The sequence below is a fragment of the Eurosta solidaginis genome, chromosome 2, assembly GCF_040869045.1.
Source record: "Eurosta solidaginis isolate ZX-2024a chromosome 2, ASM4086904v1, whole genome shotgun sequence".
Classification (NCBI taxonomy): Eukaryota; Metazoa; Arthropoda; class Insecta; order Diptera; family Tephritidae; genus Eurosta; species Eurosta solidaginis.
In genome coordinates, this window is record NC_090320.1 from 54559644 (window position 1) to 54703822 (window position 144179).

At 39.8% G+C, this 144179-nt stretch overlaps 1 protein-coding gene across 1 annotated transcript; it reads right to left on the minus strand.

Annotated features, from left to right (window-relative positions):
- Positions 1-15741: 15741 nt before the first annotated feature.
- DIP-lambda (Dpr-interacting protein lambda) lies at positions 15742-101016 on the minus strand. The gene is made up of 8 exons (XM_067769112.1): positions 100959-101016; positions 85829-85954; positions 71912-72090; positions 70644-70782; positions 46991-47110; positions 42828-43001; positions 15866-16096; positions 15742-15803 (listed from the first exon to the last, which is right to left on the minus strand). Exons 1-8 carry the CDS (start codon positions 101014-101016, stop codon positions 15742-15744), a joined length of 1089 nt encoding a protein of 362 aa, XP_067625213.1.
- Positions 101017-144179: the final 43163 nt, after the last annotated feature.

A 144179-nucleotide genomic window follows, 5' to 3' on the forward strand; every position in this document is an offset into this window, starting at 1 on the left:
CCCATTCGTAGGGAAGGTGTTACGCCCCTTTTTTCCAAATTGCACATTTTACTGGAGGTGTTAGGACTTAACGTTATATAGCTTCTAACCAATTTTTATTATCCTACCATTACTACATCTAGAGATATGCAGTATGATATAATCCATTTGTATGGGAGGTGCCACGCCCCCTTTCCCCCAACTCCACAATTTCTTGGTGGTGTTAGGGATTGACCTCATATAACTCCTTACTGAATTTCAATGTTCTGGCATGTATACCTTCAGAGTTATGCAGTACCACAGATTCCATTTGTATGGGAGATTGCATGCCCCTTTAGTTCATATATCTGACTAATAACAATCAGAACTTGATATTCTTGTAATAAAACTCAGAAGAGGGCTTGAGGTAGGTTCTTATCGCATCCTACATTCACTCATATTCGTACTGAAAATTGGTGAGGTGGTAGCTGGGAAGTACTGTATATTCTGCAGAAAGCTTAAGCTCCTGAGTTTTAAATTTTGCAAAGAACAAATCTCGACCACCACTGATCGGATTAGAATGCAACTTTTACCAAAAAATGCTTACAATAAGGTCTTGAAGCATATCTACTTCAAATAAAAATAAACAAATACATTTCGTTAAAATTAAAAAAAATTTTACGTTATGTTAATAATAATGAGCTTAAAGGCCGTGGTTAAATAAAAGACAATGTTTAAAATTTCATTGGTTTTTTTAATTTGTCAATATATCGGCTTCAGTCTGAAGCCATCTAGATAGATATCGACGAGTCGATAAAGAATAACCACAAGTTTCTGAAGATGGCTTCAGACTGAAGCCGAAATATTGACAAATTAAAAAAACCAATGAAATTTTAAACATTGTGTTTTATTTAACCACGGCCTTTAAGCTCATTATTATTAACATAACATAAACGCAAAAGGCTATAAAAATTACCAAAAAAGTTTTACAATATTTTAAAAAAGCTTTGCAAGAAACTAATTTTAAAACAGTGTTGGAATGGAAAGATGTGTAATGATGTGAGTAGTAAATCAACTGCCTTTTATTCGGCTAGCGAATAAGTTTTTCGTGTGTGTTGTATATGTTCTAAATAAAGTCAGCATATATTGAGCGTATTTTACCTGTTTACATAGGTATGCGAAACAGATTAATACTAGAAGTTTTCTAGGACCTAACTTAAAAGCTGCCCCGAGGTCTGGCAACTTTGCCATCCTAAGTAGCTGGAGCCTTGACCTAGCGAGCACAGGACACGAAAACAGAACGTGGTCAACCGTTTCTTTTTGCAGTTCGCACTTCCTACATCTGTTACTGAAATCGCTTGACTTATAATTATATGATGCCAGAAGGCAGTGTTCAGTTAGCATGCCCATCATAAGCCTTAAGTATTCTCTTTTTTGAGCAACTTTGTGAGTCTAACAGAGTAGGATTTGCATATGAGCTTAGAAATTTTGCAGCCTCGTGCTTTTTTCTACGCCTCAAGCATTAAGATGGATCGTATCCAACTCCTGGCTGTTTGGGATTTCTTTCAAACGGATCGGAACCGTCGATTCGTTTAGAGCTGAACCCTCCTTTGCCAACCATCGGCCTTTTCGTTACCGTATATATTATATATGACCGGGAATGCAGTATAAATGTGTGTTCCGGCCTGAGCGAAGTCTCTCCAATACTTACTTGCATTCCACCACACTTCTTGATGAAATACTCTATATATATTGAAGCGACTGCAGTTTAATCATGTTTTAAACAGAATTTTTGCCGCCTGCTTCCTGGCTTATATTTCCACCTGAAAGGCGTGGCAGCGATCTGGCAATCGATAGGATCTATTTATTTCTGGATCGAAACAGTAATCGACAGAGTAAGCAACAGACCCGATCCCTTCCGCTAATTTGGAACCATCGGTATACACGTGATCACCTAAAGAGTAAACATTTCTCTAAATGTTTATCAATGTTGCGACCTTTTGTGACCTTATTTAGGTTCACTTTGGCACAATTAAATAACCTTTTCTTGATAAACCCGAAATACAACTTTTAACTGGTCTCAAAATGATCTCTAAATTATCGCAAAGAGGTTATATAATCCGCTAGATTTCGTAAGTAATCTTTGTGTGATCCAAACGTGCTCCCGGAAGGAGACCTCTCATGGTTCTTCAAGTAGTCCAAGATTTACTGCTATTCAACATGTACTCGAGGCATCGGCATTGGGAAAATACCAAAATGATCTAAAATATTGATATGTTTGAAATATGAATCGATGTCGAAAAGAAGTGTTTCTACTTGATCCACCCTAAACTAAATACTATTTCGCCAAATACCGAATTGTGCATTTCCCCAGGTACTTAAATTAAGGAATTACGGACTTAAGCATATTTACCACATTGGTAAGCGGTGCATTAATAATTTGCGAGTAGAGCTTAGTTTATTTATACCCATGCTGTCCTTGGTGACATTTTGGAAACGTTGGCTTTACCTTACATTGCTTTAAATCGTAGCACTACATACACAAATACACTGAAATATTCATATGAACATTTTTCTTGTTTTTGAGTTTTGTCTCTCGAATACATTGAAAATTGAAACCGACTTTCTGGAAAATTAGCTTCACGTGAGCGCTGAAGTGCATAAGTAAGAAGCAAAAAGATGTAATATTGCTTACGCTGTATTTTGCTTCTTACAAATACCACTTGGCTGCGGAATCCATTGGGATGTTGAAAGTCTTCTGCTGATGCTGCTGTTCGGGTTATTGCATGCTCGAAATGAGCAACTCGATATTCTTAACGAAAAATAGTCGAAGTACAAATAGTGTTTGTGGTCTTGTATATTTCGGTGTGTCAAAATGCCGAATGGACCGTATGAATGTCGAGTGCAGTCAGTTAGAAAGTCACCAGTCACCAATCGCCCAAGAAGCGTAGTGTGCCATGCAACCAACGTCGATGTAACGAAGCATTCACCCACCAAATTATGTACGTCAAGGAAACGTTGGAAGAGTAGAGCGTGTAACGCTATGCCATTTCCAGCAACACAACTACATGGACATGTACACACATATCTATGCATATATGTATGTACGTTGTCGTACAAAGCTAAGAAGATTTGCCAGCATCTTTAAGATTTTAAGTACGGAATTTTAAGTGTCATTACAAACTTTCTAAGTTCAAATACCTGAGTTGCATTTATAGGTGCACATATATATACATATATATATCTAATTATCTAATATATATTATAAATGGGAAAGTTTGGATGTTAAGATGTTTGGATGTTTGGATGTTTGGATGTTTGGATGTTTGGATGTTTGGATGTTTGTCCAGACGTTTGTCTTTGTGACTCAATAACGCAAGAACGGCTGGACCGATTTGGATGAAATTTTGCACACATATAGCCAATAGTCTAGAAGGATCTACTAGCTATATATTTTTCAAAAGGGGCGTGGTCCCCGCCCCCTAGGAACAGTTATAATTTAATTATTATATTTTTTCGTCTTTGCGACTGAATCACGCCAGAATGGCTACACGGATTTTGATGAAATTTGGGACACAGACAGTAGTCTACGGGCGAAATTTTTTTCGAACATGGAAAGAGGGGTGGGGGTCCCATGCACACATTATAACTTTACGTATACTGGCCTTCACCAATATCACAGACTCAAGGGGTCAAATAAGTCGAGGGCTTACAAAGTAAGCAGTGACACCCTCCGCCCGCCCCCCTTTATCTCCCCCTCTGGTGTAAAATCCATAAATTGTTATAACTCAATCTAAATTTTCTCCTAAATCAATAGTTTTTGGTATCTGGTACATACAGAACAAGATCTAGACAATTTTGGAGGAACGATCAGTGGTCCTCTCCTCTACTCCCGCCATCCGCCCTCCATCAATTGTTTTTATTAGCACGCTTTTATTAGCTTTACCTGTATGTTTCTATCTAACTTTTTATTCGCTCCAATGCGCCTGCTGCCTTATTAACATGGTTTTATAATTAGCTTCACCTTATTTGTAATCCCGTAAGGGTCATATCGAGACCCTTCCGGGATCATTTCTGTATAGTTTACGGGATCCGTCCGGGATCCCGTCGGGGTTATTTTGGAACATTTTCGGGACTATTCCGGAATCATTTCGGGAATATTTCGCGATCATTTGGGGACCCTTCCGGCATCATTTCTGGATGGTTTTCGGGATCCGTGCGGGATCTCGTCGGGGTCATATGGGGACTTTTTCGGGATCATTTGAGGGCTCTTCCGGCACCATTTCTGGATGGTTTTCGGGATCCGTCCGGGATATCGTCGGGGTCATTTGGGGACTTTTTCGGGATCATTTGGGGGCTCTTCTGGCATCATTTCTGGATGGTTTTCGGGATCCGTCCGGGATCTCGTCGGGGTCATTTGGGGACTTTTTCGGGATCATTTTGGGGCTCATCCGGCACCATTTCTGGATGGTTTTCGGGATCCGTCCGGGATCCCGTCGGGGTCATTTCGGGACTTTTTTGCGACTAATACGGGATCATTTGGGAACCCTTTCGGCATCATTTCTGGATGGTTTTCGGGATCCGTCCGGGATCCCATTAGGGTAATTTCGGGACTATTAGGGGATCATTTGGGAACCTTTCCGGCATCATTTCTGGATAATTTTCGGTATCCGTCCGGGATGCCGACGAGGTCATTTCGGGACTATTTCGGGATTATTTGGGATACCTACCGGCATCATTTCTGGATGGTTTTTGGGATTCGTCCGGGATCCCGTCGTGGTCCTTTCGGGACTTTTTTTCGACTAATACGGGATCATTTGCGGACCCTTTCGGCATCATTTCTGGATAGTTGTCGGGATCCCGTCACGGTCTTTTCGGGACTATTAGGGGATCATTTGAGGACCTTTCCGGCATCATTTCTGTATTGTTTTCGGAATCCTTTCGGGATCCCGTCAGGGTCATTTTGGGACTTTTTTGGGGCTAATACGGGATCATTTGGGGATCCTCTAGGGGTCGTTTCGTGACTTTTTCTGTTTTATTTCGGGATCATTTGGGGACCCTTCCGGCATAATTTCTTGATGGTTTGCCGGATCCATCAGGGTCATTTCGGGACCATTTTGGGATCATTTGGGGACCCTTCCGAGATCATTTCTGGATCCGTCCGGGATGCCGTAGGAGCCATTTCGGGATTTTTTGTTACTTTTCCGGGATAGTTTTTGGACCCTTCCGGGATCATTTCTGGATCTGTGCGGGATCCCATCTGGGTCATTTCCGGACTATTTCGGGATCATTTTGGGATCCTTCCGGAATCATTTCTGTATGGTTTTCGCGATCCGTCGTTGATTCCCTCGGAGCCATTTCGGAACCTTTTCTGGAGTATGTCGGGGTCATTTGGGGACTTTTTCGGGATCATTTGGGGCTCTTCCGGCATCATTTCTCGATGGTTTTCGGGATCCGTGCGGGATCTCGTCGGGGTCATTTGGGGACTTTTTCGGGATCATTTGGGGGCTCTTCCGGCATCATTTCTGGATGGTTTTCGGGATCCGTCCGGGATATCGTCGGGGTCATTTGGGGACTTTTTCGGGATCATTTGGGGGCTCTTCCGGCATCATTTCTGGATGGTTTTCGGGATCCGTGCGGGATCCCATCAGGGTAATTTCGGGACTATTAGGGGATCATTTGTAGAGCTTTCCGGCATCATTTCTGGATAATTTTCGGTATCCGTCCGGGATGCCGACGAGGTCATTTCGGGATTATTTCGGGATCATTTGGGATACCTACCGGCATCATTTCTGGATGGTTTTTGGGATTCGTCCGGGATCCCGTCGGGGTCATTTCGGGACTTTTTCTCGACTAATACGGGATCATTTGCGGACCCTTTCCGCATAATTTCTGGATAGTTGTCGGGATCCGTTCGGGATCCCGTCACGGTCATTTCGGAACTATTAGGGGATCATTTGAGGACCTTTCCGGCATGATTTCTGGATAGTTTTTGGAATCCTTTCGGGATCCCGTCAGGGTCATTTCGGGGCTTTTTCGGGATCATTTAAGGATGGCTTTCAGGATTCGTCCGGGAACCCGTCAGGGTAATTTCTGGACTTTTCCGAGACTATTTCGGGATCATTTTGGGACCTTCCCAAGATCATTTCTGGATGGATTTCGGGATTTGTCCGGGATGCCCTCAGGGTAATTTTGGGACTATTAGGTGAGCATTTGAGGACCGTTCCGGCATCACTTCTGGATAGTTTTCGGTATCCGTTCAGATTCCCGTCGGAATAATTGCGGGACTTTTTCGGGATCATTGGGGTCCCTTCCAAAATCATTTCTGGATGGTTTTTGGGATTCGTCCGGCATCCCGTCGGGGTCATTTCGGGACTTTTTCTCGACTAATACGGGATCATTTGCGGGCCCTTTCGGTATCATTTCTGGATAGTTGTCGGGATCCGTTCGGGATCCCGTCAGGGTATTTTCGGAACTATTGGGAGATCATTTGAGGACCTTTCCGGCATCATTTCTGGTTAGTTTTCGGGATCCTTTCCGGGTCCCATCAGGGTCATTTCGGGACTTTTTCGGCATCATTTAAGATTGGTTTTCAGGATTCGTCCGGTATCCGTCAGGGTAATTTCTGGACTTTTCCCAGACTATTTCGGGATAATTTTGGGACCCTCCCAAGATCATTTCTGGATGGATTTCGGGATCTGTCCGGGATGCCGTCAGGGTCATTTTGGGACTATTAGGTGATCATTTGAGGACCTTTTCGGCATCACTTCTGTATGGTTTTCGGTATCCGCTCAGGATCCCGTCGGAATTATTGCGGGACTTTTTCGGGATCATTTGGTGTCCCTTCCGGCATCATTTCTGGCTGGTTTTTGGGATTCGTCCGGCATCCGGTCGGGTTCATTTCGGGACTTTTTCTCGACTAATACGGGATCATTTGCGGGCCCTTTCGGCATCATTTCTAGATAGTTGTCGGGATCCGTTCGGGATCCCGTCAGGGTCTTTTCGGAACTATTAGGTGATCATTTGAGGACATTTCCGGCATCATTTCTGGATAGTTTTCGGGATCCTTTCGGGGTCCAGTCAGGGTCATTTCGGGACTTTTTCGGGATCATTTAGAGAGGGCTTTCAGGATTCGTCCGGGAACCCGTCAGGGTAATTTCTGAACTTTTCCGAGACTATTTCGGGATAATTTTGGGACCTTCCCAAGATCATTTCTGGATGGATTTTGGGATCAGTCTGGGATGCCGTCAGGGTCATTTTGGTATTAGGTGATCATTTGAGGACCTTTCCGGCATCACTTCTGGATGGTTATCGGTATCCGATCAGGATCCCCTCGGAATCATTGCGGGACTTTTTCGGGATCATTTGGGGTCCCTCCCAAGATCATTTCTGGATGGATTTCGGGATCTGTCCGGGATCCCGTCAGGGTCATTTAGGGGTGCGTTCGAGATCCCGTCAGGGTCATTTCGGGACTTCTTCGGGAATATATCGGGATCATTTCTGGATGGTTTATGGGATCCGTCCATGACCCCTTAAGGGTCATTTCGGGACTATTAGGTGATCATTTGAGGACCTTTCCGGCATCACTTCTGGATGATTTTCGGTATCCGTTCGGGATCCCGTCGGAATCAATGCGGGACTTTTACGGAATCATTTGGGATTCCTTCCGGCATCATTTCTGGATGGTTTTCGGGATTTGTCCGGGATCCCGTCGGGGTTATTTCGGGACCTTTTCGGGGCTAATACGGGATCATTTGGGGATCCTCTAGGGGTCGTGTCGTGACTTTTTCTGTATTATTTCGGGATCATTTTGGGACCCTTTCGGCATAATTTCTGGATGGTTTGCCGGATCCATCAGGGTCATTTCGGGACCATTTTGGGATCATTTGGGGACCCTTCCGAGATCATTTCTGGATCCGTCCGGCATGCCGTAGGAGCCATTTCGGGATTTTTTGTTACTTTTCCGGGATAGTTTTTGCACCCTTCCGGGATCATTTCTGGATCTGTGCGGGATCCCATCTGGGTCAATTCCGGACTATTTCGGGATCATTTTGGAATCCTTCCGGAATCATTTCTGTATGGTTTTCGCGATCCATCGTGGATCCCTCGGAGCCATTTCGGAACTTTTTCTGGAGTTAGTCGGGATAATTTAGGGACCCTTCCTGGATATTTTCTGGATGGTTTCTGAGATCCGTCCGGGAGCCCGTCAGGGTAATTTCGGAACTTTTTCGGGACTATTTCGGGATCAATTTTGTACCCTTCAGGCATCATTTCTGTGTGGTTATCTGAATAAGTCTAGAATCGTGTCGTTGTCATTTCGGGTTTTTTTGGGACTACTTCGGGAACTTTTGGAAACACTTCCGGGGCGTTTCTGGATGGTTTTCGGGATCCGTCCGCGATAGCGTCGGGGTCATTTCGTGGCTTTTTCTGGATAATTTCGTTATCATTTTGGGATCCTATCAGGTTATCAGCTCATAAAGTTCTTTTTTTTACTCAATTACAAAAATAAAATGCATTAGACAGAAAAAAAATTTTAAACAGATAACTTTATAAGCAGGCTAACGTGAATAGCCCACATATTTCATTTTCTCCTTGCGGACGGGGCCGCGGGTAAAGGCTAGTATATTATAAATGGCAAAGTTTGGATGTGAAGATGTTTGGATGTTTGGATGTTTGGATGTTTGGATGTTTGTCCAGACGTTTGTCTTTGTGACTCAATCACGCAAGAACGGCTGGACCGATTTGGATGAAATTTTGCACACATATAGCCAATAGTCTAGAAGGATCTACTAACTATATATTTTTGAAAAGGGGCGTGGTCCCCGCACCCTAGGAACAGTTATATTTTAATTATTATATTTTTCCGTCTTTGCGACTGAATCACGCCAGAATGGCTACACGGATTTTGATGAAATTTGGGACACAGACAGTAGTCTACTAGCGAAATTTTTTTCGAACATGGAAAGAGGGGTGGGGGTCCCACAACCCCTTCGAGAAGTTATTTTTCAATAATTTTTACACATTATAACTTTACGTATACTGGCCTTCACCAATATCACAGACTCAAGGGGTCAAATAAGTCGAGGGCTTACAAAGTAAGCAGTGACACCCTCCGCCCGCCCACCCCCCTTTATCTCCCCCTCTGGTGTAAAATCTATAAATTGTTATAACTCAATATAAATTTTCTCCTAAATCAATAGTTTTTGGTATCTGGTACATACAGAACGAGATCTAGACAATTTTGGAGGAACGATCAGTGGTCCTCTCCTCTACTCCCGCCATCCGCCCTCCATCAATTGTTTTTATTAGCACGCTTTTATTAGCTTTACCTGTATGTTTCTATCTAACTTTTTATTCGCTCCAATGCGCCTGCTGCCTTATTAAAATGGTTTTATAATTAGCTTCACCTTATTTGTAATCCCGTAGGGGTCATATCGAGACCCTTCCGGGATCATTTCTGGATGGTTTTCGGGATCGGTCCGGGATTACGCCGGAGTAATTTCGGGACTTTTTCGGGACTATTTCGGGATCATTTTGGGACCCTTCCGGGATCATTTCTGTATAGTTTACGGGATCCGTCCGGGATCCCGTCGGGGTTATTTTGGAACATATTCGGGACTATTCCGGAATCATTTCGGGACTATTTCGCGATCATTTGGGGACCCTTCCGGCATCATTTCTGGATGGTTTTCGGGATCCGTGCGGGATGTCGTCGGGGTCATATGGGGACTTTTTCGGGATAATTTGGGGGCTCTTCCGGCATCATTTCTGGATGGTTTTCGGGATCCGTCCGGGATATCGTCGGGGTCATTTGGGGACTTTTTCGGGATCATTTGGGGGCTCTTCCGTCATCATTTCTGGATGGTTTTCGGGATCCGTCCGGGATCTCGTCGGGGTCATTTGGGGACTTTTTCGGGATCATTTTGGGGCTCATCCGGCATCATTTCTGGATGGTTTTCGGGATCCGTCCGGGATCCCGTCGGGGTCATTTCGGGACTTTTTCGCAACTAATACGGGATCATTTGGGAACCCTTTCGGCATCATTTCTGGATGGTTTTCGGGATACGTCCGGGATCCCGTCGGGGTCATTTCGGGACTTTTTCGCGACTAATACGGGATCATTTGGGAACCCTTTCGGCATCATTTCTGGATGGTTTTCGGGATCCGTCCAGGATCCCATTAGGGTAATTTCGGGACTATTAGGGGATCATTTGGGAACCTTTCCGGCATCATTTCTGGATAATTTTCGGGATCCGTCCGGGATGCCGACGAGGTCATTTCGGGACTATTTCGGGATCATTTGGGATACCTACCGGCATCATTTCTGGATGGTTTTTGGGATTCGTCCGGGATCCCGTCGTGGTCCTTTCGGGACTTTTTTTCGACTAATACGGGATCATTTGCGGACCCTTTCGGCATCATTTCTGGATAGTTGTCGGGATCCCGTCACGGTCATTTCGGGACTATTAGGGGATCATTTGAGGACCTTTCCGGCATCATTTCTGTATTGTTTTCGGAATCCTTTCGGGATCCCGTCAGGGTCATTTTGGGACTTTTTCGGGGCTAATACGGGATCATTTGGGGATCCTCTAGGGGTCGTTTCGTGACTTTTTCTGTTTTATTTCGGGATCATTTGGGGACCCTTCCGGCATAATTTCTTGATGGTTTGCCGGATCCATCAGGGTCATTTCGGGACCATTTTGGGATCATTTGGGGACCCTTCCGAGATCATTTCTGGATCCGTCCGGGATGCCGTAGGAGCCATTTCGGGATTTTTTGTTACTTTTCCGCGATAGTTTTTGGACCCTTCTGGGATCATTTCTGGATCTGTGCGGGATCCCATCTGGGTCATTTCCGGACTATTTCGGGATCATTTTGGGATCCTTCCGGAATCATTTCTGTATGGTTTTCGCGATCCGTCGTTGATTCCCTCGGAGCCATTTCGGAACCTTTTCTGGAGTATGTCGGGGTCATTTGGGGACTTTTTCGGGATCATTTGGGGCTCTTCCGGCATCATTTCTGGATGGTTTTCGGGATCCGTGCGGGATCTCGTCGGGGTCATTTGGGGACTTTTTCGGGATCATTTGCGGGCTCTTCCGGCATCATTTCTGGATGGTTTTCGGGATCCTTCCGGGATATCGTCATTTAGGGACTTTTTCTCGACTAATACGGGATCATTTGCGGACCCTTTCGGCATAATTTCTGGATAGTTGTCGGGATCCGTTCGGGATCCCGTCACGGTCATTTCGGAACTATTAGGGGATCATTTGAGGACCTTTCGCATCATTTCTGGATAGTTGTTGGAATCCTTTCGGGATCCCGTCAGGGTCATTTCGGGGCTTTTTCGGGATCATTTAAGGATGGCTTTCAGGATTCGTTCGGGAATCCGTCAGGGTAATTTCTGGACTTTTCCGAGACTATTTCGGGATCATTTTGGGACCTTCCCAAGATCATTTCTGGATGGATTTCGGGATTTGTCCGGGATGCCCTCAGGGTCATTTTGGGACTATTAGGTGAGCATTTGAGGACCGTTCCGGCATCACTTCTGGATGGTTTTCGGTATCCGTTCAGATTCCCGTCGGAATAATTGCGGGACTTTTTCGGGATCATTGGGGTCCCTTCCGACATCATTTCTGGATGGTTTGTGGGATTCGTCCGGCATCCCGTCGGGGTCATTTCGGGACTTTTTCTCGACTAATACCGGATCATTTGCGGGCCCTTTCGGTATCACTTCTGGATAGTTGTCGGGATCCGTTCGGGATCCCGTCAGGGTCTTTTCGGAACTATTGGGAGATCATTTGAGAACCTTTCCGGCATCATTTCTGGTTACTTTTCGGGATCCTTTCCGGGTCCCATCAGGTTCATTTCGGGACTTTTTCGGCATCATTTAAGATTGGTTTTCAGGATTCGTCCGGGATCCGTCAGGGTAATTTCTGGACTTTTCCCAGACTATTTCGGGATAATTTTGGGACCCTCCCAAGATCATTTCTGGATGGATTTCGGGATCTGTCCGGGATGCCGTCAGGGTCATTTTGGGACTATTAGGTGATCATTTGAGGACCTTTTCGGCATCACTTCTGGATGATTTTCGGTATCCGCTCAGGATCCCCTCAGAATCATTACGGGACTTTTTCGGGATCATTTGGGGTCCCTCCCAACATCATTTCTGGATGGATTTCGGGATCTGTTCGGGATCCCGTCAGGGTCATTTAGGGGTGCGTTCGAGATCCCGTCAGGGTCATTTCGGGACTTCTTCGGGACTATATCGGGATCATTTCTGGATGGTTTATGGGATCCGTCCATGACCCCTTAAGGGTCATTTCGGGACTATGAGGTGATCATTTGAGGACCTTTCCGGCATCACTTCTGGATGATTTTCGGTATCCGTTCGGGATCCCGTCGGAATCAATGCGGGACTTTTACGGAATCATTTGGGATTCCTTCCGGCATCATTTCTGGATGGTTTTCGGGATTTGTCCGGGATCCTGTCGGGGTTATTTCGGGACCTTTTCGGGGCTAATACGGCATCATTTGGGGATCCTCTAGGGGCCGTTTCGTGACTTTTTCTGTATTATTTCGGGATCATTTTGGGACCCTTTCGGCATAATTTCTTGATGGTTTGCCGGATCCATCAGGGTCATTTCGGGACCATTTTCGGATCATTTGGGGACCCTTCCGAGATCATATCTGGATCCGTCCGGGATGCCGCAGGAGCCATTTCGGGATTTTTTGTTACTTTTCCGGGATAGTTTTTGCACCCTTCCGGGATCATTTCTGGATCTGTGCGGGATCCCATCTGGGTCAATTCCGGACTATTTCGGGATCATTTTGGAATCCTTCCGGAATCATTTCTGTATTGTTTTCGCGATCCATCGTGGATCCCCTCGGAGCCATTTCGGAACTTTTTCTGGAGTTAGTCGGGATATCCTTGCTGGATATTTTCTGGATGGTTTTTGAGATCCGCCCGGGAGCCCGTCAGGGTCATTTCGGGATTTTTTGTTACTTTTCCGGGATAGTTTTTGCACCCTTCCGGGATCATTTCTGGATCTGTGCGGGATCCCATCTGGGTCAATTCCGGACTATTTCGGGATCATTTTGGAATCCTTCCGGAATCATTTCTGTATTGTTTTCGCGATCCATCGTGGATCCCCTCGGAGCCATTTCGGAACTTTTTCTGGAGTTAGTCGGGATATCCTTGCTGGATATTTTCTGGATGGTATTTGAGATCCGCCCGGGAGCCCGTCAGGGTCATTTCGGAACCTTTTCGGGATCATTTTGGAACACCTTCAGGGATCATTTCTGTGTGGTTCTCTGGATACGTCTAGAATCGTGTCGCTCTCATTTCGGGTTTTTTTGGGACTATTCGGGGAACTTTTGGAGACCCTTTCGGGGCATTTCTGGATGGTTTTCGGGATCCGTCCGCGATAGCGTTGGGGTCATTTCGTAGCTTTTTCTGGATAATTTCGGGATCATTTGGGATCATATCAGGTTATCAGCTCATTTAGTTCTTTTTTTTACTCAATTACAAAAATAAAATGCATTAGACAGAAAACAAAATTTTAAACAGATAATAAGCAGGCTAACGCGAATAGCCCATATATTTAAAATTTTCCTTGCGGACGGGGCCGCGGGTAAAGGCTAGTATATATATATATAGTTAATAATTTTGCTTTCTACACTTCTACACACGGCTGTGGTCTGCGAAATAGCACATCCATATCGATAACTTCTAGAAATCTTATAAAATAAATGTAGGCCCATCACTTCACACAGAATGATCCGATTTAACCCTAGGGTTTATACCCAACTTTTACTACGACTTCTTATACCCGGGTACAGGTGTGGCCAGTAGCCTGTTTTACCCGTTTTTCTCATTTTTTCTGAGAAACAAGTTTTTTTTTTTAATGCAATGTTGTAACTGACTATCTTACGAACATTTTAAGTAGTTATAAACATATATTTGTAGCCTGCTTCTAAGAATTGCGCGCATTCTAAGTTATTTCTAAGAAATCAATAATTTCTATTGTTGTTAGAATTTTTAGAATACAACCTTTTTCGCGCACTCTTAATTATTTAGAAGAAGACATTATATTGTACCCTTGCTAGAATTTGCTGACAAACAACATTTGATATAATCCAACTACCTGGCAGGTAAGAAATGCTTCCAGAAACTTAAGGGTTGCAGCTATATAAACGGCAGTTTTGCGAGTTTATATTCATTGTAAAGAGTTCTTTTGAAGTGTGAAGTTGATTTATATTTGTGAAAATAATAAGTCAGAAAAAATTGGAAATATTACAACATGGATAGCAGAAGGAACATGTAATATTTGGAGCACAGTACCATACCACAGCGGCCACTTCGGGATTATTTTTGTATATTCGGTTTTATTTTGGGCCTGTTTGGAAGGAGTATATGGTATATGAAGAAAAGTTCCCGATAAATGCGACCGCAACCAAACAATGTCTAAATTATTTTTAAGACCGTTTCAGGACGATTTAAAGCCAATTTTAAAATTCTATTGCTTTTATTTCAATAGCATCCGCGATTGGTAAGATCTCGAAACAAGTTCTTTTAAAATTCAGCTAAAGTTCATTATATGACAAAAATTGTTCCATTTTTTTATATTTTTCGAGAGCACTTCTGCTGTGTATAGTTCGGAAAAGTGTGAGATACAACGTACCTACCAGAAAAACTTTAAAATCTCCAAATAACTGCAAATAGTTAAATAAAAAAGGTACGCAACATTTGGAACGGTGGCGGATTTAGGATTGTCCTTCCGAGGGGGGGGGGGGGGTTTACTTCATTATTTTATGTAGTATATTTGATTGTAACATGATGTAGGCAGGGTGTATTTATATTGATTTTTACCGATGGCCAAAAACGCAAAACGTTCTCCAGAAAAAAGTTTCGATTATGCAACAAGTAAGGAAGTATAAATTCGGGTGAAACCGAACATTACATACCCAGCTGTGCACTTGAAATGCTGTTGTTTGTTTGTTTTGTGTGCTTAATAGTGTTACAAGGCTGCGCAATAATACATATAGTCTCAACTAATTTTTCTTCGAGTTATGGCTCCCGAAATATAGAAAATTGCTTAGTCATAAAAGGGGCGGTGCCAGGCCCATTTTTTTAAATTTGAAGATTTTCCTATTTATTGTTGTAAATCCACTGGGGAAGTGAAATACCATTGATATAAAGCTCTATTTGCAAAGATATAGCTTATTTTATTCTTCCATGACCCTTTAAAAATCTTTTATATATAAGTGCGCGTGGTCCTTAACCGATTTCGTTAATTTTTCTTCAAAGCATTCCTTATAGTAAAGGCAAACTCTCTGCCGAATTTTGTTACGATAGGCTTAACGATTTTTAAATTATGATTAATGATATTTGTAAAATTGATTTTATCACAAGTGGGCGGTTGCCGTTTCAAAAACGCTTTATCTCAGAAAACGTTTGAATTACACCGTATTTGATAGAAAACGAGTTGGACCACAAACTTCACAATGGACTACATAGTGACGAAAGTAATCTTCCAGCACTCCTCGATGCTGTTTTCAGGCATCGTGAGCATGGCGAAGGTCGCCAAATAATCTTTTTAGTACTTCTGGGAAGAATCATGTGCTCAAAAGTGGTGCCAATTATATGTCCATAACTGTATATGTTTAGAAGTGTATGTATGTACAATATAATCATATGACTTTGTGTGCATTTTAACAGTTTGACGCTTGACTTGGTACCCACATACACATACACATAAATTGTTTTCTTGTTTACTGACCCACTTACACTAAGGTAGATACAATAATCAATTCTCTCCTATCCCACCTTCTAGCTTTGCTCTGCTCTGTTAGTTATGTTCATATTTTACAACAAATTACATTTTTTTCTGCTTCCTTTGTTACTTACCTTCCGCCTCGTTTGTCATGCCGCTATTCAAGCTATTAATGCTGCCGTTGCCCATGGCACCACCGGCAGCATCACCTAGCGCTCCATTGCTGCTAAAATGAGTCTCCTTTGCCCGCACCACTTCGTTGAGTGCTTTGTTTTGCTGGTTCGTTGGTGGTTTGCGTCTTGGTTTCGGTGTTGTGTGTACATAAGGGGTGGATGTCGTTGTTGGTTTGGGTGGTAAACGCAGCTCTGCAACAAATAGCACAAAATTATTATTATTTTAAGTGAATTTTGTTTGTTTGCTTTGGCTATTTGATTTTGTGTTGTTTTTACAAAATATCTCGAAAAAGTATGAAATAAGCAAAGATTTTGGACGAACATGGAACAAGAGAGTGGTGGTGCAATATTATTTAGGGAAGCAGAATACTTTAACTAGTATGCGGATAGAAGGATCATTATTCAATGATTGTACTTCGACTAAACTCAATTATCCACTCATATCTATAGAATCACATTATTTAAACCGATCTACCTGAAGAAGTCTTGTATTGTATTTTAGCTGAGGGTTTGTATATACTTGTGCTCTGACCCTGATGAAGGAGATTCAAGAGTTTTGCTGCGAGAAACCCTTCGTACCGCAAGTGGAATGAGGAGGAAGAATCTTCGAGCGACAGAATAAAGAAGCAACGTTCAGCTGAAGGCAGCAAGCCAGCAGAAACGCACACAAGCCGTATTTACAAGACAAGTGGCTCTTAAAATGTAGGACAGATGGACCCCAACCTACCTCGAAAACAGCAACCTCGAAAGCTGCAAGCTAGCGTGAGTCAAAGTGAGTGTTTGGCCGCAATTAATGTGAAGGTGAGTCAGGAGGCAAAGGGACATAACCCCAATATCCCAGCTATATCGGAGGTGCCAAAGAGAGGTAACACTAAGACTCCGGCTGTTCCCGAGGCGATGTGTGACGTGGCGAAAAAGTTAGTGACTGTGGCGGGTATTTATGGTTACCAACTCTTTGTACAGATATCTAGTGAACGGTGGAGATCTGTAGAAAGTGAAAGTGAGTTCGCAGGCAAAAGGAGATAACCCTAAGATTCCGGCTATATCGAAGGGGTCAAAGGGAGGTAGCACTAAGTCTCCGGCTGTTCTCGAGGCGATGTGTGACGTGGCGAAGAAGTTCCTCACTGCGGCGCTGATTTATGGTAGCCAACTTTTTGGACAGATGTCTAGCGAACGGTGGATATCTGTAGAAAGGAAGCTTTTTATGATGATGCGGCAAGAATCAAGTCTCTGATTCAGCATTTGTTTGAACAAAAACTAAGGATGTGTTTTAGTGCTGCTTTTCAGAGCAGCCAAAGAGAACTAACAGGAAGAGATAACATAGTTTTAACTCGAATATGTTCGGGAGATAAGATCTGAGTAAGGTTTAAGTTGCATAAAGTTTTTGGCATATGCAGTAGAAATACAAACTTGAATCTGGTCAAGCGTATTGTGCGAAAGATTGATGCCTACAGCGAATCGGCTGATTTGGCCTTATCAGTGTAGCTTCAGACCTGGCGAATCTTTCTCGATCAAATTTTCACAATGCGTGAAATCGTGGAAAAAAAAAACCCGCGAAAATACAAAACACACACATCGCCTCAGTCAAATGCTACTATGGACTAGGTAAGTAATTGAAAAGTAAAATTCTCTCTCGTCAGACGAAAATCATGTTCTACAAGTCACTTACCGTACCCGCCCTCTGCTATATGGTGCAGAAGCATGGACCATGACAACATCAGATGAGGTGACGTTGGGAGTGTTCGAGAGACAAGTTCTTCGAAAGATGTATGGGCCGCTACGCGTCGGTGAGCACCGAAGAAGATTTAATGATGAGCTATTCGAGCTTTATGCAGTCACCAACATAGTCTAGCGAATTATAATACAGCGGCTATCTGCCTATGGAAATAGAGGAAGAGGGCGCATAAACTGCTCTGATTTTACCAAATTGCGCCAGTTAACGAAACGAAGTAAACGGTTAAGCACCAACTAAGTATGTAAGTTTTGCTGAAATAATAAGCATGTTTCGGACAAACTCGATAGATTAGAGCAGAAGCAGTTTTTGGGGGAATGCATCAAGTCGCTTGAAGGTTGAACTATCAAATGCCGTTAGTAGCCTTCTAAATTTCTTTATATTTTTGGTGGATTCGCAACCGGTATAAAAAAATGCAGGAGAAGCCTTACCTTACTAAAATACATTAGTATTTGGTAGAGGAACCACCACAACATATGCCCAATAAAAAATTTCGCAATTCCATTCAATTTCCCAAAGTCAAACCAAACTAGTCATCTGCGCTTATGTGACATGGTTTCATCAATCTATATTCAGCCGCGTTTTTATTTTTTTTTGCGTTCTGCGGCTCTACCTAACTGGCTGCAATGAATGTGAACGTCACATTGTGCACACTCGTACGTTCTTATAACCCTGATATTTCTGTTAGTCATTTCATTTTTGATTTAAGTAAGTCGCACAGTGGAAAAGTTTGTATTTGTCTTTCTTCGTTGGTAGGTTAAAAATCACAATCTTTATGAATTCTTCGTCACTGCAGGTGATTGCAATTGCATAACTCCACTTCAAAGTCAAAATGCCGTAAGCTTAAAATTTTCTCCGTCACTTACATTCCATTATAATGTACATTGAATAAGCGTATTATTTTTTCTTCATATGTGTGCGTGTATGAGTTTTTATGTGAGTATATGTGAGTTTAAGGATTTTGACTTAGCGGCGAATTGAAGGCGAATGATTTGACTTACAGACAAATGTGAAAATTTCCGGTTGAGTTTTCAAGTGGATGGTGTTGTTATTGTTGCATACTTTGCGGAGCATTGAAAGCATTGCAATGCCCGCTTAAGTTGTGGTTTAATTTAAATGCGAATTTTTTTAAAGAAAATTTATTAAGTTAAACTTGAATTTGGGTTAAAATATGTCGAAAGAAAGATGGAGGTCGTAAAACACAAGCAATTGATCTAAGGTTCATGCTTGTTCGCGTCGCCCGTAGCCTATTAAAACACAGTTGACGTAGTGGTAGGGGGATAGCTAAACGGGTCCCACCCCAAGAAATATATGTATCCAAATACCAAATCAATAGAACAGTCTTGGTTAGAGATAGCTCTCAATAGGCAGAAATTGCTAAGTCCCTGGAAGCAAAAGCGCCTTTTAGGGGGCCGATTTGTGTTGAAGAAATCGCTGCACGAGAACGGCACTACAGACTCTCCGAAATTTCTGACCCTCTAGCAAGAGAAGATATGGATATAAATACCACACATGCTATCCGCGCGACTTTAATGAGATTTATAAGTCGCTGCATGTTGGTTGAATGCAAAGCCAATATCACGAATAAGTGGCTTAAATCTATTTAAATCATTTCAGGTGTATAGTATCTCTTGAGTTCTCATGGTTTCTCAAGAGATTTCCGTCTACTCTGGTAAGTGCTCTGAATAATTGCACAGCCATCATTAAGGCCGAAGCTGAGATGTGCGCATCAGTCCCCGCAGTCCAGTGGACGGCTATGATAGCAGCTAAGCTCAATATGCAAATTCATTTAATTTTAAGATTTCCCCAAGATGAGGAAGAGGACTACAGACTTCGGGGAACTCTGCACCACGTTATTCATTTCTGCATTTAAATAGCTACGGTAAACCAGTGCTGAAAGATATGGCGCCTTTGATATGTCGTAAGTACTACCTTTTACCGTGCGAGATCAATAAGTGAATTAAACCAAGATTGCACATATTTCCTTTGTTAAACCTCCTTGAAACTGCAAGTTTCATTTGAATTACCGATAGACGACTTTGATGACAATTTCTTAAGTGATAGAGCATTTTTGAACGTGAAGAAGAACCACTAATGTCAGTGGGAATACTTTCAAGAATGCATGTGGCAGAAGCTATTTCCTCTGATGCACTTACGTTGAAATCGTAGGGATCACCAGGAGCCTTCTTTTACCATGTCTTTCAGTTAATGAGATGGACACCCCCTCGGTCATGGTGAGTTTTTATCAGATTTTGCTAGTCATATAAGTTATAATAACCCTCAAAATAGTTTAGGTAGCTGTATAGCAAGTCACACCAACCACCGCTGTTTTCCGATAACTATGGCCAATTGGAAGCACTAAGGGACGGAGGTCAACTCTCCCTCCATCTGCCTACCACAATTCAGAGGAGATATCCCCATTCCTCTGCTTCCAAACTGTGGTGCCAATTGAAGTACTTTATTGGCCGTAGCACCGTGTTTCATTCGATTAAATTCTCTGCCCCGTCTTCATATCTGCGTAAAGCTTATACAACTCATCATTATATCTCTTTCGATACTCGCGGTAGGCATCACGGAAAAGACCATGAAACTTTCAGAGAACTTTTCTCTCGGACATTCCATGAGCTATCTCATCTTCTCTCGACACCGTCTATGATTCCCAGCTATACGTCATGACAGGTGTGATGAGCGACTTATACAGCGTGATTTTTGTTCGTCGAAAGAGGACTTTACTTTTACCATTATCTTGCCAAACAGCTATTCTCAGTTTGATTTCTTAGCATTGTTTTCACTGTTAATAACCAGCAGATCAGATGGCCGTAGTCCTTTCCAGTCTCGAATTCACATCCATGAATAGTGATGTGGCAGTGTAGTACTATGAACTCATTTAGTCTACGTGAGGTCCTCAATATCAGCAGAATACTCCAGTAATTGTAATAGATTGCACCATCACGGTTAAGTTCGGCTGCCAGAATTATATTCTCCAGCATTCGATTAAATAAATCGCACGAAAGGCATTCGCCTTGCCACAGCGATAGCGTTTGCAACTTCTGTAATGGAGGACACATCGTTGTATTTGGTCTTGTGTGCCTACCTGATGATTAGTGCTATGGTATTGTATGCCGAAGGATGCAAAAAAATGTCGTACAGCATAAAGATGTTCAGGTAACAACATGATGTTCTTCCAAATTGGTTCGTTTGTGTTGATCACTCAGCGGACTGTCCTCCACCTGACTTTTCTTATTTGAAAATCGCTTGGATTCAAGCGTCCTCAACAGTCTCTCTTGATATTGGGCTCTTGCTAGGATTGTAGTGACCCGGTATATCAGTGGGAAATCCGGTATGAAGTAAGCAGAGTCCTGCGATAACTATCGTTTTCTTTTTCAGACGTAACCCGAAATTTGACATGTGATAAACGAGCGATCGATGTGGTAAGAAAATAGAAAACGTTTAGCTGGGGGAAGTATGGGTATGTGATTGGATGCTTTTGTAAATATCAATGATTCTAGGGTTCAGAGATAGATCACTTCCACTCGGTGTTATGAGACTTTGTCGAATGTGCTGTTGCAGTTCTAGTAGTTAAAATCTTAGTCCATTCGAAGTTTATTCCAGAGTAACCTGCGTTGTTCGTTGGATTTCAGGGCAACAGTGAAACAAACTCAATATTCAGGCATTTTTCTTTGGAAAGCCCATGCCACCTTTAATCTGATGCCGATGCTGTATGTATTGCATACATATGGAACATTTTGTGTATGAAACAAAGAGCTAATGATTTTGTGACGTGTGACTGCTTGTTGCTAGTCGTTGATGCTTGCCCAGAAAGATTGAAGGAGAAGGAGGTGCACTGAGGCACCGACCTAAGGAAGCCCTTCGGCGTGTAAAGAAAGAATTCACAAAGCGTTCTAAAGAATTCAAGGTTCCCACAAAGATAAGCATCTAACCTTAACATCTTATTTGTTATAAGCAACCTTTGAACAAGACATACTGCCAGCATCATGATCGTTTTAAGTATATCTTTTTCCAGAAGATGTGGATCCAATTTCTTTAGTGTTCAGGTTCGGTATCCTCATAGAGCAAAAGGTCAAAAGTTCTCCCAAGATGAGATTTTTTTATATCAAGTGGCGCATTAATGAAAGCATACTGATCGCCATTTGGCTGCTAAAAAACCCAAGTCGCTACGGAAATCAGAGCCGCAACTACGAAAATTGATAACGAAAAGCATATGCTTTGATTAGGAATACAGATGGTGCTATTGGAAGAATGATGGATGGCAGGAGCCAGTAATCATTAAGGGTTTTCACAAAATATGCAATTTCATTCTGTAATTTCGTCATGTAACTGATGATCATCTCATGTCTCATCATCCCTTCCTTCCAACCTATCCGAGCTTTCTCCAGTTTGATTGCAGTGCCCTTAAATTCTTTCAAATTTAACAAGTCTGCCATCATTAATATATCATTGACATTGAAAATGCGAATGCTCTCATGCAGGTAGCGAACAAACCAAATGATGCATTTACGATGTCATAATGCAATAATTCTACAAATTGCAGTCAAAAGCTTTTATATGACTAACAATTGGCGCGTTCTATTACCCACTTAAATCATGGAATTTGGCATTAGAGAGAAAAAAAAACATTATTTTCACTTTCTCGCACACAGACATTATGAAAACACACTCCTATTTACACACACACACACATACAAATTTGTATTGATCTTCGCTCAGCAAAAGATAGGACAATGGCAAACCGGCTGCATGCCAAAGACTAAAAGGCAAAAGCAAAAGAGATTGGCTGGCCTTTCGAACAAACAAACAAACAAACGAGAAGATTTGAATTCAATTTACAGTTCTGTCACCCGCATAAAGTGAATGAGAGAAAAATGGCAATAAAATCGAATTGACGCATATTCATTCGGTTAAATGAAATTTTATTACATCTAAAAGAGACAATGACATTGGGTGCAACCGATTTTCAAAATTTTCGTGCAAAGAAAATAATTTTTTCATAAACTTGTGGTAAATATGTGTATGTATGTGTGTGACAGTTCATGAACAGTGGGTTATACTAAACTCGAAAACGTACTTTTAAGTTGGAAACGAAATCCAGCTAAATTTCACGTTACTTTAAACAGAGCGCTTCTAGTTTGAAAAATAATATGCAAATAGATGGAGATGTTCCGGCCCAGAGGATATTTCTATCGAAACCCGCCTCTGGATGTTCAGGAAGTTGGTGGGCTCCCTCCACAAAAGGAATAACGTGGAAAACGATACAAGCTCCCTCGGTATTTCCATTTGACGTCAGTTTTCTCAGCGAAGAAGCGACTGTCGCGATTTATTGGACGGCCAAAACGGTTTCAAGATTAAATGCTAACTAAAAGAAAAATTTACTGCAGCCGGGCTATAACTGGGCTATTGCTTCAAAGCTTTGAGAAATGCATTAGTTTCGACTTGCGCAACTGTGTAAGCTTCAAGGCTCATCAACGGGCGCTGGTATTCCAGCTGTTTCCCAAAATTTTGCTACCAAGCGATGCCCGCATGCGTTTTGACTTTTTTTTACGACATACCATGACCTTAGTTGGGTTAAGAAGAATTAAACAAGAAGTGCTTCAGTGTTGGTCCTATACCTCACTATTGTTATTAGAAGGAGGGACCACTGTGTTCAATGCCGATGATTGCTCATCCATCGATGAGCTATGCTTTAAAATCAACGACTATCTCCCCAATCTTTCTAGTTAATCTGTCATTGTAACAGACAAAATCCACGGCGAACTTATTTACAACATAGACAAAGCAAATGTCGACCATATTGGACAATAACGTCGATGACATTATGCTACCGAAAAATATTGGGTGCGACGTTCGAACAAGATCTACATTTTGGCGAGCAATCAGCCCCAACTGTACCTAAATTCTTGAGACGCAACACAACCCTTAATTCTCTTGCCGGCAGCACTTGGGGCAAAAATAAGAAAACGTTCATAACCATCTATAAAAAGTAACTGGCCGGTCGCTTGTATGCTACACGTTCCCAACACGGTCACCTAGCCCAAAAGAAACACGCTGGCGCAAACTTCAGGCCTGTCAAAGCACCTCGCTCAAAACTGACGCGGGATATCTTCTCATTTCCCATGAACATCACCTACACAAGGGGGTGAGAATACTCCACATAAAGGAGAGAAATGAAATGTCGAAGAAACAATATCTGCCTGAATATATAGAAACCTGGGCATTCCAACAGACATCTGATTGAAGCGGCTCAGCTTCTCAGGAGCTTAATAAGTCACCTCCGTAATCACTGCGAAGAAATACCGCGCTTAAGAAATCAGCCGTTTGAAAAAGGGGAGTATGACAAGGCCTTTAGAAAAAGCCATAAACAGGCGTCAGATCACTATGCCAGGGATTTCCCGATGAACCCCGGTGAAAGACCTTCAACTCGTAGTTGAGAGAGCAACCTCCCCAGGAAGACGCGCATCACTCTAGCTCAACCTTGATCTAGATACTGTAAAAATTTTAACTCTTACTTATCCAGAATCACCCCCTATATACTAAATGTATGTACCACTTGTATAGTGTCTCCACATGATACATTTATTTATTTATTTTTATACTCAGTTGAGCAGAGCTCACAGAGTATATTAAGTTTGATTGGATAACGGTTGGTTGTACATATATAAAGGAATCGAGATAGATATAGACTTCCATATATCAAAATAATCAGGATCGAAAAAAAATTTGATTGAGCCATGTCCGTCCGTCCGTCCGTCCGTCCGTCCGTCCGTTAACACGATAACTTGAGTAAATTTTGAGGTATCTTGATGAAATTTGGTATGTAGGTTCCTGAGCACTCATCTCAGATCGCTATTTAAAATGAACGATATCGGACTATAACCACGCCCACTTTTTCGATGTCGAAAATTTCGAAAAACCGAAAAAGTGTGATAACTCATTACAAAAGACAGATAAAGCGACGAAACTTGGTAGATGGGTTGACGCTATGACGCAGAATAGAAAATTAGTAAGATTTTGGACAATGGGCGTGGCCCCGCCCACTTTTACAAGAAGGTAATTTAAAAGTTTTGCAAGCTGTAATTTGGCAGTCGTTGAAGATATCATGATGAAATTTGGCAGGAACGTTACTACTATTACTCTATATGTGCTAAATAAAAATTAGCAAAATTGGATTAAGAACACGCCCGCTTTTTAAAAAAAAATTTTTTAAATTCAAATTTTAACAAAAAATTTAATATCTTTACTGTATATAAGTAAATTAAGTCAAAATTCAACTCCAGTTATGACATGATGCAACAAAATACAAAAATAAAAGAAAATTTCAAAATGGGCGTGGCTCCGCCCATTTTCATTTAGTTTGTCTAGAATACTTTTATTGCCATAAGTCGAACAAAAATTTACCAATCCTTCTCAAATTTGGTAGGAGCATAGATTCTGTGACGGTAACTGTTCTCTGTGAAAATGGGCGAAATCGGTGGAAGCCACGCCCAGTTTTTATACACAGTCCACCGTCTGTCCTTCCGCTCGGCCATTAACACAATAACTTGAGCAAAATCCGATATATCTTTACTAAACTTAGCCCACGTACTTACCTGAGCTCACCTTTTCTTGGTATAAAAAATGGGCGAAATCTGGCCATAACCACGCCCACTTTATCGATATCGAAAATTACGAAAAATGAAAAAAATGCCATAATTCTATACCAAATACGAAAAAAGGGATGAAACATGGTAACTGGATTGGTTTGTTGACGCAAAATATAACTTTGGAAAAATCTTTGTAAAATGGGTGTGACACCTACCATATTAAGTAGAAGAAAATGAAAAAGTTCTACAAGGCGAAATCAACAGCCCTTGGAATCTTGGCAGGAATACTGTTAGTGGTATTGCATATATAAATAAATTAGCAGTACCCGACAGATGATTTTCTGGATCACCTGGTCCACATTTTGGTGGATATCACGAGAACGCCTTCACATATACATCTAAGGGCCACTCGCTTTTAAAACCCTCATTAATACCTTTAATTTGATATCCATATCGTACAAAAACATACCAGAGTCACCCCTGTCCCACCCTAATGGCGATATCTCGAAAAGGCGTCCACCTATAGAACTAATGCCCCCTCTCTCTTAAAATGCTAGTAACACCTTTCGTTTGATACCCATATCGTACAAACATTCTAGAGTAACCCCTGGCCCACCCTAATGGCGATATCTCGAAAAGGCGTCCACCTATAGACCTAGTGTCCACTCCCTCTTAAAATGCTCAGTAACACCTTTCGTTTGATACCCATATCGTACAAACATTCTAGAGTCACCCCTGGCCCACCCTAATGGCAATATCTCGAAAAGGCGTCCACCTATACACCTAATGCCCACTCCCTCTTAAAATGCTCAGTAACAGCTTTCGTTTGATACCCATATCGTACAAACATTCTAGAGTCACACCTGGCCCACCCTAATGGCGATATTTCGAAAAGGCATCCACCTATAGAACTAAGGATTACTCCCTTTTAAAATACTCATTACCACCTTTCATTTGATACCCATATCGTACAAACACATTCTAGAGTCACCCTGGCGCACCCTAATGGCGATATCTCGAAAAGGCGTCCACCTATAGACCTAATGTCCACTCCCTCTTAAAATGCTCAGTAACACCTTTCGTTTGATACCCATATCCTACAAACATTCTAGAGTCACCCCTGGCCCACCCTAATGGCGATATCTCGAAAAGGCGTCCACCTATAGACCTAATGTACACTCCCTCTTAAAATGCTCAGTAACACCTTTCGTTTGATACCCATATCGTACAAACATTCTAGAGTCACCCCTGTCCCACCCTAATCGCGATATCTCGAAAAGGCGTCCACCTATAGACCTAATGCCCACTCCCTCTTAAAATGCTCAGTAACACCTTTCGTTTGATACCCATATCGTACAAACATTCTAGAGTCACACCTGGCCCACCCTAATGGCGATATCTCGAAAAGGCGTCCACCTATAGAACTAAGGATTACTCCCTTTTAAAATACTCATTACCACCTTTCATTTGATACCCATATCGTACAAACACATTCTAGAGTCACCCTGGCCCACCCTAATGGCGATATCTCGAAAAGGCGTCCACCTATAGACCTAATGCCTACTCCCTCTTAAAATGCTCAGTAACACCTTTCGTTTGATACCCATACCGTACAAACATTCTAGAGTCACCCTTGGTCCAGCTTTATGGCGACATCTCGAAAAGGCGTCCACCTATAGAACTAAGGATTACTCCCTTTTAAAATACTCATTACCACCTTTCATTTGATACCCATATCGTACAAACACATTCTAGAGTCACCCTGACCCACCCTAATGGCGATATCTCGAAAAGGCGTCCACCTATAGACCTAATGCCCACTCCCTCTTAAAATGCTCAGTAACACCTTTCGTTTGATACCCATATCGTACAAACATTCTAGAGTCACCCTTGGTCCACCTTTATGGCGATATCTCGAAAAGGCGTCCACCTATAGAACTAAGGATTACTCCCTTTTAAAATACTCCTTACCACCTTTCATTTGATACCCATATCGTACAAACACATTCTAGAGTCACCCTGGCCCACCCTAATGGCGATATCTCGAAAAGGCGTCCACCTATAGACCTAATGCCCACTCCCTCTTAAAATGCTCAGTAACACCTTTCGTTTGATACCCATATCGTACAAACATTCTAGAGTCACCCCTGGCCCACCCTAATGGCGATATCTCGAAAGGGCGTCCACCTATAGACCTAATGCCCACTCCCTCTTAAAATGCTCAGTAACACCTTTCGTTTGATGCACATATCGTACAAACACATTCTAGAGTCACCCCTGGCCCACCCTAATGACGATATCTCGAAAAGGCGTCCACCTATAGACCTCATGCCCACTCCCTCTTAAAATGCTCAGTAACACCTTTCGTTTGATACCCATACCGTACAAACATTCTAGAGTAACCCCTGGCCCACCCTAATGGCGATATCTCGAAAAGGCGTCCACCTATAGACCTAATGCCCACTCCCTCTTAAAATGCTCAGTAACACCTTTCATTTGATTCCCATATCGTACAAACACATTCTAGAGACACCCCTGGTCCACCTTTATGGCGATATCTCGAAACGGCGTCCACCTATGGAACTAAGGATCACTCCTTTTCAAAATACTCATTAACAGCTTTCATTTGATACCCATATCGTACAAACACATTATAGAATCACCCCTGGTCCACCTTAATGGGGACATCTCGAAAAGGCGTCCACCGATAGACCTAAGGCCCACTCCCTCTTAAAATGCTCAGTAACACCTTTCATTTGATACCCATATCGTACAAACAAATTCTAGAGTCAGCCCTGGTCTACCTTTATGGCGATATCCCTAAATGGCGTTCATCCATAGAACTATGGCCTATTCTCTCTTAAAATACTCTTTAATACCTTTCATTTGATACACATGTTATACAACCACATTCCAGGGTTACCCCAGGTTGATTTTCCTTATTTTGTCTCCATAGCTCTCAACTGAGTATGTTATGTTCGGTTACACCCGAACTTAGCCTTCCTTACTTGTTATTTATTTATTTATTATTTAAAGTCGACGACAAACTATGGTCGACTGCATAATATAAAATATATATAAATATACAACTCAAAAGATAAAATTTAAGATATATCGAGATTTCAACAATATTATATTACAAACAAAGAAATATTAATGAACATTACTCTTTAATTTGAGAATATAATAATAATAAGAAATATGAGCAGAAATATGATCTTATGCCGAAATCTTATACTGGCGGAATGCATCAGATTCCGCTCAGTGACTCATGAAAAAGAATGTTTTTTACGTTGTTGGAATGCACCAGATTCAGATGAACAGTACTGTCTGTACAGCGGCTGAGGAGGTCCGCAGAATCAATTTCTCCAATAATGAGCTTATGGATGAACACTACCCCCAGTAATATTCTCCGATTTTCCAGAGTGGGTAAGTTAATAAGAAGAAGTCTACTTCTGTATGGATGAAGGTGGAGACTTGAGTCCCAATTAAGGCCGCGCAATGCAAATATCAAAAATTGCTTTTGAACTGACTCAAGACGCTTTATATGCTTTTGAGAAACAGGGGACCAAATGCATGAGCAATACTCGAGTATTGAACGAACCAGCGATGTGTAAAGAACCATAGTGAGGTACGGATCATCGAACTCTTTGGCCCATCTTTTAACAAATCCAAGTAAACACAACGCTTTGTTGGCTATAGATGAATTATCATGTTAAAATTCAATTTCGGATCAAAAAGGACACCTAGATCATTTGCAATAGATATACGCTCCAAAGGCGTACCATCTATTACATAAGATTTCAATGCTGGCTTCACTCAGTGAAATGTTATATGCTTGTATTTAGAGCAATTTAAATCTAGTAAATTTTTTGTGCACCAACATTAGAACGAGTCCAAGTCGGCCTGAAGAAGATCCAAGGAACTCAAATCGGTAGGACAGTAAGTGTAGCAAAGTTTTACATCATCCGCATACATTATAGTATGGGAATATAATATTGTATGTGGCAAGTCATTAATGAAAAGGGCAAAGAGCAAAGGGCCTAGATGACTTCCCTGGGGTACGCCGGAGGAAACTCCGAACGATTCCGACAGATAGCACTTGAACAGGACTTTTTGGGTCCGGTTAGAAACCATCAAACCATCATTTCTTTTCCAGTTAGAGGACATTGATGACAATTAATGATCGGTCGCAGCTATTTAATGGGGCGAAGCATTGCTACAACAACTACAACAATATTTTAGGTGCTAGAGCAAGGGGCCGAGCGTACATCGGATTAGGCTGTGCGCTTTCAATGCGGTACTTGGCGCTTATCCAGTGGAAGTACTGAACAAGAAGAGCTATGTCGAAATCTGGCCCTTGGATAAGATAAGCAGCTAAAAAAAACCATAAGATCACCTATGGTGCGATCGTGCTATTTTAAGATAAAGATCAATTAGCGCTCTGGTCCTGGTGGCATTCCGGGCCACTGCCTCGCCTATCGTTCTACAACTTAAGCAGCTGCAGAGGGATATAGGGGAGTTTTAGATTCGCTAGCGACCTTTTGTCACCCTCAACGCCCTTCGTCCTGATTCGCCGTTTCGGGTTACCTCAATCTCCGGTATGATTTATTCAAAGTCAATACCGGTCTAATTCGAAACTGTATCGTTGCTCCACAACTATTCCCTTTATAGCCATAGTCTATGTCTTGTGAGTGTCGTATCAAAACGGACCTAAAAGCTATTCAAATAAACTTATTCTCCCGGGTAAAAGTTAGGTATTTTGATGTTAGGTTTGTTGCGGGAGAAATGCTGTGACGCATATTGTCGTTCACACCTAAGCGTCTCGGCACCTGAGTACGAGCGTCTCGCCATTATCAAAGCGAGGCACCTGCAGAGTGATCAAAGCAACAAGTCATAAAATGTAGCAAATGTAATCGGAAAATTCAGCTTGCTTAATTTAACAACGTAGTATGGAACGAGGCTGACTCAACGGTGTGGTGTGTAAGTAGCTCTAGCGCCCTGTAGGTACAGCATTTTTAAACGGTTTTATTTAGCTTGACTTGACAGACTAGTTGGTTGGCTGGCTGGCACGAATTTTGTAATTGAAATTTAAGTAACCTCCCGATAAGCTACAAGCTTGAAACTTGGAATATAGTTCAGAGCCCGATGGCAGTGCAATATTAAGAAAAAAATTGCCGCTAGGTAGCGCAAGGATCGAGATATTCACAAAAATCGTATTTGTGGTCCGATTTGGCTCATATTTGGAACCCAAAATACATGCAAGAATAGAAAGCGACCTATGAAAAAATTACCGCTAGGTGGCGCAAAGATCGAGGTATTCAAAAACATCGTATTTGTTCGAGGAGGGCAAGCATACGTGGCGCAGAGTCGAGTAAAGTCTTTGGAAGGATTATGTATTGAGGACTTAGATTGTAACAAATTGTCAGGAAAGAGTCCTTGTAATAACGAGTCACTAAATGAACTAAATAGAATGAGAAATAACAGGCAATTAAATAAAGACTAAAAACTTGAAAATAAAATAATTAAAAAAAAAAATTTTAAGTTAAACGGTTTTATTGAAAACAATACTTACATGAAGGAATAATAATACTAAAAGCTAGAAAATAATTAGGTAGGTCCAAGGTACTAGTTATCACACTACTCATAAATCTAGGGCGTTAATCAGACAATTAAATAAAAGCTTTGGACGCGTCAAATTTCTATTGATAGTCATATATAAGACCAACTGAACTTTAATCGGGTTATGCTACGCCTCACATTTTTAGAAATTTCACGCGCCCAACGCTTTTATTTAATTGTCTGATCAACGCCCTAGATTGATGAGGAGTGTGATGACTAGTACCTCCCTAATTATTTACAGCTTTTAGTTTTATTATTACTTCATGTAAGTATTGTTTTCAATAAAACCGTTTAACCAAAGAGAGTAGATTAATAAGAGGGAGCATTGTAGAGTCGTTCATTCTCCACAAAGTGGGACGGCTACACCAGGAATACACCATACGTTTTGCCCCTGTTTCGTTTTCACCATCGGGATTAAAAAAGACATGAGCCTGGGTATTCGCGCAATTTAGAGAGTAAATTGCAAGGCGCCAGCGCTAATGCGGTGCCAGCTCAATGGTAGCTCATTTACGCAATGACTCCAAGCGAAATTTTGACGCTACTTAGTAGTGAGTGCGTAGTACATTTCACTTGCGCTATTGAGTGAAAAGATTTTTGTGTGTCAGGCACGAGTTTGGTGTTATTGGCGCTACTGGCAATGATGACACTGAGCTGATGACGGTAGCGCTGGTAGTTCAGCTTTTGAATCAGAGAAAGAATTGATGACCCGTGTAAATTATCATGGCTTTGGCTATTATGGGCTGTAACTTTGAACTAAATAAATGCTGCGGACATAACAACCAGAGTCATTTTTGAGTTTTATATTTTAGATTTAATGCACAATTAATATGGGTATGTTTGAGCAGCCAAATAATAACAGTAGTATTGCTAAAGTGCTGCTTAATTGATGGAATGTCGCTAATTTCCTAGAGGTGATCAATAGATTGTCAACATTTCGTTCAACGAACGCGCGAAATTGCCACATCTGCTCAAATGTTGCTGAAGAACGTTATCCTCTGTCATAAAAAGTAACACTGCTGCAGCTCGAACACACCCTATATCGAGAAGTGACAGATAGACAACTTAGCTTTTTTTTACAAATCGCTTGGATGAGATTTTCATTTGTTGATTTAACTTAAGCTGTTATGCCATTATTTTTCAGCCAGCTTATTTTCAAATAGGTAATTTTTCCAAAGGCAAAATAAATTACGAAGTTAAACAGCCTTATAAAATCAGCTATGCTGAGGCGGACAGCATAGCAAAAAGTATGGTGAATTCCTGGTACAGCCGTCCCACAATTTCCACAAAGCTTTAGAACTCTACAATGTACCATCTTATATTTAGAGAGTCTTTGGTTTAACTTAAATTTTTTTTTTTTAATTATTTTATTGAGGTATCAAAATCGACTCGTGCCACCATGCTACGGCAGCAAGGAAGGATTCAAAACACAGTTCATGTACAATACGACTAAAATATTAGTTGTTATCAAGAGATCAAACAGTCACATGGCATTTGGAGCTGCTTCTCGGAAGGTGGGTTAGGAAAGATGTTTCGAGAAGAAAAATCGCTATAAGCTTCTAACAGCTGTACAGCGAACAGAAGCTTTGATAGTAGTCCCCGGATCAAGAGCGCATGAAAGTAGTTAGCAAAAAGGAAGGGGTAGGGGAGAAACGTTTTGGTTATGGCAAGACCCATTGGAAATGAACGAGGGAGCAGAAGGGCAGCGATACTTATCACAGATGTTGAAGCATGGAGCACGAGAAGATGAGGTAAATTATAACGTGGGGCCACCGTGGTGTGATGGTAGCGTGCTCCGCCTGTCACACCGTATGCCCTGGGTTCAACTCCCGGGCAAAGCAACATCAAAATTTTAGAAATAAGATTTTTCAATTAGATGAAAATTTTTCTAAGCGGGGTCGCCCCTCGGCAGTGTCTGGCAAGCGCTCCGATTGTATTTCTGCCATGAAAAGCTCTCAGTGAAAACTCATCTGCCTTGCAGATGCCGTTCGGAGTCGGCATAAAACATGTAGGTCCCGTCCGGCCAATTTGTAGGGAAAAATCAAGAGGAGCACGACGCAAATTGGAAGAGAAGCTCGGCCTTAGATCTCTTCGGAGGTTATCGCGCCTTACATTTATTTATTTTTTAAAATGCCTTCTGTGGCTGGGTACTACAAAAGTATGCAGATGCTGAACAAATTTTCTTCAAAAGCGAAAGAGTCATAACCGGCGGCAAATGCTCCAGAACACAGTCGGCCAAATTATAATCTATAATAACTGTTTTTTTACCTCTATAGACGTTAACGCCTAAACTTTATATGGACTGCTAAGCGTAAAACTTTATCTACTTCTCTGAAATTGCTGCGCATAAAACTAGTACTACTAAATTTCAATACGCATTATTCTCAGATTCTACTGAAACATGTATCTATGTTTCACCTCTTCACTAATTCTATGTATCACCTCTACAAATGGTGTGTGTCCACTATTCATCACAACCGATTCAGGTACATGTTATACACTATGGCCACCAGAGGTTTGTGTCTGCGCTTTTCGGTACATGTTCTGTAGCTAGTTGCCGCTAGATGGGTCTCCTAAGTATTATCTAAGTAAACGTATATACGTGTAAAAAAAACACGGCTAATGTTACAACAAAAATGCTGTAGAGCCCAGAACAGTGGAGACAAAGCAGCAACGTTGTAGAAACTATACTCAGAGCAAAAGAGCAGGACGTTGGCGCAGGACCATTAGAAGGCTCTTATAAAACCAAAAACATGGAACATCGGCTTGAAGTAATACGATAGCTGTTTACGGACACAGAGTCGATGCGACCGGAGCAATTATGGTGCACTAGGCATTTTCCATCCCAACCCATAAAGAGGGGAACAGTTTGCTTAAAATTTGTAAGATGAAAATAACTTTGAATTGAACCGATGCAAACTAGAGAGAAGCAAACCGGTTCTGGATGCGCTGGTAGTACATTGGAGATCCTCTGATTATGGGAAAAATACTGTGGCGAATATTAGCATTTCTAGCATCACTATGCTGCTACTAAATAAATGCATAACAACAATAAAGCAAGTAGCCACACTAATGTACAAGTACACATCAAAACAAGAAGCCGCACATACACCTAACCAGCATCTTGGGGCGGAGAAATTATTTCACATACACATAGGTAGTCAGCAGATCAGACCAAAGAAGAAAGAGAAACAATCACACATCACGTTGTCATCAGCTAAGAGCAGAAGTTGTTACTCACACATATACACGCATATAGCTCAAAATTTGGCATACTGAATATTTGAATTTTCAGCGATTCGAACGTTAGCAGAAGGTGCAAAATAATTAGAAATTCCCAAAATTCGTTACAATATGTTTGACGCAACCAGTAATTTTTTCTCGCATTAGCCGAAATTCCTATCATATAAGAGGATTTTATCACTTCAAGTGAGTGACAGTAACCTGAATGCCTTTATAAAATATTTGGTATTATATAGTGGTGACTATCAATTTGAATACTGCGGCGCAAAGTGTCCCGGCATCAAACATAGTTTGGCCCTATAAGTTCCATTTATTTTTACACCACAGATTTGCATTGTGACCCACTGTACATAAGTTATTTTAGCCCACCACAGATGTTCCTCATATACTGAATATATAGGAACATATGTTCCACTTTTGGTACATACATACATATGTACGTACAATAATGTTTGCGCTTGGCTTTGTGATTTCCTTTGTTAGTTTATTTGCTTGTTCGTCAGATTTTTAGGGTTTCTCATGCATCGACAAACGACAACGAAATGAAATGAAAATCCCTACGGCATTAAACACATTAAATAGTTTATTAGTATTAGAATATACGTGAAGAGATTTCATTTCATTGTTTTATGGCAAAAGATGAGTTTGCTGCTTTGGCAACCGGATATATGTAGATGTAGATCTATTGCTGAACGGCTGTCTAGGATGAAAATGAAAAAGAAACTTTTCACCAAATTGTGCCATACTTCATTGAGGATGTAGTACATGCTGTTTAAAGCCCTGCATGAGTGTGTATATATGTGTGCTTGTATGTGATATTTTACTTGTGACTATTGCATTTCACAATCAACTATACAAACACACATACATACGCACCAATACAATCGCGCTAGGTGTGTATCTCAGATTCGATGCTTCAATTTTTGCAAAACAATAGCTCGCTATCAAAGAATGGATTGGTCCGCGCGTATCCATCGTATCTGTCCTCTAAGTGGTTTATCTATCTGTGAATAGCAAACTTTAATATTAGCAGCAAGCATACACTGTATTGGTTGGCTATTCGAGTTTGCAGGATATATTGTGTCAACTCCCTATACCCTGCAAAAATCGTTGGATCATGTGGTCCACTGGAGTACTTACCATTGTACTCCACTGTAATGCAGAAATGGACCAACTCATATTTCTACACGAACATATTGTAAGCCGATCATTGCTCGTTTTTAACGATTGTAATCACTACACGATGTTTATTGGACTGTGGGTACTCCATGGATTACTCTGATGTAATGCGGAGCTGGAGTATATGGTCCCGTCCTAGGACATCGCAATGTTAATTGGACCATATTTTTTGTATGAGTTGTGGTTAATTTTGGAGTACTCGGTTGGTCCATAGCGAGTACTCCATACATGCATGCATGGAGTACTCGCGATTTTTGCAGGGTAACCGTTCCCTTATTAAGTAGTATTCATGATCCCGCTTACGTTGAGTCACCAATATCCATTTATGCTCTTGCTCGCTCTCGCCCTAATTGTCATTGCCGCTGTCGTCGTCGGTTCACTTAGCCATGTCACTGTTCGCTATTCAAAAAATCCCTATTGATTTATAGCGCTCATGTAATGGCAAAAGAAAGTATAATAGATACTCATTGTACTATGTAGGTTGTCTGAATTGGGGCTCATATGATCCCCTTCATTACTGCTATGCATATGTTGGATTGGATTTAGATACCCATATACATGCATGCTTACACATATGTATGCATTTACTTCAAAAAACTCAAATGTGGCCGAAAATGTGTCGCCAAAGCTTTTGCAATCTATTTCGAGGAAATCCTTGCCAAACTCAGATTTAACTCATTGCACTCATAATCACAGCGAAAGCAGCTCTTTGCATCTTTTAAAGGGCACCTTTTTTGAGGGAACAATCACCGAAAACTAGGTTTCTAGAGCATGATCTGCCAATAGTTCTAGGAATTACATTGCTTTGTCTATAAGTGTTTCATAAGTGCTAATGGTCAGTTTCGAAACAAATTTTTCGGTGAAAGTTTGAACTATTTTAGTCGATATTTTTATCAAGTATGGCTTGAGCATGAATAAAAGCGTTCCAAACAATACCGAAAGGGCCACGTATCTACTATAAATCCACCAGTCTAAACTAGACCTGTGCTCTCTTTTGTGCACCTTGAGGCATTTATACATTTATAGCACTTTTGTTATACTCAGCGTGCTTTGCACACAGAGTATATTAACTTTGATTGGATAATGATTGGTTGTACAGGTATAAAGGAATCTAGATAGATATAGACTTCCATATATCAAAATCATCAGTATCGAAAAAAATTAGATTGGGCCATGTCCGTACGTCCGTCCGTTAGCACGATAACTTGAGTAAATATGGAGATATCTTCACCGAATTTGGTACACTTGCTTATCTGGACACAGAATAGATTGGTATAGAAAATGCGCGAAATCGGATGATAACCACGCCCACTTTTTATATATAAAAAATTTTGGAAAACACAAAAACCTGATAATTTAGTAAATAATAAACATAGAATATTGAAATTTGTCGTGTGGACTGATATTGAGACTCTTCATAGAAATAAAAAAAAAAAATAAATGGGCGTGGCACCGCCCTCTTGTGATAAAATCAATTTTACAAATATTATTAATCATAAATCAAAAATTGTTAAACCTATTGTAACAAAATTCGGCAGAGAGGTTGCCTTTACTATAAGGAATGCTTTGAAGAAAAATTAACGAAATCGGTTAAGGACCATGCCTTTTATACAAAAGATTTTTAAAAGGGTCGTGGACGAATAAAATAAGCTATATCTTTTCAAAAAAGAGCTTTATATAAATGGTATTTCATTTCCCAAGTGGATTTATAACAATAAATAGGAAAAACTTCAAATTTAAAAAAATGGGCGTGGCACCGCCTTTTTTATGACTAAGCAATTTTCTATGTTTCGGTACACGTACACGTACTAGCGGGACGCCGGTGTGCTTCGCTACACCAATAGAAATATTGGAAAAAGAATAAAATATCATAGAGTTTTTTCAATCTTTATTTCAATTCTTAATCCAAAACATTTGGATACACTACATTGTTCCGTCTGGGAAAAGCACGGCTCCTCCAAATTCAATCCGCATACTCGAAGCGTTTGTCCTTGCGCCTTGTTGACTGACATAGCAAATGACAGGCGCACTGGAAATTGCAAACGTTTGAATTCAAATGGCATGTCTGTTGGTATCAGTGGGATTCGCGGTATAAGAAGAAGCATTCGTATTTGCTGTGGAAGAGATGAAATCGGTGCATCATGAAGTGTTGCGTCCGAATGAGTGTCATCTTCTAACAAATGCAAGAGCTGACATGCTTCGCGATATGTCTGAAAAAATGACCGTGAACTGTTTTTAAATCCTGAAATGATTTTGGTCCTCGAACCTTTACCAACAACATTCGCAAATAGAAACATTCAGCATTGTTGGGATGTACCGTATACATCCTGCCCAAGGCACCTGTTTGGAAAATACCTGGATGACCATCAACTGCTGTTCCGTGTTTACGCCGTTTGAAAATTTTTCGATGATGCATTCCAGGTGTAATATTGCGGTATATCAACATGTGTATATACAATTTCTGGCAAATGTGTCGATTTCACACAATTGAAAAAAAAGCATTCAAAATAGTTGCTGGTGGTTGTTCTGCTCTCTGCTGTACATTCTCAGTAGTGAAATAAACTCGTTGAACTGCCAAATGGACGACATCAGGATGTCTTTCGTGCAAAAGAAACGAAAAGATACGCTAAACTGCTTCATTACTGCTTATGTATCGCCCCATTTGATATTGAGTGATTTCATCATTCTTATTTTCACCATCTACTCTAGAAAGCAGCCATATCACTTCCTTTATTCACATATTTACAAATGTATTTGATAGACTTTACTGAGTTACAGTACTCAATATTTATGTGAGCCTGAAAAACTTTTGACAATATCGGTGAATATGGCATGACCCAACGATTGTCAACTTCGATGTCTTGATTGCGCACTCTTTTAATCGCCGTTTTACGATTATTTTCAATTGATCGACGTCAAGACAATGGATAGCCGTCATTGCCTGTTATGGTATCGGAAATTAATGCTCTCGGATACCGCTTTGAACATTTCCCATCGATCATACATGGTGAATTCATATTTATTTCACCGCATGGACCGTGAAACATGTTTTTTTTTTACCACTTCAAATAATTCTGGATCGATGGATTGATCTGGTATTTCGGCTAATATGACGGTATCAATCTCGTCCGGTGTTATTTTACGTACCAGCCATATCAATATGTGTGCGCGTGGCAAACCTCTTTTTTGCCATTCAATCGAGTACATCCAACATTGTACCTTTCCAAAAACGCTTCATTTCACAATTAAATCCATCAGTGCCTTCAATTTTTGCGGGAATACTCGTGCTGTAACATCGTATCGATCTGTTGGTGACTGACCGTTGAACAAATTATTTTTTATATCGCTCCACATGGGATTACACGTAAAAGTGATGAGAAGATCTGGTCGGACGTATTTTCGAACATATGATATAGCATCTTGTGCATATTCGTGCATGTGGCGTGGACTACCAATATAAGAAGCTGGTAATATCGTCAGACCCCCGATATCATTCACATTTGCATTATTCCACCAGAAGGCGGTTTATCGGCTCTGATTATGATTTTGTGATTATCAGGTGGCATACGATCGAGAGCGGTTTTGAAAAACTTCACCAATTCATTGTTTTGATGAAAAAATCTTTGGAGATCGCAAATAATCGCTCGCTTTGTATGTGAGCCAATTGTGCAACGTTCATCCAACTCACGATTTTCATCTCCGATAAAATATTGTAACGAATTTACTGCAATTCCCCTTATTTGCAAATCTTCTGCTAACGTTCGAATCACTAAACTGTTGAATAAATAACTACACTATTTAATAATGCAAGATGGCCTTTATTAAAGTACTTCACAGTAACACTTATACTTCGCAACTAATCGCTTGCTTGAATCAGACTGATTGTCGCGCCTCTACTGTTGCTGCTTTTATACTCTGTAATTTCTCGTTTGCATACTTCTAGGCTCTTCCAGAATTTACTTAGTTACTGCCATATAATTATAACTACAGATGCACGTGTATAGCTTCTCATTTGTTAGCGCCACTTCCACAATTATAATTGCATACTTTGGGAGCATCTCAGATAAGATATCTTCATGTGTTTGTGCGTCTCTTCTCCGCTGCGTGTACGTACATATGTGTAGACATAATGATTTATCTATTGATGTGCATACAAGTCAGTGCTTAGAATCGGCTTAGAGATGATAGTATCCCTTAGTGTTGCTAATATTCGTCACAATATATTTGCAAAAATTGAAGGTTAGCATCAGGAAATGGTAACAGTGCACCCGTTCGATGATAAATCTGACCTTGAATCTGTAACACGTATGCAGTGTAATTTGATATTGGATCAGAATCCTTAAAAACATTGTAGAAACTGTTACTCAGATCTACATAACAATTAGATATTCCAAATGAAGTAATCACCTTAAATGTCGGCATAAAATTGTCTCTTATAATTTGTGTAGCACCAGAAGAAGTAATTTGAAATGATTTATGGTATTCTTGTATATGATTCATAAAATGCTTCGACATTGGTGATCCTCCAAAATCAATGAGTGCAATGGATCAGGTGGAGTTTCAAATGCCGGCAATTTCACTTTGCCATTAGCACAACACATGCCAGCCGTTTCACCCAGACACTTAGCAGCTTCACAATGCGGACATGTCGCACTCATTAATCCAATATATCCATGCATACTGTAATCAATTTGTGGATCGTAATTAAAAGAAGCACGATACATATTTTCAAGAACACGACGTCGTGTTTGTCTTGGTCGTTTTGGATTTCTTTGCCGCTGTGGTTCTGCAGATCTATTTCGTGCATATCGTTCACGTCGTATTTCATTTTGTTGTGATAGGTCATGAATACTTTGCGCTCTTCTTTGAAGTAACATTCTGTTAGCACTACGCGTACGTCGACCGATATTTTGACGTCTGGCTCGAGGCATTTTCTTCAAGAGAAAGGAAAAAAATTCACTCAAACTCCATGTTCAATGCAAGAAATTAAATTTAAGAAAAGCACATGTGCAAACAAAAAATGCGCGGTAGATATACACCCACACGTATATGTCCAATAGAAAAAACGAAAATACAAACAGTGCAAAAAATTGAAATTGAAAAAGTTGAAATCACTAAATGTATTCTGTAAAATGAACGAAGAAAGAACATTTGAAAAAATAAAATTGAAGAGAAAAACATGATACATCATTGCCACAATTTTCTACTTAATTTTTTGTTCAACGATACGACATACTTATAGAAGGAATTCCCAATGTATTATAAATATTGATATTAATTCAATTGAAAATGAAGAAATACTCAATTATGAATTGAAAACTACATAAATATTGAACACACGTGTTGATTCTCCATAGTTCATAAAAAGAAGACCTAATGTCAATATACACCGGAAGTACGATGTGCCAGATATGTTGTGTTGTGGTGTATCTCTTTCCATTGTATCTGAAAATCCCTATTGCCAAAATGGCAGCCATCTTTATTGTTCATACTCTTGTCTAAGAAAACTCGATCAGATGCAGATGAATGAGTTCAACACATTATAAATACATTTCTTCATTACTTTTTATTTTTTTATTTTTTTATTCTTAAGGCTCCAGAGTAAAAAAGTTAGTAAGTGTGTAGGAACAACAATTTTCGGGACGCTGGTGAATATATTCGTTGAACTCGAGGGATCCATGGGTTAGGTTACCAAATATTTGTAGAGATATTGATTTAAAAACAGGTGGGCGAATGTTTCTAATGCTGACTTCATCCGTATTTCGAAGAAACATTGTATATGTAAATCTTATGGCTATCAGATTTGGTAGTCATAAATTTGCAAGTTGAATCGCAACAGTCAAAGATTCTGTATATTCGTTACCCAATAAGTGATTTCTCGTCGTGAAAGAAGATTGAACACGTTGCGCCGAACCGTTATTTGTTGGGACAGTTGTGTAATGAAGATATATTGTAAATTTTCAGTAAGGAAGCTACCATTTGAAAAGAACCAGTTGAAATTTGCAGAATGTCGGGTTTTGATTTCGAGAAAACTAAATTTTGACCGAAATAATGCATCAGCGCTTCGTTGTAAAAAATGCGATGAACTCGATACTCTAGAATTCTTGTTGCAAAAATCCCAGCCAAAAATGAATTTGCCGATGCGAAATGTATGACATCTTCATCAGAATGCAGTCGGTAAGCAATTTCCAAGATTATTTCAAATGTATTCATAGTTGTTTCTGAAGAAAAGCAACGCAATTCTATTACAATGTTGTTTCTTTGACACAACAAAATCACACTTAATAAATTTAGTGGGACATTACTCACCAAATTAAAGCACAGCATATACCGAATTTACTTAATTCCAGTTCATTTTTTTTCCAGTTTTTATGAAAAAAACAACAAAACAAAACAAATGACTTCTTTTTTTCGTTTGGGTTTCACTTGAGAAATGCCGAACCTCAAATTATAATTCTAGAAACGTCAATTCCATTGAATAATGCAAAATAGAAATAAGCACCACCTATCCCATTTCATGAAATAACGCAAATATGCAAATAAGAATCATCTGTTGGTATGAAACGTAGCCGTAGCTTGATGTGATATATTTCATGAACCGCTCGATCAAATTCAATCAAGCTTTACAGAAACCATCACATGATAGCCCAAATGTACCGTAGAAATTTGGTTGAATTTGGTGGAGGCGGTCTCAAGTTATAAAGTAACACCAAAAATGTGTACTTATTTTTATATATAGATTTTCCTTATAGCAGAAAATATTTCTAGTAAAAATGGACGGGATCGGTTAAAGCCCACGGCAACTTAGATATAAAACAAGTTTAAAAGCGTCGTAGACTAGAATAATAAGTTATAATTTAGCAAAAAATAGTTTTGAATCAATGATATTTCACTTATCAAGCTTTATTGTAAGAGGAAATGGGGAGAGATTTTATTTTTTAACGGGCGGTGCCACGTGTTATGTAGAAAAGTAATTTATCTGAAATGAAATTTACAATTGAACCTCACGCTGAGTATATAATGTTCGGTTACACCCGAACTTAGACCACCTTTACTTGTTTTTGTTTTGCCCTGAAGAATAGGCACAGATAAAAATTCACACTTTGAATACAAAAAAAAAAAAATGAAATTTCATGCGATTCATATGAAAGTGCCTGAAATTTATATGAAAGTGCAAAGTAAAAGCACTTCCATATGAATGAAGCCAATACATTTCGGTACAATACTAATTTACACTAACAAATGGACACCAAACAATTTTTCAAAAATATTGTAGCACTGAGAAAAATTTTAATTCTAAATTTTGTTTATTAGGGGGACCTTCAAAATTCTTTAAACATTTTAAATAATTTTTTTTTTTTCTAATTTAAAAATATTGTGATCTGCAGAGTGCACGGATCCAGAAAACGAATTAGCACTCGAAATTTTAGATGCCCTTTAAAAATAGTTTCTAGCATCTTTTTTTAGAATTTTATTTCGCTTAATAAACACCCTTTACAAAAACTCGTACGTACTTTTCTACATATATATACATAAATACATTTATATATACCTTGCAATCGTATCCGCGCTTCGCCTTTACCCAACGTGTTTACGCTGGAACAACTGTAGGCACCAAAGTCAGCCTTTGTCAGATGACGTATTGTCAGGTTGATATGCCACGTGTACAAGTTAATCATGGCCTCTGATATGTTATATTTGTTACTATTGTGCAGTTTCAAGTTACCTATCCAAAGCATTCGTAGTCATAGAGTTGATAAAAGGCAAAAGAAAACAAGTAAGGAAGGCAAAGTTCGGGTGTAACCGAACATTATATACTCAGTTGAGAGCTGTGGAGACAAAGTAAGGCAAATCACCATGTTGTAAAAGGAACCTAGGGTAACCCTGGAATGTGTTTGTATGACATGTGTATCAAATGGAAGGTACTAAAGAGTATTTTAAGAGGAAGTGGGCCATAGATCTATAGATGGACGCCATTTAGGGATATCGCCATAAAGGTGGACCAGGCCTGACTCGAGAATTTGTTTGTACGATATGGGTATCAAATGAAATGTGTTAATGATAATTTAAAAGGGAGTGGGCCTAAGTTCTATAGGTGGACGTCTTTTCGAGATATCGCCATAAAGGTGGACCAGGGGTGACTCTAGAATTTATTTTGTACGATATGGGTATCAAATAAAAGGTATTAATGAGTATTTTAAAAGAGCGTGGGCCTAAGTTCTATAGATGGACGCCTTTTCGAGATATCGCCATAAAGATGGACCAGGAGTGACTCTAGAATTTGTTTGTACGATATGAGTATCAAATGAAAGGTGTTAATGAGTATTTTAAAAGGGAGTGGGCCTTAGTTCTATAGGTGGACGCCTTTTCGGAATATCGTTATAAAAGTGGACCTGGGTTGACTCTAGAATGCGTTTGTACAATATGGGTGTCAAACGAAAAGTGTAATAAGTGTTTTAAAAGGGAGTGGGCCTTTGTTCTATGGGTGGACGCCTTTTCGGGATATCGACATAAACGTGGACCAGGGGTGACTCTAGAATGCGTTTGTACAATATGGGTATCAAATGAAAGGTGCTAATGAGTATTTTAAAAGGGAGTGGGCCTTAGTTCTATAGGTGGAAGCCTTTTCGGAATATCGTTATAAAAGTGGACCTGGGTTGACTCTAGAATGCGTTTGTACAATATGGGTGTCAAACGAAAAGTGTAATAAGTCTTTTAAAAGGGAGTGGGCCTTTGTTCTATGGGTGGACGCCTTTTCGAGATATCGCCATAAAGGTGGACCAGGGGTGACTCTAGAATTTGTTTGTACGATATGGGTATCAAATGAAAGGTGTTAATGAGTATTTTAAAAGGCAGTGGGCCTTAGTTCTATAGGTGGATGCCTTTTCGAGATGTCGCCATTTAGGTGGGCCAGGGGTGGCTCTAGAACTTTTGTGTACGATATGGATATCAAATGAAAGGTGTTAATGAGTATTTTAAAAGGGTGTGGACCTTAGTTCTATAGGTGGACGCCTTTTCGAGATATCGCCATAAAGGTGGACCAGGGGTGACTCTACAATTTGTTTGTACGATATGGGTATCAAATGAAAGGTGTTAATGAGTATTTTAAAAGGGCGTGGGCCTTAGTTCTATAGGTGGATGCCTTTTCGAGATATCGACATAAAGGTGGAACAGGGGTGACTCTAGAATTTGTTTATACGATATGGGTATCAAATGAAAGGTGTTAATGAGTATTTTAAAAGGCAGTGGGCGTTAGTTCTATAGGTGGATGCCTTTTCGAGATGTCGCCATTTAGGTGGGCCAGGGGTGACTCTAGAACTTTTGTGTACGATATGGATATCAAATGAAAGGTGTTAATGAATATTTTAAAAGGGTGTGGACCTTAGTTCTATAGGTGGACGCCTTTTCGAGATATCGCCATAAAGGTGGACCAGGGGTGACTCTACAATTTGTTTGTACGATATGGGTATCAAATGAAAGGTGTTAATGAGTATTTTAAAAGGGCGTGGGCCTTAGTTCTATAGGTGGATGCCTTTTCGAGATATCGACATAAAGGTGGACCAGGGGTGACTCTAGAATTTGTTTATATGATATGGGTATCAAATGAAAGGTGTTAATGAATATTTTAAAAGGGAGCGGGCCTTAGTTCTATGGGTGGATGCCTTTTCGAGATATCGCCATAAAGGTGGGCCAGGGGTGACTCTAGAATTTTTTTGTACGATATGGGTATCAAATGAAAGGTGTTAATGAGTATTTTAAAAAGGCGTGGGCCTTAGTTCTATAGGTGGATGCCTTTTCGAGATATCGACATAAAGGTGGACCAGGGGTGACTCTAGAATTTGTTTGTACGATATGGGTATCAAATGAAAGGTGTTAATGAGTATTTTAAAAAGGAGTGGGCCTTAGTTCTATATGTGACCGCCTTTTTGAGATATCGCCATAAACGTGGACCAGGGGTGACTCTAGAATGTGTTTGTACGATATGGGTATCAAATTAAAGGTATTAATAAGGGTTTTAAAAGGGAGTGGCCCTTAGTTGTATATGTGAAGGCGTTTTCGAGATATCTACCAAAATGTGGACCAGGGTGATCCAGAACATCATCTGTCGGGTACCGCTAGTTTATTTATATATGTAATACCACGTACAGTATTCCTTCCAAGATTCCAAGGGATTTTGATTTCGCCCTGCAAAACTTTTTCATTTTCTTCTACTTAATATGGCAGGTGTCACACCCATTTTTCCAAGTTTTTTTCTAAAGTTATATTTTGCGTCAATAGACCAATACAGTTACCATGTTTCATCCATTTTTTCGTATTTGGTATATAATTATGGCATTTTTTTCATTTTTCGTAATTTTTGATATCGAAAAAGTGGGCGTGGTCATAGTCGGATTTCGGCAATTTTTTATACCAATACAAAGTGAGTTCAGATAAGTACGCGAACTGAGGTTAATAAAGATATATCGATTTTTGCTCAAGTTATCGCGTTAACGGCCGAGCGGAAGGACAGACGGTCGACTGTGTATAAAAACTGGGCGTGGCTTCAACCGATTTCGCCCTTTTTCACAGAAAACAGTTATCGTCCTAGAAGCTAAGCCTCTACCAAATTTCACAAGGATTGGTTAATTTTTGTTCGACTTATGGTATTACAAGCATCCTAGACAAATTAAATGAAAAAGGGCGAAGCCTCGCCCATTTTGAAATTTTCTTTTATTTTTGTATTTTTTTGCACCATATTATTACTGGAGTTGAATGTTGGCATAATTTACTTATATGCTGTAAAGATATTAACTTTTCTTTTAAAATTTGAATTTAAAAAAAAAATTTTTTAAAAGTGGGCGTGGTCGTTCTCCTATTTTGCTAATTTTTATTAAGCAGACATAAAGTAATAAGAATAACGTTCCTGCCAAATTTCATCATGATATCTTCAACGACTGCCAAATTACAGCTTGCAAAACTTCTAAATTTTCTTCATTTAAAAGTGGGCGGTGCCACGCCCATTGTCCAAAATTTTACTAGTTTTCTATTCTGCGTCATAAGCTCAACTCTCCTACCAAGTTTCATCGCTTAATGCGTATTTGGTAATGAATTATCGCACTTTTTCGATTTTTCGAAATTTTCGATATCGAAAAAGTGGGCGTGGTTATTGTCCGATATTTGTATTTGTATTTGTATTTGTATTTATTAGGCAATTCATCCCAGCACAACAATTTGACAAAAATTATTTTACAGTGCTAGTCGGTTACAGTGGATATCGTTCATTTTAAATAGCGATCTGAGATGAGTGCCCAGGAACCTACGTACCAAATTTCATCAAGATACTTCAAAATTTACTCAAGTTATCGTATTAACGGGCAGACGGACGGACGGACGGACGGACGGACGGACATGGCTAAATCGAATTTTTTTTCGATACTGATGATTTTGATATATGGAAGTCTATATCTATCTCGATTCCTTTATACCTGTACAACCAACCGTTATGCAATCAAAGTTAATATACTCTGTGAGCTCTGCTCAACACAAAAAAATGAAAATAAAAAGGAACTTACAGAATTGCATGAGAAAGGACCGGCGATTACACCAATTACGTTGATTCTAGTACGAACACTGCTACAACTGTTACTTAACAATTGTAACTACATAAGTACATACATATTACACTTAAATATAAGTTAATAGGAGGTGAGTAGTGTTTAATTAGAGATACATTACCTTCATTTCGATACCAGCCATTAAGTGGCTTTGGATACACCTCCACAATGCATTCGAGTGTAATTTCACGTTCAACCGGTGCGCCTAGCAACTGATTGACAGCCTTAATTGATGGTGCAACTGTAACGAGATAAGTTTAAGTATTGTTAAGAGGATTTGTTGTAAAAGTCATATTGGTTTGTTTTGATTACAATGATTTAACAAATTTACTTAAGAGATACAAAAAAAAAAAAAAATCAAACAAAAAGGAGTCCATTACTTCTAGTAGAGTCATAGTGGATTGAACAGTGTATTTGTAGGTAGGTGCTCGTTATTTAATGAACTCTTTGTATGTAACGAATCTGCTTCATATTGGCGTAGCTAACTTTTGCATTTTGAGGTTAGCTTGGTCAAAAGTAGTTACTTGGTTAATCCAGAACCACTTTAAGAAGGATGGTCTCCTATTTGTATAATTAGACAGATATGCTTTGTAAAAACGCACACAAGTACAGGCTTGATATACAATATTCCCACACGTAGCGTAAAAAGTTCGTTACTATACACAGTCTCCGCATACATCAGTACAACCGCAACATCAGCGGTACTTGAATGTACCTTACAGAACAGGATAGAACAGGAGTTTAACCGCATGCTGAATTTCGTATGCTACGTAAGCGTCGACCGACGAAGGTACTTAAGGAGGGTGTTTTGCTTGACAAAAAAAAGGTATTAATGTCGTTTGTGTTCAAGTTGTCCAATATAGTATGGCGCCCGAGCAGGAATACCAATAGAATTGCCAAGAAACTATTTCATTATACAAAGTGACAAAGAAAGTTAAGTGCCAAAAAATCAAGATATCAAGAAGTAAAGACATTGTCAAAGATATCCGATTGTGCCATTGAAGAAATCTATCATAAGAAGAATTAAGAAAGAAAGTAAGGTGAATATACAAATAGAAGCATTCACAAGTAACTTAATAAATATTCAACTGAGAAAACTATTGTTATAAATAAAACTGTTATAACTCAATAATTATCTAGCATATCATAAAGAAATATATTAAATGTGTTTAAAAATTATGTTATTTAGAGTAACGTTAACATTTTTTCGAGAATTTAATGAAAAAGTGGGTATGGAAGAATGAAATGGGAGGGCAAGGGTTACCAAAAAACCAATGGATAGTGTAAAAAACGATTAGCGCCCAACAGCTACTTCACCTAACCCTCTCCTTCTCTCCCGCTCCCTCCTCTGTCCCCTTGCTCATTTCTTCTTCCTTTTCTTCGCACATGTCTCTCGTTTTTCTCTCCACGTGTATCTTTATCCTTCTCCTTATTTTCTATCCTTTCCTTTTTCTGTCTGTCCCCCTCTAGGCGTCTCTCCTTCTCCTTTCTTCGATCCCACTATTTCTATCTCTCTATATTCATATAACTATAACTTTATTTGTCTCTCTCTTTTTGAGTCCTTTCTCAAGTTTCCCCTATTCTTCCTTTATTAAATTTTTTCACAATTCGGTTCCTGAAAAACTTGCGACAAATTGATGAAGGAAATTACAAAAAATACGACCAAAAACTACATTTTTTCTCTTTTTTTCTCTCGCTTCCCAAGGCAGTCGGTTCTATGTACCGGAGCGACTCGGGATTTTTCCCGACCAAGGACTGTCATTTCAGTGTAACTCCATTTAATTTGTTGCATTCCTCCCACAAATTGTCATCCTCCCAGCAGCTCCATGCAGTGGGACTGCTCCATATTCACTTGCTCCGGTAAGGTATCGAATCCAATCCGGGCCCGTCTCCTAACCCCGGTCCTGAGAAATGGTTTTGCTGCGTCTGCCGGAAAATAATCTTTTTAGGACGGTCATACTCTTATCAGTGTCCGATGGTTGCATCGGACAGGTTGTTCTGGAGTAGATCCCAAAACCCGACGTCCACGTAACTTTTATAATTCTTTTGTGGCTCCCCATTGCTCTTCAGAATTCTGCAGTTAAACTGCAATGGATTAACAGGGAAGATCACGGAGATAGTCGATTTCATGAAGCGGCACAACATCCGCATTGCTGCGATTCAAGAGACTAAACTCACAGCGAGATCTTCTCTGCAGACAAATAGTAGGGGTGAGATGTTGGCGGATCAAATAGAAGAAACGAAGCTCTACACAATAAACGGAGACGAAACGTATGGTAGGAAGCTGTCACAGTTCGCCGGATATATCAATCGTGAGCGCAGGACTCGTAAACTGCTTCAACTGGCAGCCGATGGTACTATTGGCATTCGACCACCTGCATATACTTATTTCGCTCTAGCGTACCGCCGACTTCATCGTCACAGAAAAACGCACTTTCATAAACTTTAAAAAAGGAAAATGGGGCGAATACAAATCCTTTACAGACAAACGCTTTGCTGCCCTCCCTATCCCGACTGATGCTCGCCAAGGGGAGCGTGCTTTCCGCAAGGTCATTGAATCCGCCCGGCTCGTTTCATTCCCGCTAGTAGAATTCCCGAAATTCGGCCTCACTTTCCGGCGGAGGCGGCAAATTTAGCGAGAGAACGTGACCTTATAAGACAGCTCGATCCCGGCGACCCCCAAATAAGGGACATAAACCAACACATCAGATTGCTTGTGGATGAACACAAGCGGGCGAAATGGGAGGAGCATCTAAGCGGCTGTAATCTCTCTGCCGGTGTAGGTAAGATTTGGTCCACCGTAAAGTTCCTATCGAATCCGTATAAGCACAATGACAAAATGTCCACCGCCTTTGCCGATAAAGTGCTGACGGGTGCGAAAAAATGCGCGAGTGCTTTCTGCCGACAATACATAATGCATTCTACGGTCGATAAAGTTAAACGGAGGGACAACAGACACGCACATAAGCATAAATTCAGCGCGTCTCCAATTACCATCACCGCCAAAGAGGTTGAGGATGCCATCGGTCATGCTAAACCATCCCAAGCAGTGGGCCCAGACGGCATAGCCATGCCGATGCTTAAAAGCCTAGGGAAAGAGGGTTTCAAATATTTAGCGCATGTCTTCAACCTCTCCCTTTCCATCTTCGTGATTCCCAAAACATAGAAAATGGCCAAGGTGGTCCTGATCCTAAGGCCTGGGAAACCAGCTACCATAGGAGAGTCATATCGCCCAATATCTCTCCTATCGCCAGTAGCCAAGACGCTTGAAGCCATTTATCTCCCCTACTTCAAAGCAAATTTGCAGATAGCCTGTCATCAGCATGGCTTCAGAAAACTTCATAGCACCACCCCCGCGCTAAATGCCATTAGCACCTAGATAAATTGCGGTTTAAATCAAAACCCCCACCATAGGACACTACTCGTTGCGCTAGACCTATCAAAAGCTTTTGATACGGTCAACCATGACACGTTACTGCAAGACCTGGAAGGGTCTACCGTTCCCCCATGTCTTAAAAGGTGGACCGCAAATTATCTGGGTGGTCGGCAAACATTTATGAAATTTAGAAACGAAATATCAAAACCAAGAAGAATTAAACAAGGGGTGCCACAGGGTGGTGTCTTATCCCCACTTTTGTTTAACTTCTACATATCAAAGCTACCTTCGCCACCAGAAGGAGTTACTATCGTTTCCTACGCCGATGACTGCACAATAATGACCACAGGCCCAGGCCCACAGATCGCTGAGCTTTGTAACAGAATAAACGGATACCTCCAGAGCCGTAACAAAATCCTCAAATCTCTTGCTGGCAATACTTAGGGAAAAGACAAAGAAACGCTCATTACCACTTGCAAAGCAATTGGCCAGCCGATTGCAAGCTACGCGTCCCCTATATGGTCGCCAAGCCTAAAAACTACACACTGGAAGAAGCTACAGGACTGTCAAAATACTGCTTTCAGAACAGCCAACACAAGCAGGTCCTCAGTGAACTCTACAAACAGGCGTCGGACCTTTATGCCAGGAATTGCCCGGTGAATCCAGTACTCAAAAAAGAGTACCCAAAACTTGCGGAAGAGGAACGCACACCTTCCAGAGGAACGCGAGTCTCTCTAGCTCAACTTCGATCTGGATATTTTAACATGTTAAACGCTTACCTATCCAGAATCAACACCGACATACAAAATTTATGCCCTGCTTGCAATGTGTCCCCACATGACACCAACCATATCTTTAATTGTTATGTGGAACCAACGCCTATAACACCCCTCACATTATGGTCTACCCCTGTTGAAACAGCAAGATTCCTTGAACTGCCGTTAGAGAATATTGATGAAAATTTGTGATCGGTCCCATCTATTGGGTGGGGCGAAGCAGTGCCACAACAACAACAACAACAATATTTTTTCTCTGAGTCCGGTCTCACTAGGGTAGGCACCTTGTCGTTGGTGTGAGGGCTTAGCCGAACTCCATAGCGCCCGACCATGAGGCGGAGCTGCTTAGGACTAACATCTACGCCGTTTCGCCTCATACGAGGGCGGCGGGATGTCGGTGACCAAGAACTGCCAACCCCTTAATACAGGGTGTTATGCGGATCGTGCCTATTGGACGATTTGCAGCCAGGGGATAAATTCGGCTGTATTCGAACGGAGCCTTCCCGCTACCGGGCCACCTCAGGAAGTATTAATGGCCTTACCACAGTAGGGGGCGCTGCTGTTGCGTACGGTTCTTTCCCCATATATAATACTGGACCGCTGAGCCCGCCTTGTCGGGCAGGTGGTCGTACGACCAAGATGAACGACTCATTACCTGACTGTAATAAGGACGATGTAAAGAGGAGGACTGAGTTGCAATCCAAGGACGGCAAATACGAATTAAGCGATGCGTCGGACTCGGGGAGCGAAAGTAATTCTGATTCAATGAACTCCGTGTTGGAGAAGCAGACAAATGAAAACGGGGTAGAAGAGTGGAGAAGGGTTCGGAGCAAAGGAAGTAAAAGAGCTCTCTCGCAGTACCGTGCATCACTCAGAATTGTACAACGCTTGCGAGCAGGGGTCGACCCAACAGAAGTGGAGATCGAGCGCTTGGAATGGGCCCATGAAGCGCTAGAAGTAGGTCGAAGGCAGTTCCAAAGGGTTGCTGCGAGAAACCCCCGGTTCTGCAACCGGTACGAGGAGGAAGAATGGCAGAATGAAGAGGCATCGTTCGGCGGAAGGCGACAAGCCTGCTTTCAAGAGGCAGAAAGGACCCAGTCCTAGAGCCGCGAGGCAGGGCAGTCGCATAGACAAGACAAGTAGGCCCAAAGCTGTAAGACAGATGGGCTCCAATAGCGAGGTAGCAACCACCTCGAAAGCTGCGAGTCAGGGGGAAGTTCCAATTAAGGCAGTAGGAGATAAGCCAAAGGGAGATAACGCTAAGGCTCCGGCTTTCTCGGAGGCACTAAAGGGAGTTAACGCGAAGACTCCGGCTTTCTCGGAGGTGCCAAAGGGAGATAACACTAAGACTCCTGCTTTTCCCGAGAATATGAGTGATGTGGCAAAGCAGTTACTGACTGTGGCGCTGGTTGATCGTAGCAGTCCTTTCCGACAACTGACTACTGAAAGGTGGAGATCTGTGGAAAGGGAGCTTATTAGCCTAATGCTTTAGATGATGCGGGAACAACCAAGTAAGCCCCTTCCAACCTTTGATTCTGGGGGATGGTATAATGGTGTGAAGATTATAGCGTGCCACAACATCGCGAGCTTGCGGTGGCTGGAGGAAGTGGTTCCAAACCTCCAAAGGCAAGGAACGAACGCGCGGTTTGAGGTGGTGGATAGAGCGCAAATCCCCACGGTACCAAAAGTTAAGGTATGGATACCATGCGTGATGAAGTCGGAGGATACACTGCGACTTCTGCAGAAGCAGAATACGAACATACCGACACAGGATTGGAAGGTACTTACTGTATCTCGGCCTACCGAGGATGGTCAGTTCTACATCTTCCAAATAAACAAGCAGGCGGAGGATATTTTGTACACGCAGCTTGGTAAAATGTCCTTTGGCACTGGAAAAATTGACATGCGACTCAGGAAAAGAAGTCGCGAGGATAAAAACCCTAACACGCTAGAGGTGGACGAAGTCGAAAAGTACCTCAAAAGCCTAAGGGAAAAAAGACAGGTGGATGTCCCCAACGTCACCACGAACGTGCTAGAAGAGGACCAACCGCTAAATGGTGCTGTGACTCGCACAGGGGAACACCCTGCACAACAGTCACGAGAGGCTGAAGGGGTCTCGACTACTCTAAACCAAAAGGGCAAGGGGAGGACGACGACGTCAAGACGAAGGTTCTGGAGAGGGACAAACAGCCCAATGGTGCTGCGAGTCCTACAGATAAACCTCCAACACAGTAAATTGGCGTCGAGCGAACTCCTCCTAACCCTTGAGGAGGGTTAGTTTGACGTGGCGCTGATCCAGGTGCCGTGGCTCTCATCGGGAGGAAAGGTCTCTGGACTTAGCGCGCGCGGGTTTGGCGTTTACTACGCGCTAACGGAAGGACGGGTGCGAGCTGTAGTAATGGTAAGGAAACAGCTGCATTCATATATGCTGCCTAATTACAACACTGAGGATCTCGTAGCGGTGGCCGTTGAGCAAAAGAATAAGCAGGCATTTATCCTGGCGTCCTGCTACATGGCCTATGCTGCGGAGGTCCCACCGATGGAGTGCAAAAGGCTAGTACAGGAGGAAGGGCGCAAAGGGCGGTTGGTCATAGGCGCAGATGCAAATGCGCACCACAATGCGTGGGGAAGAGCAGATACGAACGAGAGAGGCGAATCTCTGTTTTGTTACATCCTGCAAACCAATTTGCAGATAGCCAACAGGGGAAATGTCCCTACATACATTGGTCCAACATCCAGCAATGTTCTGAACATTACATTGAGCTCCTAGCGTGATATATCAAGGTATGATTGGATGGTTCTTGATAGACCATCCTTCTCCGACCATGCGTATATCAGCTTCAACATCCCCCTAAAGAGGGTAGAGAAGGGAGGAACCTTTAGAAACCCTAGGTCAACGAACTGGACTAAATTCCAGAAACATGTAAAAACAAAACTGGGACAACCCAAAGAAGTTGCTAATGTAGAGGAATTGGATGAGTCGAATGAATTCCTAACAAGGACGCTTATGACTGCGTATAACAAAGCTTGCCCTCTAAGAAGACTCAGAGGAAAAGCAAAGCCGCCATGGTGGAGCAATGAGCTGAGTCTTCTAAGAAGACAGGTAAAAGAAATGTTTAAGCTCGCAAAGACCGCGGAAAGCGAAGCGTGTCAGGACGAGTACAGGGATCTACTGGGGATCTACAAGCGCGAAATTACCAGGGCGAAGAGGAACTCATGAAAAAGTTTCTGTACGGACATAGAGTGCTCCAGCGAAACAGCACGGTTGAAAAAAGTCCTAGCAAAGGGAAACATAGTCCAGGGACTAATAAAGAAAGAGAACGGGGAATGGTCACGTAATAGTGAGGAATCCCTTGAGGTACTTCTCGATACACATTTCCCATCGGGAGACGGTTTAGAGGAGCCAGCAGACATCACTCACACTTCGATCACGGAGCTAGTAGTGCCGGGCTTGGTGACCGATACCAAGATCGAGTGGGCAGTGAAGACGTTTTCTAAGTTTAAATCGCCGGGCCCAGATGGTATATTCCCGGCCGTGCTACAAGTCTCAAGTAGGGCGGTCGTGGAATGGCTTAAAATAATATTCGATGGGTGCATACGACTGAATCATGTACCGCACTCTTGGAGAACTGCTCGTGTAGCTTTTCTACCAAAGGCGGGGAAGATCGGTCACATGTATTCCAAAGACTATATACCCATTAGCTTAACATCATTTCTGCGCAAAACCTTTGAGTGGCTGATAGATGTGTACATGAACTCCAACGTGGATGAAAAGCTGCTCTCCACAACACAGCATGCGTACACCAAAGGCAAGTCGGTAGACACCGCATTGCGTAGGGTGGTAATAAGCATAGAGAAATCCCTGGAATATAAGGAGTATGCTCTAGGAGTCTTCTTGGACATTGCCGGGGTTTTCAATAATGTTGCAAAATGGGCGATTATGGATGGTCTTAGTTACATTAAAGTACGTCCTGCCTTAATCAGATGGATCGGCTGCATGTTAAATTGCAGAAAGATTACATCAAAATGGGGAATGTACGAGGCCACGAAATCAGTGGACAGGGGCACGCCGCAGAGAGAGGTGCTATCACCTCTGCTGTGGACGCTGGTCATCAACCAACTGCTCAGGCAATTCGATGAGGGACCCGTAAAACTTACGGCTTACGCAGATGACGTTGCAATCGTCATAAGTGGAAAGTGCCTTCCAACGATAAGTTCTTTGATGGATCGGGCGCTTCGCGATATTTATACCTGGGCATCTAATGTCTGGTGGAAAGTCAATGCGGAGAAGACGGATATGGTCTTGTTTACAAAGAGGTACAAGGTCCCAAATTGGACCAGGCCTAAGTTAGGAGGGGTGACCTTACTGGAAAAATCTTGCACAAAATATTTAGGAATCATCCTAGACAGTAAGCTGTCATGGAAGCTCAACGTAGAGGAGAGGGTCAAGAAGGCCTCAGCGGCACTCTATGCATGTAAAAGAATGCTGGGGTGTACGTGGGGCCTATCGCCCTCTCTTTCTCATTGGGTTTTTACAGCGATTGTAAGCCCTATTCTATACTATGGAGTTCTTGTTTGGTGGAAAGCCACACAAAAAACAACATACCTCAAAAAATTAGAGGGGGTATGCAGACTATCGATGCTTAGCATTACGGGAGCCCTAAAAACAACCCCGACGGCTGCACTGTATGCCATTTTGCACTTCCCACCTGTAGACCTGGTAGCAGAGAACAAAGCGTTAACGACCGCAACCAGGCTTCGGGGCAGCTTGATCGCCGACCATATGGCCATAGTAGTATAGCGTCATCAATCACAAGACGAACAGATTACATGATTCCCTATCTGCGCTTCGAGGGAGATCTTAAGGCCACAATAGAGGTGGACGGTTGGCGCAAGGGTGCGCAAATGGCGGACGAGGCGATACATGTGTACTCCGATGGTTCCAAAGTAGTGGAAGGAGTAGGGTCTGCGGTATACTGCGCTGATCCGGAAATAAGCAGATCCTACAGGCTGCCGGATTACTGTAGCGTTTTCCAAGCGGAAATATTAGCCGTAGCCAAAGCAGTAGAAACCCTGGAAGAGAATAGCTTAAGCTGCAACCGTGTTAACTTTTATATTGACAGTCAAGCAGCAATTAAGGCAATAATCTCGCATAGCACAGCATCTAAATGCGTGTTAGAGTGTAAGCAGTCTCTGGAGAGAATCGGAACAGGGAGAAGCATACATCTATATTGGGTCCCAGGGCATATGGGAATAGATGGGAATAAAAAAGCGGACGAACTAGCTAAAAAGGGCGCATCCCTTGAAGCTTGCTCCGTAGATGTCCCAATTAGATTAGGCGAGATTAAGCGAAGGCGAGAAGTGCACATGATCGACCAAGCGGGAAAGGCGTGGGTTCAAGCGCGGGGCAGTAAAGTGTCGAAGATTATGTGTAGGTCTTACAACCTTAGACTAACACAGTTGGTCCTATCATTAAAAAGAGAGGACTGTAGACTCATGACGGGTATTCTGACTGGACACTGCCTTCTGGCGTCACACGCCTTTAAACTAGGCTTGGTCAGTGAGAGCAGAGGTAGGAAGTGCGGTTTGGAGGAGGGAACGATCGAGCACGTTCTGTGCTCGTGCCCTGCACTAGCCAGGCTAAGACTCCAGCTATTAGGAGTGATACAGCTGTCAGATCTAGAAGCAGCAAGTGGCTTAAGTCCTAGGAAGCTTCTAGTATTTGCCAAGAGGACGGAGTTATTTTATAACATAGGTCCTGGTTTTTGATAGGGTTTTAAGTTGGTCGTTAAAACAAACTTCTGGTGACACTACGGACTCAATCAGTCTTTGTGAAGTCCTCATGGACCGGCCAGTTCAACCTACCTACCGGTCTCTAGTCCACTACTCCGAAAAGAAGTATCCCAAAAACCTGATAGTATAGGCAAGAAAATAGCAAAGTGCGCAGTCGCAGCCTTTCAGAGAAAAACTAAAAACGAATACTCGGGTGCTTTTGCAGCTATCTTGGAAATTTTTTAATTTTGTCTTCATCATCCAAGTTCGCACAAAATGAACAATTCAACCTTCTTTAGTACACAAAAAATTAAAATGAATACATGGCGCGATATACCTCTTAGGAGGTTATGGCCGAGCTTCTCTTCCAATTTACGGCGTTCTTTTTTTAAATAAAAAATTTTCGGGACGCTACCTACTTACATGTCGACCTCGACCGGTATCTGCAAGCATATGAATTATCGCTAAGAAGCTTTTCATAGCAGAACTACCCTGGAAGTGTTTGCCAACTGAGGAGCGACCTCACTTAGACAAGTTTTTTCTAGTATATAAAGATATACCTTTTCAGGAAGAAAAAGCCGATACAGAAAAAGCCGCGAAAAAAGAATAGACAGACGGCCTTCGAGTTTGGTTTCCCCACAAAACTTATACGACTGTGCACAATGATGTTGAGCAACACCTCCAGCTCAGTCATAATTGGGAAGTACCTCGCCGAGCCGTTCGAAACTAAACTAATTACTGGCGTATGCTGACGACACCAACATCTTCAGTTCCTTATACTCCACACTGGAAAAAGAAGTGAAAAATATGGGTTTAATGATAAATGACATCGAGCAGTCAGCGCATTTGAGCCTTGGCAACCGCGCGACTGCTAGCAGCCATAATTTCGAGATAGTGAAAGACTTCGTTTACTTGGGAACCAGCATTAACGTTAACAACTAGATCAGCTCTGAAAGGTAGGCCTTTGAAAAGTAAAGTTCTATCTCGCCAAAAGAAAATCATGCTCTACAAGTCATGTGAGGAATTTATTTATGGAGTGCCTATTCGATCAGATGTCTGTAAGCTGCCCAGCTTTCTAAGTATTTAACAGAAATTGTTTTTCATTTCGTTTCTCTCCTTTATGCGAATTGTTCCTGCACGACTGCATTTATAATGTTCTGGTTACATAAGCAGATATCCCATGACAGTTCTGAGCGCGGTGTTTTCACAGGCCTACAGCTTCCTCCAGTGTGTTACTTTTAAGCGTAGCGACAAATTTGTCGTTCGGTGCAGTTGGTCATAGTGCAGGGAAGTCGTAAAAAACTCAATCATTTAGATATAAAAACCAAGTAGCTGCATCGAAGGTAGGACACATCTTTCGCGGGTTTACTCGTGGCTATTTTCATCGTCTAAATTATCATGTCGTGGGAGTGACTTGCGTTCTTCATCTCATTTGGCATTTAACCGTTTAAACGGTTTTGAGTGTCCAATATTTGGTGCTATTCACTTTTATGCCACGCTACCTGGCGTACTTGGTCCTTCCAGCAGAAAGAGGTCCTCCCTCTTCCACTGTTCCAACATACATAATACGTATGGACGAAAGTCAACCGATATCGCGACATCGATTTTTCGGTAGGATTTGGGTTCAGGAAAAAAAGTTCCACTACGCATACCCAAAAAAATAAATTTCGAGCCTGCGAAATTTTATTTTTTTGACTTTTTTCGACTTTGATATTTAAGGTTTTTTTCATGACATACTAAAAAAATTTTCATATGTATACCCTGTCCGACCCAAAAATGTGTAAATATTTTTTTTCACAAAATTTTTCTACTTACTATTCCAAAAACAAAATACAGTTTTTCAATTATAGAAAAATTTATATTACCATATTTCAGGCAAATCGAATAGGACGTATGTAAATAGGTATGTGGGTATTATTAATTCATGTCTTTATTTCGGCTTCGCATGCATATTTATCAGTTTTGCCAGGTTGATGCGACTAAATTGAATATCGCAATGAAAATTGCTTTAAAGCTCTCAGCAACAGCTTTCATTTGATATCCATAATACACACACATTCTTGGTGTATCCGGGTCCACGTTTTGGCATATATCTCGAGACCCTAGTCACCAATAGGTATGAAAACTACCCTGTACTAAAGCACTCATCAACAGCTTCAATTTGATACACATAATGTAAAAACACTATATAGGCATTCACGGGCCCACGTTTTGGCCTATATCTCTAGACCCTGTGCGTCGATCCTGAATTTTCTTTGCTATAAACCTCACGGAGCTGGAGACCATTCCAACGAATGCAAAACCGTGGAAATCGGTTCGTGCGCTCTGGAGTTATAGCGTCAGGAAGGAAAACCCGACTTATTTTAATATTATAGATGAAAATTTTTTTAGTAGGTCATGAAAAAAACCTTAAAAGTCAAAGTCGAAAATAAGTAAAAAAAAATAAAATTTCGCAGGCTCGAAATTTATTTTTTTGGGTATGCGTAGTGGACCTTTTTTTCCTGAGCCCAAATCCTATCGAAAAATCGGTGGCGCGATATCGGTTAATAAATCGACACAGTCTAATGTATATGTATATATCGTCTAATGCACCCATACCGCTGAGCATTCCTTCGAAGTTTCCCTTGTCGTCTGGTAAATTTTCCGTTGAGCATTTTTAATGCTTTCCTAATATTTAGTACTCCCAAGCGAAGCGTCTGAATGAATGGTATATTTTATGTTTACATCTTGCTTGGATTTGTGACCCGGCCTATGAAAAGGTGACTTATGACTCAATAAAGAAAAAGCTGTTAAAGGTAAACAATGCATTTTAGCGACTCTCATGCAGATGCCAAGCGCTCACTCTCCAAGATTGTTCGTCGACCTCTGCTCCTAAGCGCTAGACCAAATTTCAATGCTGCACGGTATTGTGGCATGGCTCTCTTAATCCCTCTAATAGGAGCTTTTCTTTAATCATCTGTTTTGGTTGGATTTACATACTATTCCATAACAGGGCTAAGCCATCGCACCATGGGCAAGGTGCCTACCCTAGAGAAACCCTTGAGTTAGCTAGTAGTAACAACAAATGAGTTCAACAATATAATGAAATTTTCCATACATTTTATATGGTGTCTACAAATGTGGACTATCGCCGATAACATATAGTTTTTTCAAGTAGGGGTCAGAAAAATAACATTTCGGATAATTTTATGCACTTAATCGTCTGATGCTCGGTTTCCATTGCGAGTGACTAGATTTGAACCTTGCCACTTTGGTCGATAGTATAAAGTTTTACTGCTCATCTGAGTTTAATCTTTGAAAGTGAAGAGGGTTAAATTTTAGTCAACTTCAGCTGTAGTTTAAACTCGCAATAAAAACCGCGTCTTGGAATAGATAACACTGGATCACAAATTCCAATTTTTTTTCTGCACCAGAGACACCATTATGAAACTCCTATGTAAAATCACCCCCTGATTCCGAAAATCAAGGTTATTTTTAATTCTATCGCAACGTTTTTGAGATATCTATGAATTACCGTTTTTTTCAAAAAAAAAAAAAAAAAAAGGTCGACTTAATCATATTGTGACGAATATTAGAAACACTAATGGATGCTATCATCTCTAAGCCGTAACGAAGCAGTCACTTGTATCTACATAAACAAATCAATCATTATGTCTACACATATGTACATACAGCAGCGGAGAGTTACTCACAAAAGTATGCAATCATCAGCAAAGTGGTTCTCACACATACACATGCATATATCTGAGATACTCACAAAAGTATGCAATCATCGGGCATATTGCTATGCGAGAACCTATAAACGTGCATCTGTAGTTTATAGCTGGTAAGCAAGTAGTGAATTCTAGGAACGCCTAGAAATGTGCAAACGAGGAAACCGATGAGAATAAAAGAAGCACCAGCTGAGCCATGGGCAATCAGTTTGATTTAGTCACGCGATTGATTGTGAAGTGTTACTGTGAAGTTCTTTCAAGTAGTATAATAAATACCATTTTTGCATTATTGAATATTGGAGTTATTTATTTAACAGTTTAGTGATTCGAACGCTAGCAGAAGGTTTGGAATAAGCGAAATTTCCCTAAATCCGTTACAATATATATCTCAAGAGCGAATTGAGCAATTCCAAAACGGCTTGAAGCTTTTAAAAGGTAATAAAATTTGCTACAAACTGTGCATACAACACTTTTTGCTTGGCCCTGCAGATTCAAAGATAATGAATAATCACTATAGATTTTTTCAATTTTTTTTTGTAAAAATATATAAAAAAAATTGTACTTTGCGAGGAAGGATCTCGAAAACTTTTTATTTTTTTATCCATATATCCATTTAATACTTAAGTACCCTACTGGTACATGTGTGTTAGTATTCGTATATCAGTTATTTAGCAGGTAGATTTTCGAAGGGTTATTACTAACAAAAAACTGTAGTGTCGTTTTCTCAAACACAGGTACATTTCAAGCAAGATCATATTTTTAAAGCATGTAGTGTTTTCTTTGTAGAACTAGGGAACCTTTTTGTCTAGGCCTTGAATTTTTACTTGATCTAAGTATGAATAATAGTACATGCGCCTTGTTCCTTCATAATATCTGCAAGGCTCGCCGGACACTGTTCAGTTTATAATTGCAGTTTATAACCCGTCATTTACTGAAAAATATAATATGAATAAAAGGGCGCGAGCGTTTGAGTGTACAAATGATCCAGATATGTTCTGTTTCATCTGCGCTCAATTTATAGTTAAAAGGATGCGACGTGTGTGTTTCAAATCCTTTCAAAGTTACATACTATAAGTATTTTGGAATTGAGCCTAAAAACAATGAAAGACCATGGACACCGAATACTATGTGCACCACATGTCGAGCCGAATTGATATTTTCGGAAACCGGAGCAAAAAGTTGCGTTGTACAAATTAGGAATTTGCTCCCTTTAATGCATAGCTGACTAATTTCTGAAACTATCTATTTAGGCGACATATGAAATTTATTACATCAATGAAGTGGAGGGAACCAGCTTGCCATTCAACGGACTGCTATACTTGTACTACGAAAGTACTTGGGGTTGAAAGTCAAGAAAAGTAACCTATGCGAGCATATCTACAGTGTCATTACCGGAATTAATTTCAACGGAAGCTACATTGCCAGAATCAAATTTAACTTTAGTTCCGGCTCCAGTTTCATTGTCAACAGCAGTATCTATTTACCGGGCATCATGTTGTATTGGATTTCGAACGGAAAACTAAAGAAACTCTATGTCACAAGCACAACTCAATGATTCGATAAGGGATTTGGAATTGTCAAAGGAAAAGGCCGAACTAAACGCCTCTCGTATGCAACAATTTATATTAGTTTCATCCGATGTTAATGTAACATATTATAGAACTCGTTACGAACAATTTTCCAAGTAGTATACGAAGGATGACAGTGTTTGTTACTGCAAAGATATTGCTCGTCTATTCAAACAGTTTGGTGAACCATATCATTCAAAAGAGTGGCGATTGTTCATAGATGGAAATAAATTAAGTTTAAAGGCCGTATTATTGCATATTAGTAACCAAAAGCCATCTATCCCTATCGCGCATGCAGTAAATACGAAGCAAACGTATAAGATAATGGAAAAATTGCTCAAATTAATCAAATACGAAGAACATGATTGGAAAATATGTGCCGATATTAAAGTCATTGGAATGCTATGTTGTCTGCAAAGTGGATACTCAAAATACTGTTGCTTTCTATGCAAATGGGATAGCCGAGCCCGTCAAGACCACTACATCATAAAGAATTTGCCAGAACGAATCGAGTTTCAAGTTGGGGTGGATAACATAAAATACTCCCCACTTATAAAGAAGGAAAAAATATTTCTAAGTCCACTCCATATCAAGCAAGGCTTTGGACAAAGAAGGCGAAGCTTTTCATCATTTGAGGACAATCTTTCCAGAGATTTCAGAAGCAAAAATAAAGGAAGGGATTTTAGTGGGACCGCAAATAAGGAAAATGATGACCAATCACCATTTCAAAGAACTATTGTCACCAGTGGAGGCAGCAGCGTGGGTTCGAAAAGGTCGTTTTACTTCTTTTTTAGGCAAACACAAAGTCCTAACTATGAGATGATAGTGAACGACTTAATCAACAGCTATGCGGAAATAGGTAAATAAAAAAAACATATTTAAGACAGTTTTCTCAGTTAACTTTAAAACCTATCTGCCCGATAAACAAAAAATATGTACGAAAATTTTTAAATTTACATGAGAATATATAGCCCTCAATCTGCATTCATCCGTCCAGTTCGGAACAAACAAGAACGAGAAAAATGGAAGCAAAAATTTTTTTCTGAATTGAAAGATAAATCCAGGCTAAACAAATTATATACTAATGTGTCACCTATGTATTTATCTAATATACTTTTTTATTTTCTTTCAGGAGTAAATATGTCTTTAAAAATTAATTTTTTACACTCCCATTTAAATTTTTTCCCGCAATATCTTGGGGACGAAAGTGACGAACATGGCGAACGGTTTCACCAGCAAATGAAAATTATTCAAAGTCGGTATCAAGGATTCTGGGATGTCGCTATGATGGGTGATTACTGTTGGTTTCTCATAAGAGAAATCGATTTTAATCTAGATAAGCGTCAAAACAAGACAAGAAACCTTTTTTTTATTAAAAAATAAGATCATACATATAGTTAAGACAGAATCATATGCTATTATTTGTAGGGTACTTAAATTTTACTATATGGATATATTTATTTGAATGCTTATAACTATTGCATTAGTTCATCGATTTTGTTGAATGAAAGCATATTTTTTTTTGTAATAAAACACAGTTTAGAGAGAAAAAAACCTGCAAAATCATAAAAAGTTTTCGAGATCCTGCTTCGCAAAATACTATTTTTTTTTATATTAAAAAAAAAAAAAATTGAAAAAATCCGAAATTATTGTTCGTTACACTAAAATCTGCAGGGCCTCGAAAAAAGTGTTGTATGCACAGTTTATAGCGAATTTTAGTGCCTTTTAAAAGTTTTAAAAGGTTTGGAATTACTCAATTCGTTCTTGAGATATATACGATTAAGTGGACCCAATTTTTTATTTTTTTTTTTGAAAAAACGGTTATTCGTAAATATCTCAAAAACGTTATCACAGAATTAAAAATAACCTTGATTTTCGGAATCAGACGGCGATTCTACATAGGAATTGCATAAGCCAGTGCTATTAAATTCTATCCTATGGGTCGACTGTCCGTGTATAGTCTTCGGTGATGAGTTTCTTCACAAGCGACGCAGTGTTGAATATGCTGGAGCCCTTTACGGTAAACGCAGCAAATACATATAAACATTAAGAAAGAAGCTTACTCAAGTATTTGGAGGGTAAGCCTTTCTAGACCAGAAATAAGGTTGAAAATTTTTATTTCACTCATCGTAGGCTTAGAGGTGCCCCAACGCAACTAAACTTAGAAAAAGACGGTAGGTACAATTTTTTTTTGGCATTGCTTTACTTTCGCTTGTTGTTATTGTGCTCATTGATTTCAGAGCCTGCTGATTTTCATGGCCTACTATGTGCCTGTAAAACTCTTACTTATACACTTGATTAAAAACATACTTACCTACTTATTTAATTGGCGCTTAACCGTCTAAACGGTTATGGCCGAAAATAAATGTAAGGCGCGATAGCCTCAGAAGAGATTTTAGGGCGAGCTTCTTTTCCAATTTGCGTCGTGCTCCTTTTTAATTTTTCCTACAATTTGGCGGGACGGGACCTACTTGTTTTATGCCGACTCCGAACGGCATCTGCGAGGCAGATGAGTTTTCACTGAGAGCTTTTCATGGCAGAAATACATTCGGAGTGCTTGCCAAACACATTGAAAAACCTTATTTCTAAAAATTTGATGTTGCTTTGTCCGGAGTGTGGACCCAGGGCATTCGGTGTGGTAGGCAGAGCACGCTACCATCACACCACGGTGGCGGCCGAATTAAAAATTTAATTAAAAACATACTATTATCAACAAAAAACTGTTTAACATCATTTAAAATTTGTTGTTTTTAGTTATAATATGTAATTTTACTAAAGTTGTGTATATTAAAAAAGAAATAAAATAAATATGTAAATAATGAGCTTTGTAAAACTGCGATTATTTTGCTCAACTTCTAGGGTCCGGGGTCACATCCAAATGCCATCCTACGAAAATAATATTTGTTGGTTTGGTTAATTCTTATAAAGACAATATTGCATTGCTAGGCCATTAAAAAAAAAAAAAAAAAATTTTGCAGGGTATCCTCCGCCCTGGTAAATATTTATAAGCTCTGGAAAAGTCTCTAGTTTGCTTTTGATGAAGACGTGGCAACCATGGGCCGATAAAATTGCAACACACAATTTTTCACAATTATTCTATTACAGATCTGCTTGTACAAAACGCCATTCGTTTTTTTATTCCGTTGCCAGATATATTTATAACATTTACCAACTCATGGCAATGCAATCTAAAGTAGCAACCACCAGCCAATGCATAACATGATTAGGTCAAACGTATAAATATGCGCAAATATACGAGAGACATTAAACAGGAAAACACACATGTATGGGCAAATATTATCATTGTCCTTATACTACGTACATATGCATTTCCATCTGATTATATGTAAGTGTGTACATGAGTTGACTCTCTTAATAATATTGTATTATCGTCTCAATGTCTGCCACTCAAATATTGAAGATGCCATTGTATATGAAATGGTTTATTTGTATTGGGGTGGTCCTTAAATTAACTCTGATATAAGGATAAAGTACCTGGGCGACCGAGCTTTGCTCGGCAACGTTTCGTTGTGCTGGCAACGTTTCTGTTTTTTAATTTCGAATAGGTGTGGCAACCTTAAATGACAACCCTACTCAAAAATGTCCCTATTGTAATGCGGAGTGAAATACCTTTCGTTTGATACCCATATCGGCATAACTCATGCAATTTTTTTTAATTTCGAGTAGGTGGCAACCCTAAATGGCAACCCTTCTCAAAAATGTCCCTATTGTAATGCGGAGTAAAATACCTTTCGTATGATACCCATATCGGCATATCGCATGCAATATTTTTTCATTTCGAATAGGTGGCAACCTTAAATGACAACCCTACTCAAAAATGTCCCTATTGTAATGCGGATTAAAACACCTTTCGTTTGATACTTCAAGTAATTTTTTTATTTCGAATAGGTGGCAGCCTTAAATGACAACCCTACTCAAAAACGTCACTATTGCAATGCGGAGTGAAATGCCTTTCGTTTGATACCCATTTCGGCATATCTTATGCAATTTTTTTAATTTCGAAAAGGTGGCAATCCCAAATGGCAACCCTACTCAAAAATATTCCTATTGTAATGCGGAGTGAAATACCTTTCGTTTGGTACCTCTATCGGCATATCCCATGCATTCTTTTAATTTCGAATAGGTGGCAACCCTAAATGGTAACCCTACTCAAAAATATTCCTATTGTAATGCGGAGTGAAATACCTTTCATCTGATACACATATCGGCATATCTCATGCAATTTTTTTTTTTAATTTCGAATAGGTGGCAACCTTAAATGCCAACCCTACTGCAAAATGTCCTTATTGTAATGCGGAGTGAAATACCTTTCGTTTGATACCCATATCGGCATATCTTATGCAATTTTTTTAATTTCGAATAGGTGGCAACCCTAAAAGGAAACCCTACTCAAAATGTCCCTATTGCAATGCGGAGTAAAATGCTTTCCGTTCGATACCCATATCGGCATATCTCATGCAATTTTTTTTTTAATTTCGAATAGGTGGCAACCTTAAATGCCAACCCTACTGCAAAATGTGCCTATTTTAATGCGGAGTGAAATACCTTTCGTTTGATACCCATATCGGCATATCTTATGCAATTTTTTTAATTTCGAATAGGTGGCAACCCCAAATGGCAACCCTACTCAAAAAAGTTCCTATTGTAATGCGGAGTGAAATACCTTTCGTTTGATACCCCTATCGGCATATCCCATGCATTTTTTTAATTTCGAATAGGTGGCAACCCTAAATGGTAACCCTACTCAAAAATGTCCCTATTGTAATGCGGAGTGAAATACCTTTCATCTGATACACATATCGGCATATCTCATGCAATTTTTTTTAATTTCGAATAGGTGGCAACCTTAAATGCCAACCCTACTGCAAAATGTCCTTATTGTAATGCGGAGTGAAATACCTTTCGTTTGATACCCATATCGGCATATCTTATGCAATTTTTTTAATTTCGAATAGGTGGCAACCCTAAAAGGAAACCCTACTCAAAAATGTCCCTATTGCAATGCGGAGTGAAATACCTTCCGTTTGATACCCATATCGGCATACCTCAAGTAATTTTTTTTTTAATTTCGAATAGGTGGCAACCTTAAATGCCAACCCTACTGCAAAATGTCCCTATTGTAATGCGGAGTGAAATACCTTTCGTTTGATACCCATATCGGCATATCTTATGCAATTTTTTTAAATTTCGAATAGGTGGCAACCCCAAATGGCAACCCTACTCAAAAATATTCCTATTGTAATGCGGAGTGAAATACCTTTCGTTTGATACCCATATCGGCATATCCCATGCATTTTTTTTAATTTCGAATAGGTGGCAACCCTAAATTGTAACCCTACTCAAAAATGTCCCTATTGTAAAATACCTTTCATCTGATACACATATCAGCATATCTCATGCAGTTTTTTTTTTAAATTTCGAATAGGTGGCAACCTTGTGAAACATTCTGAGTGGCAACACCTAGGTGGAAAGTCTTAGAAGGTGATGCGTCATCGCTGTGCCAAATTTCATTTAAATCGGTTCAGCCGTTCCCGAGATCGTTCGGCTATACAAACAAACAATAATTGCTCGTTTAAAGTAATAAGATAAAAAACAAGTAAGGCAGGCTAAGTTCGGGTGTAACCGAACATTACATACTGCCAAATTACATCTTCCAAAACGTTTAAATTACCTTCTTTTAAAATTGGGCGGTGCCATGCCCATTGACGAAAATTTTACTAATTTTCTATTCTGCGTCATAAGGTCAACCCACCTACCAAGTTTCATCGCTTTATCCGCCTTTGGTAATGAATTATTGCACTTTTTCGGTTTTTAGAAATTTTCGATATAGAAAAAATGGGCGTGGTTATGGTCCGATTTCATTCATTTTAAATAGAGTTCTGAGATAAGTGCCTAGGAACTCACATACCACATTTCATTAAGATACCTCAAAATTTACTCAAGTTATCGTGTTCAAGGACAGACAGACGAACGGACGGATATGGCTAAATGAATTTCTTTTTCCGTCCAGATAATTTTGATATATAGAAGTCTATATCTATCTCGATTAGTTTATGCCGATTCCAGGACAGACAAATTCCTCCGCTGCTCCGAATTTACATTCGCGAACACTGACGTATTTCCCATGGTTTGAATATCTTGATCTCGTTCACCACAATATCAAATTCTCTGTGACCATATCCTAGTTAGTGAAGGAAGTAGTTGAAAGCAGTATCACCAGCGGGTTGGGAGTCTAGAATATCTCCGCTGTAGGTATACCTGTCGTAAGTCTTTTCTTAAAACACAGAGCTGATGGTGTTGCTCAAGGTAATTTAGCAAAGCTGAATAAGCTTTGCAATAAACAACTTATTCAGACATGGAAGCCTACAAGCAATATCCATTCGTAGGTCTTCTCCAGAATTAGCTTATTCCGACAATCTGACAAGTGGTAGATTTACCAGGTTTGTAGCGGCACTGACAAGCTACAATGAGTCTTCGTCACATAGCGGTAGTTGGCACTTCATATCCGCTCTTCCTACCCTTCGTAGAGTCTGTTTTCGTCCGAAAATGCTTAGCTTTCTCATTCTGCTCAAGGCAGAAGTAAGCGCGCTCTCGTAAAAAGTTTGTATATAGGTAAGAGATACAAAAGATTGAAGAAAAAGTCCGCCTATTTACACTCGTTTGGTAAGGTTATGTAAGGTAATATTGGCTGCCCTACACAATGCAATGGGGCACATATAGTATACCTGGCTCATTGTGATACCAAGAATGAGCTTCTACCTTTCTTCCTTTCTATGTAAAAGTTTGAACCGATTTGTCCGTTTCACGTAGAGCAGGATGCCTTCAATTTCATTAGAGCCGTTTCCCGGTTATATCTGGGCATCTCCAGAGGAAATTTTCAACACTAGCTATCTCTTTCTCATCCGTACAGCTTCGACGGAAGTCGGAATTTTACAGGCGTTCGCTGTGTACTCTCATTAGACAGTTTCCCGTAAATACACAAACCAATGGGCATTACTTTACATTTCTCGTTCAAAATAGACGTGGGGAAGTGCTTGCCCCTGGGCAGGACGGAAGTGTCTTAATTGGTGTGTTCATTATCTTTTTTCGCTAATTCATCAGAAACGCAGTTGCCAGATCCACTTTTCTGACTTGGGCTCCACATCCATTGTGGTTCACCGAGAAGCTACATCGTTTAACCACTGCACGCAATTTATTGCAACCCGAAATTCTTAGACAGCATGAGTTGAGCAGCCACTTTTAAGGCTGATAGTTCAGCCTGAAAAACGCTGTAATGTCACGGCAATATTTGAGGACTTGAGAGGATATCACTTCCCACGTTGCCATTAAGTTTGCAGCCATTCGTGTAGACTGCTGTGCATTATGGTTATTTAATTGTGATATAATTCGTATCACTCTGGGATTCCGATAGGGATTTTGTTGCCTAGGGGAAGAGTCGGAGGGATAGAATTTAGTGGACATTAGTTTACTGGAATGGTTTCCAAAATAATGGTAATGCCAAATTTGGTTTTGGTGGGACTGTATTCAGTCTAACCGCATTACAATTTATCTGGACTTTGTTATACGAGTCTATGGGAAAAAGGTTGAATATTATTTCTAAAACCTTTGTGCACTGAGGGTGACCTCTAATCGTCCTGTTGATTGGCTCTTTCTTTTTTATGCCAGCCACCAAACTGTAAAAATATTGTTACGAATATTAGCAAAACTGAGGAGTGCTGCCATCTCCAGGCCGATGCTAAGCAGTGACGTGAATTCACATCAATAATTCAATCATTATGTATCTACATAAACGAATCAATAATTGCGTCTACACATATGTACACATTCCGACGAGCAACATTTACATACAAGGCAGCGAGAGATGAGATATCACACACCGATGAATTTACTTATACGCTTATGTGTGTGCGGAATGCGTTCTGCATAACCTTGCCTAGAGTCTTAAGATGTTTTGCCGGCAGCTGTTAGAGCTAAACCATCGCCGCTAGTGAGGACTTGACATTCAGCTCCTTCTTACTTCAACAATAAGGTGTTTAAGCTTTAGTTTCCACAGTAGAGGGAATAACACATCTCCTTGGGAATTTCTATGGAGGAGTCTCCCAGGCACGATAGAGTAGTTTTTCTCGGTTTCGAGTTGCGAATAGATGTTGTAAAACGCTTCTTTTATGTCGAGAAAGATGAACAGAGTTAAGAAAGTCCCTTTGGCTATTTAAGTGGTGATAGCTTGGAGTACTTTGACGATATATTTGCCTTTGGAGAACGTGTCTTAAGAGTTGTGCACAGCCATGGCTTTGAGGAGAAAGTATGTGTGTGTGAAGACCTTATGGTGTGAAGATTTTATTTTCCTCGGTTCATCTCCTGGGAATATGGCAGGCTATTAGAGTTAGTAAATCCCTTTTCTCTATTTTAGTGGTGATAGCATGGAGTACTGTCTCGACAGAATTGCGTTTGGAGTACGTGTATTGAGATTTGTGCACATCCATGGCTTTGAGGAGAAAGGACGTGTGTGTGAAAGCCGCCCTCCTTTAGGTGTGAAGACTTTATTTACCTCGGTTCATCTTCTTGCAATATGGCAGATCGTTAGACATGCAATATAGATTTATAAGAGTATGGACTATACTAGTTACTTGTAGTTCTGTGGCTTCAGAAGATTTAAAGGGCTCGAAGGATTTGGTGGCCAATTCGAGCTTTTGAGAGGTGATTAAGTGCACAGTGGAATGATAAGAGGGTTGCCAGCTGCAGGTAAGTCTTTGGTTCACCCAAAACGTCCAACAACACGCAGCTGGAGGAGTTTTGAATGTAAGTGTGGAAGAGTTATCGGTTTGTTATCGGAGTGTTTTTGACATAATATGGGTGAGTTATCTATTCTTTATAGAGGTGTTATTAACTTGTTGTCGATAAAAAACGTTATTGATTTTCTATCGACGACTTATCAGATCGTTGTCGAAAAGCTATTGGTTGGTTATCGATTTATTAGTGAAAAGTTATCGATTTATTAGGAAAGTTATCGATTTGTTATCGATAAGTAATCACATTGACACTGACGAGTTTATTTCGTTTTGTACGAATGCACACTCTGACTGTGTGTCTTTACATGAATCGAAACGTTTTCTAGACGAACGCCCTTATATCCTTACGAGCTCTGATGTTTTTGTCATACCCATGTCCGCCATTCGCAGCGTTCGTTGCAGACTCCTAGAGTATACTTTCTCGTTTCATAAAATTATGATGTTCGATGGCATTACAGAGCGGGAATCGACTCAGTCTAACGTACATACATACTTATCTGAGCATTGCTCTGGAAAGTGGCGGCTACTGTATGAGATTTGAGCAAGAAAATATTTTTATTTGCTACCATCTACGAACAAACATTGAAGCTGAAAGCAGCTTAAGTTTAAATAACATTGGTTGTTGTAAAAAGGCCAGTGAATGAAGTAAAAGAAAATTACACTTTAAATTACTGTGAGTCACACCTCGAATTGTGGTGCGCACAAATACAAACAAAAAACCGAACTACATATATGTAAGGATTTTGTAGCCATGCCAACAGATCCTCAACATGAGCATATGCTTGGTTGTCGTATTTGATTCAGTGACTTAAATTATTCCAACCTAAACCTACACAGACACAGCACAACTACACACAGACTCTGGCTTACTAAATGTAGGTTTGACCTGTGGTTTACTATGCTTCTCTAGTTTATTGCCCCTTGTCATTTAACCCACTATAATTTAGTTAGTTTACTGGTCAGTCGTCGGGTCATTTCCGTTCAGTTGGGTTATTTGAGGTTGGACTTAGTTTCTGTTTTTACTCACTAAACTCTTCATGGGATCTGTGTTCACTTGGTACATGTAACTGCCCGAATCGTTGAGTTGTACGTGCGATATGTGAAGTTTCCAGGTGTTGTGACCATTGTGTATCACTGATAATCTGGGATTAAGTGACACCATATGGGTATGAATGCCGAAAATTGCTTTAGAGTCGGATTTAATAGAAAATATTTGTGTATGAAGGTACGTGCATAAATATGTATACCCAATACGTAAGCACGTAATATGTTTAACTTTATATACAAACTGATTTGACACAAACAAGGTAGTAAATAAGTGATAAGGACTTAGTGGAAAGGTTACTTCACGACAAGAATGGTAATTTCGCACAATATTATTTTGTAGTTATTTTTGTATTTTCATTGCGAGGATGACGACTTCAAATGCAATTTTAAAATTCATCATTACAATGGAATATGTGCATCTAACTTCGGTGAGTTTCTCAGAGCAAGTCCCATAGGACAAATTGACAGTATTTGAAGGCGCTATACTAATTTGGCCGTATGGTCTGCGCTCAAGCTGCTCCAACGCATTGAGCCTCGTTGTAGATGTTAACATTATGTTCTTCTCAACCATGTGTACAGGTGGAAGTTTTTCTAAGCATTGGTAGCCTGCATAACTCCTCTAATATTTTAAGGAAGATTATTTTTGTTGCTGCTGCTCACCTAGTAGGAACTACATAGCATAGTTTACGCTTTAAAATCGCTGTGAATAACCGAAAAGATAGAAGGGTTACTATGTATGTATAAAGTGCCATCGATGCCTTCTTCACGCTCTATATCACGTTGAGCTTGCACGACAACTTACTGGCAAGAATGATACCTAGATATTTCGTACAAGGTGTCTCCTACAAGTTCATCCCTGCAAGTATAGGTCTAGTTCAATTCGGTTCTCGTGCAGGGTCACCCCTTTAAGTTTAGGTATAGTCAAATTGGAACATTATCTATTCTCTGTGTTGGCGGTCAACTCCACATTAGATGCCTAGATTTGTGTATTCCGAAGCGATTAACCAATCAAATTACTAGTTGTTGGAAGGCACTTTCCACTTCCGAAAACTGAAACATTATTTGCGTACGCGGAAAGTTTGACGGCTGCTTCTTCGAACCACCTTAGCTGGTTGTTAGCTTGCGTGCACATAAGAGTTGATAATACCCCGTCCTGCAACGTGCCCCTCAAATTTTAAAACCACTATATATCGTCGGTGCCATTCAAGACTAGCATGTTTCAAATTTCCAATGGAAGACTAACATGATCCATGTTCGGGTGGAAAACAAACACAGTTTGTTTTTCGCGTAGAAGACTAGCACGCGGAAAATTATTCATTGATGGAAGTCTAAATGCTGTTTTCTGGCTCTTCTACGTCATCTCCCGCGGGTGTTTAGAAACACCTTAAGGGGAAACTCCTCTTCACTTCTACGTGACCATTCCCTGTTCTATTTCTTTTCTAGTTTCTGACATATATCTCAAGCCAAGACTTTTATTTGGATTACCCAATTCAAGCGCTTGACAAGCGCAGATTCCGTACCCAATTATTAACCTCACCTACTCGAGGCGATCCTGATACAAATATGAATGTTTTAATCACAAACTTAGCAGGCGCGGCTCTGGCAATCCCAAGTTCCTCGTGAATAGATTCTCTACAGAACGAAAATCGACACTGATGATGGCACAACGCCGAAACCGGTTTGGCCCGAAACCAAATTTGACAAGGGATGACGGAAACTCGTTCCGATATACATTATTTATCCACCCTGTCCGAAAATCAATAAAACAAAATAACTCAACAGATCCCTTCACTCTTCTCTACCTGCTTGCTTAAACATTTTTTTTTAAGAAGACTTAGCTCCTTCTTTGAGTATGGCGACTTTGCTTTTCTCCTGACACTTCATATAAGGCAAGATCTGTTATACGTATCTTGGATAGGAAAGTTATTGGATTGCTCCAGTTCCTCTATAGTGACAACCTTTTTTGGGCTGTCTAAGCTTTGCTTCTAACTGCTTCTGTAATTTTCCCAGTTCATCGATCTAAGGTTTATAAAGGTAGCTGCCTTCTGTACATCTGGGATAATGATGACAATAAAATCAAAAGAAGAAGAAATTCCGCTAGGTGGCGCATGGATCGATATATTTCCAAAACCGTATTTTTGGTATAAATTGGCGCATGTTTGGAACACTTATTGCATACAGAAATAAAAATCGCTTTATGAAAAAAACTCCCGCTGGGTGGCGCAAGGATCGAGATAAAAAATCATATTTGTGGTTCGATTTGGCTCAGATTTGGAACACATATTACATACAGAAATAGAAATCGATTTATGGAGAAACTCCCGCTAGGTGGCGCAAGGATCGGAATATTCAAAAAAATCGTATTTGTGGTCCGATTTGGCTCATATTCGGAAGAAATATTATATACAGTCCGGTAGAAGTGACATCAAAATACTTTGGAGTTGGAGGAGGGACAAGCATCGTGGCGCCGGGTTGAGTAAAATCTTTGGAAGGATTATGCATTGAGGACTAAGATTGTAACAAATTGTCGGGAAAGAGTCTTGTAATAATGAAGCACTAAATGAACTAAATAGAATGAGAAATATTAGGAAAATAAATAAAAGCTAAAAACTTGAAAAACAAAGCAATGAAACAAATTTTTTTTTTAGTTTATTAGGGTTTTATTGAAAAGAATACTTACATTAAGTAATAATAATACTACAAGGTAGAAATTAATTAGGCAGGTCCTAGGTACTAATCCTCACACTGATCAGACAATTAAATAAAAGAGTTGGACCCGTTAAATTTCTATTGATAGTCAAAAGTAAGACCCACTGAATCTTAATCAGGTTATGATACGCGTCACACTTTTTCACGCTCCCAACGCTTTATTATTGTCTGATCAATGCCCTAGATTGATGTGGAGTGTGGGGATTAGTATCTAGGACCTGCCTAGTTATTTTCTACCTTTTGGTATTATTATTACTTAATATAAGTATTTTTTCAATTAAACCGTTTAACTAAAAAGATTATTTTAAACTAGAAGACACGGCAGATGTTGTTCTGCCCTAAATTTGGCCTATCTGCATACATTTTAGTAAGCTTTTTCCGTCTGACTCTGCCCTCCCCCTCTCTTCACTTTTTCCTAATCCTTTTATTCACTCCTCCCTCCGACTTTCTCGTTTGATCTATCTCCATCTTCTTATCATTCTATCTGTTTCTCAATCTTCTTCTCCTTCTCTCTTTTCTCTTCTCTCAATTTCTTCTCATTCTCCTGCATTCCTTATTGCCTGTCCGAGAGGTTGGTGGGTATTTTATTCCAGTCCCAGTCCCACTCCGAGTCTCAGTCACAGTCCGTCTCTGGATAATATATTTAAACAAATGTCATAGTACCTCTAAATCGCGGGCCCGGGGCTAATCCCCCACCCACACCTTCTCGGCGGGCCTGGTGATGTGCTATACTTGATATCATTCGCTATAATATTTTTTATTGATAAGCACGTTTTTTAATTAAACACCAACCAATTACACGGAAGTATATCCGGACCACCTGAAAATGTGAGCGCCGGTGCGTATACGTAAAGTTTTTATTATTACGTATAAACAAACATAGTGACACGTGATTTTTATATATTAAGATTGAATAAAATGAACAAAACGCTTGAAAAGTTGCCTTTAACTTTTAGATTTCTTTTACCCTTTCATTGGAATTTTTTTAGCTTATTGGTTTTCTGCCCCTCTATACATTTTTCTGAAAAAGTTCTGGCAACACTGGTCGTATGGTATGGTATCTTTCAGCTGGTATCTTAATGCTTAAATTATTTAATTTATAGTTTTATTTACAGCATTACACAGCTGTCAGAAAGTGTTTTATAGGTCACTACGTAAATATTGCACAAATCTTCTTAGTGCAAAATAAACAATTGCAGCTATAAAAAATAATTTGTGATTCTTGTTGGTTTGTTGAATTGCTTAGATGAAAATATTTATATACATACTTATTTAAATTGTGCAATTAAGAGATAGGTTAGACATACATACATAATATGTATGTATTACGTACATATGTAGATAAGTGCAAATACAGATATGGTAAGTAAATAATGTTAATACTGAAGTCAACCACATTCGTACAATATTTTATTCTTTAAATTAAAGTAAAATCATCGACAAACCTAAACTGAATGTTGATGAAAGTGTTTAATAATTGGCTAAGCCACAAAATAAATTTTTGAAAGTTGCTTCCTTGCAATTAAATATATGAAGTTTGGATAAGCCGGAATGAATAAATAAGAGAAATCAATAAAACAAAAATATATTTTTGTACAAAAATAAATTAAATTTTAATAGCTTCAATTAACAAGATATGCAGTTAACGTCTGAAGCCTACATATGTACGTTGCAAGTGTAAATGCGGAGATGTCAATGTAATAAATTGTGAACTTTTATTCAGACAATTAATTATTGTAATAAACAAATTGCTTGATATTGTTTTGGATTGTTTAATTGGTTTCTCTAGGCAGTCCTTTTTCGTTTATACAAATAAACTAAATATGGATACTTGAAGCGTATCTAAGTACTCGAGATATCTATCTATACACCTTAATAAAAAAACTCATTCAAATGCCTAATTCACCTAATAACTATGCAGTGCTCCTACTTAAAAACGATTTTTTAAAGCTTGGCTATGTGGAGCGGTTATTTTCAATAAAGTGTTAAAGAATCTGTAGAAGGTATTTGGAAGTTTGCAAAAATGTATTAGGAATCCAAATATTATTGTTTGCGCAGCTATAACTCAAAAAAGAATCCATCGGTTGAACATTAGTTTATTTGCAAGTTGAGTTAAATATTACTTTCGTTCTAAACAAAAAAAAAAAAAAAAAAAACAAAAAACCAACTAAGGTATGACGTGGCTGAATGCGTTTGTAAAACTTCAACCATCGTAGGAGTGCGGGTTCAAATCCCACTTCCGGGAGAAAAGGCTTTGAAAAGATTTACAAGGTATAATCGAAAGAGTTGTCGCCTTGTCCATCCTGATGACACGTTGTTTAAATTTTTCCCAAATTATTAAAAAAAATAGTTGATGCCTTTCTAATAAATAATTATTATAAATAAATTATAATTATTTAAATAAAAACGAAAATAACAAAAAAAAAAAAAAAAAATGGTGGGTTTGTTCGTCGTCAAACAAACATTCCATTACCTACAAATTTATGGCATGACATGTTTTATGCCGACTCTGAACGACAGCTGCTGCAGAGCCGATGCATTTTCACTGAGAAACATTTCATTGTAGAAACTCACTGGAACTGTTTGCTAAACTACTACCGGGAGGCTCAGGACGCTCAGGAAAACACTTTTTTAATTAAATAAAATAGCTTCTAAATTTTTGTTGCTATTCCCGGACTTGAAACCACTCTTGAAAGAACTAAACCTCTTCCTATACCCTTGAAGAATGGCTTGAGCAGTATCCATGCCCAAACGGAGATGTACTACTAGCTATACTAGTTGAATACGTCGAAACAATCGAACGAATTTAAATGGACAAAGGTGCACACTGCAGTGTGAAAGCAGCCTTCCACCGAAATGGGAGAGGCGGGTGGGGAAGATTTAACCTCCCTTGGTGCTCTTATTTGGCGTCAGTTATCGCGAAACAAGGAAAGCTGGCGTGATTTGTTACGAAACGGCCAAAATCGCTTAGGCGTTCGAAAGCATGCCATCGGGAGGGACCATTTCAGAGCTAAAGCATGGCATATCTCTGAGTAAGATAAAAAGAGAAATGGACTCAAGGGGTTCCAATTTATTTCAATGAAGGCGTGTCACAAAATCCAACGAACCAAGCAATCACTTCATTATTTAGTTAACTAAATCATATAAATTTTCCAACCTGTCGCTCCCTCTACATTTATTATTATAATAAATAATAAAAGGACTCCTATTTCATTCAAACAAAAAAGGACGTGTGGCACTCGGGGACTGCCGCGGTACAGCTATTGCATATTATCAACTTATGCAATTATAATATTTATGCAACATTTTGTTTTCTTTGATATTAATTCGAGTTTTGTCTTTGATATTAATTCAAGTTAACCTTTTTAAGCGTGGCGACCGATAAGAAAACAAATTTTTTACTTTTATTGAAAAAATGAGAAGTTAATATTTAACTTTCACTTTAACATTCACTTTAACTTTAACTTTAACTTTAACTTTATTTTTAACTTTAACTTTAACATTCACTTTAACTTTAAGTTTAACTTTAACTTTAACTTTAACTGTAACCTTAACTTTAAATTTAACTTTAACTTCAACTTTAACCTTAACTTTAACTTTAACTTTAATTTTGAATTTAACTTTAACTTTAACTTTAACTTTAACTTTAACTTTAACTTTAACCTTAACTTTAACTTTGACTTTGACTTTAACTTTAACTTTAACTTTAACTTTAACTTTAACTTTAACTTTAACTTTAACTTTAACTTTAACCTTAACTTTAACTTTGACTTTAACTTTAACTTTAACTTCAACTTTAACTTTAACTTTAACCTTAACTTTAACTTTAACTTTAACTTTATTTTTAACTTTAACTTTAACTTTTACTTTAACTTTAACTTTAACTTTAACTTTAACTTTAACTTTAACTTTAACTTTAACTTTAACTTTAACTTTAACTTTAACTTTAACTTTAACTTTAACTTTAACTTTAACTTTAACTTTAACTTTAACTTTAACTTTAACCTTAACTTTAACTTTAACTTTGACTTTAACTTTAACTTTAACTTTAACTTTAACTTTAACTTTAACTTTAACTTTAACTTTAACTTTAGCTTTAACTTTAACTTTAACTTTAACTTTAACCTTAACTTTAACTTTAACTTTAACTTTAACTTTAACTTTAACTTTAACTATAACATTAACATTAACTTTAACTTTGACTTTAACTTTAACTTTAACTTTAACTTTAACTTTAACTTTAACTTTGACTTTAACTTTAACTTTAACTTTAACTTTAACTTTAACTTTAACTTTAACTTGAATTTTAACTTTAACTCTACCTTTAACTTTAACTTTAACTTTATTTTTAACTTTAGCTTTAACTTTAATTTTAACTCTAACTTTAACTTTAACTTTAACTTCAACTTTAACTTTAACTTTAACTTTAACTTTAACTTTAACTTTAACTTTAACTTTATTTTTAACTTTAACTTTAACTTTCGCTTTAACTTTAATATTCACTTTAACTTTAACTTTAACGTTAACTTTAACTTTAACTTAGACATGCCAGAAAGCACCTTCCTCGTTGCCTTTGCTGACGACGTGGCAGCTGTGATAAGAGCACCAAACTGCGAGCTGGCACAGCTAAAATTAAACCAGGTCATGCGTAATGTAAATAGGTGGATGGCTGAGCACGGTCTCCAGTTAGCAACAGCCAAAACGGAGATCGTCATCCTCACAAAGAGACGTATTCCCACTACCAGGAACATGATGGTTGGGGACCAGCCAATAGAAACACTCGCTTCAACGAAATATCTGGGAGTGAGGTTAGACAGCAAACTCAACTTCTCGGATCACATACGAGGGGCCTGCGAAAGAGCTGCGCGCATATTAGCGCAGTTGAGTAGATTAATGGCAAACACAGGTGGCCCAAAGCCATGCACAAGGAAGTTGCTTGCATCAGCCTCGGATTCTATTCTCTTATATGGTGCAGAAATCTGGGCGAACGCAGTGAAATACCGGAAGAACCGAGTCGCCCTCACCTCGGTCCAACGCAGAGGGGCGCTGCGAATATCTTCGGCTTACCGCACGATATCAGCTGAAGCTGTCCTGGTCGATGCGGGAACCATACCGATATATCTTCTCGTTGAGGAAAGAAAAACAATATATTACAACGGATCGCAAGCAAGTAGAGCTGCTGTTGCCATGCAGGCGCGAGAAGAATCGATCCGACGGTGGCAAGATGAGTGGAGCAACAGCATCGTAGGAAAGTGGACTAGGGAACTAATCCCTGAACTGAATCCATGGTTGAAGCGACCGCACGGAGAGGTAGACTTTTACCTGACCCAGTTTCTAACGGGACACGGTTACTTCCGCAAACACCTACACAGAATGGGTAAGGTTGATAGCCCGAGCTGCCTGTAGTGTGGGAAAATAGATGATGTACGCCACACTTTCTCCGAATGCAGGCACTTCTCCCATCAGCGAAGGAGGGTAGAAGAGGTACTTGGCGACCTATCCCCGAGCAGTGTCATTAATAACATGACCTGTCGAAGAGACAGATGGGATACGGTCAACACATATGTGAGGCATATACTTACCAGTAAACGAGAAGACGGATGCCTATCCCATTAGCGTGAGAGTAGCCATAGAGCTCACGTAGCGCGCACCGTTCCCGAAGTAATGCTAAACGCGGTCCCAGGTACGGGGATTTGCGCGGGCCGTAGGAGGTTAGGTTTTAGTGGGTAGGCCTTCATAGAAGAAGGGAGTCCTACACTCGGAGAGTCTCGCTGTGAGGCTTAAATATCCCGGCCAGTGCATAAAGCATTTCCTCCTTCCACGAAAAAAAAAAAAAACTTTAACTTTAACTTTAACTTTAACTTTAACATTAACTTTAACTTTAACTTTAACTTTACCTTTAACTTTAACTTTAACTTTAACTTTAACTTTAACTTTAACTTTAACTTTAACTTTAACTTTAACTTTAACTTTAACTTTAACTTTAACTTTAACTTTAACTTTAACTTTAACTTTAACTTTAACTTCAACTTTAACTTTAACTTTAACCTTAACCTTAACTTTAACTTTAACTTTATTTTCAACTTTAACTTTCGCTTTAACTTTGACATTCACTTTAACTTTAACTTTATGATCCGGGGTGGGCGTGAGCTTAGCACCTGCTAACAAGCCAACCGAATATAAACGCACGCAAGTCATTTTCTGTCAAAAATGTCTCATGCACATACAACTTGTATGAGAGCAACTCAAATTGAATTTGCTGCGTGAAAACCTAACCCGATTTCCAATTTTTGTTCTGCGTGACATTTAGATTTGACGTTTGCACACATGCTTTACATTGTCGCAACGCATGCTTATTTGGGTTAGGGCAAAAAACGCCGGTTGTTTGCGTGCGCTAAAAAAACGCAGTGCGGTTTTATTAGGTTGGCTTGTAAGCGACCATATATGTATACCACATGGCGTAGCGATACAAGGTGGCAGCACGGGACAGCTGATTATAAACTTTTTTTATTTGATTTGATATATCAACTTTCGTCGCAGTACGATTTTGACATTTGTCCATCGAATTTACAAAAACAAAGTACATGGAACTTTTATCTACGTTTGTAGGTATGTCACCATGCTGCCACCTTGTATCGTTCCGTCATGGTATACGATAAGCGATAGTAAAATGACTACTTCGTGAAAATCAACGACAGCTCTTTTAGTTTGATTTCGATGGTCGTACGGTGAGGAAGTGTCGCACGCGCGCTTAAAACAGAGTACCAAAGAGTGCGTGTGACACATGTTCACCGTGAAATCAAACTAAATAAATAATTGATTTTGCTTTCGTGCTCGCTACGCGTTCGTGTTTACTAACACATTCTCAATTTGGTAACCGTGTAAATGTAGTGGTGCCCAACTCTGTTTATGATAGAGATCCAATTTTATGTATTTGGCCTGTTGCTAACGCCGAACCTTTACGAACATTTTCGAACCTTTTCGAGCCTTTTCGGATCTTTTTTGACAAATATCCGTTACGGTTTTTTTGATTTAGTCGCCAAGCCCGCGATAAAATCTATGCAATAGCTTAAAAATTATAAATAAAACGAAATAAAAAATGTTATATGTAAAAGCTTCATTAAGAGGATGTAATTCTTTTCTTTTTCATTCAAGCGCAACAAGAAAAGCACATGAGCACAGAAACGCTTTACGTTAGAGTTGGGTCATTTCGTTCTGAACTTGTTCAATTGACCGGGTCTCTCAACTGAACAAGTGAACTAGATCTTCGATTTCTGTTCTTTTAGTTCATTTGTTCTTTTAGTTCGTTTTATCTAATGTTATTCTTTCTCTCTTCTCGTTCGCGAACATTGTAAATTCATACATACATACGCAGAAATTCACAGTGAGCACGAATGTCGATGATGACACTTACACTAAAGATATGTGTGGTCATCTTTGTGTGACACTGCTACAAAAATATATGTATGGACTATTTATGAAAAACATGTTTTATAAGAAACTAATCATTACATTTATTAAACTTGAATATATACATATATTACCTTATTTATTCATTACTCATTTAAATATACCTACACAAAGCATTGCTGCATACACACCCCCATCTATACTTGTTGGCTTTTTTCGCGGGTGCGAGCAGCATTGATCAAATTTGCTTGAAAAAAAAGAACAGATGAACAAAAAGAACAACTTGTTCGTTCATCAGAAAAAGAACGAAAGATTCGAATCTCTGAAATGAACGAAAAAGCACAACTCTACTTTACGTTTGTATGTGTATGTACTTGTTTTTATACATATACACACATATACGTATACATTTGCTCGTACTATGAATAAAATTTCCGTTACTACTTTTTCATATTAAAGGCCAAGTTAAGGTCAACTTTTCACTCCTTCATATACAAAAATATTGCCACCCTCAGAACGAAGAACGTGCTTTGCTCTTGAGAGTGCAAAATAATTTATTGCAACACTGGCAACAAGAATACATACAACTCCCACGCATTATGCTTGTAGTAGTAGTTAGTAGCGTAAGGGCTTGCCTTGTGCTCTAGTTGTGGAGCGAATAGATGATGCATGCATACATGCATACATATATGTAAATGGCCTTATTATACTTTTAATATCTATGATGTGTTTTTTTCAGAGATTACATTTAACGGTTAACCAGAATAAGCTATTCGGTGTAACACGAATAAAAACCGATATTTAAGCACAGCAAAGCGCTTACTCAGTGAGATATGTTTATTATACTCAGCGGTTTTTGCACAGAGTATATTAACTTTGATTAGATAACGGTTGGTTGTACAATGTACATGTATAAAGGAATCGAGATAGATATAGACTTGCATATATCAAAATCATCAGTATCGAAAAAAAATTTGATTGAGCCATGTCCGTCCGTCCGTCCGTCCGTTAACACGATAACATGAGTAAATTTTGAGGTATCTTGATGAAATTTGGTATGTAGGTTCCTGAGCACTCATCTCAGATCGCTATTGAAAATGAAAGATATCGGACTATAACCACGCCCACTTTTTCGATATCGAAAATTTCGAAAAACCGAAAAAGTGCGATAATTCATTACAAAAGACAGCTAAAGCGACGAAACTTGGTAAATGAGTTGAACTTATGACGCAGAATAGAAAATTAGTAAAATTTTGGACAATGGGCGTGGCACCGCCCACTTTTAAAAGAAGGTAATTTAAAACTTTTGCAAGCTGTAATTTGGCAGTCGTTGAAGATGTCATGATGAAATTTGGCAGGAGCGTTACTTCTATTACTATATTTACGCTAAATAAAAATTAGCAAAATCGGAGAAGGACCACGCCCACTTTAAAAAAAAAAAAATTTTTAAAGTAAAATTTTAACAAAAAATTTAATATCTTTACAGTATATAAGTAAATTATGTCAACATTCAACTCCAGTAATGATATGGTGCAACAAAATACAAAAATAAAAGAAATTTTCAAAATGGGCGTGGCTCCGCCCTTTTTCATTTAATTTGTCTAGGATACTTTTAACGCTATAAGTCGAACAAAAATTAACCAATCCTTTTGAAATTTGGTAGGGGCATAGATTTTATGACGTTAACTGTTTTCTGTGAAAATGGGCGAAATCGGTTGATGCCACGCCCAGTTTTTATACACAGTCGTCCATCTGTCCTTCCGCATGGCCGTTAACACGATAACTTGAGCAAAAATCGACATATCTTTAATGGACTTAGTTCACGTGCTTACTTGAACTCACTTTATCTTGGTATGAAAAATGAACGCAATCCGACTATGACCACGCCCACTTTTTCGATATCGAAAATTACGAAAAATGAAAAAATTCCATAATTCTATACCAAATACGAAAAAAGGGATGAAACATGGTAAGGTAATTGGATTGTTTTATTGACGCGAAATATAACTTTAGAAAAAACTTTATAAAATGGTTGTGACACCTACCATATTAAGTAGAAGAAAATGAAAAGTTCTGCAGGGCGAATTAAAAAACCCTTAAAATCTATCTAGGTATTACATATATAAATAAATTGGCGGTATCCAACAGATGATGTTCTGGGTCACCCTGGTCCACATTTTGGTCGATATCTGGAAAACGCCTTCACACCACTCCCTTTTAAAACTCTCATTAATACCTTTAATTTGATACCCATATCGTACAAACTCATTCTAGAGTCACCCCTGGTCCACCTTTATGGCGATATCTCGAAACGGCGTCCACCTATGGAACTAAGGATTACTCCCTTTTAAAATACTCATTAACACCTTTCTTTTGATACCCATATTGTACAAACAAATTCTAGGGTCACCCCTGCTCCACCTTTATGGCGATATCTTGAAACGGCGTCCACCTATGGAACTAAGGATTACTCCCTTCTAAAATACTAATTAACACCTTTCTTTTGATATCCATATTGTACAAACAAATTCTAGGGTCACCCCTGGTCCACCTTTATGGCGATATCTCGAAAATGCGACCACCTATACAACAACAACCACTCCCTTTCAAAACCCTCATTAATACCTTTAATTTGATACCCATATCGTACAAACATATTCTAGAGTCACCCCTGGTCCACCTTTATGGCGATATTTCGAAACGGCGTCCACCTATAGAACTAAGGCCCACTCCCTTTTAAAATACTCATTAACACCTTTCGTTTGATGCCCATATTGTACAAACAAATTCTAGGGTCACCCTTGGTCCACCTTTATGGCGATATCTCGAAACGGCGTCCACCTATGGAACTGACGATTACTCCCTTTTAAAATACTCATTAACACCTTTCATTTGATACCCATATCGTACAAACGCGTTCTAGGGTCACCCCTGGTCCACCTTTATGGCGATATCTCGAAAATGCGACCACCTATACAACAACCACCACTCCCTTTTAAAACCCTCATTAATACCTTTAATTTGATACCCATATCGTACAAACACATTCTAGAGTCACCCCTGGTCCACCTTTATGGCGATATTTCGAAAGGGCATCCACCTATAGAACTAAGGCCCACTCCCTTTTAATATACTCATTAACACCATTCGTTTGATGGCCGTATTGTACAAACAAATTCTAGGGTCACCTCTGGTCCACCTTTGTGGCGATATCTCGAAACGGCGTCCACCTATGGAACTAAGGATTACTCTCTTTTAAAATACTCATTAACACCTTTCATTTGATACCCATATCGTACAAACGCATTCTAGAGTCAACCCTGATCCACCTTTATGGCTATATCCCTAAATGGCGTTCACCTATAGAACTGTGGCCCACTCCCTTATAAAATACTCTTTAATGCCTTTCATTTGATACACATTCCAGGGTTTCCCTCGGTTCATTTTCCTACATGGTTATTTTCCCTTATGTTGTCACCATAGCTCTCAACTGAGTATGTAATATTCGGTTACACCCGAACTTAACCTTCCTTACTTGTTTTGATATAATATTGCATTGTCACCGGTTTCTGACTTACGGCCCAAGTTTCATGTCTCTAGCTCATCGGGAAGTTACTCAAAAATCGATCGCAAGATCTGTTTTAATTGAAAATATCGCGTTTGGGACTGTTATTTGCGATCTCTGAGTTTTAATATAAAATTCGTATATACTTAAATATGTATAATAAAATGTGCATATACATATCTAAATCCACACACGCGCATACATAACTAATAATACTTACTCGATATTGTCCTAAGTTGTTAACCACGCACGTGAATGAGACGTCACGCCCTTGCGGCACTGTAAAGTTGGTCAATTGCGGCAAGAACTCTGACTCTGGCTCATTTGGTTGATTATGGCCTGCAAATGGAAGTGTTGACAGTCCCCATTTGGTTAGTTGTTTGGTTGAATGAATTGTGTACGTGAGAAAAATATGGTAAGATTCTATGATGTAAGTGTGTTTGTATATTCTGTTCATGCTAAATATATAAGTAGATTTGTATATTCGTATTTAAGAGGAAAGCAAGTGCGCCTTCAAGTTCTGGTATATAAAGTGCAAATGGACGGCTAACTGAGCAACGCATTTGTGTGGCTCAAATAAATTAGCTGACAAGAGCTGTAAAATGTCTAATGCACTTTGCCACCGCTGAAGTGAAGTTTTTAGTGCGCGAAATTGTATGTTTAATCTGACAATTCACAGTTTTGTTCTTGCAGCTTGGCTAATCCAAAAACCATAGTAAGGCTAGAAACACAGCTTTAATACTAAGAAAGCTTTTGAGACGGGATCGCTGCTCACTCTCAAAATAAAAAAAAATTTACTTATACACTCCTATTACAATCTGGGACGAAAACAATTAAAGCACACTAAAGATTCGAATATTTCAATAATAGCTTATGTACTATAGTACGGAATATGGAAGGAGTATACGAGCTATGCTATAAAATGAACGACTGTCTCTCTAGTCGGTGTGATGGTAGTGTGCTCCTTCTACTACGCGGAACATCATGGGTTCAGGCCCCGGGCAGGGCAATGTCAAAACTTTAGAAACAAGTTTTTTCCATTAAAAGAAATTTTTTCTAAGCGGTGTCGCCACTCGGCAGTGTTTGGCAGGCACTCCAAGTGTGCTTCTGCCATAAAAAGCACTCAGTGAAAACTCATCAGTCCTACAGATGCCGTTTGAAGTAGGCATAAAGTTTGTAGATTCCTCCCCGCCAATTTGGATTTGGCTTTAAAAAGGAGTCCGACGAAAATTGGAAGAGAAGCTAGAATCTATTCGTACGTTATCGCGGCTTATGTACATTTATTTGATTTATTTCTCTAGCCTTTCCAGGTTTCCCGCCTAGCGAAATCTGGCTCTGTTACTGACAAAATCCCCTCCAACCTTATTTACAACGTACGCAAAACTAATGTCGACCATTTTGGACATTCACGTCAATGGCATTGCGCTTCCGACTGTCTTAAATCTAAAACTACTGGTTGTGACCTTCGATTAGGATACATTTTGGCAAGCATGCAGCCGCAATTATAATGTCCAGTGAATCACGTTCTTAAAAACAAATACCCGGAACTTGCAGATGAAAAACAACCGTGAGATTATTTTGATAAACAGCCTTTAACTCGTCGATAATAAATCGATAACACTAGGTTAGCAAATTTATAACTTTTCGATAAGAAATAGCTAATTTTTCGATAATTCGTCCCTTCATCTTGATAAAACGCCGATAACAAACGTTGGCAAAGTATAACATACTTATAGGTCTTCAATTAAATGAAATAAATAAATGTAAGGTGCGATAATCTCCGAAGAGATTTTAGGCCGAGCTTCTCTTCTCATCCAATTCGCCGATTCCAGGTCGCCGATTACGTCTGATATTAATAACAAATCGTTAAAAATTTGATAATTAATTGGTAGCACGTTCTTGAATTTCGATTCTAGTTTCGTTTTTGCTTTCTGTTTTTTTTTTATCCTCCCCCATTTTTTTACCTTGCCTATACTCACACCACTCCTAAACGTTGTACCTACTTTTAACCCACACTAAGATGCTAGGCCACCGTGGTGTGATGGTAGTGTGATCCCCCTATCACACCGTATGCCCTAGGTTCGCACCCCGGGCAAAGCAACATCAAAATTTTAGAAATAAGGTTTTTCAATTAGAAGACAATTTTTCTAAGCGGGGTCGCCCCTCTGCAGTGTTTGGCAAGCGCTGCGGGTGTATTTCTGCCATGAAAAGCTCTCAGTGAAAACTCATCTGCTTCTCAGATGCCGTTCGGAATCGGCATAAAACATGTAGGTCCCGTCCGGCCAATTTGTAGGGAAAATCAAGAGGAGTACGACGCAAATTGGAAGGGAAGCTCGGCCTTAGATCTCTTCGGAGGTTATCGCGCCTTACATTTATTTTTTTTTTAAGATTCTAGATTCTCTCGTACCGTGTACCAAGATATTTATACATTAAAACGTAATCTGTATTATGGGATAACGCACATAGTACAACGAATGAAAGCCGTGCGGCTTCGTTAGCTGGCTCATGTTATATGAATACATGAAAATGCTCGAGCGTAAACATGATTCTTTCCGACACCCGTATTCGGCTGCAGAGAAAGACTAATACCCTTCTGAGTGGAGAGCAAGAAGTGGAGGAAGGCTACATTTCCCTTGGGACTCCCAATTGCTGTTAATCATCGCAGTTCAAAGTCGACTAGACTAACTTTCGGGGCGATTAATCACGATGGCATTATATAATCTTTAATTCATTGGTTAAAATTTTGTGCCTTTCTACCAAATCTTAGTCAACTTACATGAATAGTAAAATGTTAATAAAGTAATTGAAAACAAAACTACTTGGCTACTACATACATATATAATCGTAGATATGCAGCGTTATCTTTATGAAAATTAAGAAATAGAAGAAAAAATGCATTTCAAATGTTTGGGTACCATTTTCAAATTAAAATTTTTATGCGCGAATATGTTCATGTATGTATGCAAATGTGCAAATATGTATGTACAATGTGTGTATGTACATTTGGGTGTTTCATAATATAAAAAAAATCTACCTATTCTAGTAGAGAAGGAGGAAACTCTTACTGCACTAAGACTGCAAAATATCTCAGAGCTAAGAAGCAGAAACCTGACGAGGCATATGAAAGTAATAAGAAAGCTCATAAGAAATCCTTATTGCTACTATGCGATGCAATGAGCCCTACGTTTAGAACCGCATGGAACTTTTAAATGTCCATTTTAGACATAATTCCTTGGAAAAGAGGGAATCCCAATACTGACCCTAACTCAGAGGTCTATTGCAAGGATGACTCAAAATTTGATGACGCGAAAACGCAAGCTGCCTACCCCACTACTTTTCAGAGCACGAGCTCTCACTGGGTCTCACTTTGCGGGACACTAACACTAAGTAAGTCAAACCTAAGTAAGTTTCATCTATCCGATACACAAATTTTTTAGCTGGCGGATGAAACGCAGTTTCACATTCTCTGAGAATGCGCTGATCTAGCAAGACACCCCTCTAGGTGGCGTAACTCTTTCTTTATATCTTCGTGATATGGAGTAAAAAGCTTGAAGAGGTACTTGAAACTATTAAAAGCCTCTCCATACACGAATAGGTTACGGCCGCCGTGGTAGCGTGCTCCGCCTATCACACCGAAGATACTGGGTTAAAATCCCGGTCAAAGGAACATCACAAATTTAGAAACCAATGTTTTCAATTAGAAAACAGTTTTTCTAAGCGGGGCGCCTCTCGGTAGTGATTCTGCTATGAAAAGCTTATCTGTGAAAATTCATCTGTCTTGCAGATGCCGCTCGGAGTCGGCGAAAAACATGTAGGCCCCGTCCGGCCAAAATTGCGCAGGTTAAAGGGTACCTAAATTGAAAAGCGGCAGGCCAAGGCCTATGCTTTTGTACGGTGCTGAAGCTTGAGAGGATTCAATGAATTTTTAGAAGTACCGAACCTCTATGACCTCAGTCCTTGTTATTGCGGGAACCATACCGATAAATCTTCTCGCTCAGAAGAGGAAGCCAATTTATCACCTTCAAGAAGATGTATGTAGGTAGAGATGAGAATCTATCCGCCGCTGGTAACACGAAAGGGCCTTCAGGGTAAGTTGACCACAAAACTGATTCTCGAGCTAGAGCCATGGTTAGAGCGGCCACATGAAGAGGTCGGCTTCTACCTGACACAGTTTTTAAGTGGTTACAATATCTTCACAAAATGGACGAGGTTGAAAATTCGAATTGCCTTTATTTGGGGCTCATGGATGATGCACGCCAAAGAGTGACAGTAGCACTAGGCGATCTATCCTCGCGCAGTGTCGTCCATAAGATGACCGGCGGAAGTGACAGCACAAACGTGAGGGATATTGGTGCTTAGCCCAATGACGTGAGAGTAGACAAAGTGCTCACGCAGCGCGCTTCCGTAGCCGAAGTAATGCAAAACGTGGTCGTTTTTTTAAGCTTGTTATACATTGATGCGGTATTGCTGATCATTAGTAACTTGTGAAAAACTTCTGTACCGTAATTTCGACGGATTAATTTTGTTGAAGAAACTACATTTCCTTTTTCTTTTAACACTACTTTTGTCATCGTTTATACCATTGAAATTTTCAATTTCGAGTCCATCTTGAGCCAAGCCTCATCTACTTCACCAACTACTCAATCGGTATCTTAATGTATATTAAAATTATGAGACTTTTATTTATTTATTTTGAAACACCCTAATGTCCACATTCGCTAACAGTTGTTTGTATATCAAATCATTTTCCACTTTTGCACGCGTAAGCTCATACAAGGCCGCAAGTGTATGCGATAGTATTCATATTTGAATGTGCAAATGTGTGGGTGTATATGTTTGAGTGCATATATTTGTGTATATGCGAATGTGCATTTGACTCTTACCTTGTGCAAACACGAGCGTGCCACTTCAGCTTCCGCTGCGGTAACCGATTTTGATGAGCAACAAAAAACCGATACTCCACAAAGTGTCAACGCAGCAACATTTGAACTGACCCATAACGATGCTGTGTGTAGTGCCAATTCGTTTAGGCGAACGACAGCGCGTATAACAGAGTGTGAGTGAGTATGCAGCAAAGAGAACGCTGCTGTTAGGTGGTGAGCTGAAGAAATAGCACCGCAACGATAGGAAATACTAGTGTGCGTGCTAAACAAAGCTTAAGTGTATTAGCAAACACACACACATGCATATGCACCATAAAGCCACTGCATGAGCGAGGAAGCTTAGATATGTGTGTGTAGTCTACAAAAGAAAGCGGAGTAGATATGGTGTGAGAGTTAGCCACAAAATGCCTATTCGCTTGTAACTCGATTCCTGTTGCTGTTGTAGATTTTTTTTGCTTAAGTTTTACACTAATTAGTTGCTGCTGCTGCTTTGCCAGCTGGGGTGTTTAGAGCGTTGCACTCGAGTTGCAGGTGTTCATGCGAATGCTTTTATTGTTATTGTTGGTGTTATTGTAAGAGATTATGAAGGCTTTATGTATTTGCATTTGCTATTATATCATTGTGGTTTTAGCATTTTATTGTGATTACTTGTTTTTGTTGGCTTTTTTACTTGACTGCTTTGACGGGTTTGGCTTTTTGTTTTTGTACAACAGAGTACTTTTACTTCCGTTCGCTGTCTTTTTGTTTACTTAGTATTTATGCAAACTGCTGTAATTTAAAGTTTTACCATAAAAAGTGAATTAAGAGTTCTGCAAAGAAATTTAAGAAAAGTAAATAAAAGATTTGGTTTAATTTATTTACGAATGTTATTTTGTGTATTTGTTTTTGAGCTTGTTTTTTGTTTGTTTTAAGAAAAAAATATCTGTGTTTGTATATAAGCAAAATTTTTTTTCTGAAATTTAAACGAAAATTGAAGACTATACTTTTCCAAATTTATTTGAGAATAGAGAAAATGTATGTATCTCAGAACAGATCAAAAACATTGGTTAAATACTATGTTGTTGTTGTTGTTGTTGTGGCGTTAAGGACACTCCCCGAAGGCCTTGGGGAGTGTTATCGATGTTGATGGTATGTTTCCGTTTGCATATCCGGTACGTTCAGGTAACAAGCACTATTAAAGTACTAGCCCGATCATCTCGGGAACGATTTGGTATGACCGCATGAAACTATATAGGCCATCTCGCCCTCCCACTAACTAAATCCATAAGGAACTTCGGGTCACCAGAGCCTCGGCTGTCAAAGAACAGGTTTCGCCACGGGTAGGTGAGGTTGACAATTAGGTTGGAGTTGCGCTACATAATCCCTTCAATCAATTTGGTAGTTTAGTCGCATCTTACGACAGGCATACCTGCCGCGGGTATATTCCATGTCCTCTAACTCGCTGGGGTATTTGAATACTATCGTACCTGGCAATTTTTTCCCTAGCCAAGTTTAGTTTGAAAACATTCAAAAGGTGAACCTCGTTTTCCCCTCTTTCTCTTAACCATTCTCGTCTACCTTATTCTCCATTTTTATACTCAGTTGAGCAGAGCTCATAGAGTATATTAACTTTGATTGCATAACGGTTGGTTGTACAGGTATAAAGGAATCGAGATAGATATAGACTTCCATATATCAAAATCATCAGTATCGAAAAAAAATTCGATTGAGCCATGTCCATCCGTCCGTCCGTCTGTCCGTTAACAATTTTGAGGTATCTTGATGAAATTTGGTATGTAGGTTCCTGGGCACTCATCTCAGATCGCTATTTAAAATGAACGATATCGGACAATAACCACGCCCACTTTTTCGATATCGAAAATTTCGAAAAATCGAAAAAGTGCGATAATTCATTACCAAATACGCACTAAGCGATGAAACTTGGTAGGTGAGTTGAGCTTATTGCGCAGAATAGAAAACTAGTAAAATTTTGGACAATGGGCGTGGCACCGCCCACTTTTAAATGAAGGTAATTTAGAAGTTTTGCAAGCTGTAATTTGGCAGTAGTTGAAGATATCATGATGAAGTTTGGCAGGAACGTTACTCTTATTACTTTATGTCTGCTTAATAAAAATTAGCAAAATCTGAGAACGACCAAGCCCACTTTTTAAAAAAAAATTTTTTTAAATTCAAATTTTAAAAGAAAAGTTAATATCTTTACAGCATATAAGTAAATTATGCCAAAATTCAACTCCAGTAATGATATGTTGCAACAAAATACAAAAATAAAAGAAAATTTCAATTTTTCATTTAATTTGTCTAGGATGCTTTTAATGCCATAAGTCGAACAAAAATGAACCAATCATTGTGAAATTTGGGAGAGGCTTAGCTCCTAGGACGATAACTGTTTTCTGTGAAAAAGGGCGAAATCGGTTGAAACCACGCCCAGTTTTTATACACAGTCCACTGTCTGTCCTTCCGCTCGGCCGTTAACACGATAACTTGAGCAAAAATCGATATATCTTTACTAAACTCAGTTCACGTACTTATCTGAACTCACTTTGTATTGGTGTAAAAAATGGCCGAAATCCGACTATGACCACGCCCACTTTTTTGATATCGAAAATTACGAAAAATGAAAAAAATGCCATAATTATATACCAAATACGAAAAAAGGAACGAAACATGGTAATTGTATTGGTCTATTGGAGCAAAATATAACTTTAGAAAAAACTTGGTAAAATGGGTGTGACACCTACCATATTAAGTAGAATAAAATGAAAAAGTTTTGCAGGGTGAAATCAAAAGCCCTTGGAATCTTGGAAGGAATACTGTACGTGGTATTACATATATAAACAAATTAGCGGTACCCGACAGATGATGTTCTGGATCACACTGCTCCACATTTTGGTAGATATCTCGAAAACGCCTTTTAAAACCCTCATGAATACCTTTAATTTGATACCCATATCGTACAGACGCATTCTAGAATCACCCCTGGTCCACGTTTATGGCGATATCCCGAATAGGCGTCCACATATAGAACTAAGGCCCACTCCTTTTTAAAATACTCATTAACACCTTTCATTTGATACCCATAACGTACGAAAAAATTCTATAGTCACCTCTGGCCCACCTTTATGGCGATATTTCGAAAAGGCGTCCACCTATAGAACTAAGGTCCACGCCCTTTTAAAATACTCATTAACACCTTTCATTTGATACCCATATTTATTTATTTATTTATTTATTTATTTATTATTACGGTCTTTAAGACCTAGTTTAGGTTAAAATAAGAGATTAAACATAAATACTTATGTCACATTTAGTGACGTAAAATATAAAAACAATTTTTCTTTGAACTTAATAATATTTTCACAGTCTTTCAAATCAGAAGGTAACTCATTATACATTTTATACCCTAAATATTCAAGAGACCTTTTGGCGAACTCAGTTCTTATTCTAGGCAGTCTTATATTATTGCAATTTCTTGTTCCATAATTGTGGATTTCATGATTATAATGTATTTTACTACTCAGGTAATTCGGTAACATTCCTAACCTAAGTTGGTGTATAAATTTCAATGTGAAATAACTAACTGACTGTTTAATACTAAGCCAGTTTAATCTATTGAGCATTACAATTTTTGGCGTTCTTGGAGGACATTTTAAAATAAATCGCATTGCCTTGTTTTGCTGTATTTGAAGTTTCTTAATATATATATCTTTACTTAATAGCAGAATAGTAGGACAATAAATAAAGTGTGGTTCAATAATTGAACGATATACCAATATTTTATGACTTTGACTGATATGTTTACATGTTCTATACATGAAGCCTATTTTCTGTGCAATTTTCCTTTCCAGATAAGTTACATGCTCTCCAAAATTTAGATTATCATCAATCAAAACTCCTAAATACTTAATTTTGTCTACTCTTTGGATTTCCATGTTTTTTACCTTCAGCGTAATATTATTTAAACTATTGTTACTTATGATATTAGTGTTTTTACAAAATATCATGAACTTAGTTTTTTCGACATTTAATTTCAGTTTTCTAAGGCATAACCATTTGCATAGCGAGTCCAGGTCTTCTTGTACTTTCAGCATGGCACATTCTGCATATTTTTCACTTATGATAAGCAATGCATCATCCGCAAATAGACGTATTTTACAATATTTTAAGCATCTTTTGATATCATTGATATACAATGTAAACAATATTGGCGCCAAGACCGAGCCTTGTGGTAAACCAATGTTAACATCCACCACTGATGAAACCTCCTTTCCAATTATCGTTCTCTATTTTCTGTCACCCAAATAACTCCGGAACCATTCCAAAGCCTTTCCTCTTATACCAATTTTAAACATAACGTCCAATAGCTCATATCGTACAAACAAATTCTAGAGTCACCCCTGGTCCACGTTTATGGCGATATCTCGAAAAGGCATCCACCTATAGAACTAAGACCCCCGCCCTTTTAAAATACTCATTAACACCTTTCACTTGATACCCATATTGTACAAACGCATTCTAGAGTCACCCCTGGTCCACTTTTATAACGATATTCCGAAAAGGCGGCCACATATAGAACTAACGCCCACTCCCTTTTAAAACACTTATTAACACCTTTCGTTTGATACCCATATCGTACAAACAAACTCTAGAGTCAGGCCTGGTCCACCTTTATGGCCATATCCCTAAATGGCGTCCATCTATAGAACTATGGCCTACTTCCTCTTAAAATACTCTTTAATACCTTCCATTTGATACACATGTCATACAAACACATTCCAGGGTTACCCTAGGTTCTTTTTACAACATGGTGATTTTCCCTTACTTTGTCTCCACAGCTCTCAACTGAGTATGTAATGTTCGGTTACACCCGAACTTAGCCTTCCTTACTTGTTCTTCTTATTTTTGTCCATCCTTAATTCCATTTATCTCCCTTCCACTCCAACTTTCACCCCTACTCACACCCCCACTCAACTCCTACTCTCACTCCAACACGCACTCCTTCTACACTTCCTACTCTCACTCCAATTCCCAACCATAGTCCAACTCTTACTCGTACTGTCACTCCTATCTCCCACTCCCACTTTCACTCTTACTCCAATTCCAGCTCTCACTCCGCCTTTCAGTACAACTCTCACTCCCACTGTCATTACAACTCTCACCGCATTTCTCACTTTCACTCCTACGCTCACTACACCTCTCACTCGCACTTCAATTCTCATTCCCAATATCAAAGCCCCCCACTTATACACAAAAACTTCAAAATAAATTTTGAGTACCTCTTAAGGCGTTTTACACTATACCACGAAGGGATTCAGAGTCACGCCACCTAGATGGGAGTGTCTGCCTTCAGCTCACAAAAACGACAGATTTGTGTATCGGATAGATGTATCTTATCTGGTGATATCATAACGATGTCCCATATAGTACCCAGCGAGATTATGTAGGCCCTTTGTGTATCGATTTATGAGTATGGCTGATACTGTATTTGCTGGGAGTATAAACAATTTGGCCTGCCTGCACATTCAACCCAGTGTTGTATGAACTGCTTTGTTTTCCCAGTTACTTATAGTTTCCATATTGTGTTCCTTAGTGAGTCCATAGAAGGGCACGGAATGCTGCCTAGGTGCCTGATAGAACGAGAATACTCCTCAAGGTACACATTTTTTACCGGAACCTTCTATTGCATGGATTTCCCGAAAAATATAACCATCGGTGTAAATCCTAGCAGCCGCAGATACTAGACGATTTATAGGACTTATGCCACTTGCTTCTTCTAGATCTGGCAGCTGTATCTCTCCTAATAACTGGAGACTTAGCCTGGCAAGCGCAGGGCACGAGCACAAATCGTGCTCGATCGTTTCCTTCTCCAACCCGCCCTTCCTGTATCTGCTAGAAGGCAATGTCCAGTCAGAATGCCCGTCCTTAGTCTACAGTCCTCTCTTTTTTATGATAGAAGCAACTTTGTTTCGCTTTCTCTTAATCTTGCCCAATCTAATTGGGACTTCTACGGAGTAAGCTTCAAGGAACGCGCCCCTTTAAGCTAGTTCGTCCGCTTTTTCATTCCCATCTATTCCCATATGCCCTGGGACCCAATATAGATGTATGCTTCTCCCTGTCGCGATTCTTTCCAGAGACTTTTCACACTCTAACACACTTTTAGATGCTGTTCTATGCGATATTAAAGCCTTAATTGCTGCTTGGTTGTCAATATAAAATTTAACACGACTGCATTTTAAGATATTCTCTTTCAGTGTTTCTACTGCTTTGGTTAAGGCTATTACTTCCGCTTGGAAAACTCAGGCAGCTTGCAGAATCTGTTTATTTCCGGATCAGCACAGTATACCGCATACCCTACTGCTTCCACTACATTGGAACCATCTGTGTACACATGCGTCGCCTCGTCCGCCATTTGACCACCTTAGCTATTGTGGCTTTAAGAGCCCTCTCGAATCGCAGATAGGGAATCAGGTAGTCTATTCGTCCTATAATTGATGTCGCTTTACTATTATGGCCATATGATCCGCGCTCAAGCTGCCCCGAGGCACTGAGCCTTCTTGCAGTTATTAACGCTATGTTCTTTGCTACCAGGTCTACAGGTGGAATGTGCAGAACGGCATACAGCAGTCGGGATTGTTTCTCATAAAATAAAAAAGTTTTGCTAAAAAATCGAGATTTCCTTCTAGAAAATATTCATAGTGGCAAATTTTATTTAGAATTGTGCTGAAAATTTAAAGTTGCTATTTGTGTAGAAAAGTCCCTGAACCAATTATGTTGTATTATCCACACAAGCTGAGTATTTCTTTTAGCTTATAATCTTTACTCAAAGGACTCAAGGACTTAACTTAAATCTAGTTGTCAGTACTCCTATGTACATATGTTTTCTTCCACGTATTTGTAAAATAGACATATTCGTGCATCGGTGCAGCAGTCAGCCGCTATAGCAAAAATTGAATCGAACTCCCAACAGCAGTCAGAATATCGAACGAATAGACAAAAAAAATTAGTTGGTTGGTTGTTTTGCAAAAAGCACTCTTCTCTGTATCTGCACAAAACGTAGCAACTTTGAGATATGCGCTGCAACTAAAAAGCCGAATATTAAACAAAGAAATTTAATAGAGGATATACGGAAAAGCAAGTTTCAGTGTAAAGGAGAAGAATTCTATAAGTGCACGACTGCATACATAAGATAAAAGCACATACATACATACACGCACAAACGTGCACACATGCGTATTGTAATGCAAAAGCCCTAAAATTGAATGGTTCAACGAAAACTTTGAAAGAGTGGAAGGCGTGAAAAGACAAAAAAAAAAAAAACAATTGAAAGGAGATGCAGAAATAAACAACAGCAGTTCAAGTGTTGCGGATGATTTGGTTGCAGTGGCGCAAAGACAAAATTGCACCGGCATCAAAAAAGGCAACGCGCAGCTGTTGAGTGGGCGAAGGTGGAACTGTTATCGCCAGCCTGTTCCATTGGAAAAATGCTGTTACCTATTTCATTGCACGTTGCTGTATTAAGGCATACATACGCGAGGGCTACTTCTACGATTTGCGAATTGTAACACCATTTCGCCAATCACCGCCTCAGGGGGTATTTATAAACTAACAACGAGCAAGACTGTGGTTTGATGCAATGTGGGTCTCTAATATGTGACTCCTCTGTCCTGTGTTGACCTTTTATTATCTATAAGTGCCCATAGCCTTGAAGAGCTCATTTCTAATTGGCTTTTAGGGTCTGCTTTACTGGCCAAGTTATCGTGATTCTTGTAGTTTCCCACTCCTCCAATAATAATGATAATAACTTGGCCTCCGAGGGGATTTAGGCCGAGATTTCTTTCCAATTAAATTTTCTTATAAATTTCTCTTAAATTTGGCGGAACATGCACGTCCCATTTAAATTCGAATCCGAACGGAGCCTGCAAAGTGGATGAATTCTTTCAAATTAGCGTTTCATGAGCGAAATACACTCGGATTGTTTGCGCACGCTTAGCAAAACTTTGTGTAAGGTTTGTTGACATTTTCTCATAACTTGACCTCAGGACCTTCCACATAACGGCGGCGGCTATTCATCTGTGGCCCGAAATTCAGGCCATCTGTATGTTATTACTAGCTTCTAAACGCTTCGGCCTCTCTCACAATCGAGGACTAGTGGGTATCAGCAAAACCGACGAAAAGATGAATCTCTTGCTATTGGTCAAGAAATAATCGACTTATTAGAGACTCCAGAGGAACTGACTAGGAACCAGTATTAACAACAAAATTAATTCCAGCTAAGAAATCAAACGCTTGCCGAAATAAGTGCTACCTTGGTCTGAGTAGATAACTGAAAAGTAAAGTCATCTCCCCATAAACAAAAGCAACGCTGTATAAGTCTCTCATGATACCTGTACTGACGAATGTATCGGAATCATGGATGGTGTAGAGAGATGATGAATTTAAAAGATTTAGTTATTGTCCTGTCCGTGTTGCCGACGGCGACTATCGAAGGAAGTCTAATGATCTAAAAGATCTGTAGAAACGTTGTCGTGGTGTTATGGCGTGCTCCGCCTACCACGCTGAAGATGCTGGGTTTAACTAATGGACAAAGCAACACCGAAATTTTGAAGAAAAAATAGTTTTTTCACTTAGAAAAAATTAGATTTGTCAAACACTCCGAGTGTACTTCTGAAATGAAGAGTTTCTCAGTGAAAACTCATCTGCCTTGCAGATGCCTTTCGGAGTCGACATAAAACATGTATGTCCCGTCCCGCCATTTTGTAGGAAAAATTAAAAGGAGAATGACGCAAATTGGAGGAGAAGCTCGACCTAATTCTCTTCGTAGGTATATTCCGCGTTGTATTCATTTATTTATTTGTAGGAGCTTTTAGCAAATATGAATATAATGAAACGAGTAAAAGACCAAAGGCTTCGCTGGCTATGTCGTATTATTCGAATTGACCCAGACGCTACAGTTGAGAAAGTATTCCATAGACACCCGCATTTGGAATTAGGTTAGATCTGCAGTTAGATAGGAGAAATACGTAGGTGGAGGAAGACTTGATCGCAGTTAGTGCTTCCAATTAGCGCCAGTTATAGCTTAGCATGGAGAGCTGGCGTTACGTGTTACGGAACCGCCGAAATCGCCTTAGCCACTTAGGTGCCAATTTGATGAATGGGCGATGCTGAGGATTTTGTATAGACGACTTATGAGTATTTCAAGTTTACCGGGGATATTGCATAGAGTACTGCTTGAAGGTTCTTCCTTGTTTATGACAAATATACCACACTGAAGATCATCGTAATATTTATTGTAATAATTCAATTCAATTCAATTCTTTTCAAGTTAATTCAATTTAGTTGTATTCAATTTTCATTTCAAATCATTTCATTTAAATTCAACTTTCTTAAAATGAATTCAACACAATTCAATTCAATCAAATTCAACACAATTTACTTCAATTCAATTCAGTTCAATTTAATTCAACTCAATTCAGTTCAACTTAAATCAATTCATATTAATCCGATTCACTCAAATTGAATTACATATTTTCTTTTGCTTTGTACCTACCCGACAGACTTTGTACTGCCCGAAAAGGAAGTGCCACAAAATCCCCAAGGAAAAAAAAAATCCCTAAATAAGTAATCCCCAAAATCAAAATCCCCAAAAGTAAAAATCCCCAAACACAAAATGCCAGTGCTATGATAAACATCATGACCGTGTAATGCATATTTTTCCTTATCCATATATAGGACTGCTAGTCGATCTAATTCGAACAAGCTAACAGAACGGTTATACCACACACCCGGAATTGGCATGGCGTAGCCCAGGGTAATTTTTTATAAGCGCGGCCGAAGGCCGCCTATGCAGAAAGTTGGTATGGATTATTAGCCTTTTTTGTTCGCGGCGATTTTAAACCTAATTTGAATTTATTTCACACATAAAATGGGGATTTTGTGTTGGGGATATTGTGTTGAGGATTATGAGTTTGGGGATTTTGATTTTGGGGATTTTGATGTTGGGATTTTGATTTTGGGGATTTTGATTTGGGAATTTTGTTTTGTGGATTTTGATAACGTGGTAAACCCGCCCGAAAACTGTAAATTGAAATGTGAACCTAGCTTTCTCTCTTCTCTCTCTATACCCTTCTCTTCTATTTTATCAATCATCTTTTTCTTGTTCTTGTCCATTTCTTATTCCATTTTTCTCCCTCCCACTCCAACCCCCACTCCCAATCTTACTCCCATTGCTACTTCGACTACCACTACCACTCCGACTCCTACTACTACTTCCACCCCACTCAAACTCCCGCTACTGCTCTCACTCCCATTTCCACAGCAACTCCTACTCCCACTCTCACTCCCACTTCCACTCGGAATTCTCACTACAACTACCACTCCCACTCTCAGTGCTACTCCCAATCTCACTCCAACTCTCACCACCTTCACACACCCACTCTCACTCTTACTCCTACCCCCGCACTCACTCCCAATTTCACTTTCACTTAGGCACAAACTCTTACTCTCATTACCACTATCACTCATGTTCCCGCTCTCAATCCAACTCTCCCACCCATTCCCATTCCCTCTCTTACTCCTGATTTTGAGTTTTTGCGAGGCTAATGCTCAGCTATTTACTTATATATACATATATAAATTATTTTCCTGTTTTGTAGTCAGCCCATTCACAAAAGATACCGAGCAACCCTCGTACCATGCCAGCATTTAGTACACGTTGCAGCCGTAGGGAAAATTTCCTGTATTTTCGGTTTGTGCAAAAATTTTATGATTGACAAGCTTTTTATTTTCAGAAGTTCTGTTCACTCAAATATCGGAATGCAATGAAACAAGAAAAAACAAAGCAAAGTATTGGATATCTAACGAGTACATTTATGCAAGCAAAGATATTTCTGTACAGAAATTTTCGTATCGTTATGCCACACGCCGAGTAGTTAGGTTGTACAAAATTTGCTGGTAATAAGTTCGAGACAACATTTCAATAGAAGAGCTGCTAGAAGCGGAAGTTCCATAGATTTGTTTATTCAACTGTTATGAATGACGGGAAACGTAGTTGTTTTCAAAATTTTCTAAAAAGAAAAATCTATTGAATTAATACGAAGCTGCACTAAGTGACTAGCTACCCCTGCAAGAAAAGAATTTTTGGTGAAAGTGGTTAAAGAAAACAGATTCCATTGCTGTTGTTGTAGTTGTATAACGCAAGCAGGCTCTCTTGCTTATAAAGGTCAGTACAATATAGTTGGTGATGTGTAAACTTATTTTAAATATCCCCCAGCGTCTTCTATCTGAATACAAGTTTGGAACATTATCTTGCACACCTGTTGATGTAGAACGCTCCACCTATATGTTACGTATTGGCTCAACTTGAATAAGACCAATATATATAATTGATTTTATACTTCATATTGGGGGTTTACCCTACCGAACAAATTAAGTTCATCCATGTCCATCTTAATCTAAAAATTAAAACCTTTACTTCTATGATCTCAGCCGTTAAACGTAATGCGCTCATCTGACCTTCTCTTAGGAGTCTTAGATGCCAAGGAACAACTAGTTATAATCCGCAATTCTTGGGCGCTAATATGTTAGTAAACATGGAAATAACAAAAGTTCCAGGGGCGTAGCGCTCAGTCAATGGTCTTATAACTATCTCCTTATAGCTGCTTATTGAAACCCGTTTGGGCATGGTTAGGTAGCTTAGAATATACCCGCGGTAGGTATACCTGTCTTAAGAGGCGACTAAAATCCCAAATTGATTCCAGAGGTTGTATAGCGCAACCCTTTCAAGGGGTTGCCAGCGCCAAATATAGCTTCTCCAACCCAATTGTCAACCTCACCTACCCGTGGCGAATCCTGCTTCATTAACAGTCAAGGCTCTGGCGAACCCGAACTTCTGATGGATCTAGGGGGTGGGAGGGCGGTATGGCCTAGAAGGGTTGCATGTGGTCATACCAAATAGTTTCGGTCGGGCTAGTACCTTTATGGTGCTTGATACCGGAACGTACCGGATCTACATGCGGCTAAGGGCCAGCAACATCGATAGCAGTCCCCAAGGCCTTCAGGGAGTGTCCTTATCGCTAGAACAACAACAACATTATGTTTTACATTATTGGAGATCTTCTTTTTTATTTTGTTTCAACATCCAGCCATGAGAAACTGATAAAGACATCGCAAGGACGCTGGCAACCCTCTAAGCCAATATGTGCATGACAGTTGTTAAAAACCCATTTGATCACCAACATACAACAAGCATGTATTAAATCTTCTTTCTCCCGTTTGTACGCTTCGCTTGACAACCTAAAACTTGATAAGGGTCCTGTTCTTTAAAATGCATGTATAGAAAGGCTATTTAGTACCTACCTTATTCCAGGTGCAGCTTCCCTTTACTTCATTCTTGCACTGTTCCCTCCCAGCTACGAGACATTCGACGCTCTCTGGCGTTACAATAGTACAACTCTTACTGTAGCTTTACTGACATGTTACAGAAGCACGGCAAATATACACAGCTGGGGAGCAAGTTGCAAAGAAAAAGCTTAGCAGTTTCTATAAAATTTGTGGGCGGGAAGTATCTAGTTAAGGTAAGCCCGAACGGATATTCTCCACATATTCATCACCACCGATGCTCCCCTTCGTCGGCCTTCGCTGCTGGTATGCGCTCCGTCGCCTACTGCCGCTGCTAGTTGCTTCGCGACCCAACTGGTGTCGACCGCAATAAAAGCCGCCGTTCAGCTGTTGCCGTCCCATTACTCTCCGTTGCTACTAACATCGCGGTCGCCGACCTATTCATCTGCAGTAGCGCGCTATCAAAACACCCCGCAACCGCTGACGGCCTGACTCCACGTTGTAGCAACTATCGTTGAATCCCCGCTATCAAACCGACACCAAGCTGTTGCCTTCGCGTTACCAACTTTTGCTATTGCAACCCTTGATAATCCGTTATTCAACTGCTTCCGGCCACTAAAATATCACAACCACACCTGTTGCCTTCCGGAAACTCTCCGTTGCTATCACGGTTCCTCTTCGGCACAGTTGTTGGAATACCCCGCGTTAGAGACCACCGATCATCTCAACCTAACAATAATCTTCGCAAGAGTCTGTTCTCAACTAATCCATCCATCGTATGCTTCTGGGCGAGGCCACCTCTCCTCTCGCATTCCACGTTTTTGGTTCAGAAATCTGCTGTCCCCATAATGCTTCAAGACGTGTGTGTATGCGAATCTGTGCCATTTTCTCCACACACATAAATACTGAGTTTGGTGGGACTTCTACTTAGCCCTGTATTGGCTGGGTTCGAAACACATCTTAACAATTTGCTATCATACATATTTCAAATATTACTTTGAAAACTACAAGGGGTCTCAATTCCAATTTAGTGGGGGCTGTCTTTCCCTTTGTTCTTATTGGCAGGGGCATCTAAAATCTAGAAATACCTTCATGGTCAGAGCTGCATCTTTTGTTCGCATAACAAAGCGTAGCCAGTATACACTCAGAGTTTAAGTTAATGAAATATGTTGATGTCTGCCGTAGTTGATATTCACCGTAGCCACTGGGTAGCCCTTCGAAGGGTTTTCTCTCGAATACTCCTAGAGCAACTTCATCCGACTATTTCTGTGCTTCTGCACGATATTCTTTGTGGTTTTGATAAGTGACTTATGTTCCTCAATTTTTGTTTGCCCAGGGAGGACTTTACCTCTCAATTGCCTATTCTATGGTCTGCTGAGAGTATCAGCTGAAATTGTTGTTCGGATTAATTTTCGAAAAACAGCTGTCAACAAAGAGATTTTTTCAAGAGGTATATGAATCGTACTATAGGAGGTTGTACGATAGATCAGATATACCTGTCTTAAATCTCGTTTAGCTTTGAACGGCTTGGAGAGGTTCTACCCTTATTGCTGGCTGGCCAAAGTCTGACCTTCGGATGGTTCACGCCGTTCCTTGTCATTTGGGCAAAGAACACTTAGAATCCGATAAGGTGGCAATAACTCGTCAGATCATTTTGATGTAAATTAATGCAAGTACTGTGACAAAACCTCGGTGCCATTCTCAAAAGCTTCGCAGGCAATCCATATCCGAGGCTTTGAGGTCTTTTATTGCGGTTACTGCTATTCATATATGCTAGGATGGTGGGAGGAGGACATTGATGCCGCTTTGGGCTCCTACCAATTGAAAATTTTTTATTGCCTTGACCTCAATCGTTTATTAATTTTAATTTGATTTTAATATTATTAAACTAATTCGCCTACGGAACTGTCTACAGAATATGTGGTTGTTGATGGGGATTTAGATCCAACAATTCTCTGATAGCCGCAGACTCAGGTTATCGTAGCCCACAAAATGGGCGAACATTTTGATGAAATTTTATTGGAATTTGGTGGGTACACGAACAGATTTATCACGCATTTTGCACATTTCATGTGTGCTACATTTGTGCATACACAAATACATATACGATAACATGGGAATATTCATGCTCATATGTTATCTACTTATGACAACTTGAATAGTCACCCACACAGGTGTAGCACATATATATGTATGTTCGAATTTGATAGAAATAAGGTGCTAGTAAATATAAAAAGGCCATTTCTTTACAACTACAATAAAATAATCAGATGGAATTTTTTATCTGATTTTGATCTTTTTCATAGGACGTGTTATTCACCTTTAAACATGGAACAATTACTCGTCTTCAGGAGCTTCGTCGATTATATATCGCACACCTTAAGGAAGTTCACTCGACCGAATCTGCTTTGCGTATATATTCCCGACCAACCTAGTCTGAAGGAAAAACTTTTAGTTCTGAGCTGGTGCACTTCTAGTGTAATCAGATCGGTCACTAATACGCCTTCAATTTCTTGTATGTTCATGCTTTCAACTGGCAAACTTCACATTGCGATGTCCCTAGCATCTGCCCCCACCTACCTTAATTTCTCTATAGCTACCAAATGGATAAAATCTAAACTATCGAACTAGTTATTATTTGGTAATTTAGGTCTAGTTCTGAATAAGAAATGTGTATCACTACATAGTTACTGACTTCTCTACAAGGGAATTCCCTGCCGAGTAAATATGAGATAGTTACTCAAATCGGTAGTTTCGTGACTACCTCCGAACTGGTTTTAAAGTTTTGCTGCTGTTTTGTAAGACATCACTACGTTAAAATTATTATTTGGAAGCACTGCGAAATGACAGAATCAGAACTTTGTTGTTGTTGTTGTAGCAATACTTCCCCCATCCAATTAGTGCGACAACACGCAAATTGTAATCAATACCCTCTTAATGAAGTCCAAGGATTTGAAGTTTCCATAGGGTTGTACCAAAAAGGCATTGGTGTTAGAGGCTTTGGTTCTACGTGGCGGCAACTGGAAAGATGCATGGTGTTGTGTGAAGACACGCTAAACCCGGGACATTCGTTGCGAATGTCGGGATCTGGTCATAAGTACTGGATAAGTAAGAGCTTAACCTATGACAGTGTCCAGACCGAAGTTGTGCAAGAGGTTCGGGCTGAAACAGCTGAACTACTTAGTGCTTGCGGCGTTGTCTCCTAGTGTTTCTGGAAAGCAGAGCTATTCCAATCAGGTCTCTCGGGATGCCCAGATTTCTGAATAGGCAACGGCTCAACAATTCACTTGTCTTTGTCAAAGAGTACACTCGCTTCACTGTGTAAATAGTGTTCTGGTGACATACGAAAACATCCTGTGGCAGTTCTAAGCACTTTCTGCTATGGAGACAAAAGCAGTATCATCCTCTAATGCGGCAGATCTGCGCTAGTTCAGAAGTAAGTAATAAATCGAGTGAGAGCTACACTCACTTTCATTTAAGGCCATCAGCAAGTATGGGGGTCACACAAGAGCAAGTAGTATGTGAGAGTCGCGTTCTTTTAATCGCAAAGTTTTTCAACAACAACTGAATCTAGCTGAGTTTATAAAAAATCTGTAGAACACCAGGGGTCTTTCGAGAAATGTAGAAGTTGTATATTTTCCGCCTGGTGGTTATCACCGGGGAGAGCTATGCTGACGACTCCGCAATTCTTATCAAAAAGAAGTTTCCGGGACCAACACAGTCGATTCTTGTGGACAATCTTTCAATCCAACTGAATCTGAACGGGTTCCCGATCTCCAACCTTTGATAGCTAAGAAGCCCTCGGTTGCATTGTTTTGCTGCCCCGGAGCATTTCCAAATTCTGTGACCTCTTTCATGATTGGCGGATGGAAAGGGTGATGGATGGGTATATGATATGCGGGTCAATCCGATTCTTGTCTACAGAGTATTGGTAGGGACTAGACACTGCATACATGGTGAGAAGTACGAAAACCGTGGAAAAAATTACTTTGGTCACAACTATCGGGGCTCTTGCTGGAACAACTCTACCAGTACTGAATATAACGCTTAATCTTTAACCGGCGGACACTGTTGGAAAATTACCGCATCTTGGGATGTAATGAGACTTCAAAACGGGTGCTGTGCCGATTGAAACTAACAAGATAGATCACGTTGTCAATCGGTTTCTTTCCCGCTTTATAGGTTCTTAACTTTTTCTAAGAAGAATGGATGACATTCGGCAACAGCTAAGGTTTGGCGGGAAATAAGGGCCTTGCGGGTCAAACGGCAATTAAAAGTTTGAGTTCAGTCACCATGAAATGAAATATCATCAGAAGATGATTCACCTGGATCGCTTTTGTATCCAACTTCTTTATGATCAAACTCATGTTGTCTACACTGCAAGCCACATGAATTTGAACTTAAGATACCTAGGAGCACGCTTAGAAGTTGACAAGGCTGACAGTAGGAATTTTGGAATTAAGTTCACGGCTTGTGGTCATTCTCTGGACAGGTAAACCTAGAGCTAGAAAAATTTTTGGTGTACGGGGAATGCCTCAATATAACCAAGATAAATATGATAGTCTTATTATTATGACGCACACCTTACTACCATTCCCAATTATTTTTATTCTTTCAACACAACACAATCACACTCGTGCATTTTCCGCCGTGCAAACTTGTCAAACGACAAATCAATTTATTGCCATCTTTTCTGCAACACAAAAAGAACATTACCATATGTATGTAAGAGTACCAACAAAAGTATTGTCGAGTCATTGCATTCGTATTGCACGCTACAAAATCGCAGTTGCACATGAGTACACGTACCTACTATGTACGTACGTATACCAACAGATTGCTATACATACTTTTGTACTCGCAGCATTCATTGCACATTTAAACAAGTTTTACTCTGGGGTATAAAGTTCAGGTTCTACATATCATGCAAAAGGAATTGGAACATATTAAACTTTACGCTCGAGCGCTCAGACACAATTCAGCTTCACATAACTTCGAACTACGTATGTGGATATGTCGATATGGATATATGTATGTATGAAAAGTGGTATCTACACTCTTACCTTGCTTACCTTTCTAAAACATCTAATGTATTTTGTATAGAATGGAAATCGAAGCATGGCACAGACTCATAATGGCACCTCAATTGGCTGCCAATGAAGATGCCAATGTCAATGTCTATACCGTGGACAATTTCAGCTTACAGATTTTACTTTTCAACAAGAAATTGAACTACTCAATATGCCAAGTAGTCAGATAAGCGCCCAATGATTGGGTGTACAAAGCGACACCATCACAGGCGGTTTAGGATTTGCGAAAGTCAAACACCTGACCGTGGCAGCAGAGTTAAAAGGTTGAGTCTGGTGGGATTGCATACAATTAACGGATAATCGAAGGGAAAAATGTAGTCTGAAATATGTGTACCGAAAGTTTAAAGACAGACTACTAAGTCAAGGTTGCATCCAGTGTAGGGTAGTGTCTAGAACAAAGCAATAAGGTTAGTTAAATGAGTGCTTATGGTTACTTCTGCATGCCTACATGATTAAACTTGTTTAAGATAAGTTTAAAATAGTTGGGTATGATTCATGATTAGTTCAAAACTAAGGCCTACTTGTAGTCTCTATCTGCCGAGTTTGATTAAGGTGCAAATACGCCATACAAATTATAACAGCACTGTAGGTCAGTTAGTTGGGAGTAATCTAACAGTTTCAACTTCTCTTTCGTGATCAGTATTGCTTGTTGGATTATGTTAGATTGAAATGGCTATGCACACCACGCGGATCGATGGATTTACTACTGAGGTGATTAGATCAAAGTAAATACTAATTTGTTTTCAAATGTATGTAAAATCATTGAACTGCCAAAAAGACCTACATATAGACATAGACATAGCAAACGCCCTATACTATCCTCCTCAATATATCCAATAAAACGAGGTGTTACTTATTCCGGCGGCTTAAGTGCTATCAAATTCTGTGCAGTGAGCTTTCTCATCGGCGAGGATATCTCCGATTAAGTCAGGGTCAATAGTGTAATAAAAATCCAATAAAACAAAGGGGTTATCTGCTATTGAAGGGCTCAAAGTGCCTGAGTGCCTTGCATGTGTAAAGGCCAGATCAGCTCCATTAACCCAATTTATATTAGTCGCGGAGGAAGTTTTAAAGAGGACATATTTTTATGGATAGACTAATATTCTGGAAGGATACATGATCTGGAAGGATACAATCGGTAGTAGTACCTCCCTTGACCAACGCATCTCTTTTTCAGTTGACTTGAATATCACTGTGGTGGGTACCCATATCAAGATGATACGGAAGTGCATTCGCGATGGAATAGACCAAGGATTATTGCGCGTCAAAGTTCTGAATAACTAATATAAGCGAGAAAACTTTAGTCGCGAGTCGTGTGAAAATATCTTCCCTCTTAGCTTGCTTCATGTCAAGTTAGTAATCATAGCTGAATATATTAAAGGTATTGAGAACAGAGTGTTATCTACTAAATTGCGGAATTTTTATCCAACAGTTGCGAATAATTTGCTGCTTGAGGTGCAAGGCTATAAATATCCAAAAGTTCGTTTCTTAATTCTTAAATCTACGATTGCAGCTACTTCCTTTGCTATCAAGTCATGTGATGTTAGTTGAGTGCTTTGGTTCGAGTGCAGTAAAGTTCAAAAGACTTTGCAAAGCTCCACACTCCATGAATTATTTGAGACGATTTGGGAGACGATAGTTATGATAAGTAGCTTCTTATACAGAATGACTTCTGGTAAAATGGCTTCCACACTATACCTTAAGTCATTGCGACTTATCCGCACCCAGTCTGAGGCGATACACGTGTACAAAGATGTTTTTAAAGTAATGGGAGGAGTAAAATCTGCGGTATAATGTGCTGTTCCGGAAATAAGTAGATCCCACGAGCTACCAGATTACAGTAGTGTTTTTCAGGCTTAAGTAGTAGGCGCGACTAAGGTAGAAGAAACACAGGGGAAAATAGCTTAACATGAAGCAGCGCCAGTGTTTGCGTTGGCTGCCGAGCAGCAATTAATGCAGTAATTTCTCATAGCACAATATCGGAAAGTATGAAAGCAAAAAAAAAATATGGATAGGGAAAAACATACATATATTTTGGGCCCCAGGCCATATGTGGATAGACGGGAATGAAAAAATCGGATAATCTCGCTTCACTGAGCGCATCCTTCGCAGATGTAGCGTAGATGTTCCAATAAGATTGACTGAGTTTGAAAGAAGGCAAAAGTTATCCATGATCGACCAAGCGAGTAAGGCGTGGGCCGAAGCGCGGGGCTGATAAGTGTCAGGGATCATATGTAGGTTTTATGACCTTATACTAATAAAGTTACTCTAGTCATTTAAAATAGAGGGTTATATGGGTATTCTGAGCGGTTATTACGTTCTGGCGTTACAAAATTCCAAATAAGGCATACGCAGTGATAGCAGATGTAGAAAGTGCTTGTTGGAGTGGGAAACGATCGAGTATGTATTGTATTAATGACCTGCGTTTACCAGGCTAAGAAACCAGCTACATATTAGGAGTGACAGAGCTGCAGGTCTACAACCAACAAGTAGTAGATAGCTTCTAGTCTAGCCTAGTGAATAAGATAGGGTTGTTTTATAATATAGGTCTTGGGGATAATTGTTGTTCTATAATACGATGAAATAAACAAAAATGTTAAAACTATTTTCACTTCATCGTTTCACAGAACAATAATGCCACCAATCCCTCTGGTTTTTGATAGGATTTTCCAGACTGGTTGTTAAGCAAACTTCTGGTAAGGCTTTTCAATCTTTCAGTCCATTTGAGGCTCTCACAGACCGGCTATTTAAGGTAACCTAACCCACTCCCCCTCCCACTCTCACATCCACACCCACGACCCCACCTACTCCCACTTCCACTCCCACTGTCGCAGATATAGTCTAAACATTTTTAAAAGGAGGAATAGAATTGTATATGTTGTTTCAAACTAATACTCGTTATGGCCTGCAGGCTATTTCACATACTCCCCTACCGACATATCTCTATGTCCATTTATGTTAACAGAAAAGTAAACAAGAGGCCCAATGGAACAGCGACAAAACCAATTTGTATACAAAGATTATTGTGATGCTTTGACCATTTATTTTAGCTAATAGAGTAAACATAATTTGTAATAGGGAACTGTAACTCAAGTTTTTATCATCGACTCATCTACTACAAGCAAATCATTTACAATACGCAGTTGAAGGCAATTGATGAGATGTCATATTGGAAGAGTCCAAAAGGTTGATGACAATGGCAAAATTAATAAAACAAACAAGTATTGGAAAATTACATCAATAACCATAAAAGCAGCTGAGACTAAAAGTGATTTATGGTGGATGTCTACTTTAATATTGTTTCAAATATTAGCAAAACTAAGGGGTGCTGCTATCTCTAAGCCGATGCTAAGCAGTGACGCGAATTCACATCAATAATTCAATCATTATGTATCTACATAAACGAAACAATAATTGCGTCTACACATATGTACCATGTACGTATACGAGCAGAGGAGAATCAGTACACAAACACATGCATATATCTGAGATACTCCTGAAAGTATGCAATGAGATAAGCTATAAAATCGTGCAATTGTAGTTACAGCTGAGAAGTTTGAGAGCTGATGGACTAGAAGATTCTGGAAATGGATGCGCCTAGAAGATGCAACGTTGAAATCAGAGAGTAATAAAAGGTAGCAAATGTAGAGGCGCTGGAATTCAGTTTGATTTGAGCTATCAAGCAGTTATTGATTAAGCACACAATCTGGCGGGCAATAGTAGAGTTTCATTTGAGCTATCAATCAGTTTGGTTATTAAGCAAGCTATTCGTTGCACAGTTTGAGTGTTATTGTGAAGTACTTTAATAAAGGCCATTTTGCATTGTTACATATTGGAGTTATTTATTCAACAGTTTAGTGATTCGAACTTAGCAGAGGGTTGCAAATAAGAAGATTCGCAAGTAAATTCGTTACAATTGGTGTCAGAAGAGGAATTGTTGAATAAATTTCAGAGGATAACAAGGACATGGCAAAGTTCAGTGAATTGAAGATCCAGCAACTAAAGAAGGAGTTGGAGAGCCGTGGATTGAATACAAGCGGCGTTAAACTTGAACTTCAGGCACGGCTGCGAGAGGCAATGGAAGCAGAAGGAATTGATGTGGAAGAGTATGACTTTACTCTTGATGGCGAGGAAACAACAAAAATGGAAGAGACAGATACGCAGACAGTTACGAGCACAAACTTGAACATGATTTTGGTTGCAATATCTGCTCAAACATCGACAATGGCATCTCAACTGGAATCACAGGAGACACGTATAACATCCAAGATGGAAACTCAACTGGAAAAACAGAAAACATATATGGCATCCAAGATGGAATCACAGGAGACACGTATAACCTCCAAGATGGAAACTCAACTGGAAGAACAGAAAACATATATGGCATCCAAGATGGAATCACAGGAGACACGTACTGCAGAAATGTCGTCAGAAATAACATCAAAGATTGAAGCACAAGAAACGCGTATTTCAGAAATGTCGACACAGATTACATCCAAGATGGAAGCACAAGAGGAGTGCTTATCATTGCAGGTGGCACAAATGTCTTCGCAGTTAGAAGCACAGAATACAAAAATTGTACAGCTCGAGGACAAAATGGATGCCGAGATAGAAGCTTTGAGAGGTCGTATACAGGAGTTGCAAATAAATCGCCCAACAGCTTCAGCGAGTAATCCAAAGGTAAAGACACCATCCTTTGACGGTTCTGTTCCTTTTCAGGTTTTTAAGCTACAGTTTGAGAAGACCGCAGCAGTGAACCAATGGAATGCTGCAGACAAAGTTGCAGCTCTGTTCGTGGCACTGAAAGGGCCTGCCGCGGAATTTTTACAGACTATTCCAGAGTACGAACGGAACAGTTATGACGCATTGATGGCTGCTGTAGAACGAAAGTACGGAAGCGAACACAGGAAACAGATGTATCAAATAGAATTGCAAAACCGTTACCAAAAAGCTAATGAGACTTTGCAAGAGTTTGCTTTGGATGTTGAAAGGTTGGCTCATTTGGCAAATGCGGACGCACCCGTGGAGTACACCGAGAGGGTAAAAATCCAGAGTTTTATGAACGGCATACGGGACGTAGAAACGAAGCGAGCAACATATGCAAACCCAAAACCCACATTCGCAGAAACGGTATCCCATGCGCTGACTCAGGAAATAGCGTCACTTTTGAGTAAGCCACATACAAAGCTCATCGCGTGAAAGTGGAAAGGCCAGACTGGGTAGACACAATTTTGAAAGCATTAAAAGGAACGCAGCAGAAAAGCGATGGTGCCGTCAAATGCTTTAAATGTGGAAAGCCAGGGCGCATTTCACGTTATTGCAGTACCAATCCTAACAGCTCCAGCAATGTGGGGGGCCGTAAACGCAGAGCTGAAGGAGAGGAGCAAATCTCAAATTCCACTCAGTCGTTAAACTAAAGCGAGTCAGCCGCAAGGGGCGACAGCTGGCTCCCTCAAATGAATGCCCCATAATCTCTATCTCACAAATTTGAAGAAGATCAAGCAATCTTACTGTTGGAGGACATGTGGATGAAAAGGAACGTTTACTGACTGTAGATACGGGTGCATCCCATTCCATCATTCGATCAGATTTAGTCAACAAGAAGATAAGACCATTGCTTGGAGCAATATTACGTACAGCCACGGGAGAGGACACCCAGGTAATTGGAGAAGTAGAATGTGAAGTAGCAATTGGGAACGTCACGGTACTACACAATTTTATAGTGGCAGATATTGTTGATGAAATCATAATTGGAGGGGACTTCTTAATCAACCAAGGCATTAAGATCGATATGCAAAGCAAGACGATGCGATATAAGAACATAGATGTGCCACTTAATTTCGGCTACGAGAGAGGCAACAGCAGCAAACGAGTGCTGGTGGAAGAGAGTCAGCAAATACCACCAAAATCCGAAGCAGTCATCTGGGCAAAGGCTGATGGAGATTGTGGTACAAACATATTGTGGGTTGTCGAAGCAGTAAACAAATCAGCAATAAACATACTTGTAGGAAAAACCCTGGCTATGACAAAACAAGGTGGACGTATTCCGGTAAGAATACTCAATGAGTTCAAGTCACCATTCAATTTGACCAAAAGAGCTGTTTTGGGAAGATGCCAAGAGGCTGAAGTAGTTATAAACTGTGAACAGCTCCAGGAACACGTTTCATCTAGTAATATTGATCTTTCAAATGCCATCACGGCATGGACAGAGGGGCTAGATCAAGATTATCAGAGAAAGGCAAAACAAAGGCTCCTAAAGTACGCGAACATATTTGACCAGGATGGTTCCAAACCAGGCCGCACCAATGTTGTGAAACATCAAATTGACACTGGAGACGCGAGGCCGATACGTCAAGCTCCTCGTAGTGTTCCACTGGCGAAACGGGAAGTTGTGAGTCAAATCGTACAAGAAATGAGCGACAGGGGCGTCATCGAACCATCAGCTAGTCCATGGAGCTCACCGGTAGTACTTGTAAAGAAGAAGGATGGAAAAATGAAGTTTTGTGTGTGTTTAACGCATTGACGCAAATGCGTATTTCAATATTAATTCATTTATTGAATTTAAACTCTTAAAGCTAACAATTGAAACTTAAACGCTGATACTTCACACAGCAAATATATAAAATGGAAAGATAACTAATTCCACAACGGAACGAACATTTTTAGGACATGAATTTGAATAGTGAATTTGAAGGGTATGATTCGGGATTTTGATCCGTCTTGCGGCCGCGCAAGGGCTAGGTGGGGTTCGAGAACCAATCTCACGCAAGGGTGGGGATGACCGCGCAAGGGTTAGATTAGTTTAGGGGAGTACCGCAGCGCAAGTGCTACCTCGGTTGCTTTTGTATAGAAAGATATAACTTACGATTTTTGGGATGATATTTCCTTTGCTTTTCTCTTGGAGTTGGAGGTGACGTAGGTGATGATTGTCAACTCCATGGTACACCTTTTCTACTCGGCCTAGGCGTCATTCGTTTGAGGGCAGCAAGCAATTCATTTTAAAGAACGACGAAATCTCCGTCAGAAAGGTCCTTTTGAGCGGTCTTCTATTTATACCTTTTATGAAGCTCTTTGAGGTATTCATCTTTCCACCTTTGACTAAATTGGCGATGTAACCTTTTAAGCTTTTCTCATTTGTTATGGAGAGATAGATTATCGAGTTGGGGCTCCGGCGCAGCCAGCAATATTAACGCGAGTAATTCCTGTGGATTGTCGGACATAGGGGAGGAGTTGAGTATGGCTTCAATGCGCGCAAGCAATGTGGCCAGCTACTCGAATGTAAAATGGTGACCGCTAGCAATGCGTTTAAAATGCAATTTGAAGCTCTTAACGGCGGCTTCCCAGAGGTCACCTATGTGGGGGGCACTGGGTGGTAAAAAGTGCCATTCGAGATATTGAAGAGAGTTTTTTTCCTTGATATCATCGGAAGCTTCTTTCAGGAATTGTTTGAAGTCTCGTTGAAATGCCCTATTGGCGCCGACAAAGTTTTTCCCATTGTCGGAGAAGAGTCGTGAGGGAAGACCGCGTCTTCTGACGAATCGGGAAAAGGCGGCCTGAAAGGCTTTGGTTGAAAGGTCCGAACAGGGTTCTAAGTGTATTGCTTTGGTGCAGAAACACACAAAGACGCAGACGTAGCCTTTAGTTATTGGTGCTAAACGCATACTTGACGATTAAAGGTCAAATGGACCTGCAAAGTCCAGTCCGGTATAGGTGAATGGTAAGGAATAGTTAGAACGTTCTGGTTGTAAGGCTGCCATGATTTGTGATCTCGAGGCTTTTTTGAAGATGGTACATGTTTTGCAATAACGTATGCAAAACTTAATTTTTGATTTCAATCGCGGAATGAAATATTCCTGTCTAGCAGTTCTCACCATGAGTTGGTGTTCAGCATGCATTAATAAATTATGTAGATATTGGAGAAATAAGTAGCAGAAACGTGAGGATTCAGGGATGATGACTGGATATTTTTCTTTATACGGGATATCAGAGTTGATTAGTCGGCCATCTACCCGGAAAAGGCCATTTGCGTCGAGAAGGGGATTCAGGGGGAGAAGTGAACTCCTTTTTGAGATAGTTTGTCCATTGGAAAGTTGGGCATATTCCACGGGATAATATCTGGTCTGCGCAAGTTTTATGAGACGCGTTTTTACCCAGTTAATTTCAGCCTGAGTGATAACTAAAGACTCGTAATTGATCGACTGAGTGGACTGTATGGGCTTGATTCGATGGAGGAAACGAAAAATGTAGGTTATCACTCGTAATGCCCTCGGCCAAGATGATAATCGGTATAGGATGTCGGGTTCATTATCCGAAATGTGAAACGCCTCACCCTTTCGTTCTTCGTGAGGAACAACGTTCTGACGCAATGAAAGGGGACATTGCTCGGGTGGTTTTAGAAGCCAGTCTGGTCCGGTCCACCAGAGTGATTGGTAAATTAAATCCTGTGGTCTACATCCTCGGGTGCCGAGGTCTGCTGGGTTATGGTTAGTGGATACGTGGCGCCATTTAATGTTACCTACGTTGTTGATAATCTGTGACGTACGATACGCTACATATATTTTCCAATTGCATGGTGGCTTTTCGAGCCACGCAAGGACGATTGATGAATCTGACCATAAGAATATTTCAATACCTTTTAAAGGCAGTTCATTGATTAGATTTTTTATGCATTTGGATAATAGGACTGCACCACACAGTTCTAAGCGCGGCAGGCTCACTGTTTGCAAAGGTGCTACTTTTGTTTTAGAAAAGAGAAGATGACATGAGACTTTTTCATCCGATTGACAACGTATATATACAGTTGCGCAATATGCTTTCTCGGAAGCATCGCAAAAGCCGTGAATTTGGATGTTTTGGTTTGGAGAAAACTCAGTCCATCTGGGTATTCGAAGTTTTCCGATAACCGGTAGTTCGGATACGAATTGAATCCACTTTTCGAGGGAGGGTGGTTGGACACATTCCTCCCATTCAGTACCTTCTAGCCATATCTGCTGTAGCAATATCTTTGCCTGAATCAGAATTGGCACGAGCCACCCTGCGGGATAGAAGAGTTTCGAAACCGAAGATAAGATTTGCCTTTTAGTTGCCTGAGAAGGTACTTGAGTGGGTTCTATAGTATACGAAAAGGAATCGTTTAATGCATTCCATCTAATGCCGAGGGCTTTCGTTGAACTTGAGCAATCAAATTTCAAGAAGTCGGAGTCAAGCAAGTCTTCTGTTGCAATATGGACAAGAAGCTCTGGATGGTTGGCTGTGATTTTCTTGAGGGGGAATCCTGCGGAGTATAAACAATGAATGGTTTAGAATTGGGCTTGCATGCAGGAGCGAAGGTCATGTCCTCCAGACAAGATGTCGTCAACGTAAGTTTCTTTGGTGAGAATTCGCTCAGCTATAGGTTAGGGTTCCCTCAAGTCCTTGGCCAACTGGGGTAATGTTCGGCTAGCCAGGTATGGCGCACAGTTCACTCCAAATGTTACGGTTTTTAAGGCGAAATCGGTAGGTTTTGTGTCATGGGGTCGACGAAAATTAACTCTCTGATACTGCTGGTCGTCCTCATATAGGAGGATCTGACGGTACATTTTTTGAATGTCGCCATTGAATACATATCTATAAAGACGCCAGTTGAGAATGATGAACATAAGATCGGTTTGCAAAGCAGGGCCTATGTGGCGGATATCGTTCAATGGCGTGCCTGAAGACGTCGGCTTGGTGGATGCACTGTCCGGTTTCACTACCGAATGGTGAGGAAGATAATACGAAAAATACTTTTCGTTTTGATGGATTTCTTCGGGAGAAGTCGGTTTCATATGTTCCAGGGCTAGATATTCTTCTAGCACATGATTATATTCAGATTCAATGAGCGGAGTTTTTTTGAGCATGTGTTCCATACGAATCGCTTGTTTCATCGCCTGCGACCGAGACGAACCGAGAGAAATCTGGGATGGGAGCTCTGCTTTGAAGGGGAGCCGTACGACGTAACGTCCATTGGCTTGTCGGTATGTGGTTTCTTGATAGAACGACTCACACGCACGGTCGTCCTCGGATGGGAGATGTGATTCAGCGACTTCCTCTAATTCCCAGTAACGTTTCTGCTGGAAGCTCAGATCCTCGTTTGAAACTGTTGTGGCATGGGTATGAAATGTAGAGCATTGGGTGGAGGTCAGTGGTCCGCTCAGATACCACCCGAAAACGGTATTTTGCGCACGCAAACTCCCAAAAACTCCGTGTCTCATTCCCTGTAGGAGGATCTGGGGTATAATGACGAGATCAATGGGACCGGGTCTAGAAAAGTACGGATCCGCAAGATCTAAATCCTGAATTTCCGAAAGATTTGGTTTCGATAGTTTAAAAGAGGGAAGAAAACTAGTCAGCTGTTTTAAGACGATGGCGTTGGTATGGATACGGGTGTGATTGAATTTCGGTACCAACGTGAGTTGATAGACACGGTTGGCATTTTCTACTACTTTTCCGCCCATCCCCGTGACTGAGAAGTTTTCTTTATAGGTAGGTAGTTGTAAACGGTGTTGTATTTTTTCGGACACAAAGGTTTTTGGTGAGCCTTGATCGATGAGTGCTCGTAACGTGAAGATAGAACCCTGGTGTTCGATGCTCACTAGGGCGGTGGGAAGGAGTGTTTTCTCGTTGTTGGTGGAGAAATTAGCCTGAACTTCGAAGTCAGGTTTGGTGGGAGAAGGATACTCTTCCCAATTGCCCTCGGTGAGGTTGAAGATTGGTTGTCTGGGCTCTTGGGAAGATTCGGTGTGTAAGAGATTGGTTGCCTTTTTTCCGGATGTGCTAGGCGTAGCCTTTGATTCGGGCTGGTTGGTTGTGGGAGGGTGTAACATAGTGTGATGGTTTTTCTTACAGTGCAGACATCGGAAGGCACTGGGACAGTTGGTAGATGAATGGTTGTAAGCGAAGTAATTCGTGCAAAACCGGATATCCTTCACAAATTTGGTACGCTCTGGTACGCTGAGTTTTCGGAATTCGGGGCAAGATTTCAAGCGATGACTGTCGTTGCATAATCTACAAGTAAACGCAAGTTTTTCTTGAGAGTGATAGGATTGGATTTTAGGCGAGGATTTCGATGGGAACGAAGTAAGGAAGCTCCTTCCTAGATTCGAGGGACTGCTCCCACAGAGACTGCGTTCTCTCTGGTAGCTTTGAGGAACATAAATAGATTAAAATGGGGTCCCACTCGGAAACGGAAATTCCTTGCGTCTTTAGGATCACAAGACAATCATTGATGGTGTTCTGTATCTTTTGAATTCCTTCGCTACACTCCGAGGTAGCTTGAGGAATGTTAAAAAGCAATTTCAATTGTTTATCTATTAAGATTCGTTTGTTTTCGAATCGGGCGAGTCTTATTTCGCAAGTGATAGAGTTTATGTACGGGAGTCAGTTTGGGATGGTTGAGGTAAACGGCCGTGAACATATCACGAAAGGATGACCACTCCTCATAACTACCGTAAAAGGTTTCTGTATCACACGGTGCCAGCTTGAGACATGACCCCGAGCTTGGATCGAAAGGCAGAGACTGACGGGAGGTATTGCTGGCCATATTGGATTCCCATGGGAGGTGTTGCCAGACTCTGATGAATTCCCACGGAGGATATTTAATTGGTCCAATATATGTGATTTGCAGATGTAGAAAGAGTCAGCACAAAGCTGAAATTTGTTGTGGGCTTCCTCTTTAAACTCTCCAGAAACTGAGCTGTCCTCAGCTATGCAGTCGTTTTCATAGGCGTTTTTTAACGAAGCCCAGCGACCGTTGAGGTCCTCTAACTTGACCTCCTCACCACATTGTTGGAGTCGAAGATAAATTTGGACATGATTTCTGTTGAAGAAGGCATGATTGGAGACGGTATCAAGGGTCTAATTTGATAAAAAATGACCAGGAAGACAAGCTGGGTGGGGATTATTTTAGTTCACAATTGGTATTGTGCGCGAAGATTCGGGTTTGGAAACTTCAACACTACAGAAGCAAGCCGAGAAACACTTATTTGGAGAGCGGACTTTCCGTCTGTCGCTCAGGGGATAACGATTTTTCGAAAACGAATGGGCACTTAATCGGTTTTGCACTGTTCACGAAAAGATTCACCAAAAGAAACCAATGTTAATTATGGAATGCCCCACTGATATCAAATGATTTCACCAAAAGGAAATTAGCACGGTTTACTAGGGAATTCCCCCCGAATTCACTGAAATATACGTATGAGGTTGAATGTTTTGTGATACAAAAATGTTTCTGTGATGTGTAAATAAACGTGGTATGTGTAGAGTTGATGGATAATGATGGAGATATGTAGATAAGAGTGGTAGCAAACACGTTATATGCAAAATAACGTGGGATCTTCAATATTTGAGAAACCCAAGATAAGCGGTTTTCTCAAAAGATGTTAGAGTTGGACGCAAGCAACGTAATAACGCATTTATTTACGTGCTAGAGTGCGCAGCTTTTAAGATTGTTGGTGCTTGGAATGTGTAAAACACATGCATACAAATCGGCGTTTCTATGTAAATATGTATGTATATGCACCTCAGCAATTAGTGGTGTTGTATCTATATACGTAATTGGGAAAACTCAAATATTTCAAGTTAATTTAAACGGAAAGGAGATTGTTTGGCCTGCTAGTGCAAATAGCGTGAGTTACGTGCAATTTGTAACTAAATAAATATACATATGTACGTATGCATATGTAAAAGCCGAAAGAGAGGTTGCTAGCGTAAGCTACGAGCGAAAAAACCATGTATGCCGTGTAACTGTGGAAAAGGAATCCCGCTATTCGCAAGATAGCGTACTGGAAGAACATATATATATATACGTGTGTATATGCGCATATAACGGTTCCCGTTAACTATACCGGGTTTATATGCCAATATATGTATGTTCTTGAAAAAATGTCAATTGATGGACTTACGTTCGAATCCTGACGGTTCTCATGTCGCTTGAATAATTTTCCAAATAACTTCGCCAACAAGATGCTTGTGACCGGCTTTTCGCTTTTAAATATGTCCGCTGGGGTATCTTCGGGAAAATGCTACCAGCGATTTGCGTTGGTTAATTAACTTTGACCAACTTTCGATTCACTTTAACCTTTCACTTTTTTTGAGCTTTCCTGTAATGGCTGGAACGTTTGATTCCACTGTCAGGTAATTCTTCAAACTTGACAAAATGAAATTTCCTTTGACTTTTAAAATTTGTGTACACACGCGCAAGTTAAAAGATCGAGTGAAAAAGTTAGCGATGGGGCGATAGCGATATATCCAGTGTTGTACTTTTTGCGTTGCCACTGATTCAAATTTGGCTCGCAAGGACCAAATGTTTAACGCATTGACGCAAATGCGTATTTCAATATTAATTCATTTATTGAATTTAAACTCTTAAAGCTAACAATTGGAACTTAAACGCTGATACTTCACACAGCAAATATATAAAATGGAAAGATAATTAATTCCACAACGGAACGAACATTTTTAGGACATAAATTTGAATAGTGAATTTGAAGGGTATGATTTGGGATTTTGACCCGTCTTGCGGCCGCGCAAGGGCTAGGTGTTGTTCGAGAACCAATCTCACGCAAGGGTGGGGATGACCGCGCAAGGGTTAGATTCGTTTAGGGGAGTACCGCAGCGCAAGTGCTACTTCGGTTGCTTTTGTATAGAAAGATATAACTTACGATTTTTGGGATGATACTTCCTTTGCTTTTCTCCTGGAGTTGGAGGTGGCGTAGGTGATGATGGTTGTACTCGCTCCGGAGTTGATGATCCGATGCAAATTTTTCCAAAAAGGTAGATGATGTTGGTTGCTGGTAGATGTTCAGTGTTCCACGAAACAAGAGAAAGCGTTAATGCATTGCACTTGTACTTATAACATGGATTAGTGATGGAAAACAATTCCAACACTATTGACTGGAAGCACTGGATGGCAACTCCAGTCTATTCTACCGCCAGGGTTGTATGAACGCAAGTCATAACTAGTGAAGTGAACGGAAGTCACTTGGAGACGTCATCGAAAGTCACAGATGGGTGGTTAGGTGAACGCAAGTCACGGAACCGTTGCCTATTTAAGTGAACGCAAGTCACTTAAACAGTGTGGACTACCGGAAGTTGAACGACGTTACGAAAAAGGATAGCTACCCATTGCCAAGAATTGACGACATCCTGGACTCGCTATCTGGTACGAAATGGTTTTCCACACTGGACTTGAAAAGCGGTTACTGGCAAGTTGAAGTGAAGGAGGAAGATAAAGAGAAAACAGCCTTCAGTGTCGGTGATGGTCTTTGGCAATTTACAGTAATGCCTTTTGGACTTTGTAATGCACCAGCTACTTTTGAGAGACTCATGGGCCAGGTACTGAAAGGTCTACATTGGAAAACATGCTTGGTGTACCTGGACGACACATCGTATTGGGCAAGAACTTTGACGAACATCTTAAAAACTCAGATGAAGTTTTCCAGAGAATAGCTGGCGCTGGTCTGAAGTTAAGTCCCAAAAAGTGTGCGCTGTTTAAAAAGGAAGTAAATTATTTGGGTCAAAAGGTAACAACAGAAGGTATCCGTACAGCGAATGAAAAGATAGAAACAGTAAAGGATTGGCCAAGACCACAGAATCTGCATGAATTGAGAAGTTTCCTTGGGCTGTGCACATATTACCGCCGACTTGTACCAAATTTTGTCAGCGTAGCCCATAGTCTCCACGAGCTAACAAGAAAAAATAAAGCTTTTGAATGGAAGAAGGAGCAAGAAGTAGCTTTCCAAACATTGAAAGAGCGTTTGTGCACTGCCCCAATGTTGGCATATCTGATTCCAGGAGCAACGCTTATTCTAGATACAGATGCGAGCGGATATGCTATAGGAGGCGTTTTATCACAACTGATGGATGGACAGGAGAAGGTAGTTGCATATTACAGAAAGCTGCTGGCATTGGTGGAGTGCATTAAACATTTTCACAAATACCTCTACGGCCAGTGATTCCGTGTCAGGACAGATCACGCAGCATTAAAATGGCTTCTGCAATTCCGTAATCCAGAAGGACAATTGGCACGGTGGATCGAGCGACTACAAAGCTATGACTTTTCCATTGAGCATCAAGAAGGTAGTACCCATGGAAATGCCGATGCAATGTCACGAATACCATATAGTTTGGAATGCAAGCACTGTTCAAAAGCCGAGGCTAAAGAAGACATTATAGATGTCTAGCTAATGACTATCACATGTACAGATAAATGGGACAAGGAACAGCTAAGAAAGTGTCAGCTAGAAGATACAGATCTGTCACGTGTTATGCAAGGGCTCGAATGAAACGAAAGATCATCAGAGAAGAGATGTCAGCAGAGAGACCCAATACGAAGTCATATTGGGCACAGTGGAACAGTTTAGAATTGATATCCGATTGCCTTCATCGAGTATGGGAAAGTGAGGATGGTAAATGCAAGAAGAAACTGATAGGTGTTCCCAGAAAGAGGATTCTTGACGTGCTCAGCGAGCTGCATAATGGTCCAAGCGGAGGTCATCTGGGAATCACGAAGACGCTTGAGAAGATTAAACAGATATTCTATTGGGTTGGTTGCTGTCAGTCTGTCACTGAGGGGATTGCGAACTGCGAGGTTTGCAGCAGAGCGAAAGGGCCCAGAACCCGAAGTCATGGCCAGATGAAGCAATATAACTCAGGTGCGCCATTTGAAAGGATCGCTATGGATGTCACCGGTCCATTTCCTACTAGCAACGGCGGAAACAAATATGTACTGGTAGTTATGGATTATTTCAGCAAATGTCCAGAAGTATACCCAATCCCAAATCAAGAAGCGGAAACGGTAGCAGAAGTGTTTATAAAAAATTGGGTTGCAAGGTATGGTATACCAATGGAGTTGCATTCTGACCAAGGCAGGAATTTCGAATCAGATGTGTTCCAGGAAATGTGTAAATCATTGGGCATTCGAAAAACACGGACAACTGCATTGCATCCTCAATCCGAAGGTATGGTAGAACGATTCAATAGAACATTGGAGGAGCACTTAAGGAAAGTAGTAGACAAGTACCATAAGGAGTGGGATACCCGCATACCATTATTCTTGATGGCTTACCGATCAGCAGTGCATGAGACAACGGGCCAAACCCCTCCAAAAGTAATTTTGGCAATGACCTTAGATTGCCAGCTGATTTGAAGTTTGCGATAGATGCCAATGCGGAGAGAAATGTCAAGAAATCCACTAGTGATTTGGAAGAAGAGCTAAGAGAAATACATGATCTGATAAAGCAACGAACAAAGATTATGAGTGACAAGATGAAAGTCAGATTCGATGAAGCAAATAATTCGGAAGGTTTTCATAAAGGAGATTTGGTGCTGTTTTACAACCCACAACGTAAAAAAGGTTTGTCCCCGAAATTGCAGTGTAATTGGGAAGGCCCATACAAAGTTGTAAAACGGATCAACGATGTAGTGTACCGCATACAAACCATCGGTAAACCACGAACCAAAATGAAAGTGGTCCATTTGGAAAGGCTGGCAACGTTTAGATCGGCAGATTTGTCTAATCGGGACGACCAGACTTAGTTGGATGGCAGTGTTACGAATATTAGTAAAAATTAAGGGGTGCTGCTATCTCTAAGCCGATGCTAAGCAGTGACGCGAATTCCCATCAATAATTCAATCATTATGTATCTACATAAACGAAACAATAATTGCGTCTACACTTATGTACCATGTACGTATACGAGCAGCGGAGAATGAATACGCAAACACATGCATATATCTGAGATACTCCTGAAAGTATGCAATGAGAGAAGCTATAAAATCGTGCAATTGTAGTTACAGCTGAGAAGCTTGAGAGCTGGTGGACTAGAGGATTCTGGAAATGGAAGCGCCTAGAAGATGCAACGTTAAAATCAGAGAGTAATAAAAGGCAGCAAATGTAGAGGAGCTGGAATTCAGTTTGATTTGAGCTATCAAGCAGTTATTGATTAAGCACGCAATCTGGCGGGCAATAGTAGAGTTTCATTTGAGCTATCAATCAGTTTGGTTATTAAGCAAGCTATTCGTTGCACAGTTTGAGTGTTATTGTGAAGTACTTTAATAAAGGCCATTTTGCATTATTACATATTGGAGATATTTATTCAACAGTTTAGGATCTTTATACTCTTAAATTACTTTTTACAGCCTTTGTTCGGTCAAACTTGGAATATGGTGCTATAATATGGAGACCATACCATATTTCCGCAATAAATAGAATTAAAAGGGTTCAAAAAATATTTCTTAGATTAGCGCTACGCTTATTAAACTTCTCTGAGCCGATGCCTACTTACATTTCGCGTTTACTTTTCGCGTCTTTCTTTTTCAATATTATCAGTGGATACATAGATTGTGCATCTCTTCTCGCTCGAATTAATTTTAACATCCCGCGGAGGTTTCTGCGTATTGTTGTTCCCTTCTATGAGCAAATTCTTAGAACTGATTACGCTCGAAATGCTCCCATCGCTCGAGTTATCCATGAACTTAACAGGATGTCTAACTCAGTCTCGTTTGACTTCTCAATATCTAATTATGAACTTATTAACATATTGAATACAGTTTTGTAATATATTGTTAAGTTTTTACGTTGTTTGATACGCATAGCTTTTAGTCTGTAAGAAACCTGTATTTCATAGACTTGAATAAATATAAATAAATAAATAGAATGAGAAATAATAGACAATTAAATAAAGACTAAAAACTTGAAAATAAAATAATTAAAAAAAAAAAATTTTAAGTTAAACGGTTTTATTGAAAACAATACTTACATGAAGTAATAATAATACTAAAAGCTAGAAAATAATTAGGTAGGTCCTAGGTACTAGCCATCACACTCCTCATCAATCTAGAGGTTGATCACACAATTAAATAAAAGCGTTGGGCGCGTGAAATTTCTAAAAATATAAGGCGTATCATAACCTGATTAAGGTTCAGTTGGCCTTTTATATGACTATCAATAGAAATTTTACGCGTCCAACGTTTTTATTTAATTGTCTGATCAACGCCCTAGATTGATGAGGAGTGTGATGGCTAGTACCTAGGACCTACCTAATTATTTTCTAGCTTTTAGTATTATTATTACTTCATGTAAGTATTGTTTTCAATAAAACCGTTTAACTTAAATTTTTTTTTTTTTAATTATTTTATTTTCAAGTTTTTAGTCTTTATTTAATTGTCTATTATTTCTCATTCTATTTATTTATTTATATTTATTCAAGTCTATGAAATACAGGTTTCTTACAGACTAAAAGCTATGTGTATCAAACAACGTAAAAACTTAACAAATGTGGCCAACCGTACCTCTCAAATTCGAGAATATTTTCCTAGCGGCACCTGGAGCCATGTATCTAGCCAAGACAACCCTGCTGATCTTGGCACACTTGATTGCAAGCCGCATGATTTGATAGGTTCCTCCCTTTGGTGGCACGGACCACAATGGCTTTCTTGCCACATTTCGGCATGGCCAAAGCCGAAAGCGGGTAGCGATTCTCCACCCGAGAAAGGCAAGGTTGAAGCATATCATGCACTCGAGGAAGAGGACGATATTCTCCAACGTTTCTCCTTATACTCTCGAGCTCTCCGTGTGATTGCATACGTGTTTCGCTTTGCGAACAATGCCTGCAACAAATCAAAATCGGTGACAAAAACACATAATCCCCATCTGACGTACAAAGAGTTGCAACATGTGAAAACGCGGCTTGTGGTAATGGCACAATCTCGCCATTTCGGGGCGGAAAAGAGCGCCTAACAAAACAAAATGCCAATAAGCAAAAAGAGTTCCCTTCTGGCTCTTGACCCATTTCTTGATGGATACGGACTCTTATGTATCGGTGGAAGATTGAAACATTCTACAATTTAATACAACGAGAAGCATCCAGTAATCCTTCCTCCGGATTCAAGGCTCTGCAGTTGTATCTAGAGTTTTTACACCGCCTGCTTCCTCATGCAGAAATATGGTTAATGCTCCAAATGGTGAGGAAAGAGTACTACGTACCAAAACTAAAGCCTCTCATAATGAAATGCATTTTTCAATGCAAATCGTGCACGCTTTTCAAACAGAAAACGCGCACGCAAATAATGGCAGCTCTACCACCTGAGCGCTGCAATTTCTCACTCCCATTTTCCACAACAGGAGTAGACTTTGCAGCGCCATTCCAAATAAAAGCATCGGTTCTGAGGTCTACCACTATCATAAAAGGGTACGTGGTTGTATTCGTCTGTTTTTCCACAAAGGCAGTACACATCTAGCAATGCTCGGACCTTACTACCGAAGCTTTTCGAGCAGCATTCGATCGATTCGTTGGCAGACGAGGGTATCCCTCAAAAATGAAGGGCGACAATGGTAAAACGTTCATTGGCGCTCAACGCGCACTCAAACGCGCCTTCGTTAAATTTCTTAACGAATGCTCTGCGGACGTTGTCCAGAAATATGCCCCCCAGGGAATAAACTGGCAGTATATCCCACCCAGTGCCCCTCATATGGGCGGCTTGTGGGAATCCGCAGTAAAAAGTTTTAAAACCCACTTCAAAAAAACCGCTGCATCCCACAAGTTTACATTCGAAGAATTCACGACGCTGTTGGTGCGTACTGAAGCAGTTCTCAATCCGAGGCATCTAACCTCACTATCCCAGGACCCAGCTGACTTCACAGCGCTCACTCCGGGTGACTTCTTTCGAGGTGCACCGCTATTAGCGATTCCTGAGCCAAACGCGGAAACCTCTACTGGATAAATCGATGGGAAAAGCTCAAACCGCTTCATCACCAATTCAGTCGACACTGGAAAGAGGATTATCTGAGGGACCTTCAGAAGCGCTATAAATGGCAAACGCCACCGCGAAATTCTCAACCAGGCGACCTCGTCGTAATTAAAAAAGATTCGCTCCCACCCACCGAGTGGCGTCTGGGACGAATCGAGAACGTTCGCCTCGGCCCTGACAACCATATTCGGGTTGTAGAGGTTCGCACCCAAAATGGGCTTGTCATGCGCCCCTTAGTTAAACTGTGCTTTCTTCCAATTGAGCACTCTTCGCGCACAGCGCTATAACTTAAATACATTTTCCTTGTGTAATTAACTTTCAGTATTAACTTTCCGTTTATCATCCGCTGTATCCAACTACTTCTCGTTTCTCCGTCTGCTCTTATACTTCCAGGACGACACCCATCTGGCTCCACGGCAGAGACCGACAGCTGCCTTCAGTGTCGGCTCTGCCACTGCTACTACGCGCAGCGGATCGAACAAGAGAAGAAACCAGCGGCAACCCCTAAACCCGAACCGAACGGGCAAGCGGATCGTCGCGCGCACCCCACCAAGTCGGCAAAGGGCGCAACACGGCCAGTGGCGTCTTAGGTACCCCGCGCCTTACAAAAACTACAGAAGGTGCTTACTAGCACCTCCATGCAGGGCGGGCAGGATGTTTAAGCCGCTTCCATCCCCATTAGACGGCGGCAATTCCTATGCGCAGACGTGCGCGGCGAATGGAAAGCCGAACGAACACCCACCACTTGAAACGGTGCGTGTTTTGAACAGCACGGTAGCTCGCTAGAATCAGAGCTATTCTGCATTTGTCGAACGGGAGATGTTGACTCAGCAGTTGCGCGCTGCACGTTTGGTGCATTCGTTCGCGGGGTGGAACGTGGAGCTTTTGGGCTCGCATGCAACAGTGTGTGATGCCTTTGATGACATGTCGAACATGACCAATCATTGATGATATGAGTGCTGCTAAGGCAGTTTGTACACAGCTTAGCTTGTTTTACGAATTGTGCCCGGTTTTGCACAGACATTCGTTTGAATCGTGGACAGAATCTAATAAGGTGCGGGGAGTTGCAACATTGGAAAGTGTCCTTTTTAGATTCTGCCAGCGACTGGTTTTTGTTTGCTTGGTTGAAGCCTATTGACTCTTTCAACGACTTCATAACTCGAGGTGAGAAAGTCGTTCATCTGTGACCATGCGGGTAAATCTCTTCGAGAAGAGAGAGATTGTTCCCAAAGTGACAGGGTTGTTTCGGGGAGCTTTGATGAACAAATGTACACCAGCATTGTATCCCAACTGTCTGTCGTAACTCCTTGGGAGTGAAGGACGGATAGACAGTTTTTGATTGTATTTTGCAATCTCTGAAGTTGCTCAGCCTTTTCGGATGGAATAGTGGCAAGAGTCAGTAAGGATTTTATCTGCTTGTCAACCAGGATCCGCTTGTTTTCGTATCGTGACCGTAAAGCTTCCCAGGCAAGGTCAAAGTAATCATCGCTCAATGGATATTGTTTGACGATGGAGCCAGCTTTGCCTTGCTATTTGTACCGGAGATGGTACAATTTCTGAGCACGGGAGAGCCTTGGGTGGTTACTGTACACCGCTGTGAACATATCACGAAAAGCGGGCCATTCTTCATAGCCACCATGAAAGGTCTCCGTGTCGCATGCTGGGACTTTGAGGTAAATATTTGCCTCCGCCGAGGGTTGTTCCACGCGGAGTGGTCGACTCGGCATTGCCATCATTTTGATCAACGAAAGTTGATCGGCAATCTTTGCTTTTGTCACTTCATACATATCAAGGCAGGCGCATTGTTTGCCTTGTACTGAAGTCTTGAAGTCTTCGGGGAAACTTTCGTCTGGTTTCGAAAATACCAGATCGTAAATCGATTGAAGCCGTGCCCAATAATAATCTAGCGATTTGTCCTTTATCATGAGATACGATTCAGTGTGGTCTTGAGTCGGTGCTTCGTTAAATTTTGCACAGTATCTCAACAGATTGTCACTTTCCGGGATGAACTTTTGCACGGATGGGTCAACTGATTTGGATTTCCGGCGGGGGATGATGCCCTTTCCTTGGCCGTTTCTTCCTTTGGGCCACCTTTTGGTTTTGTCACGGTTTTGGACGTGTTTGGGGGAATGAGAGGCATTTTTGCAAACTTTTGGGTTTTCACCAAAAAAAAAAACCAATAAAATATTTGTACGCTCAGAGAACGTTCGCAAAATTCAAAGATGGAAAACTCTTCGTGCCACAGAAATTTAAATAGAGTATTTAAATTGGTGGCGGTTTGTGTTTTTTTTTTTTAAATAGAGTCAAGCACGGACAACGGGACGTTCCTTAAATGATTTAAATCCGCGAAATTCGGAATTTAATAGGATGTAAAATGTTTTGTAAAAACAAAAAATATAAAATAAAAAAAAAAATGAGAAACACTTTTCACTTATATATACGTGTAAATATACGTGTGGAAATAACGTGTAGTTGTACATTACTGATATATATAGGTATGTATATATTAGAAAATAATAATACTTTAAGGTTTGAAGGGATATTTTTTGAAAAGTTCCTATAGGGACGGAAATATCTCAAACTTAGTTTTATGCGCTAGAATAAGTACAAATGTACATGTCTGATTCTCCGCAAACTCACAGTTTTGTGAGTGCAAAATTGAAAAAATTAGCGTGCGAGTTTTGATTATTTTTTGATATTTTAAAGTTCATTTATACTTGGGAAATGGCCTGTCAAAGTGGCAAAGCTTAAAGTATAAACTTATAGATTTGGCAGGCACATCTCTGAAATTCGTTTCCACGGTTGTGACATTAGTAACAATCGATATAAAAACAAGTAAGGAAGGTTAAGTTCGGGTGTAACCGAACATTACATACTCAGTTGAGAGCTATGGTGACAATATAAGGGAAAATATCCATGTAGGAAAATGAACTGAGGGAAACCCTGGAATGTGTTTGTATGACATGTCTATCAAATGGAAGGTATTAAAGAATATTTTAAGAGGGAGTGGGCCATAGTTCTATAGATGTACGCCATTTAGGGATATCGCCATAAAGGTGGACCAGGGGTGACTCTAGAATGCGTTTGTACAATATGGGTGTCAAAAGAAAGGTGTTAATGAGTATTTTAAAAGGGAGTGGGCCTTAGTTCTGTAGGTGGTCGCTTTTTCGAGATATCACCATAAAGGTGGACCAGGGGTGACTCTAGAATATGTTTGTACGATATGGGTATCAAATGAAAGGTGTTAATGAGTATTTTAAAAGGGAGTGGGCCTTAGTTCTATAGGTGGAAGCCGTTTCGAAATATCGCCATAAAGGTGGACCAGGGGTAACTCTAGAATGTGTTTGTACGATATGGGTATAAAATTAAAGGTATTAATGAGGGTTTTAAAAGGGAGTGGTGGTAGTTGTATAGGTGGTCGCCTTTTCGAGATATCGCCATAAAGGTGGACCAGGGGTGACTCTAGAATGTGTTTGTACAATATGGATATCAAAAGAAAGGTGTTAATGAGTATTTTAAAAGGGAGTGGGCCTAAGTTGTATAGATGGACGCCTTTTCGAGATATCGCCATAAAGGTGGACCAGGGGTGACTCTAGAATATGTTTGTACGATATGGGTATCAAATGAAAGGTGTTAATGAGTATTTTAAAAGGGAGTGGGCCTAAGTTGTATAGATGGACGCCTTTTCGAGATATCGCCATAAAGGTGGACCAGGGGTGACTCTAGAATATGTTTGTACGATATGGGTATCAAATGAAAGGTGTTAATGAGTATTTTAAAAGGGAGTGGGCCTAAGTTCTATAGATGGACGCCTTTTCGAGATATCGCCATAAAGGTGGACTAGGGGTGACTCTAGAATGTGTTTGTACGATATGGGTATCAAATGAAAGGTGTTAATGAGTATTTTAAAAGGGAGTGGGCCTAAGTTCTATAGATGGGCGCCTTTTCGAGATATCGCCATAAAGGTGGACCAGGGGTGACTCTAGAATATGTTTGTACGATATGGGTATCAAATGAAAGGTGTTAATGAGCATTTTAAAAGGGAGTGGGCCTTACTTCTGTAGGTGGTCGCTTTTTCGAGATATCGCCATAAAGGTGGACCAGGGGTGACTCTAGAATATGTTTGTATGATATGGGTATCAAATGAAAGGTGTTAATGAGTATTTTAAAAGAGAGTGGGCCTAAGTTCTATAGATGGACGCCTTTTCGAGATATCGCCATAAAGGAGGACCAGGGGTGACTCTAGAATGTGTTCGTACGATATGGGTATCAAATGATAGGTGTTAATGAGTATTTTAAAAGAGAGTGGGCCTAAGTTCTATAGATGGACGCCTTTTCGAGATATCGCCATAAAGGTGGATCAGGGGTGACTCTAGAATGTGTTTGTGCGATATGGGTATCAAATGAAAGGTATTAATGAGTATTTTAAAAGGGAGTGGGCCTAAGTTCTACAGATGGACGCCTTTTCGAGATATCGGCATAAAGGTGGACCAGGGGTGACTCTAGAATATGTTTGTACGAATTGGGTATCAAATGAAAGGTGTTAATGAGTATTTTAAAAGGGAGTGGGCCTTAGTTCTGTAGGTGGTCGCTTTTTCGAGATATCGCCATATAGGTGGACCAGGGGCGACTCTAGAATATGTTTGTACGATATGGGTATCAAATGAAAGGTGTTAGTGAGTATTTTAAAAGGGAGTGGGCCTAAGTTCTATAGATGGACGCCTTTTCGAGATATCGCCATAAAGGTGGACCAGGGGTGACTCTAGAATGTGTTTGTACGATATGGGTATCAAATGAAAGGTGTTAATGAGTATTTTAAAAGGGAGTGGGCCTAAGTTCTATAGATGGACGCTTTTTCGAGATATCGCCATAAAGGTGGACCAGGGGTGACTCTAGAATATGTTTGTACGATATGGGTATCAAATGAAAGGTGTTAATGAGTATTTTAAAAGGGAGTGGGCCTAAGTTCTGTAGGTGGTCGCTTTTTCGAGTTATCGCCATAAAGGTGGACCAGGGGTGACTCTAGAATGTGTTTGTACGATATTGGTATCAAATTAAAGGTATTCATGAGAGTTTTAAAAGGGACGTTTTCCAGATATTGACCAAAATGTGCACCAGGGTGACCCAGAACATCATCTGTTGAATAACGCTAATTTATTTATATATGTAATACTTGCCAAGATTTCAAGGGTTTTTTTATTTCGCACTGCAGAACTTTTTCATTTTCTTCTACTTAATATGGTAGGTGTCACAACCATTTTACAAAGTTTTTTCTAAAGTTATATTTCGCGTCAATAAACCAATCCAATTACCATGTTCCATCCGTTTTTTCGTATTTGGTATAGAATTATGGCATTTTTTTCATTTTTCGTAATTTTCGATATCGAAAAAGTGGGCGTGGTCATAGTCGAATTTCGTTAATTTTTTCTACCAAGATAAAGTGAGTTCAGATAAGTTAGTGAACTAAGTTCAGTAAAGATATGTCGATTTTTGCTCAAGTTATCGTGTTAAGGGCCATGCGGAAGGACAGACGGACGACTGTGTATAAAACCTGGCGTGGCTTCAACCGATATCGCCCATTTTTACAGAAAACAGTTATCGTCATAGAGTATATGCTCCTACCAAATTTCAAAAGGATTGGTAAATTTTTGTTGGACTTATGGCATTAAAAGTATCCTAGACAAATTAAATGAAAAAGGGCGGAGCCACGCCCGTTTTGAAATTTTCTTTTATTTTTGTATTTTGTTGCACCATATCATTACTGGAGTTGAATGTTGACATAAGTTACGTATATACTGTAAAGATATTAAATTTTTTGTTAAAATTTTACTTTAAAAAAATTTTTTTTTAAAAGTGGCCGTGGTCCTTCTCCGATTTTGTTAATTTTTATTAAGCATACATATAGTAATAGGAGTAACGTTCCTGCCAAATTTCATCATGATATCTTCAACGACTGCCAAATTACAGCTTGCAAAATTTTAAATTACCTTCTTTTAAAAGTGGGCGGTCCCACGCCCATTGTCCAAAATTTTACTAATTTTATATACTGCGTCATAAGTTCAACACATCTACCAAGTTTCATCGCTTTATCTGTGTTTGGTAATGAATTATCGCACTTTTTCGGTTTTTCGAAATTTTCGATATCGAAAAAGTGGGCGTGCTTATAGTCCAATATCGTTCATTTTAAATAGCGATCTGAGATGAGTGCTCAGGAACCTACATACCAAATTTCATCAAGATACCTCAAAATTTACTCAGGTTAACGTGTTAACGGACGGACGGACGGACATGGCTCAATCAATTTTTTTTCGATCCTGGTGATTTTGATATATAGAAGTCTATATCTATCTCGATTCCTTTATACCTGTACAACCAACCGTTATCCAATCAAGTTGAGCTCTGCTCAACTGAGTGTAAAAATACATTACAGGACATAGTTAACATTCTTCGTTATTATGTCCATATTTAACTTGATCATCAGCTTATTTTTTTCAAACTGCCGCAAATTCCGTTTGCTGGGCTTTTACCATGTCCTGCTTCGGTAAAATTGTACGAAATTGATGAACGCTGTGAATAGCAAAGAGGCAAATATTGTGTAATAAGATTGAACATCTTGCTATTCCAGTACTGTGTTGTCGGTCCATCACTGATAAAATGTATAGTTTTCACCGTGTGCATTTTTGGCAAGTAAATATCCAAATTTTACCCACGTGAGCTATGATGGCTCCTGGATCGTGTCTAAGCGACTCTGACAAAGTAGCAAATCCTTGAGAATGAGCAGATGTATAAAGCATTCCTGTATGTAGTGTACACTGAGCTCTGCTTGCCCCAAAATACACTGAATGAACTTCGTTCCATATTTACAAGTATAATTTTCACTGAAGTCAATGAGTACGATTAATTCTTCACATGAAACATTCGCAATCAGTTTTCCAGGTAAGGTTTTTGGTGTACACGTCGATATTCGTGACTCATGAACTTTTCCATTTCTTCCTTGAAAATTTTAATTGCTTTTTCTATAGAACAAGTAATCTTCTTTTTAGCTGTTAACTTTACAGAAATAGGATTTTTGGTCTTCTAATTAACTCGATCATCTGTGGACGTTTGTCACTTTTCATAGCTAATTTCTTGTTCATGCTGGCCGATCTCATAACTGAACTGAACTTCCTTTTTTGGCATGCACAACAGGTTCTTCGGAGACAAACTTCAGACCTATTATCGCATACAATACTGCCTAACCTTTTCTCCAGTGAATTTTCGCGCACGACATTTGCATTAAATAAAGCAACAATCAAAAGTGAAAAATTTTCATGAATCAAACAAGCACAAGTGTCACGATTTGAAACTTTAGGTGCAACGCAATATGCTGGTCGAAGTTTAGCGAATGTTGAACGAAGAGAATTTACCTCAGAAAATTTTGCGTAGAGATCAATGATACTAGCATCCATGTATCGTTTGGAGATTTTTTGGTTATTTATTGTTTTGCAAGGTTTTTTTCAACGGATCGATCCCGCTGTTTTCCTGGAACACTTTTTGAAGTTTATTTTTCTACAATATGTGAAAGCGTGTTCCGCTACAGGAATATTTTTAGAAGAATATAAAGGCGCAATATGTTTTTTGATGAACGCCATTTTGCGATATTTTTTTAATGATTTTTCCACAAAAAATTCTGCCTAAGATTTGTTTGGTTTTGTAACTGTTTTTGTCATTGTAAGATTCCTTCAATTTGTGGATGAGTACCTCGCTGGATATTAATCTTTGTTTAACGTCATGTTGTACGATTTTTCCTTTAAGAAATTTTCTGACTGCTGATCTTGGAGAAGCTGAAATGTCATTTCCTTGTTTCGATCGTTCAATTCTTTTTGATAATTTTTTGTTTTTCTCAGTTAGTTCGGCGATGGTTTTTTGCATGAGCGTGATGTTTTTATTTTTTTAAAGGCTATTCGATTAGTTTTATACTTTTTTGGTGTCGTATCTGGATTATGGTTATTTTTTCGTTGTAATCGCGATTTTCATTTGCGTTCATTTTGATCTTTTTTCTGATCCTCTTTTCTCTTTCTGTCAATTGACTAACAAGTTTTATCTTATTAGCTTCTTTGCGCTGCCAAGCCCTTTCCTTTTCTTTGCGAAGGTAATCATTATATAACATTGGATCTTCCTTTATCTTTCGTCTTCTTGCTCGTTCTGCTTCTCTTTTCTTCTCAAGACGTTTCTCTCGTCCCCTGTGACCTTCTACTTTGTTCGCCTTTTTACCGGACTTTTTTCGAATTTTCATATACTGCTTCTTTTTCTTAGCATCCTCCATTAATTTTTGACGAGAATTCGCGTTTTGTGACGCGCCATTACTCTAAAAATTTTGATAATATTTAACCGAAATTTCACGACAATTAGTCAGCAGTTAATTGAAAAAAAAAAAAAATAATATTATGTTTAATAGTAACAAAAATGATAAAATTTTTACAATGCTTAACTTTGGTTCGAAATGAGCGAACGAAATGACCGACACCGTTTCCAGTTTAACACTTTTCAAAGTAGAGTTAGGAATCGAGAAATGAATACCAGCAACTCAGAAATGTGAAATATTTATCAGTGAATAACGTATTTAATATAAATAAAAACTAATATTCCCATTATTAGCGATTTGAGTCCGAACCAACTTAAATCATTCAAGAATTGAAGTTGGCGACATGCCACGGTTGTGACATTCGTATGGTATTGCCAATGAAAATTTGATAAAATTTTAACATGATGAAACAATTTATCCTAAACTATTTTAAGAAAGTCACTTTTCAACATTTAGCGGGCATAGTTCTTTGATAATGCTTAATGAGTATTAGAAATCGCCAAGCGACACAAAACTGAGAGTTTGCGGAGAATCGCCCATGTAGTAATAGGAGTAACGTTCCTGCCAAATTTCATAATGATATCTTCAACGACTGCCAAATTACAGCTTGCAAAACTTTTAAATTACCTTCTTTTAAAAGTGGGCGGTGCCACGCCCACTGTCAAAAATTTTACTAGTTTTCTATTCTGCGTCATAAGTTCAACTCACCTACCAAGTTTCATCGCTTTATCCGTCTCTGGTAATGAATTATCGCACTTTTTGTGTTTTTCGAAATTTCCGATATCGAAAAAGTGGGCGTGGTTATAGTCCGATTTCGCTCATTTTTAATAGCGATCTGAGATGAGTGCCCAGGAACCTACACACCAAATTTCCGCAAGATACCTCAAAAGTTAATCACGATAATAACGGACGGACGGACATGGCTCAATCAAATTTTTTTTCGATACTGATGATTTTGATATATGGAAGTCTGTATCTATCTCGATTTCTTTATACCTGTACAACCAACCGTTATCCAATCAAAGTTATTATACTCTGTGAGCTCTGCTCAACTGAGTATGAAAATCATACGGAACGGAGGGAATTTTGGGATTGATTTTTATGTAAGTTCTCATTGAGCTACAAGTGTAAAACTTAACAGATAGGTTAAGACACCCAGAAAATGTAAGAACGGGAGAAAATAAAAACAAAAGGAAGTGCTTAAAATTTTTTATTTTATTTTTATTCTTGTTCTTGTCATTATTTTCTTTTACTGCTTACTTGTACGTAGTTGAGTTTAAATTACGTACAATTACTAGGAAATGTTTATGTTATATAAAAATATAAGTTCTGCTGAACGCGCCGTACAATATTCAACAAAATTTGGACTAAAAACATATAACATTCATATGTATGAACCTAATCGTTTGAAAAAGGAATATCAACAAAGAAGGTTATATTTAGAGAAAAATTGTAAAACCTGCAGCGGGGCTGAGTAGAGGTATCCTTTACACCAGTATGAATGTCAGAGATTTCGGGCTCAAATACACAGCCTCCGAATACCCCTGAAGAAGAAGTGAAATACAGAAACGTGTCTTAATTACCAGCGCCTTGTCAAATTTTGTGATTTTTTTTTTTTAATTTTCAAAGTTAACCGACTTCGAAAATTGTGCACGTGGTGTGATGGTAGCGTGCTCCGCCTACCACACTGTATGCCCTGGGTTCACACCCCGGGCAAAGCAAAATCAAAATTTTAGAAGTAAGGTTTTTCAATTGGAAGAAAATGTTTCTAAGCGGGGTCGCCCCTCGGCAGTGTTTGGCAAGCGGTCCGGGTGTACTTCTGCCATGAAAAGCTCTCAGTGTAAACTCATCTGCGTTTCAGATGCCGTTCTAAACGGCATAAAACATGTAGGTCCAGTCCGGCCAATTTGTAGGGAAAATCAAGAGGAGCACGATGCAAATTGGAAGAGAAGCTCGGCCTTAGATCTCTTCGGAGGTTATCGCGCCTTACATTTATTTATTTTTTTTTATAAAAAAATAACCATGTACGCTGTAACGCTTTCTCTATAAAAAAACATTAAAATTTACATGATTTTCCATATTTATGCACATGTTGAACGATTCTTTAATAGCTCTGTAAATAATTTTATCATTACGAGTATTTGTTGGATTCAATTCGATCATAAAACCACACACAAACGGCCTCTTTGTTGGTAGGGAAATTTAACCAATATTATATATTTTTTTTTCATAGACCATAGGCAAAATATGAATGCGCGTGTGTGTGTGTCATACACACAAAAGGTATTTATTATATTTATGAATGTAAACTGTAAATTTTATGTGAAAACTTTGTGCATGTTTTTATAACTTTCACGAGAGGGAAAAAATTCAAAAATAAAAATCAAAAGCTAAAACTTTTTATGCTTCAAATAGTACTTACAAGCACTCACTCATACACAAACATAAAATCATTTGCATGTATGCAGCAACACATTTTTACTGCTGAATATACAAATTATCAAATCATTTTAACAATGAAACTTTACCATAAAATATAAATAAAAAAAAACCTGGAAATATGTTAAAAAAATCTACCAAACAACCCGGAATTCAACAAGCATATTTCCAAAAATAAGTAACATGAACAAACTTTTGGGTTGTACTATTTGGACTAGGGTGTACCCTTGTTTTAAATATTCATCACTATGTAACTCCCAGTGTATGCTATGAGATTCAAAAACGGATTTGAATAGTTTCCAGTCCAATTTTGTATTGTTTCTCACATAGAAGTGAGAACGTTTAATTGAAAAATCGTAGTTTTAAATGCATACCAGTTTCACACATGCAGCAAATTAAGCAATTAAACAAAATCTACATGAAGTTATTGTATAACATTTTTAATTTAGATAAACTTTTTTTTTAAGAAAAATGAAACATTTCAAATTAAATCAAAAATTTTATAGAATTTTTTTTAAATCAAACGCAGATTTCTCAAATTTGAAAACTTTTTCAAATCAGATGCAACTTTTTAAATAAAATGAAACTGTTTTTCAATTTAAACGTAAATTCTTATAAATAAAATAAAATTTCTTTTCAAATCAATTGAAATTTTTCTTAATTTAAATCAAACTTTTTCAAATCAAACGAAATACTCTTTTAAATGAAAAAGTCGGATATAGTGCGGAAGTCTCGAGTCTCGCCATAAGACAACATGTCCATAAGACACCTAAATGTCTCCCTTTGCTGAGTCCAAGGTCACAGCGATATTGAAGGGAATGAATTTGCAGATGAGATAGTCATGTTCCATAATTGATACAAGCAATGCGGACAGCTCCGTATGACCACCGTTGGGTTATCTCCTGAGGAAAATCGAGGAATATGAGATTAGAGCAATGGACTTGCTGTGGACCAACCGGAATTATTGCGATGTCTCAACGTCCTTATGGTCATGTTCCGATAGGGAAGCAACTGGCTTCTTTCTGAAGCTGATCAAATCCGCTATTACAATAGTGCTCGGACGGTGGCACTTAGCAACAAGCTCCCTCTGCAGAAGCTGTTAGGATGAGGATGAAAAAATTCAGCCAATATCCAGGGTTACAAACAATACAGACTCAAATTTTTTGGCACACAGTTTTTCGACAGACAAATATGTCTCCGAGTAGAAGTGTAGAGCGAAGTTGGGCCAGGCTAACTGTAATCCAGTATCAATCACGACATACGTAATATATGTCCTGCATGCGATGTGTCCCCAAGTGACACCAACCATATTTTCAATTGTAATCTGGAACCTACGCCTCTAACACCAATCTCCCTATGGTCTGCCCCTATTGAAACAGCCAAGATTCCCCTTAGAGGACTTTGATGGCAATTTGTGAGTGGTCGTGCCCATTAAATGGGGGTAAGAACTATTAACACAACATCAGTAGAAGTGTGGGAAATTCCAACGCATGCTGTCATAACCTTATCTTACCTAACCCACCGATAACAAATTTATAACACTTTCATAAAAAATTGAAAGCTCAGTTTAAAACTGAAGATTTTACTTCATAACGGCATTATTGGTAGCTTACAATCGAAGCAGGGATCATGTTTTTTAGCAATTGAAAATAGAGCATCCCTAATATATTTATATGGTGTGCTGATGTCTGTTAACAAGATTTCATTCAATTTGGCGGACAATTTATTACAAAAATAGGTGTTGAAATTTGCGTTATTGGTTTGAGGGAGCACGCAAAAGCTATTAACTTGCTTGCTTTAAGTCGAAAAACAAACAGAAAGTTTCGTGTCATCAATGCCTATTTAAAAGCGGAAATATAATTTTGCTAAAGCTTAAGTGATTTCCTTTGACAAATATAAACTACAAAAATGTTAGTTGCTTTTATGGATGTATTTCTCTTCAATGTAGGAAATGAATGAGGTCGCATGACGCCATAGGCCATGCAGGAGTTGATATGGGATATAGTCGGATTCTTGCGAAAGGAGCTGATGGACTATTGGTACACCATCGTATGAAACTCATTGTTTTGTGTATTGATATGTTGTATTATTTGACTAATAAAGATGCCTTTTCATTTGCCTGGAAGCCGTGGGAGCATTTTCCTTGAGCCCTTCGCATCACCACCACGGAAAAAATTGGTAACTGGCTATGGAGAAATAAAATGAAATGGGCTGCATTATAGCCAGTAGCGAGGATGCTGCTTAGATGAAAACATTGAGGTGGAATTCACCAAGGAGATTGTGTAAGTGATACTATGAGTAGAAAAGAAAAGCGAGGAGGCAGCCAGAACTATGGTGACCTCAAAGCGAAAAGTGGATGAGTTAGTCTTAACCAAAGGAGATTACGAAATAAAGTTAAAGCCTTTCCTGAAATATTTAGGAGTAAACATTGACTCAAAAACAACTTTTAAGGAACACTTCTGCGCGGTGGGAGAGAAAATATTAAGAGTTAGTGGAACCCTAAAGCGAATAAAATGCCCAACTATTAATCAACGTAAACAGCTGGATAATATTATATGTAGCACCATAATGGCACGGATCTAAAATGACCCACCAAAAAGAGATACTAGAAGCCTACCGTATTCCTGCTATACGAATAGCATGTGATTACCGGACGGTGTCCGGCGGCACCATCCCGGTTTTACCCCGAAAAGCCCAAGTAGATTTTCTGTCAAGTGAAGTGGCCGATCTGTATGGCATTGGAATCGGCCGACTTTCTGAAGATGCCAAGAAAAGCGGAAGGTCACGAACATTAGTTAGGTGGCAACAGAGGTGGGAAAGAATCGAGGAAAGGGCGCTGGACTTTCATGCTAGTTTGGAATATACTAGAATGGCATGGGGGGAAGCACGGCGAAATAAATTTTTTTGTCCACACTGTCCCTAATTGCCCTCACTTTCACGGCGAAAGACTCTATGTACACAGAGTTTTTGGAGAGGAGCCTTCCGTTTGGAATTTAGTTCCACTAATGTGCAGAGGCATACAATGTTGGACTGCGGTGAGTAAAATGGCGTTTCTAGTGATGTCGCGATTGATGCATGCCAAACATGTGCGCAGAGAAATGCGCGTGAAAAGCAGTGGCGACTAATTTGTCTTCCCTGCCATGACGTTATGCCTCACGGCGATACCACGGGGTGTGGGTACACGAACAGCATAAGCCTGGTTTCATTGGGCTACAAGAGCGAAGAGCTTGAGCTGGTAGCCAGCAGAAATAACGCCCAAAAATGTTGCTAAAAAAATTCGACGACAGACGTACGGTTTCAAACTCGGGCAATCTCCTATAAGTATGGAAACGGCGACCAGGTAACCGATGTAAAGATACCCTTATCTGACCTCTTAAATAGATGTAGCGTGGATGTAAGGATAATGAACCCGAGCCCATAACCGGCGACGAAGGAAATAATTTTGCATTACCGGACTATGACGCGCTAAGAATAACAATAAGCATAATAAAAATAACAAAGCCGTAGGTGCTGTTGGATTACCTGCGGAGCTCGACAAACACGGCGGCAAAGTATTAAAAATACGCATCCATCAATTTCGCTGCAAAATTAGGTAGAACGAATGCATGCCTGACGATTGAAATCAAGTTTTCTTTGCCTAGTAGAACAAATTGGAGATCTTGCAAACTGTGTCAACTATCGTGGAATCGTACTTCCTAGTGGCGAACATAACATTTTGTCAAGAATATTGTGCCCGCTGTCTGAATGGACCTTACCAATGTGGTTTCAGTGCGAAAACATAATTGGCGTTAAAGCCGCCTTTGACCGCACAAAATCGGAAAGGACGTGCCTCAATGCCGCCACGTCTGAATTTGGTTTATCCGCAAAAATTATACCATTGTATAAAATGACGTGAGAAACCCCACCAGATCAGACACAATTGGGAAGAAACTTTCCGAGGCGTTCGGCACTAAACGAGTTCTGGGGCAGATTTACCGCAGCGTTTATTGATATTCTATGATATACGACGAATACATGCAGACTTCCAGATATTTGAAGATAATGTTTCAGAGCTTGATGAACCGAATATGTTCAGTTACCCACTCCCACCTACAAGACAAATGGATCCGAAAAACCACATCTAGTTAGACAAGCTAAAATTCAAAATAACTAATGTTTATCTACTAAAACAAGTAATAATATTAAAGAGTAATTAGAGTTCATACAAAGAGTTTATCATAATAAAATAAAATGGAAGAGTTTCCGCAAAATAATTGCCCACATAGGCAAAAGGAAATGAATTGTGAAGCAATTAAGTGAGGAAGGCTAAGTACCAAGAGGAAGTAGGAAAATGAGAAAGGAAAAAACTACTCGCCTCAAATTGACTTTCCACTCCTACACCGGCAAACTGCTACAGACTAATTTATGTTTGTATGTACATACTTTCATACTGACATACCCTCATACTCTGGACTCACATTATTTTATATCTATGCTGAAGCGAAAAATTTCATATCAGAAAATAACGAAATTCAAACCCCAAACTAAACACACCTCGGGGTCAAAATTCACACACTTGCACATGCACCTTTGTTGAAATAAATAAATTAAATAGACAACAATTGTTATAACAACAAATATGAACGAACTCGTACACACCGAATGGTGTGAAATCAGGTAAATATAAAAGTCAACAATACAATACGTGAAGTCAAATCTACCACAACAACAATGCTACCACAATTGGCCTTCAGGGATTTTCTTCTAACAATGGCACAACAGAAGCGACTTAACGGCTGTTAGCTTTTCAACATTAGGTGGGTTGTTATAAGTATGGAATATTTTTGAGTACATTTGTTAATAAGACTGCTCGATTATACACTGGAGCCACAGTGTTTTAGGGGCCTTAGAATATATTCGCGGTAGGTATGCCTGTCGTAAGAGGCGACTAAAATACCAAATTGATTCAAGGGGTTGTGTGGCGCAACCCTTTTAAGGGGTTGCCAGCGCAACCTCACCTACCTTAACTGAGAAAAAGTGTAGACTACAATGTTAAATTAAATTTGATTACATATCTGATCTAGATAAGAGCTGAGAGGACTATTTGAAAAAAAATTTACTCCAGGTCGTCGAATAACAGGGTGACATATGGTCAACGCCCATAACGTCAATTAACATGACGCTTTCTAGGGCTTGATAAGCGCAAAACAAAGTTCTACACCTTCAAACTTCCGCATCCCAATTATCAACATCACCTACGTGAGGAGAATCCTGTTACAAATATGAATGTATCATACACATAATTACCACGCGAGGCTCAGGCGCTCCCAAGTTCTTCATGGAACTAGGGGTTGGAAGATGGCCCAGATGATTTAATGTGATCATACTAATCGTTCCCGAGATGATCGGGCTAGTACCTTAATGGTGATTTGTTACCGGAACGTGCCGGATCTATATCCGGCAAAGGACCATCAACATCGACAACACTCCCCAAAACCTTCAATGGGTGTCTTTATCGTTAATATAACAACAACAAAAAGTCAATCCCTATAAAGTCAATCGAAGTTATGATCGCGATTCTTTATTTTAAATTTTCGCCTGAAGCGCGGCTTTTCCTATATTCTGGCTTCATCAGTTCAAACGCAGGACCGGGGAGGATTTACTAAAAAGAAAAAACCAGAAAAATCCAACTTAAAGCCTTATTTAATATGCACAGTTTGGTTCATTGA

Excerpts from the sequence above, each read along its gene's own strand:
- DIP-lambda (XM_067769112.1), bottom strand. The coding sequence starts at position 101,016 with ATGAGTGATAGTGGTAATGAGAGTAAGAGTTTGTGCCTAAGTGAAAGT. Across the intron at positions 43,002-46,990 it reads TGGCTGGTATCGAAATGAAG|GTAACTTGAAACTGCACAAT; the intron begins GTAATGTATCTC and ends TGCTTTGGATAG. Across the intron at positions 15,804-15,865 it reads CATGACAAACGAGGCGGAAG|AGCAGAGCAAAGCTAGAAGG; the intron begins GTAAGTAACAAA and ends CATAACTAACAG.